The sequence below is a fragment of the Embiotoca jacksoni genome, unplaced genomic scaffold, assembly GCF_022577435.1.
Source record: "Embiotoca jacksoni isolate LCO1_2020_lvr unplaced genomic scaffold, fEmbJac1.0.p SCAF_3, whole genome shotgun sequence".
Classification (NCBI taxonomy): domain Eukaryota; kingdom Metazoa; phylum Chordata; class Actinopteri; family Embiotocidae; genus Embiotoca; species Embiotoca jacksoni.
The window spans coordinates 15,406,081-15,550,259 of NW_027185381.1; the positions used below are offsets into that span (position 1 = coordinate 15,406,081).

The 144,179-nt window shown below is 39.4% G+C and overlaps 1 protein-coding gene and 2 long non-coding RNA genes across 4 annotated transcripts; 1 reads left to right on the forward strand and 2 right to left on the reverse strand.

Moving 5' to 3' along the window:
• Positions 1-1,363: 1,363 nt before the first annotated feature.
• Positions 1,364-6,508, reverse strand: LOC138206438 (uncharacterized). Of its 2 annotated transcripts, XR_011178946.1 has the most exons (3): positions 6,114-6,483; positions 5,947-6,026; positions 1,364-2,196 (listed from the first exon to the last, which is right to left on the reverse strand). It is a non-coding gene; the product is annotated as an uncharacterized lncRNA (long non-coding RNA). The 2 variants fall into 2 exon arrangements; XR_011178945.1 differs by having other exon boundaries at positions 5,947-6,508.
• Positions 6,509-7,775: 1,267 nt separating this feature from the next.
• nr2f2 (nuclear receptor subfamily 2, group F, member 2) lies at positions 7,776-18,180 on the forward strand. Its single transcript, XM_069163151.1, is given in 4 exon segments — positions 7,776-9,259; positions 10,285-10,812; positions 13,051-13,178; positions 13,181-18,180. Coding segments are annotated over 4 exon segments (1,254 nt in total). The 5' UTR covers positions 7,776-8,808; the 3' UTR covers positions 13,328-18,180.
• A 37,498-nt stretch (positions 18,181-55,678) lies between these two features.
• Positions 55,679-109,948, reverse strand: LOC138206731 (uncharacterized). Its single transcript, XR_011178957.1, has 3 exons — positions 109,904-109,948; positions 67,603-67,709; positions 55,679-55,783 (listed from the first exon to the last, which is right to left on the reverse strand). It is a non-coding gene; the product is annotated as an uncharacterized lncRNA (long non-coding RNA).
• Between the last annotated feature and the right edge of the window lie 34,231 nt (positions 109,949-144,179).

Here is a 144,179-nt window from a genome sequence, read left to right on the forward strand (position 1 = left end):
GCAACAAAATATAAGAATTCCAGCCGTTGGGTCGTTATTTATAAATATGTTAATCGATGTACACTTACTGAATTAGTAATCTTCCGTCGCTTAAAAAGAAAAAAGTATAATACTGTCAAAAAGTTTTGTATTCATAATTGATTACATTGCCAGCCATAATAGTTAATTAGCTGACCATAAAGTGGAACATTGGAAATAAATAGTTATGTTATATGATATTATAGAGCACAGTAAGTCGTCACTTTTTCTCATCTTTGGGCTCAATCATTTCCACAAATCCCCACTCGGTGTAGTGTCAGTAGAGCAAGTCTAATATTCTAAATTTTTAAGGAGCATTGACTCGCATGTTCTGAAATAAAAAGCTAAAAGAAGCTTCTGCGTGTCCTCATATGAAGATAAAGTCACCACGATCCTGTAAATAAGTGATTCCTTCTTTGTAATAGCTTTTCCCCTTGAGGCCATCTTCACACCAAGAAATTTTTCTCCTTTTCATATGGGGAGTCATTGCTGTTGTGGAGGTCTTACCAAATCCCATTCAAATTCCATTTAGCTTTTATTCCCTCCATCAGTTCGCAAGGACCATTGATCACATGTGGATTTGTGTGATTGAAAAAGCTCAAATGGCGATATTTGCTGTTATACAACATGTTCTGTTAAAAAATGTTGAATCAGTGGCTGTGGAATTTGAGATGTAGTTAACATTGTCAATATTCATGGTCTGCTGGCTTTGTTCAGAGTTATAAAATCAGGTATGCAGCACTTTTCGCAGAGAAACGCGTTCTTCTGACAAAACATTTAAGCTGGATTGATTTCTCAGCCTGCAGTCTTCAGGCTCTGAACTGGTACACATTATGTTGCTGTGGTTTAGTTTTGAGTGCGACTGTATTACAGACCTGCACTTTGGTCGCATTAGGTTCACAACTGATACATTCTTCCCAGTCCTGAAGCTGAAGGTATAACTCCAGACACACTCCTCAAATAATCCACGTTTCTTTGATTTGTACTTGACCAATAATTTTGAAACATCAATATGATACAGTATTATAGGTGGATGTTTTTCCAAATTTTCTAATTCCCCACATTTACACCACAGAAATATCTTTTAAAATATCAAATGTAGAAGGTCATATCATCTTATTTTTTTCTGAATGGGAAGTTGCCGGGGTTTATAGCACACATGCTTTCGCTAAAACACCAGAGATAACATTGACAGGCAGTTCAGTTGTAATTAAGATATCCCACACAATCACAAATACTGAAATAGAGAATAATTTAAATATAGTATAACCGCATTCTCACTCATTATAGATTTATACAATATGTTAAGTCGGTACTTTATAGAGAAAATGAGTCAAAACACAGATCATACATTACATCTTTATTATTTATAGACGTGGTAAATTGAAATCATACACAGCGCTAATTAACTGTCTACTTCAGTAACAAGTCAAACATTCATACTTAAAATGATCATCTCATAACTTCACATGGACCCCTCAATGTCTATCTTTAATCTTTAAAAACAGCTTCTGTTTTTAGTTTACCAACTCGCGGGTATGATTTGATCTCCTGCTACAAACACAAATAAACACGTGAAAATCAATAGGTGATTCGAGGTTGTTTTAAACGGCGGCAGTTTGTTATAATTGGTAAACCTAAAGGTAGCTGGTTATCACTATGTAACATAAGGCTGCCATCATAACTAATAAATGGTTATAAATAAAGTTTAACAAAATAAATCCATACAATTTAACACGGAGTAGCTCCAGTGGTAAGCTGAAGCTGCAGTAAGCCTCTACTACATCCGTTTGTGTAGTTTTTACATATCCCCCACTGCTACCACATTACACCTTGAGTTACAGTAATTCAATCCACTGTCTGCTGCCTTTGGGGCCACATGTGAGCCATGTCTGGCTCAGGACTGAATGCTGCCACGGTTTTGTCTCTTGTGTCTTCTTCTCGCAAACTTTTTTCACTCGGAGCACATGAAGCGGAAAAAAAAAAAAAAAAAAAAAGAGAGTGTGAAGCGAGTGGACTGCCCACTCTCCCCTTTTAAAAAGAAAAGAGAGGGCTCAAAGAGACGCATATCACAAGTGGCTGGTGTAACTGCAGTGTTGTACTGATGGTCGCTGTGCAGCTCCACTGGGACAGATGGGATTTAAGCTGCTTTGCCGAAGGGCACTTCAGCAGTAGTTTCTGGGGGTGAGAGAGCACTTATCACACAATTCCCCTACCCAGACTTTCCCAGCGAGTCCTCAGAGTTAAACCATTGACCCTGCGGTCATTGCTGCTACAATGCTGGTGCCTGAAGTAATCATCATGTATGCTCCATCAATGCAGTCTTTAGCAGCCAAAACAACACATCATTTACACCACTCATCTTCCTCTCTCCAGTTTTGATCGCTTTAAACCCAACAGCAATGATTCAAACAAAAAGCATTTACAAATACATTAAGAGCATGCTGGCAGTCAGCCTAAAGAGTGATCATTGAGACAAATTGATCCCTATCTGTTTAAATTGGCACTATAATCTGTCATTGGCAAATTGAACACAGTGAGCTATCTGGGATCTATTGCCTTTTTAGATAGCCACCCTTGGGGCACGCAGACGGAGAGAAAGTGATCTACACCGTGGAGTGAACTCTATGAAACGGGCGCAAGTAAAATGTCTGCTTACTCGAACACACTTTCAAAAAAAATAATAAAATAATGCACACTTTTTTCGAACACTATGCTTCTGTACAAGAGTACGTGCGCATACCATCAAATCAATTACACACACACACACACACACACACACACACACACTACATTTACCATAAGGTGGTGTTAATTAAGATAATTGCATGCATTTTTTTTTGTTATGGCATATTATTGAGAGGCCAAAAACACGGAAACATAATTCAAAAGATACACACTTTTTATAATTTAAGTCTGTAAAGTCCATGCTTCAGTGAGCAATTCAACCATCAAAAAAACAAGTCAAATCAAAAGGAGCTACGTAAGAGTAGGTACACATTGTTAGTATGAAACCCATGTGTAAAATCTAAAAAATATTTTCTGCCCACACGGTGATCAAATGGTTTATATTTGTGAAAATGTAAACATTAGAATATGCTTTCTTGATACTATTTTTGCTTGTGCTATATTTTACTCTTATTTCCTCCTGTGATTATCTCACTAAAAGGGACTTCTTAGAACTTGAACTATGTTTTGTCAGCAAATATTCTTTTACCTAAATGAAGCCAAATGTGCAAGCAGACATCTGACTAATTGGTCTACGTTTTTGTTTTGTTTGTGTTTTTTCATCTTTGCATATAATCACAACATCCCAATGAAGCACTGCAATAAAGAGACACAAGATAAAACCTTTACTGGAGCATTAAAGGCTGCTGACTGATATTATGCAATGCAACAGATAAAAATGCCATGACATATGGGGCACAACCACCATCAATCAAGTGATCTTTATCAAGCAGGGGGGGGGGAAAAAAAAAAACAAAAAAAAAAAAACTATTTGTGGGAGTTGAAAGGGTCTCTGAATACTGACAGTGTGCTGAAAATGTTTAATTTTGTACCTGTTGCTTGTTAACAAGAAAAACTATCTCTTCTATTAATTCGGGATGAATTTCTCTATTTTTGATATATTTTGTTTTTATTATTCAAATTGTGTCGCTTGTAAAAAGTAACCGGCGTTCCTCTTCAGTGAGTTTTTTTAAGTGGGACAATTTCGGTTCTGTCCTGATTCCACAGTCATCTAATTCAATCAGACTCTCGAAGTTGATTAGCCTGGTTAACCTTTGCTCCTGCGCGGGTCTGGAAGGGTTAATCAGGCCGGGAACTTGGAGACCTCCAGGTCACTATCCCTCTATCTGCATGAAGGACTCGGTAAAGGCAGAGATAAGATTAAAGTCAACTTTTTTTCTTCTCTTTTTTTTTTTTTTAACTCCGGTTTTGACTTTTAACACAACTGTGAAAGGAATCTTCAGCCGTCAGCAGGACACTCCTTTTTTTTTTTCTTTCTTTCTTTTTTTTCTTTTTTTTTTAGATCGTCTTTGTCAGAGCGTTTTTAACCCACATTTATAGCATTGAAATGTGTAAATCCAGTTCTGTAGTTTGTGTCGATAATCTGTTGACTTCTCGCTGAATAATTACTAATATAAACGCACGTGCCAGTTTAACCTGCAGTGAAAGCTTGTTCTTCGCACGCCCGTAAATCTCCAACTATTATCTATCCCGCTATCGATCAATTTACTGCAATCATCCCAATCAGCACATCTCGACTCCCGTGTTCCAGAGTGTGTGCTTTGTTTTACTAACAATAATAAAGTGATTTAGTCCTTTCTCCCAGCCGGAGCATGGGAAATCGTTAAAGATCCAGCTATTTGTGTGTGATCAGTAAATATTTAGTGCAGGCGACATCCTCTGTCTACTTCTTAATCGATACTGATCCCGTTGGGCAGCGCTATTGTTGTGTGCATGCGGGCTTGCTGAGCGTTGTAGTAGTGCTTTTTTTTTTTTATCCTCCGTTTGAAGGGGAGAAGCAGACACAATCAGCCAGAGGAAACTTTTAAACACGGGGAATAAAAACTGCAACACAAGATTCTTCGAGGTGGGGGGGATGGGGGGTGGGGGAGGGGAGGGGAGTTTGATAGCAAATCAATTGCGATGGAGGGGAAAAAAAAGGTGCGCAAATATTTACCCGGTATACATTTACGCGAGGTTAATTGGCCTATCATCATTTCATATACAGGCCGTCTTACTTTGCATTATGTATAATTGTTTTTTTTTGTTTTTTTTAAAAGGGGTTATTTTGCCATCTGTATCTTTATTCAATATATGCGATATTCTATAATTATTAATAATAATAGAATAATTATATTGATAGTAATGCTAATAATAATAACGATGATGGTAATAATAGCCTAATGATAATATAATAACACGGTCGCTCCTTTTTAGGCTATAGAATGCACAGCCTACTGAATATTTATTTAACAATAAATGTAAATGTTACTTTATCTAAGAAGAGCTCTAGTCGCAACTGATATTGCCTCTTTACTTCCAATCCCCATATAATTTCTAATATGCGGGATCTCGTAATGCTCGCTCGCCTTCACTTAAAGACAGGTGTCTGTTTTGACTTCACCCCCCCCCCCCCCCCCCCCTCCTCTCTCCTCGATAGCCCACACAAAGCAGCGGCGTACAAGCGCGTTTTGGCCACATTACTGTAAGGAGAGGAAAAGACGCACAGGATCTCCGCCTGCTGTAAAGCTCACCTATCATTGCCACCGGCAGTCAAATGATATTCTGCTCGGACGACACGTCAACTTGTATTTCAAATTGCTCGCTCAACAGCCCTTGACGTCAATCAGTTGTTTGTTTTGGCTCTCCCAAAGTTTTTCCATGATCAGATACCAATAAACAACGTGTTTTTGTGTGTTTGATCCCGTCTGTTGGAGAGGAAGCCTTGCCACCTTAAGTCTGAGCACTGTGTCGAGAAAAAAAAAAAAAAAAAAGGAGAAGACTAAATATACTCTGAATAAGAAAGAAGATGCATCCCGCTACGGACGAATCAGCAGCATATGCATTTGGTAGGTTTGTTACCTATAGGAATACAACCTCCTGCCTCACTCTCACTATCAAAATGACTTTATGAATGGTTATTTGCAAGCTCGCTGGGTTTGTTGTGATCATGATATAAATTAACACTTGGATAAGAAGCGAAGATGACTGACAGAGTCGTCCGTGTTCAATGCGCTCTGTAGAAATATCGTCTATGTACGTGACTGATGTCTGCCTGCAGCAGTGCGTGTCTTTTATTTCAACATTTACGCCTGGTCGCTTATTAAGTAATAGCTATATTTAATTTAGAGCACAGGAATAAAGCATTGCCAATTTGCTGATTTATCATAATAAAGAATGCAAAAGGAAGGCTATACTTACCATTTGAAGCAAAACTCGGTCCTCGATAACTCGCTACCTTGCGGAGTATTTTATTTACAGACTTTCCATGTTGACGGGATCTGTAAATAAAACCGACAAAATAGTAATGCAGACAAAATATAATCGGCTAATTTGTTTTAGAATAAACACATAATTGGTGTAAATACCACCACTGGGACCGGCAGAAGTGGCAAAAAAGTAAATCCAACTTTGGCAACTCTCAAAGCTCTGCCATCCAAGTCATGTAAAACAGAATTTAAACAAACAGTCATCAGTTTAAAATGGTGCTCGTTAGTTTGGTCGATGCGAGAGACGAGACTGAAGCAGTTTCCGTGTCGGATGGCTCCTCTAAATTGAATCTTGTTTGAAGCAAAAAGAATTCATACGCTAGGGGGCACCCATATACTGTAATACATCCTGGGACAATGCATGCTGCTGCTGCTGCTGCTTGCTGCTTGCTGCTGCTGCTGCTGCTCTCTGTGGTGCTAACGCACTGACCAGGCTGTAGGTTCATCTTTAGGCTGTGACTCTGAAGTTTTACCTGCTGTTCAAGTTTGATAGCCTGCGGTCGTGGTGGAAGTGGAGCAATCTTTACCGCTGTTTTAAATACAAGGTTAAAATGATGAAGCACCAAGGCTCCAAATCTGAACAACCACGGACCCAATATTATATGCATGGTATATTCACTTTGTTTCTCCTCTTAATAAACTGTAGACATGTATTGTTGGGGCAACAAAATGACAGGTAAAGTAAATCTCATAAGCATCTTTTTGCCTTGCTTATTAAGAAGTGGCTCTACTTTCACCCCAGCTTTAATGTGAAGGGCCTTTGACCACAAGTGACATTGTTAAATGTACTTCTCATTTAAAGTTATAGTCGTTTCATGGTTTGACCGCAAACCAACAAAGCCTCTAGACTTTTGAGAACCAGATTTGGCCCCGTGACCCCGTGGATGGTGGATATTTACAGGCTGCAGCGGCTGCACAGAGGGTTTCAGTAGCACACTACAACATTTTTATGAGATATTGTGGATTTTGATGAATAACATGGTGTGGTTAGATGTACTAATTGGTATATCAACCTTTTATTTTTTGTATTTTTAAATTAATAACTAACATCAAAAAAAGGAGCATTATAGACAGTCATTATTGTCTTGTTCACCTGTGGGGGACCCTTTTTACTGTGTGCTTTACTGTGCATAGACTAATCCGAGTGGACAAATGCTGTTTTATTTCCTATTATCCTAAATAATATTGACACTGTTACTTTAAAGTATCATGCCGTCGCAGTCTTATTTGTCTCCTTTTGTGTTTGCATATGTGTTTTTTTTGTTATTATTATTATTTCAAATGTGTAGAATGTCTTTATATCTTCATACCTAAAGGATCCCGATTGTAATGAACACAGATCATGCACATTTGTGTCTCAGGGACAGAATCTCCTTGGATATTTCAGTTTGTTGTAGGTCTACCGGATATACTGCAGCGCGATACGAGGCAAATACCTTGATTTATTTATTTTTTCCGTACAATTTTTATTTTTTTTTAAAAGCTTTACCGGGCTGCATGCGAATATACCTTATAATCTGGGCGATTTGAGTGACTAGAAATGATTCCTCTTTTCCCCGAAACACGTCTCCTTTTAGGACCAAGCGGCCCTTCTCGACCTCCATGCCGGCTCTGGCAAGGTACCAAGTAGCACAAGTGCCGACTAGCCAATGGGGTTCAGGGGGAGGTCCCTGAGCTCTGACCAGTCAAACACACTCTCCTTCCTTATATGGCAGCTGATCTCCATGGTAACGTGTGCTAAGTTGCAGCAGTCGTGTCAAAGTTCACTATATAGAGAGCTCAGTGAGCTGATCAGAGAGAAAGCATTCTGCCAGCCCGGCTCCTACCAATCGCAAATCACTTCCTAACCTCCGCCTTTTTAACATATTTGATCACTTTGATTCTCTACTCCTTTTTTTTTTTTCCTATTATTTTTTCCAGTGCACGGAGGAGGTTTGTAGGTTGTGATCTTTGTTTTTTTTGTTTTTTTTTTTGTTTTAGTGCTTTCGCTTCTTTTCTCTTTTTTTTTTTTGAGGGAGAGAGGAGGAGAAGAAGAAGAAGAAGGAGAAGAAGAAGAGTTGTCTTCATATTTCCAAGCTCTCAAAAAGCATTTGGCTTCAGCTGGTGCGCGCTTTTTTTTTTTTCCTTGCTGGCGCTTACCTCACAAGGAGAAAAGGAAGAAGACGCGATTTTTTTTTTTCCCTCCCCAGTTGGTGATTTTTCCTCCAAGACTTGTGCTGGAACTTGATAGTAGCTGCTGCGGTGTGTTGCTCTCTCTCCACAATTGTTTCATGCTTGCTGCGGGCACGGTCTCACCAACCTGCTCCATCATCCTCTGAATAGTCCATGCTGCTACCTCGGTCGGTTCTTTTTTTTTTAAATATTTAACCTACCTTTTCCCACCTCCTTCCTCCTTCCTCCCCCACCACCACCACCACCACCGCCGCCACCACCACCACCACCACCACCCCCGGTTGATGGGTGTGCTGGATGGCTGACTGTAAGCGCCCCTGGACTTGGCCTTTAAGCGAAAGGCAGCGACTCAGCTCGCCATCGCATCAGTTTTGAAAAAAAAGAAAAAAAAAGAAAAAAAAAAAACAACGTGCTTTCGCGACGTCTCCAACAGCAATAAGTCGACAGTTTTCGGGAGATTCAGAGTGGATTCAACGTAGGCTAGATTTTTTTTTTTGGAGGGGGGGGAGCATTTTGTGCGTCCACGGCTGTTAATCTCAGTTTGCCGCGTTTCCTTTGAGACATTAATCCACCGCGACACCAAAACGGCAGACAAAAAGTTTCTTTACGTTGACTGATAGATATGGCAATGGTAGTGTGGAGAGGCTCCCAGGACGATGTGGCTGACACCCAAGGCGCCCTTTCCTCGCAAACCCAAGGAGGACTATCTCTTCCCACCCCTCAACCAGGCCAGTTGAATCTGACAGCCTCTCAGGTCGCCCCTCCGACCCCTCAGACTCCGGTCCAAGGACCCCCGAACAACACGCAGTCCACGCCGACGAACCAGACGACGCAGCAGTCGGAGAAGCAGCCGCAGCACATTGAATGTGTGGTCTGTGGGGATAAATCTAGTGGCAAACACTACGGCCAGTTTACTTGCGAGGGGTGCAAAAGCTTCTTCAAACGGAGCGTACGAAGGAACCTCACTTACACATGCCGTGCCAACAGGAATTGTCCAATCGACCAGCACCACCGCAATCAGTGTCAGTACTGCCGCCTCAAAAAATGCCTTAAAGTCGGCATGAGACGGGAAGGTATTGGGACTCTTTGTTTTCTTATCCGTGTGTGTGTTTGTGCATTTTGTATGCTTCCAGACGTGAAAACCATGTAATGTCGCCCCCCCTACCCCTTACCCCTTACCCCCACTCCCCATAGCCTGTTCTCTCCCTCTCCCTCCCTCCCCCCCCCCCCCCCCGACTCTTCCCTCCTAGGTTGTGCGGCTTGGAGCACGCAATGGAGCCGCTGTGCTGTGGTCGAGACGGGGCTCGCCTCCTTCCTCTTTAGCGCAGCATTACAGTCTCCAGCTCCGGCGCATTGTAGCTCCGCATTTTCACAAATAGGATCCGAGCCCCCCTCGGCCGGCCGAGGGCTGTCGAATATATATATATTTAGATAAAGACTATGGGCGTAGAGATGCATCTGTGTTGAAAAGATGATAACAATATTATAGCCTTCTGCGCTATAATGGCGAGTGCCGAATTAAGAGATAGCGGCGTGCTGGGCTACATCCATCCGGCTCGTCATGTCCACTGTGTCTGAAGCTCGGACTGGGCACACAAAAGCTCCGTCTTAAGTCGAGAATTTATTTAAATATTACTCGTAAATAGGCCTGCACGGTAAAACGAGATGAATTGCTAAGTAGGTTAAGGGTTAAACATGCAAGGTCTCCCTTGCCCTCTTTGTGTTCCTTCACAGCCGGCTCATGTTGCTGTTGCTGAATAACATCATTTTTAAAGCTAGACATGTGCAAGGCTTGTGTTAAATGTGTTTCAGTACATGATTTGTCACACTACACTCTCGTTATTATCAAGGCTGCATGTCCTATTAAAAAAAAAACAAGAAAAAAAAAAAACTCGTAGGCGATAATGTGTGTGTTTTGATCCTATACAGTAAACATGCCGAGTTATTTATTGTCTAAAGCTTTAGAGTATATAAAATGTATAATATTCAACAGCTTTTTTTTTTTATTTTATTTTTTTAATTAAATGCTCAAAATGTGACTATATGATCGTTTGTAGAATTCAGGCTTCAATATCTGTAGTTTCTCTTTTTACTGCAGCCGTGCAAAGGGGACGGGTGCCACCCACACAGCCTCACCACGGTCAGTTCGCCTTGACAAATGGAGACCCACTCCACTGCCATTCCTACTTATCCGGATATATCTCTCTTCTGTTGAGAGCGGAGCCCTACCCGACGTCCCGGTATGGCAGTCAGTGCATGCAGCCCAACAACATAATGGGTATCGAGAACATTTGTGAACTAGCAGCCAGGATGCTCTTCAGCGCCGTGGAGTGGGCCAGGAATATTCCCTTCTTTCCAGACCTTCAGATCACCGACCAGGTGGCTCTGCTGAGGTTGACGTGGAGTGAGTTATTTGTGCTCAACGCCGCGCAGTGCTCCATGCCCCTGCATGTGGCTCCTCTCCTGGCGGCGGCTGGCCTTCACGCCTCCCCCATGTCTGCGGACAGAGTGGTGGCCTTTATGGACCACATTAGGATCTTCCAAGAACAAGTGGAAAAGCTCAAAGCTTTGCACGTTGACTCTGCTGAATACAGCTGCTTAAAGGCAATTGTGCTCTTCACCACAGGTAAGACAATAGACTGGCAACTTTAGTGTGTGTGTGTGTGTGTGTGTGTGTGTGTGTGTGTGTGTGTGTGTGTGTGTGTGTGTGTGTGTGTGTGTGTGTGTGTGTGTGTGTGTGTGAATGTCACTAACCTGCACACTGACATCAGCTAAAACAGCGCTGACCTAAATAGATCTGCACTGGCCTGAGGCTGTTTCATACATAGTACTTAAATGTTCACCTATGCTGCCTTCACGGTCAAGGGCTCTCGGTTAGGCCTTGGGCTACTAAATTATAAAAACCACTTGATTAATCAAGGTATTTATTAGACGCGCATAACAGGGATGAAATGCAAATTGTGTCACCAACACGCGAGACGGTTTTTTTTTTTTTTTTTTTTTATTAAATTGACAACAAAACAGAAGAAAAGTGCCGCCTGACTGAAACATTAGGAAATTTAATAAAAAACTAACACCGCCACAATAATTGCCCTAAGCGTCATAAAATCTAGCACACTTTTAGAGAGTCATAGCCTGCAGATGAAATTATGCACTTTAATTTTTTTTTTTATTATTATTTATTTATTTTTTTCCGCCCATTTATCAATGTGTGTATAGCCCCACGTCTTGTTTGTAGGAAATGACAGATATAAATGATGTCAGGCTCCGAGGGGGAGGGGAATAAGAAAAAGAAAGACAAGCCTAATGTCCCATTTGCACACAGTAAAAAGAAGCGCGCAGGTTTCAACGCTCTCTTGTCATTTAGGCGACAGACATGTGCGACAAAACGCGTGTAGCGGCCACGCACGCCCTGTAATTGCAAATATGCCAGTATCTACCAGTATGGTGTGATATTGAGCAGTGACAGGAGGGGCGGCTTTCATTTTTATTTGCAGAAATATTCTGCCCGCCTTGTAGGATCCAAGGCGTTTCTGGACTTGCTCCAGAACTGGGTCATGACCTAAACTTCCCGGCTATTTTGTTACACTAGCAAACACCATTAAAGGGGGAAATTAAAAAAAAAAGAAAAAGAAAAGAAGAAAAGAAGAATACATCTGGAAAAGATTTACAAGGTTTCACCGATGAGAGAATGCACGTCTTTGATATAATACTATACCTGCGAGCCACCAGCCTCTGTACTTCATTTAGCTCTCGCAAGCTTACTATTGTTCTCGTTGCGGCTTTAAACACACACACACACACACATATTTAATTTCATTGAATTTTATCATGAAGCCTATATAGGGGCACGATGGCTCAATTTGTCTCCTCCATACCTGAGCCCCGGAGGCTTGAACACGAGCTGCCCGCTGTAGCTAGAATGACACGCCTTACTTTGGTGGTTTGGTTGTTGTCATGCATAAACTTTACAAACTTAACCAATGCGGCGTACAAGCGGGGTTTTTTTTTGTTGTTGTTGTTGTTTTTTGGGGGGTTTTTTTTGGCACATTATCAGCTGCCGCCCACACGCAGCAGCACAGATAGTGATTATGCGTCTCTGATGGTATAGTATGACGGTAACTCCGTGGGCTATGGGCCCTTTTTTTTTTCCGAGCTAAATCTCTGCTCACTAAAGGTCAGTAGGTCTCCCTGTCTTTCCCTTTCTCCCTCCTCCTCCCCCCCCCCTCCTCCTCCCTTCCTCCCTCTGCCTCTGACTGTGAGAGATATAGGCCCATCTGAAACACTGTCTTTAGCTGTGAATATGCTTCATTATTTAGTTCACTTTTAAGCGTCTTTATCTGAAGAAATAACCGAGTTATGATGATGAGGGTGAAATGGGAAACACAGATTTAAGATAGCGGGGAAGCTGAGGTTCATTCTTAATCTGCTTCTTTTACATGGCAATGTTTAAAAAAAAACAACAACAATCTTTATAATTTATAAAACATAAAAATGTAGTAGTCAAATCAATTTAAGTTACATTCACGGTTTAAAACCATATTTTTGTATATGATTTGTGATTGACTTGTCTCGCACAATGTTATTGTTCCGATTACAACCTCTGATGAAATTAGATCCCCCAAAAAATGACTCCTTATTTATAAAAAACAAACCTCAAGACAAATAAACTCTACTTTAACATTTAGTGATGAGAATAATTTCCCTCAAACGTTACATCTTTAAAAACAATGACAGGCTATGAATTTTCTCTGCAGTACAGCCTCAATCAATGCAGTGGGAAAATGCTCCTAGGGAGAGAAACACTTTAGGTTACAGTTTATTAATGTTTATTTGCTTTCCCCCCCCCCCCCCTCCCTCTCAGATGCTTGTGGCCTCTCAGATGTGGCCCATGTGGAAAGTTTGCAGGAGAAGTCCCAGTGCGCCCTGGAGGAATATGTCCGGAGCCAGTATCCCAACCAGCCCACACGGTTTGGGAAGTTGTTACTCCGCCCTTGCCTTCCCTCCGCACAGTCTCTTCCTCGGTCATAGAACAATTATTTTTCGTCCGATTGGTAGGTAAAACCCCAATTGAAACTCTCATCAGGGATATGTTGCTTTCGGGGAGCAGTTTTAACTGGCCTTACATGTCAATTCAGTAAACCAAGAAGGAGACGAACAAACAAAAGGTGGGGTTGGAGGGGGGGCGGGAGGGGGGGGGGGCTGCGAGACTACAATGATTATAGCTGCTTTTGTGGAAGGAATAAAAAACCAACCGGCTGTTACACGGGGCTGGCTTTCATGAAGAAAGACATTGACGTAAATGACTGTGAATTCCCCCCCTACTCCGAAAAAGAAAAAAAAAAAAATTGAGACATCCACTGAACTTTCAAAATGGCAGATACAAGCTCCCAGTGTTCATGCAGAACAACCTGCTTCGTTCCATTTTTTTTTTAATGAAAGAAGAAAATGAGGAGGAAAAAAAGGATAAGGGATTTTGTTGATCCTTATAAGGAAATTTTAAGTATTAAGTGCATTTAAAAATGACAATTTGGGTAAAAAGAAAAAAAAAATTGGAGAAAGGGAAAATACGAAAGATGAATTTTCTTTTTCTCAAATGACTTGTCCTGTGTCCATGTATAGCTGTGTTTTGTACTTTCTTTGTTCCTCCTTTCTGGTTCCAAACCGGCCTATGTGATTTCTGTAGTACAGGTGGTGTTATTTTCTAAGACAATGATTTATTTTGAAAAAGGTGAAATAATGTAAAATAAAAAAAAATAAAAAAGTTCTAAGAAGAATTAAAACCACAGCAATAGGAGAATAGGCTTATGATCTAGGCTTAATGCTGCAAGCGCACTTATATTCTTAGGATGACCAATACCATCTGGGGAAAAGAGGGAGGTTTTTGGAGTTCATGTTCAACTTTTTGACCCCAGCGGAAACATTTTGCTCTTTATTACTATGAAGTTACAGGATACACTTTTGTTTTCCACTCCTGCTTTAGACTTAAGCTACATAAGCTCTCTTAAAAATTTGAATTAATTAGTTTTGACGCTCGCAGACATGACGGGTTTACATGATTTAAATTATTTGGCAAAAAAATATTCCCCATTTCATCCAGCTCTGAATATTTGGCATCAGTTCCCCAATTGGATACAATTAAAAAGAAAATTCTACAAGCTGCCTGGACCTGCTGTTATATGTGCATTTAAGAGCATTTGCAGTGGCTCAAACTGCACTGAGAGCATAACTGGCTTGTTTGAGAAAAAAAAAAAAAAAAAAAAGTTGGAGAGGTCAAGGGTCATAAAAGTTTGAAGCCTAGCCAGAGTAGTGTTTAATAGCAGTATTATTAAAGCGTCCCTGAAATGTCACCCTTTATTCACTTCAAGCATTAAGTGCCTGACAAGCATGGTGTGATTTTCTTATCAAAACGTTGTTAAAGTAGGCCTATACAACATTTTGGGGGAACTCGGATTAGATTTGAAACTTCAGTCGTGTATTTCACTTGAAAAAACACTGATTAGAGGCAGTATTCTTGTAAATATAGGTCAATTCATTTCAACGAGTTTTTCCTTTATACAAAGTATATGTGATTAAGAAAAATCTGTGGTTGCCATTTTTTTTTTTCTCTCGGTAATACAACGTCTTCAAAATTGAGTGGCAGACTTAGCTAGTAGCACTGAAAGTTATGTTTTTAATGTATATACATATTACTACAAATGTTTTCTTTTTCATGTATATTTAGACTGTGAATGCATGGCCACAGGTCGCTAACCTATTTTACCTTTGATATATAAATGTAAATGTTTTCTCTCTCTCTCTCTCTCTCTCTCTCTTTTTTTTTTTTTTTTTTTTTTTTTTTTTTTTTTGACTGTATAGATATAATCTGTGCATTCAGTACACTAGCCCTTGTATTTAAAGAAACGGAAAAGAAAAAGAAAAGAAACAGCGTTCATTATTAGGCTACAGACTTAAACAGGGTGAGCAGGTTTGGAAAAGGAGCTGATATTTTAACTTTAGTGTTATTGCTCCTTTGGTCTTTGACAGGTGCCGTGGTGCGCGTGTGCACGCGTGTGTGTGCGCGTGTGTGTGTGTGCGTGTGTGAGTGTGTGTGTGTGTGAGTGTGTGTGTGTGTGTGTGTGTGTGTGTGTGTGTATGTATTTGGAAGCTAGCAATTTTGTCCTTGTTTTGAGGCTTTTCTTCAACACACACAAAAAAACACCATGTTGTGGTTGAATTAAAAGGGATCACTGATTGAACACTGATCTTTGGCTGTTCGGAGCCACATATGGACCAGAGAATGATACATGATTGTAATTATGAACAGTTTAAACTGACCCACGTTTTTATATAAATATATAAAAATATATGACTGCAGGGTATTGATAACGTATAGATACTTTTTTTATGATTATTATTATTATTAATTGCAAGTGATATATGTGAGTGTGTGTGAAAGTTTATAGTTGAACACAATTCTTGTTTGTTTGTGTTAGCTTATTGTAAACAAGCATTCTGCTGTAAATTTGTTCTTGGTATTAAATTATAATTTATGAATTTGAACACACCAGCTTTTCATGTTTTTTTTTTTTAAAAAAAACTTCCCAAACGTCCATGTGAACTTGTCTTTGTGCGTGCGTGCGTGCGTGTGGTGTGTGTGGTCGGTTGAAGGTGGGGGGGGGGGGGGAACTGGAGTCAATTTGCTGTAGCAGGATGTTGCCCTTTTGCCCTGTGAAAGTGATTAATGAATTAAAAAAAAAGAATGAATCAATCAGGCCGGCCTGAAAGCCAGCACTTTTTTTTTTTTCATATATTTCCTATTTAAAAAAATGTTAAAAAAAAAAAAAAAAAATACCCTATTTGTAATTTATTCGACTGTTTGGAAAATAATGCTTGAAGGCTGCGGTCTCTTAAAACTTCAGAAATAAAATCCCTCGTAATAAGGCGCAGTGCCTCCACAGATAATAACAGTGGACCCCCACCCCCCCCACCCCCCCACCCACACGGGGACAGAGACCATAGTGCAGGAAATACCCAACTCAGCTTCCCCACTGCTTTATTCGCGGAATAACGTTTCACCTTTGGACGCTCACATCAATATTAATGGGCAGAATTTATATAGTGGCCAATGCATCATAAATAATCGCAGCAAAATAAGATAAGTCCTGTTGAGAAGAAGAAGAAAAAAAATGGTATATTATTTCTCTCTTATGTGCTAATTGCTCTCTATTACTGGTTGTTCTTTGCGGTGTTAAGGTCTACTTTCTATGTCCTGCTGCATCACTGAGCTCCGTCTAAACTACTGACATGGCTAATGCGGGTTTTTTTTTTTTAATTTTGTATTTACATATGTGTGTGAGATCCTAGAAGTTGGTGTGATACCTTTCAGTGGCAGGTATTTTACACACGTGCTGTGGTGATGCTGTAAACCCCCTTTGGTCTATCGGTAATTATTAGTAGTATTGGCTTAGTTGGGAGTTCGGCCTGAAGTAGAATTAGCCTTGTTGTGCAGAGGTTTAATAAGGATCGGTATAAAAGCCAACTTTACCACAGTTTCTGCTGCTGCTTGCTGCTGCTGCTGTTGCTGTGTGTGCGCGTGTGTGTGTGTGTGCGTGTGTGTGCGCGCGTGTGGTTTTGTTGCTGTTGGTAATGATGAAAATGATGATGATGTGATGCTGATGGTCTTTTATCATTCTTCCGGAAAGCGCTATTTATTCATACAGGGGGCGCTTTCCCTGTTTGTCCAACCAAACTGTCCCTGAGGTCCATCTGGGGCCAAACCAAGCCCTTATATTGATCATTAAAGGTGCACACCATCAACAGTTAATTGAACCAAGTAGTCTATTTATTTAAAGTACACCACTACCCTCTTTGAAAAGAAAATAAATAAATAAAAAGGCAGAACAACTGTACTATTACCGTCCTGACATCAGCAGGGGTTGAACCTCTGACGCTGGATTCACCCACAAACCATAAGTAAAATGTTCAGAGTGGGTCTCGCCGGGTCGGATCTCGACGTCGAGCGGGCTGATTTTAGTTGACAGAGCGTGATTTATATGCTGGACTCCATAATTTGTACTTCTGTTCATTTATTAGCATTGTACATAAAAAAAAAAAAAACAACTAACGAGGTGTAACTCGCTGCCACGTCACTTTTATTTACGTCTGACGTGACGTGAGAACTTTTTGACACGCGAGCTGGTCGGCCTGTAACCTAAAGAAAGAAAGAAAGAAAGAAAGGAAAGAAGGAAAGAAAGAAAGAAAGAAAGGGAAGAAAAAAAAGATCCTCCAGGCTGCATGCGGGGATGCTGCGGGGGATGCTGCGGGGCGTGCAGAGTGTGTGCTGCTGGTGGACGCTTGTTGGGGTTTACACCGAAGCTGAGAACTTATTTAGGGCTCACAGGCTATTAGTGGGGCTATTTGTTTAATAAGATAAGGATATGCTTTGCAGTCTCTCGCTCTGCTGTCTCTTTCACACACACACACACACACACACACACACACACACACACACACACACACACACACACACATACGCACATGCACGCCCCGCCACAGTTGAGCGACAAATATGCACATTATTTGCACCTTGGCACTATCGCTATGACAAATTAGCCGGTGCAAATGCCGGTGCAAATGCGCTTTATTGCATATATATATATGTATATGTACATATATATATATATATGTGTGTATGTGTGTGTGTGTGTGTGTATATATAGGTTCAGCCACGGCAGCTCATTTACAATGTATCCTGTCAGTCAAACGCTTAGCAAGGTGGGCCACCTGCTCCAGGTTTTAAATGATTATTATTATTGTTTTTGTTGTCATTATTATTCCAAATAGGCTGCGAAGTCTTGTAAAGCTTGACTTAACCACGATTAGTGTTTTTTTTTTTCCTTTCTTTCATGTTTTAATCTTCTTTAAATAAGACGTAATATTGCTTTTAGTTATTTTCTTATTCATAATTTCTCCACTCTATCTGTTGCCTCTCAAATAAATTGCCTTTCACTTCTACTCTAGTGGCACAAGGCTTCCCTGCTTTCTGCCCATAAATGTAAGAAAATTGTGCCATCTACCCGCTGTCCCTGGAACTGTAGCTTCCCAGGACCTCGGAGACCTCGGTTCACTTTTCACACCAAATGGAAAAAAAAAAAAAAAAAAAAAAGCGACCAGCGCCGCGCATGCCTCCTCGCACGTCCACGACAGCAGCTGCCGAGTGCTATTAGGCTGTAACTTTACAAATAATGTGTGTTTTAAGCACCTGTCATCCACTCTGTATCCCACTGCGTCTGTCTGTGTTGAAGGGAGAAGGTAGCGTTCGGCCGCTGGGCACCTCCGCTCGCAGAGGAGAGTCACACATTCACAACGATCAGAGAAGGGACAGAGCAGGGATTTAAGGACACACACAAAAAAAAAAAAAAACTCGAGAAATCTGTTTGGGAGGTTTGTATCAAGATTAAATAACATCAGGGCGTAACTCTGGAGTTTCTTTTTTTTTTTCCTCCCTTAAATTGTTGCACATCAAATGTGACCCATGTCTATAATTTATAACGCTGTCTACGGAAATCGTATTATGTTGTTGACAACATCAGCGCTTTGATTCCCCAGATAGTTCCACAGTTTAAGCGGGTTTGGATGTTGTAGAAAAATATTATAAATAGCGTATCAACACCCCCACCCCCCACCCCCCACCCCACACCCTTCCCCTCCCCGGTTCATGCGGTGTATGCAGACTACAGCAGACCGTTTACATATTAAAAAAAACTATAGTGATCATGTCTTATACAAAACAACATTATAGTACTGGATTTGTTTCATTTTATGGCGTTTTAATTTGATTTCAGGGAGAAAAGAGAAACTTAGGGAAACTGTACAAATAAAGACACCAACACGACAAAGTTAATTTAAAAAAAAAAAAAAAAAAAAAAGAGGACGAAAACTACTGCCAAACTTTGAAAAAGGGGGTGCAGCGCTTTGAGGCGATTAAAAAGGGAGGTAAAGACAATTACAGCTGACCAAGAGTGTGAATATACCCCATGTTGAATTTCCCCCCGTTTTGGGAAGCCTATTCGAGTTTTCTTTGAGCTCAAGCGCGCGCACAGCGAGCCTATCTCAATGCCAATGGAACAGCCAACACTTCCTGTCATAGTCTGAATATTTGCATGCCAAAAAAAACAAAAAAAAAAAATCTAATTGCAAGCTACGATTTGGCCATCGGGGTAAGCATGACTCGCGCGTATAATCGAACAGTATTTTTATTTATTTATTTTTTTTAGCCGAAAAGAGGACTAAACTTTCACGAAGAAGCAGGCCAGTGATTGGGAATCAAATCACAAGTATGCCCGATACCAGAAAGCGGGGAGACGGGGCACCTTTTCTTAAAGCACACAGTGTGATTTTTTTTGTCTTAATATACACGATCGCACGCAGAGGGGAGGGCCAAGACGAGCGGTGAGCCAGAGGGGATGATTTGAAGAGACCGCAAACACTCTGCAGGATATTAGACAGCTCTCCCCCCCCCCTCCCCTCCTCCTCCTCCTCCCTCAGCCTTCCAAAACCCAAACGCATTACTTCATCAGGACTACTTCATAGGTATTGATCCATATAGGCCTACATCTTGTATTGATTTGTTACTTGGGGTACATAGATACTTTATTAAGATCCCCATTAGGTGCACCGCAGCGGTTGTCAGTCTTCCAGGGGTCGCAGTATTCATGTTAAAGGCTCCGTCACTCTGCAGTAGTTTGGCGCAGGAGCCTCACTCCGCTTTTACGCACAGAGATCACGTGCATATGCTTTTGGAGGCCCCTCGGTGTGTGTGTGTGTGTGTGTGTGTGCGTGCGTGCGTGTGTGCGCGCTACTCCGAATTGGCTGATTGAGTCAACGTAACCGACAATGTTAATTGTGCAAGTTTGTTAACTTAAGTCGTTCTCCCCTTACGTGCACGTACACGCGCACACGTGCCCGTAAAGCAGCTGCTCACGGCGCACGCGTGTCCCAACTCCAGCCGCAGGATGACGGCGATGAGGGTGATGACGCTCGTCCCCCCGTGATGGCCGGTGTGTGTGTGTGTGTGTGTGTGTGTGTGCGGAAGACACTGGACATGAGCTCACGCGCACATGCAATCCCGCATAAAACCGCCCAAATAAGAACTTAAACGTTTCATCAATTCTGCATTAATTAGGCGGTCAGGCCCGCCGCGTCTCGCTCGTGTCATCGTCGCACGCGGCTCTGCCTTATCCGTCCCGCGATGGAGATGGTTTTTTTTTTTCCTGTTTTCCTCCCTGAAAAAAAAAAAAAGAAGCTCTTTCCAGAGAACCGCGCCGTGTCCTCCGTGTGTGGGAGTGCACGCATTTGCCGAAACTTCAAACACGCGCTTGGCAAAGCTCTCTCAAACTGTGAAATTAATTTGGCGTAATTTCTGGTCCGCGCTGGTGGTAGACTGAAGGTGCTTTAACAATACAACTCACACCTTGCGCGTTATCTCTCCCGTCCAGTCTTCATCACCATCCTCGTCATCATTATCACTGTTATTATCATCATCATCATCATCATCTCCACCTCCAACACTGATCTGCTGCCTACACGCTCGCAAATTCCACAGGTGAAAAAAAAAAGGAAGAAAAAAGGAAAGTAAAACGAATTCTAATGTCGTTCCCGAATGTAAATGAACAGACACACCTGATAACTTTCACACCAGAAAAAAAAACAAAACTCTTGTCTGTACCGGTTTCATCAAAAGCAGAGAGTCGCTTTATCTTTTTTTTTTTTTTTTGTCTTCCCATGTCTCTCCCATGTTGTTTGTGCTCCTCGGCGCAGACGTCGTTCATCCGAGTGATTTCTCTGTTGAACTGAGCTCGTTGGGCTCCTCAGAAACTCCCGGTGAACACCACGAGTGTTAACAACACCTTAACCACAAAGGCCGAACATTCCAATCTCTTCCATTGCTTTGCTTTTTTTTTTTTACGCGTTATTTAGCTGCATTTATGTGACCTGTAGGCCTTAAACACCGCTTCAAGGTATTTTCTGTCTTGATCAGGAGTTTGTTTCAAAAAAAAAACAAAATCTATCTAAATATATCCAACCTCGCAGAGCACAGAAAACAAAATTAAACAAAGGAAAATAAATAATAGAGAAAAACCTTTTGCTGATTTTACATTCAACCTCCCCACGCTGATTGTTTCCAGGGATTCTCCGCAGCCTCAGTGATGCTGAGTTTCGTGACTTCTTTTTGATCATTTGGTTTTTTTTATTCCGCCAAAGCTGATGCAGACGCTCTGAGCACAATATTGAAACTATAGATGTTTTTGTTGTTGTTGTTGTTGTTGTTCCCCCCCCCCCTCCCCCTCATATTCAAGTCACCCAAACAATATATTACAAAGACAATAAGTGCGTGAACAACTCTTCTCTTGTCATAAGGTCCGGGCTCTCTCGCTACCAATTCTTGAGCTCCCAGACCTTTTCGTGTCATGAACACCCTGCGCAGATGCGCCTTACAGCCCCCCTGGATCCCCGCTTGATATGATTTTTTTTTTTTTGTCACAGGGATCCACATCTGACATTTTCTGTGACTTGGTGGAATTTTAATTTTTTTTTCTTCTTCCACGGTGTCCATGTGCAGCGGAGGAGCACGTAGCAGCGGGGAATCTGAAATCCAGGATCAACAGCAACAAGATGTATATACATCCTGTAAATGTGCAACTAGAAACCAAACGTGACCCACAAGAGAAATTAATTTGTGTCTCTGATTTCCGAGGAGCCCGTTTTTGTTGTTGTTGTTGTTGTTTTGTTTTTTGTATCTCTCTTAGTGACCCAGCATCGTCCCGGGACATCAGTTTGGGATCCACTGCAGCTTTATGTCCGGCTATGAGCATTTTGTTGAATTAGATTACAGTGAAATGACAGCACTTCTCAAATTGCTGAGGACCCCGCTCCACCCCCCCCCCCCCCACCCACACACACACACACACACACACACCCCCTCCCCCCCCCCCCCCCCCCCCCCCCCCCCTCCTTCAGTGACCCCGCAGGTCCCGGGATCCGCTCCGGGACCCCCTGCACTAATGAACAGCGATAACACATATAACTGGTGGCCGCCAAAAGACAGCAGCATGCAGGCTGTTGTCATAGCTGGCTATGCACACAGAAATCGGTCAACCCTGTGAGAGGACAAATCTTCACGGAGGGTCTCCGCAGATCGAAGGAAAAAAAAAAAAAAAAAAAAAAAAAAGATGTGGAGGAAAATCGGCCAGCAACAGCGAGATGGCGCTATTCTGCACGTTTGACCTCAGCTGCTCCTCCTGGCTCCAACATCTCCTCTGTCTAACCCGGGTGTATTTCCTTTTTTCTGCAAAACATTTTTCGATTAAAATTGAAAAGCAAAAAATAATAGAAACATCACAGGGGCAGTGCGTAGCAGCTGTGAGACAGTTAGGGTTTGGAAGTCCACTCGTTTTTATTTACAATTTTAATAAAATTGTAAAAACACCTCCTTTTTTTTTTTCTTTAAGAAAAGGACGGTCCCTTCTGACATCCATTTAATATTCAATTAAAATCAAGGACACGTTTTATTAGGGGAAATATTCAATAACAAATATGACCACATTAACACCGCAATAAACAGTTCAGATAGTTTGTGTTGTACGATATGCTCAAAACACCTCAAATATCTCGAGGCTCCAGAGCCGTCACTGTCGGGCAATATTTCGATTTTTTTGTTTTTTGTTTTTTGTTTTTTTTTTGTTGTTCTTTCACGAACTTACATTTTATCGGCATCTATTTCGTGATAACACTCTGATCTGTCACATGAAGCTGTGTCTCATGTATCGAACATGTTTTACACCAGATCTGTTTTTTAAGAACTCGGAACACATTTAATGTTCATTGAAAAGATAATTTATCAACAGCACCGACAAGTCTGACCCCTTCCCTCACAATGCTCTCCGGATTTCCCCCTTCTTTAATTTCAGTTTTACATGTGCTCTAACTGTCTCATAACCTCCTTTCATTTTTTTTTTTTTTTTAACTTTTAAACTATCACTTTCATTTCTATATATATATATATATATATATATTTAAAAAAAAAAAATCCTGCTTGTGCTTTCATTTGTGACCCTACTGTGTCTGTTGGAACGGCCTGTAAACGACGGACAGTCTGTTAGAACTAAATGTAAAATATTACGATGGTATTATTAATTCATATTACTGATATTAGTTCCTAGCCTGATATATTAATTCTGTTTTTGAACTACTGAAAATAAAATAATACAGTTCTGATATCTTTCCCGTTTTTAATTCGTTTTTTTGTTTGTTTCAGCTTTTTCTCTTCTTCACCTCTAAGATGCAATGTGATTAACGGAATTCTTGTGTTAAATTATTATTAATGTCACTATTATTATTATTATTTTAGCTGATTTTAAATTTTCCCTACAGCAGAATTTATTGTAAATCAAAGCCTCAAAATCCTGAAGTGGCTCATTAACCGCAGGGAAATTAGAAATGTGAACATGTGACGTGAAAGATACTGAAACGAATCTCCCCTGAAGGCTCAATATACTGAGACAGATTTAATAATAATGAACAATATTAGTTCTAATTGCCATAGCTGATGTATATACACTTACCACTGTAATGTATTTTAAGGTGGTTCCTATTCTACAACTACTTTCAACACGAGATTAAATGAACAAAAATCACGTGATACACTTCGTAGTTTCCCTGAACAAGTTCGCTGTTTCCGAATGCAGGTTCTGCACAGAAGGTATGAAGGACTTAAATGGAGCCATTTCACGATGCTCACATGTTGTGGACTCAGTGATCAAGCGCCTTGAAGGCTTGGCCAGCGAGTCCTCTGAACTTTACAACTATATGTAAACACGCTATAATCGTCTTTACTTTTTATTGGAATGAAAATTCAATCTCTTCTTAGATTAGGCAGCCGAGGTTGTTTTTTTTTTGTTTATTTTTTTTCTTCCTCTCTTTCTCTCTCTCTTCTTCTTCTTCTTCTTCTTCTTCCTCTTCTTTTTTTTCCCCCCCGTTCCTTGTCATTGGTGGGGCTGGACTTTGGTGGACAATAATGCGGCAATTGTTGATGCTTTGTGACCCATAAAATTTGAGGGTGGCTATTCTGGCTTTGGTATGTAATTATGCAAAACACTTTGCATAAAGACTTGCCATCCGATCTAATGATAGAGCCTGCAGTCTCATTTCCAGAGAGGGAGGCACCAGCAAACCCTGCACTCCGAGTGACGCTGGAAAAACTGCCATAATAAACCCAAGACAAGTGCACATAAGAGCACATGCTATTGTTCAGGTAATTTTGTTGTGGTGTGGATATTTATCATCTGACAAAATGGGAGAGTGTATTTAAATTTAACTGCTACTTACAGTATGTATTTTTTTTCTTCCACACCCTCTGTTTTAAAGCATGTTATCATATAATGTCATATATTTAGATTTTGTTCCCTTTGGACTCCCCTGTTGTGTTTTTTCTTTTTTTTTTTTGTAGAATTGTATGATTTTTAAGTGTCAAATCTTTTTGATTTGATCTGTAAATTAACTTAAAATTATGAAATAGAAGAAAAAGAGAAGCGAACACAATGAGAAAGTCAAACCATTTTATTATCTGCACCGAGGAGCAGATTAGCCAGAGGACACAGTTCACGTTGATTGTGTTATTTAGGAAACATCTTTCGTAGATCACTCTGGGTTTCTTGACTCCATGGATCTGGGGGAGGAAAAAAAAAAAATACAAACCGTGTTTCTATGGCAATATTTACTCTTTCATTGTAGTAAGAAATACAGTTTAAAGGATTTTTGTGCAAGAAATATATATATAAAAAAAACAAACATAAATTGCTGTAACATATATTCTTTTTCTTTTTTTTGTCAGATTGTCTAGGATGTTTATTAAAAGACTGCAGACTGCATGCCTTTGAGGTGTGCACTATATGGGATGTTCTGTGTGTATGCACATAATAAACACTTGTGCTGCCTGACAGAGGTGTGAATCTGAGAGCTTTTCTACCAAATGAAGTGCCAGCAGAGAGAGAAATAAAGAGATCTGCAGCTGTCAGGGGTCAGTCAGGCAGAGATTGCTTCTAGAGATCTTTTGAAAAAAATCACACGTTTGAAGGCTTAGTGCTTTGCTGTCTTCGCATTTCAAGTTCAGATCAGTGGAATCAGAAAAAAAAAGAAGAAAAAAAAAAGGGGAGAAACATGGGTTGGATAATTCTGATGTTGGGATGGACACGGGACGAGTGCTTTTTTTTTTTTTTTTTTTTGGAAGGAAAGGAGACAAGTCTTTATACCTGATCCTTCAGAGGGAGGAGGAGAACCCAAGTTTTTTGTTTTTGTTCTAACATTAAAACATGTATCACACAGTTAAAGTGACAGCGTCTCTAATGTCTGCACGTGTAAAGGACATTTTAATGCACAAAACCTGCTCTACACTCGCCTCTAATTTGCTGTGCGTGTCGATTAAGAAGGAGTGACAGAAAACAACTCTGAACTCTGAAGTGTTTCATGACTCTCTCATGGATTCAGTTTGTTGCTGTTAGAGAACCTTTATAGTTAAAACGTGAAGCCCTCTTTTCAACACGGAACACTCGTGAATAATTCTGGCACTGTTTAGGCACCACAAACCAAAACTGTTTTGCATTTCATTATTTATTATCTTCAGGATTTAACTCATCGTGTTTACTGTTACCTCGCTGTTGCCTTTGAGCAACTTTTGATCCTTTCCTGACGCCTGCAGCCGAGCAGCGTCTCTCGGCGCAGCTTTAAGTTGGTGTCTTGTGGTGATCACTTGCTAATTTTGGCTGTTGATTGAATGATCACACGTTATATATATTTTTTCTACAAGATTTCAGATGACTCCGTAAACAACTGAGGCTACACGAGCCCGTGCAGAACACAATTTGACGGGATGAAGTTGAGGAAAGAAGGTGAGTAAGTCGTCAAGAAGTATTTCACCAGCATTTGTTGGTTTGTGGTGTCTGAAGGTAAACAAATGTCTAGTTATGTGCACAAATTTGAACTGTGGAGCCCCTAAACGTTTTTTTTTTGTATCCACGAGGACTGAACTGATTAAAGTTTGGGAGTAAAATTAAATTAAACTAAACAATATGTCAAAAGGATATTGATTTATACTTTTAACCTACTTATAATGTGTGTCTTTATATACTGCACACACTTTTCTGTCTCTCTCGCTCTCACACACACACACACACACACACACACACACACACACACACACACACACACACACACACACAAAACATGTGCGATAGAGCAGAGTCTGCTGCGAAGCAAAGACCCAGTAGGCAGTTGTAGTCAATTTTGCCAAAGTGTTGAGTCAAGCTATTTCAGCCAATCAGTGCTTCAGGAGTAAAACCAACAGTTGTTCCTTAACTTTTGGTCAGAGCTGGTGAGAAACAGACATCGCTGTTAAATGAAGCAGAAGTTTTTTTTTCTTTTTTTCATACAAACTCTGTCATATACAGCAAAGAAAAGACGACACTTTGTTTTACAAACTTTTGTTCTTGGGATAAACTTTGGAAAATCCTGAGCTGGTATTTTCCTACTTTACTACTCTACTTATTCTACTTTTTATTTTTTTAAATTTATTTATTCATTTTCTTTACTATTTCTTCCTCTATGTAACATGGAATTAATGGTCTACTTATCAACAGCTTCAATAAACTGACAAGAAATCTAACAACTTTTCCTTCAAACACTCAACAATCCCACCGTAGCAGAGATTTACCACTTTGATTCTCATATTTTGTGACAGTGCTCCCTAAGTAACACCTATTTGACAGCAAAGTTTTTAGTGTATTTTGACACTTTTAAAGCATTATTTTTTTTTTTGAAATGGCAGAAAAAAAGTAATTCTGTTTAGAGATGAAATAAGAGAGAAGTGAACCAAAGGGAACCAGATCTAGTAAAAGGGAGAAGGAACAAAGTTCAAATAAGCACATTATGACTTATTATTTGATTAATAATCTTCTTGACTTTGAGTAATTTCAAAAGTGATCTTGAAAAAGCTTTTACCTTGAAATCCTCATGTTTTCAATCACAAGTCAGTTCTTGAGAAGCATGTCTGTCTTAACATGAACCCTAACTCCTGACTGTGTTTTGTAACCGATTCTTTTTTCATACGCCCTGTGATTTCTTTTAGCATGCTTCTTGCGAGTAAGGCAAAATATGCAAATCCCATCAGATTTATAACACTCGGCGCCTTTCAGCTGTTCGTGTGCTTCTGCTGTGGTGTATTATTATTTTCAAGGGTTCTCAGCGGGACATAAAAGGATCATAAGTTATTCTTCCACCTGACAAAAATGTTTCTTTCCCCCACTGTTTCAAAGATGGACCCAAGTAAAAGTGATAATGACGTGATTTATTATCATCTGAATGGCTGACGGAGAGTTGATTGCTTTCGACGGCGCTTCATGCAATGCTGCATATGGAACAAAATATAAATTGACGGGGAATGCTTCCGATGGAGTTAAAACTTCTTTCATGTGACAGCATTGTGTGCTCATTAAATCATCCGCAAAACAGGTGATACAAACATTTTCATTCAAACGACCACAAAGGGAAACCGGTGGACTTCATTCATCTCAAACTGGAGATGAGAGCTGAATCTTGTGTGAGAGAAAAGCCCGTCAGTGAACTCTAAAGTTTCTGTTTTTGCCTTGAATAGCAATCCTTAAGTTGTTTTTTTTAAGAACTCCCTAAAACTTTTGTCCTTCTAATTAACCACTTTTGTGGATGTTTTACAGCTTAATGAACCAGTCTCTTATATAATTTGGTATTTATGTGGCTTTTTTTTTAAGTTTCTTTTTGAACAATTTGAGTGTAGTCATGTTTTCTTTTCCCTTTTCTTAAAAAGCTGTCGTTGGGATCCAGTGGTTTCAGCAGACAGCCCTCTGATTGGCCTGGTGTTAAAGAGCTCTGATCTGGGCCATGACAGCTCAGTCCAATCAGCCTGTTCAACATGCTGGTTTGACTGTCACTTTCAATTTTCACATGACCCCGTGGTCCTAGAATGGGGGATAAGTGGCAGAAAGTAGGACTGAAAGCTCATATTATTGCTCCGACAGCTTCACTCATCTGAAAGTAATGCAAAATGCAGTTCATATTTATTGTCTGACCTTCTGCTCAAACAGGGAATCTACTGTATCTACATGTTTAGCTTGCAGAGACAAAGGCCCAAAAATTCCTGCTGCATAATTTTGTCAAAATGCAGATTACTTCCCGACTAATTATTTTTGCAGATGTAACTGAAAGAACAAGAGAGCGCTCCTTTAGCGTTTGCAACAAAGAGTTTCATGAAAGCAAAACAACATTTAGAGCATTTTTAGGCAACAAAACATGTTTTCACTTCATGGATCAGGAGCAGCTACATATGCAATGTATGTTTCTTTTTTTTCTCTTTTTCACATAACATTATGGAAACAAAACAATGTAAAAAAAAACACTGATGCTTCACTTGCACAGCTGATAATATTTTCAATATCCTTTCTGAAATGTTTTATCTGAGCTGTATTTATGCTCACGTAGGTCATAAAAGAAGAGCGCTATCAGTGGTGGATGTGGTCATTATCAGACATGGTGCTAGACAGGAGGGAGGGGTTCATTGTTCGCTGTGCTGCCTGCCCAATGACTGAATAAGGTGTGTTCATTGTTCATTCTCTCCACAGAGCCATAGCCAGAGGCTCCAGTTTTTCACCAGTGTTGTTACCGTGTTTAACCGCCTCGCAGCAAAATAATCTGGTGACCATAAAATACGGCCATTTGTTTAAGGGAACTAAGTGAGATCACCTCCCACCATGAAAACACTCACAATATTTTGTCATTTACCAAAAGGCTGTAGATGAATGATGGTGTTCGGTTTAAAAATGTGTCCCCTAATTAAATTGAGGGCTCAACACGTAGTCAATATCCCCCCCCCCCAAAAAAAAAAAAAACATGAAAGGAGGACATCGGTTACACGATGCTTTCTCTTTTCTTTTGCGTGCGGCGTCGTCTCCTATCGGCCACTCGTTGGTGTCGCCATGTATTTTGTCATAACTCCAGCAGTAAACATGAAGAGTTGGGTGTGGAGCAGTAAAGGTTGTTGTCTTTCCTGTATAATCCTCACTTCTTGTCCCCTGCCTGCCCTCCTAATCCCTTGGCATGTGTTGGTGACATCACATGGCTACTGGCTCCAAATTCCCCCTGCAACTGTCATTAACTCTGTGAACAAATGAATAATGACTGGGAGACTCGCTGGCTCCCACCACTGACCTTGGGTATTATTAGAGTGACCTCTCTTTGGCTTGACCAAAAAAACCTTTTTGATATCATTGCTGGAAGTACACTAGGAATGATGGCCAGTCTGCTGGGGGAGAAGGGGGGTGGGGGCGGCAGGGGTGGTGGTGTGTGTGTGTGTGTGTGTGTGTGTGTGTGGGGGGGGGGGGGGGGTGCAGTCAGCATCCACCAGAGTCGTGTAAACCTACACTATCCTCCCACTGCTGTTTCATGAATACTTAATTAGAGAACACAGCCCTGAAATACCCGACTTGCAAGTTGCCTGACCCCCTTCTTCACCAACAATGTACAATATTTTGGGTTTAGCTGGCTGACATGGTCAGATGACATGTTTCACTGTAAAGGAGGGTCTGCTGGGAATCTGGTGGCAGTTAGCTGTGTGATATCATCTGTGCAGACAGAGGAGAGGCAGTCAGGTGTAGCTGTGGGAGGAGGCATCTCCATATGTCAGAGAGCTGCTTCACATAAGAACGCCCTGCAAATCACCTGCTGATAGTGATCACAACCTGCAGAGAGATGAGGCGGATTCATCGTGAGCGGCGGTGGTGGAAAGTAACCGGGTACATTTACTCGGTTACTTTCCCGATAGTGCTTCCGTATGCTTGCTTATATAAAGCTAAAGCAGTGTGCTCGGTGCAATTTTAAGTACACTCGTACTTCGCCACAATTCAGAGGAAAATATTTTACTTTTACTGTTAATCTGAGAATTGAAGGCGTGGGTTATTTCACAAGTTAGGATTTTACGCACAAAACATATAAACTTGAAGTTATGAAATACATTTAAAAGATTAAAATTCTTATTTTCACACTTTAGCCAACAAAAGCATAATGCTAGTTAGAAATTAGTGTATCGATAATATTAATAATACAGTAATATAATATAGCGTAATGAAACATTTGCAGGGGCTTTTTTCTTTTTATGCTTTGTTAACACACACATGCACAGCAGTAGGTTTTTTGGTTTTTGGTTTTTTTTAGCAGCGTTGGTGCTTTTACTTAAGTAAAGACTAATTTGGCATCGAGATATTTAGTAAACACTTGGAAAAAAACAAGTCTCAAGTTGAATATCTAATTATAAATAAATGTGTTTTAAGGCAGAATGCCAGAACATCTGATAAAAAAAAAAAATGTACAGTATGTTTTAACCGTCTTCTAATCCAGGTCTGAGATTAGCGAATGAGTGAAATTATCCGATTGTTAATCTCTCGTCAGTGATGGAGAGTCCATCCCTGTATGGACACCGACAAATACGTGTAGAAGCTGCTGCTATTTAGGGCAGAACGAATAAATACCTGAGATATGAAAGGTAGACGTAGAGACTGGCTGATGTAATCAGTGCAGCCACATGGAGGGCTCTCCATCATTGCAATCTGAAGATTGCAATAAAAAAGTTCCCAGGATTGCACTGAGCAACCCAATCTAAACCAATAGACAATCACAGCCTCTGATCTCAGTCCAAATTGAGACATATCCCAGCTGAATGTCCCAGAAATTAGACCTACTTGGTGTGTTGATGATCCTGAGATGGACGGATAGAGCAGGTGCCTTCCCTCTGTCATCCTCACACACACACACACACACACACACACACACACACACACACACACATCTATATGCATCAGTCGACATGGTTTACAAAGAGTTTGATATTTACAGCAGTTTATGTTGCTATAATTTTACACAGCATTGCGTGAGCCGGTGGGGGGGGGGGGGGGGGGGGGGGCGGGGGGGGGGGGTCGAATTGAGTCGCAATTAAAGGGTGACAATTAGTCGTCTGGTTATGTTGAAGTCACTAAAGCCTGCGACACAACTGCACGACCTCTGGCAGCGGGAAAAAAAAAAACACTACAGAGGGAAATGAAGAGGAGGGAGAGATTCTTCCTCGTTCACTGGGGATGCTGATGTTGTCGGACACCGAGCGGCAAAGAGTGTTTAATACACAGGCGGTGTAAAAAAAAAAAAAGCTGCCTGTCCCGTGTGTTACGCGACCGACAGTCGATATAGTTTCAGAAAAATCGACCAATTTAGAAAACGTTTAAAGGACATTCCGTCGATTTCTCGTTTCAATAAAAAATAATGTTAATAATTCAAATGTTCAAAATCAATGGAAGCTATGAGGACACGAATACTTTTAGACAAAGCAGCATTTTTTTCATTCTTCATTTAACTTTCAGTAGGTACTTTGTTGTTAATTTAATTTCGGTGTAGAGATGTGATGAACTTGCGCCCGTGGCCACCACGACACTTTATCCAGGTGGATCATCAGCTCCATGTCGTGATCAACCAGGCTATATATATACACGTTATATTATGTATGTTTTTTTTATTTTTTATTTTTTAGTTATCTATCTATTTTTTCTAAAGTCATTTAGAAGTTTTAATCCAACATATTTTAAATGCAAAAAAAAAAAAAAATCCTTTACAGAACTTTTTTATTTGACTATAATAATAATAATAATAATAATAATAATAATAATAATAATAATAATAATAATAACACTGTGCTGGGTTTTCAGTATTGCAGGGACATGAGCCAGTTAAACAGTGCACGTGGAGCTTGTCTGGGTGCAGCAGCGGTGAGATCTGAAATAGTTCCAGCGCACAGACACATTTCCTGAGGCGGACTTGCTCAGAGCCAGACTCTGCCTGGAAATGAGTCGTGAAACGCGGCGCTCTTGGAAACAGAAAACAGCAGGTTTAATGTCCGCCCAGCACCTGTCATGACTTGGATGTTGTTGACGAGCAGGAGGTGGATGAAGAAGAGGAAGACCTGCGCAACGAGAAAAAAAAGAAAGAAAGAAAGAAAGAAAGAAAGAAAGGACGAGGAGGATGTGAAAGAGTGGGCGATAAATAAATGTCTATAAATCTGACCTTTCTCACAACGTTTAAATGTGCTGGGCAAAGACCACATGTGACCAAGGTGGCCAAGATGATAGAAATCATCATCAGAGCAGTAATTACAGTATGGTTTATGGCTGGCTGCCTTTGCCAAAAAAAAAAAAAAAAAAAACAGTAATTGGAGCACATCTCTTTTTTTTAACCAGAGAAAGCGTTCAGCTCGGAGGATGGAGGCAGTTGTGAAAGCAATGATGGATACTATTGTCCAAAATTTGACCCTCTATTAACATCTCTTGGCAGCATCTGGATCCTGTCACCGTGGAAGAGGACAAAAGTCATTTTCTCAACATACCAAATCCCCTCTTTTTAAATGCCTCCCCTACCAATAAAAGGGTGGAGGCCAGGCCAGACGCCCGCTCTCTTCCTTTATCGCTCTCCACGCTACCACCTCTCCATCCTCCCCTTTGTTTTGCAGGTGTCTCCAATTACCTGCTAATTTGCCTCTAATCTTGGCACAATTCTTAATAAACATGTTTATCCCCCGTAAAACCAAAGTCGCTGAGAATCGGAGTGAATACGCAGCAGTGACATTCTCCTCCGCTGTGTCATTAAACAATGTGTCGATTTATTAATTTCGGTGTAAAAGTATTGCAGCCCAAGAGGGAAGTGAAGAGTGTCGGTGTTAGTGATAGATGCGGGTGGTCGGGTGGCATTTCATTATGAATTTTCTTGGTGAAAGATGAGTGCCAAGGAGCAGTCAATTCAACACAGACACCAAGAGAGAAAGAGTGTTGCTAAGAGACAGGGATGCTGCACAACTTCCATCAGGAGCTTGACTCTGACCTTATGCAAATTGGCTTCTGCCAAATCTTTTGTGTGAAAGCAACTGCAGAGTCACTAATACCTGGTCTAAAAGTGCTTTCATATCCAGATTCCTCTCAGAATGCACTTTGGAAAGTGTAACAGTGCAGCGCATCCAGACCCCCTGACACACTTGTTGGGGTTTTAACAGGGTCTAAATGAAGTGCATAAATGAAGGCTGAGGTTTCCTACAAACCTTTAATTGAATTTGTCTGCCTACTATCAAAGTGGGTTATTTTTTTTTCCCTTCCTGGAAACAAAGCTCTGAGAAGTGAGAGCTGACACGTTTTCCAAAACTGTCCACTGTATGCAATTTCACCTGCGGCATATTACACTTAATTTGTTTAGAGAAAATGCCGCATCCTAAATTTTATTCAGATGATCTGTCATTTACGTGTACGTTAAAATTCTACCCGATGAAGCAGGAGGATGACATTTTGCAGGTGGTGTCCTGCAGCGACGTGATTAGCAACATGGATTATTCACATGTGACACATCAACACCGAGCATTTCTCCTGACCTGTGTGTCATTTAACATGAGAGTGATAATGATGGACAGGGGGGTGGGGGGATGGATTGGGGAGGTTGGTGGTGGTGGTGGTGGTGGTGGTGGTGGTGGGTTAGATGGCTGTAGAGGGCAGAGAGGTTGCGACCTGCGAAAAGGTCTGTATCAGGTTGGAGCAGGTTATCTGAAGTGGACACTGATAATGGCCTTTTAGACATGCCAGGTTTGATCTTTTACCATCGAGGAGGGAGAGATAATCAATAGTCTGAGTAGCCCAGTGATATGAGGTTACCGTATGAGCAACTAGTAAGCAGACAAACAACAACATCCGCCCGTCTCTTAATTGGTCGGACATTTGACGGGGGGGGGGGGGGGGGGGGGGGGGTCAACATGTGAGGGGAAAACAAATATCTGCTCATCAATAGGAAAATGTTTTGAGGATCACGTTGTGGAGCATTAAAAATCAAATCAATCGGATATTGATTGTACATTATTTTATTGGTTCTTTGTACAAGAAAAAAAAAAAAAAAAAAACTACATTGGAAATTCAGAAATTATGATCACAGTCAGCCCTTCGCAGATTAACTTGTGCAGGCAATAAACACAACGAGGCACCGGTATAAAATAGCCATTTTAATCAAAGCGAATTGAAATATAGATCGCTTCTTCTCCCAGGGTATTTGACATTATGCAGAGAAAGAGAGAGCCGGAGGAGAAAAGAGAGGAAACACAGGGAGAGAGAGAGAGCAATACACTACCGTGTTCAAAGCCAACCTTGTCAATAGTACTCACAGTGGGCTAGGGGAGTGTAATAGCACTTCCCTGATTCTACATTGATATCATATAATCCAGTGTGCCCTGTTTCAGTATCATATTTATCTAACCTGCTGGGGGACAGGGTAAGGGCGACAGTGTCCCTGCTGCTAGGAGCAGACACATTACACACTGCCTCGTGTATTCTTATTGATTACTCCCACCTCACAGCCCAGGGACCATAATTTAACTCAGCAGGCACTACAGTTAATACTGGAATTCAAACATTCCATCTACACTTCAAGAGACAAAAACAATTGACACTTTAAAAATGTGCAGGGCCTCTCTAAATGGGATCTGAAGGGAATGGATCTCCATTTTCTGGTCTGTGCTTTTTTTTTTTTTTTTTCCCCTTCCTCCTCTCTTCAGTCTCCTGCCTGTGCAGCCAGCGTTTTGTTTCTGAGGACTGTGGATAAGCAGCTTTAAAAGAACTACAATGTGTCGAGGAATCCGTTAATCAAGACGGACGTGAAAAGATTTTTACGTTCCGTTTTCTTTTAACTTCTCAAATATGGCGGTGTAATAAAAGTCAGACAACATTTGATGATGAGATAAAAAAAAAAAAAAATTCAACTTCCCAACTTGGAACTTATTTCATACCTGAATTTCTACTGCAAATTTGTAACACCAACAAAGAAGATGAGAGAGGGGCAACAAAAAAGGGCAGACTGACTGGAGCCGTTCAGGCGTGTGGTGCCTTGCTCAAGAGCACAAAGGTACCAGTAGTGGCAGGAAACTAAGTTGTATTGTTCTTCTGACCGTTTAAGATTGTAAGCAAAGTAATAACCGGGGTTCTGTGAGATTATACAAAGTGAGAAATTGAGTAAAAGCAATTTTTTTGGAGCGCAAATGACCAAACATTACCTCAACCCTCTCAAAAACTCCTGCAAAATCCTCTCTGTGAACTGTTGATGTTTTTCTGAGACATCATCGTGCTGTCGGGGGCACTTAAGATGAACTCATTATTCCAACTTCAACAACCCTGGTTAACTGTCTGACTGCGATGACCGGGTTGGTTAAAGTGGCATCCATGACATTCATGAAGCTGTGTTAAGAGAGTGAACAGCAGGGAACATTTAAACAAGACATGAAGCTGGTCAGAGGAATTTAAGCAAGCGGGGAGAGACATGCACTAACTTAATATTAGGATATTTTAATTTACATTTTTTTTCCCCCACAATAATCACGTTTTAAAGTTAAGTCAAACTAGTTTCTTTTGAGGTTTCAAATTGTATTTTCAAATATATTTTCTAAATTACAAGAGATCCGATATTATTTAGCCTTTATTTAGACAGAAGACCTGTTAACGATAACATCTTTGAGAATTTGTTTCATTTTTGCCTTCATTGAAACCGACTAACGTAAAACAACAAAGACAACAAAACAACTGGGCTGAATGATTGGTAATCATGCAATTGAGGTAATCCCCTCACCTATTATTTAATGAATGAATGAATCTACAGATGTAAAATAGGGTTCAAAATGTTCCAACTGAGGTCTCGTGTTGATTCAGAAAGTGATCAAACTAAAATTTTTAGAAATGGATGAATCCACCATCGACTCTGTCGTACTTTTTTTAAAGCTAAAATGAGCATCAGTGGGGATTAATATGCATTAATTAAATTGACTCTATTTCTTTTAATGAGAGGGAAAGGATTTGATGTTAATGCTGTTGATCTCATGGAGGCTTCAATCCACCTAATTAACCAGTATTTCTGCAACACACTAAAATAATCAATAAAATAAGATATTTAATCACTGCGATGGATACTGATAATTGAAACGCATCACATGCTAACTCACCTTAGAAAGGACAGAAATAAGCTTTTCAGTTTGGAAACACGTTTCTCTTTATTTTTTTTTTTTTATTTTTTTTGGAAGAATAATTAAAATGGCTGTTTTATCTCAGCTTTTAGTCCAAAGTGTGGCAGCACTCGCTGTTGCGTCAGTGTGTTGTGCGGAGATAGAGCGTCTGCGGAGGGCCAGGGAGCAGACTCCAGAGATCCATCCATCTCAATCTGAGGCTACAGCTGACACCTTACAAAGAGGTACAATTAATAAGGGCATTATCCAGCAGTAGGCAACAATAGAGTCCTAACGCAGAGACACCAACCTCAGGAGGCCCGCAGAGGAGAGAAAGGGAGCGTGTGTGTTTATGGGTGGGGGGAAGGGCAAGCCAAAGTGCTCCAAAATGGGATGCATTACAACCAACGTCTTCAGAACATAAATTACAATCTATTATAACTGAGCCTTATGATAGATGGTGCAGGCTACTATGCATGCTAAATGGGTCACATTAGTTTCATACCTCTGCATCGAAGATCTTATGATTGCAAAGTCCATTTTTAATCAAATTTTCTTTCTTTTTTTTTATCGCATAAAGATGCCAAATGTAAGATTTGTAGAGGTTATTTAAAAAAAAAAAAAAAAAAAAAAAAAGTTGTTGTTGCTGTTTGCTTGATGAGTTCAGTTTATAGAAACATCATGAGAAGGAAATGAGAGATATCCAATGCAGCATTACTGTTAAAGGATCTCTCATGAAAGTGTCCAGTTAGTGCAGGTTGAGTGCAGCTCTGTGGTTCACAGGGGAGAGGGCGGGGACACTCCTGCACTGACATTTACAGCAATCCAGGAGTTGTTTGTGGTCACTGGACTGGAGACAAACGCTGAACCCAAGGGTCGGAGGTCGGGGCTAAATTTCATCCACAGTGGAGGTCCCTCTGTTGGAAAAGACAAACAGAGAAAGCAGCTGAGGTGTGGAGGGTTCCTGCTGTCGGGGAAATCAATCAATCGCCGTGTATAAACACAACCCAGACCAAAGGAATACAGAGCTGAATAAATGTTGGTACAAAATTGTAAAAAAGAACAAATAACACATGCAGATCAATACAAAATGAACTGACGAGGGAAACAATGGACTGGGAACACGTTCTTAAATAATGAACTCTAATTTACTTTTAAGTCTGTTCCAGTTTTTAAAAGGAGTCAAGAGTCCCCCCACCCCTCAGTGATGGTTTTATATTTTCCAGCTCATTCCATGGGGAAAGGATGAGCTTGGTTATGGATTAATGCTGTGATCAATAACAAGATAGGAGTCCGGCTCTCAAAGCTCAAGAAAATTAATTCGAAATGCAGTCAAACTCTTATCGACCTGCAGCCAGGGGTTGCTTTCATTGCAGGTGTAGTTGATAATCCACCAATATTGTGATGAGCAGCTAATCTCTCATTTTAAATATGACCTCCACTTCACATAATAAAAATGAAGACTGGCCATCCAGTTGTTGTCTATAGCTTAAGGTGTCCTTGTGGTTTTTCTTTTGTCAGCGGTGAGATTTCTATGATCTATGCCTGCACTTTGAGTTCATCGTCACTTCAGGGTTTGACTAAATTAAACAACTTTAATATCCTGATGAGTGGTTCCATTGAAACTATAACGTAAAGTCTGTATGATGGCGTTTAGTTTGGAAAACATATTTCAACACGTGCTTGTTCTGTTTTATACACAAAGGGATCGTTCAGCCAAAACTTTAAAATTGTAGTCTGGAACGCATCTAGAAACTGTTACGCAAAAGAAGAAGTGATGCAGTTAACTTTCACACGCTTGGTTTTTGCAAAAAAGCAACAAACAAATGAAAGTTTTGCTCCATTTGAAATCATTCCCATTAAGATTCCATCTTTTAAAGTCAAATAAGGAACAGTGAAATAAACTTTCATTAAATGCAATGTGGACAGGTTTACATTCTCTAAAAAAAAAAATTATATCAATTTCCTCGAGTGGCAAAATCTGCAAATCGAAAAGAAAAGAAATTAAACGCCGCCAATTCTCCAGGTCCAAAGTTCTTTCAATCTTTCACGATTATTAAAAACAGCTGATTCCGCTCATGAAAATGCAAGCTCTTTGAAATTGGTATTATTTATTTTGTACTACAGACATCTATGGATCAATCCCTCCATGACACCAGGCAGCGCTTGTGATGTGTCTTGGTCACCCCAAGCCAACATGATGCACAAACCTTAATCACTGAAGAGCCCGAGTAAAAAGTGGTGTTATGCAAGTTTCAAATCAGACGCAAAACAAAGCAGGTTAATTGATGATCAACACAGTCTGACTTTAATGAGGCCACACAGCCCACGGCCAGGCCCAGTTCAGGATATACGCGACTTTCTCCCGACAGCTCCGGTTTCTTTGATCTTGTTTGCTTTTTCCACTTCTGGGACAGTCATTGTTGGTTTTAATTACTTCATCACGAAATGGCACAGATGAAAGATAGGTGTCTGTAATTAATACAATTTCCATAAATTTGAATCACTAACCAGTCTCATTAGCTACTGCCTTTTGTCTTGACTGAAGTTCTCATATCATCTTTTTCCAACTCTAACTCTACAGAATAATATTACTTGGGGCAGGGAATCACTTGATATGCACCATATTTTCTGATAATCAAATTCACTGTAGGTAATTAAATGCAGCACATACTGTAGGCATACTCCAGTGATTGAGGTCAAACTGAAGGAAATGGCAATTGTTGCATTAAACCAACGTAACACTCAAAAGTATTTTCAATTAGCCGTTTCAGAGGAGCAGTGCAGCGGCAGGCATGTCGATTTTATTCAAGCTCAAAAACATAATCAAATTGTTCAGGAACACATCTTTGATCATGTGTAATCAGGATCAGGGCTGTGTGCTGCGTCTCTGGGCCACAAACTAAATGAGTTGCAATGCTGCTGGCACTTACTGCTTTGGATGGTAGTCAGCTTGGCAGTAACAGAGCTGCAGTGGATTCACATGACAAAAAAAGGACAGTTACTCAGAGGGGCATTTTGAAGGGAAAACACCTGTTGTTTTGATGCCTTCAAATATGTTTGCATTGGAAAGCATGGACTCTTACTTCAGATCAGATATATGCTTTCAATGTGATCTGACTTATTTTCTTAACATCAAGGCAAATAAGAGAGTTTTTGAAAAATTAATAATTGAAAAGTTTCCAGCAACATTTTGAAGGTAAAATTGTGAATACGCACCTATTTTCCTTTAGCTCACATCGTTAAAACAAGACTTTTTATTCAGTCATCCAGTTTATATTAATAATTCATTGCATTGCACCATAAATGTACCACTACTTTAAATATAAGAAAGACATCCTTCCATCAATGTACTTTTTTTTTTTCTGTTTACCTACAGAGTAAAAAATGAAGCTATTCTCAATTATAGCAGACCAGGTCAGACACAGGGAAGCAAGTCTTTGTTGCTTTGTAACAGTGCTCTATAATCTTGTGGAGAACAGCCTATCATTACCAGGCAGTGTGGTAATAGACTGACATGGATGCTATGGGGAGCAATTGATTCCACACATCAATCAGTAGGGAAACTCGCCTTAACGATCGCAGAGAAGTGGGCTTGTTTGTCCTCAACATCACGATAAATGCTAACATGGAAGCAGCGCACGATACCTGCAGCTGACTGAAGAGGTAGTTACTCATCATAAGAAATTCATTAGTCCACTCCTACTTTGCCCGGGTCTTCCTTCTGATATTTTCAAACATGCTTTAATACCTTGCAAATGTGTACGGACGCTCTCCAGCTCAGATGAAATGCTAAAATGAGGCTGCCTCTCCACAAAGGGCTGAGCTCAGTTTACAATTCAGACCATTAAGCTTGCAAATCAACAATATTATTTAAACACTGAATTTAGCAATCCTTGTTCATAGACAATGTCTGAAGTGTTTTATTAGTAGAAAAACTAAAGAGATTGTATTTCCTAAAATATTTTTTTGATACTGAATTTTTAATATGAACTTTTGAAATGTTCAATAATCCACAGTTTCCTTTGTGAATCCTCTGAGGATTTTCTTTTTTTTTCTGCCACCAAACAGCAGCGTTGCTTTTTAGCATAAAAATGTTTCTGCTACGTCTTTATCCGTGGACATCTGTGCCGGTTGGTATAAAAGATGCAGCTGGATGCAGAGAACATACTATCTTCCACTCTAAAAGGGAAGGGTCCCACCTGATTAAGAAGGGCAGGGGAAAGACTTTGGCGGGCCACTGGGAGAGGTCAAGGATAGACCAGCCAGCTTCACTCCCCCACCACATCATTTTTGTATGACAGCACCACCCTAAGGTTGAAGTTCACTGAGACTTTTCATGAACAGAGCGCTTAACGTCAAACACAAGATTAAAGCGGGGGTGTCGCATCTTGGCAGGACCAAATGAAAATATCAACTGCTAAGCCCCCCTCTGAAAAGCCAAGGGACAGGTATCTAATATTAGAGAGTAAGCCTAGTTAGCAAAGGCGGCCTGCTGCTTTCCACGTTCTCAGTGCTGGTCAAAAGGCCAGGCTGGCTTTGGAATTGCTTTATTGGTGAAATATATTACAGTAGAGGCCTGCAGAACTGCCTTATTAAGGAGGCAGAGAAGAGACGCCCTCAGTGACATATAGCAGGAACTGAGGACATTTCCATATTACTGAATAAAATACAATCTTCGATTCTATTTGATTTGCCGTGCAACGAAAGTCGAGCCAAGAACATTTTTTTTTTTTACAACGATTTACTCTGTAGTTCATAATTTGGAAATAATACCAGGAAGATTATTTCATTATAACAAAAGCAGTTTGAAACATCAAAATAAAAGTCTAAAATGAAATACTGGATGAAAATGAAATAAGCACACTGTGTAATTTAAATTTTTTGAAGTAATGAAACTGCAGCGAAAGTAAAAAAAAAATACAATGAGCAAGAACTCGTATAATAATCCTATATTTAGGATCTGAGCACATTTTTAAAGAGAAGCCATTTTGTTGTGCACAAATGACTTGTTTTCTTCACTCAGAGTGTAGCAACAGAAGCTGGTGCTTCAGCTCTTGAAGTGGCTTGGAAGCATAAAAGAGGCTTATCTGCCCCTCTCATTTCTTCAGCCACATAATCAGATGACCTGAGGACAGCTAAAGAGAAACAAAGCCAGTCATCCATCTATCCATCTATCCATCTATCTATCTATCTATCTATCTATCTATCTATCTATCTATCTATCTATCTATCTATCTATCTATCTATCTATCTATCTATCTATCTATCTACCTACCTAACTATCCATCCATCCATCCATCCATCCATCCATCCATCCATCCATCCATCCATCCGTCCATCCGTCCATCCGTCCATTCATCTTTTCTTTATACTTTGTTCATTCGATTGATTTGTGAGACTGGATAAATTCAAAATGTCAAAAAGTTTCTATTTTTGAAAATTTTATTTCAAAGAGACAAATTGTCGTAAAGAAATCAAACTGGAAGTAACAAAATTCCCTTTTCACAATTAAAATAATGAGAAGGCAGAGTTCATGACCTGAGTTCACCCATCGTGGGGTGAGGACATAAATATATACACAGGAGCCGGACCACTTTGTAATCGTATCAGTGTAATAGCAGCAATAAAACGGATTCAAATGTATGAAATCTTTACTTTTACACTGTAACTCTACATACTTCTTGCCAGAAAAGTCAATTTTTTATACTTAATTTAAACTTCTATAAAGACAAACATATTGTAAACAATTAAAATTAGGCAAATAGATAGCTGGATAAAAAAAAAAGAATACAATTATTTTGAAAAGAAATTTAGATAAATATCCAAAAGTCCCAACACACTATTCCTTCTTTTTGAGTTTGACATTGTAGGTAAATAAATGGCTTAAATATATTTTTCTCCATATGATCCTCGCCAATGCCTATTTTTTTCTGTAACATAGCACTATTAATAATCAGAAACTCCAGTAAGACATGAAGCTGATCTCGAAGGCTTTTCTATAATCCCTCCCCTGGAAGTGGTCTTTACTGGAAGGCTAGTTTGTGATGGGCTCACCCAGTAGCACAATGTTGCATTGGGATACAGCATTCAGCTTAAGCCAACTTATCAACTACATTCAAAGCACATCCATTGAGCTATGTGGGGAGACTTTTTGCCGATCTATTAAAAATACTCTTATCTGTATTTAGCATATGCTGTGTATGTCAGTGCTGGCAGCTTTAGACGGATTTACACTCAAAACACCTCAAGGTATTCTTGAGCTGAAACTACTGATAACATTCTGAAACTTCTGCAGACAAGCAGGTTTTACAAATAGATAAATTCATTCAACACACTGTTATATCACATATTTACTTATTGTTATTTCTTGGTGCACAGTGACTGTTTTTAAATAACATTTTGCCTCTTTTTTTCATCCGTTTTTTTTTTTTTTCTTTTAGAAATTATTTTGCTTCCCATCTGCATATAAATAAAAGCTGATTTAAATATTTAGTTATTGCTTGATGGCACAGAATAAAAAAATCGCACTGAAAGATTGCCCCTCATTTCACATACATAAATTATTATCTTACAAAGTTTACACATCAAGGAACATACTTTTTGTAAGCTTATTTTTTGATTGTTAAAGAGTAAAAATTAGAATTTATTATATATTTTTTAAATTCAATTTTTCTTTATACATTTTTTTTTTTTTTTTGTAAAGCTAGACAAGCAAAGAAAAAACAAAAAAAAAAACCTCTTGTATACAAAACAAACAGTCAAACAAGACAGCCGGTATAAAAGATTTGTTGTTGCTAGTTAACAAGAACTTTTGGAATCCAGCAGCAAATAATGTGGAAATAATCCACGCATGAGGCTTTCAGTTCGTTTCAGTGGGAAGTCCTTCAGAGAAACGCTGGGGCTGCAGAAAGCCTCACAGTCTCTCTTTCTTTCACTTTTCTTCCTCTGTAGCAGACAAGCCTTATTTGTACTGTGTGGTAATTACTATTAGATGGAGGTACTCTCATATTTGCTTTAACTAAAATGTAATTAATGCAAAATTTGGTAAAATCTAAAAAAAAAATAAAAATACACATTGATTTTTGGGTCTTTCTTGTGTTGTAAGAAGGAAAAGAACATTTAATTTTCTATTTCATAATATAAACAGATAGGAGGGGGATTTATTTAATCAACATTTGCACCACTTAACTTAATCTAATGCTGTTTTTCGCAAATTTTAGTTGCTCTGAAATATGTTTAAAATATTGATAATTTTTTTCAATTGCAAGTAAACCTTTATTTAACTCTGCTCTCTGGGCTGTAGAGGTTTGGCCTTTGAAGCGATTGAGAAAGAGCACCGTTATTCATGCTGCATTCAGTGCTGAGAACTGAGACTCCAAAAACAGCAGTATCCTCTCATACCTGTTGAGAACACTTTCATCCTTAATGGGCTCATTAGCCACATTGTTAATTGAGTGCTATTCAGGCCAACATCAAAGCTCATAATAATTGTTTACTTACTTACTTACTTCACCAAAATAGACCATAATGCTGATCTCTTAGAGGGTACATATATATATATGTATATACATATATGCATATATGTATATATATATATATTGAAAAAGGAAAAAACTTTTCTGAATAAACTACAAACCAAAAAAACATCATTAAAAGTCTCCCTTTACACTTCACAGTGTTGTGCTCTATGTGGATACTTTAAAAGCTGAACTGCTGGAGTTTGACTGGATGAAAAACTTGTTTCACACATAAATAAGTAAATAAAAAAAAAAATCACTGATTTTTTTATTTTAAAGATGTAATTTTCTTATGTTTTCAAAAGCTTTGATTTAAGTTTTATGTTATAAAAGCCAGAATGGGTAATGGTTAGAATAATAGCCTAATAAAAAGAAGAAGAAATAAATGTTTATTGTAATAATGTTATAATAACAATAATAATAATAATAATAATAATAATAATAATAATAATAATGTATATTCAAAAACATATATTTAATTTTTTGAGTTATTGTCCTGTAAGTTTTCTCCTCCCACAGGCCGCTGCCATATTAGTAGATAATGGGATCCGAAAATGGAAGCTAACTCATTGGAATTAAATTTATCAGCATGTGCTCAGAGGTAATAAGCTGTCAGTTATAAAATGAAGATTTGTATTTAGATATATGATAGGAAGAGAAATGAATAGGCAAAATAAATGAAGCTGCTTTACAACTAAATTACTTATTTGGAGCCAACAGACCACGAAGAGAATCATGATGATGACAATGATTATTGCAGATAATATTTTCCCCATGGAGGTGAAGATAGCAAATATGAAATAATTACGTAATGCAGATCCACAAAGAGTTAACAGGAGGGAATGTTTGCAGAAATGTTTCGATAGAAGGGACCAAACCTTGAGGCATTATCAAACATTATAATGTAGTAAATCTAATTAGTACTAAGGGGGGGGGGGGGATCTTGCTGCTCCAAACCAGACTTTATAAACTGCTGACTGACACACAAAGCCTTCATATTTACATACAGAAATATTACAAGCCACAAACATCACTAATTTTAAACATCCTGACAAACACGTCCACCTAGTGCTAATTACATACATTTGTATTTGTGGACATTTGTTTGCAATCATCTGTCGGAATTGCTTCCATTTTAAATACAGTTACAGCTCAGTGGGGAAGCTGAATATCCATTTCAAACCAAAAATTCCCTCATAGCAGGTTTTCTATTTTTAAAAGGCTCAGCTGATGAAAGCTGGTCTAAGTTACACCTAGGCTTGGGGCTAAGGCAGCTGCATTTCAATTGATTAGGTACCCATGCGTGATGAAAGTTTTTCTAAATGACACCCTAGTCAAAACATTTCAAAGAAAACAATCCCTGCTGTATGCCAGGATACTGCAAATATGCCAGAAACCACAAGAGAGAATTAGATGAGAGGAAAGTGAACACAACTGGGTAAAAACACAATCAAATTCAAACAAATTCAATTTAACAATATATGACAGTAACTGTCTTATTATTTCTTAATTTCTTCTGGTTCCTTGTAACTAATTTGTAGTTTGTGTAAGATGTAATTTTGTTATTTTAAGTGACTTTGATGGCTGTGAATTGTTTTTATTTACCTGTTTTGTCTACTAATTAAACTATTTTCTGCAGGAACAAACAATTTTGGAGCATTGGATGTGATATTTATGGGTGTGATGTCCACGACTTTAAAATTTCTCCATAAAAAGAAATGTACTTAAAGCCATAGAATTTAAAATGTTCCCTTTTTTTTTTACAACAGCAAAACCTTTTTGTGTGTAGCAACGGAGCACAATTGATATTATCTGAAAGCTGCTGTAGGTTTTAATATATATCACTTATTGAGAGAGAAAGATATGATAGATATATTCTTTCATCCGAGCAGCTTGGTGTAAACAAGCAAAGAAAAGTGTATTAAAAATGCTGTGTCTATAGGACTCATGTCGGACGTCTGTCAAATCATTAAAAAGGAGAAGCACTGTTATCAGATGCTTGGGATCAGCAATAGTGGTGGCACATCACTGAGATGAGGTATGTCTTCCATGGGGGCAACTTGAGGGCCTTTTGTGAATTTATAGAGTGCGATAAAATCAGCTTCATATTTCTCTGCGAAATCGGCTGATGAAAGAAGCCGGAGAGAGAATTACATGGCAAGAGTTTTGTCACCAGACCCATGGGCTTTATAGGCTGGGAATTGAAAAGGTAATGAGAAAAGCCATGCTGCAGGTTGGCTGTGTTTAATAAGTCATCATGCCTCCATCTTTTGTTAGTCGCACGGACCCCACCAAGATTGTGTTTTCACCATACTTAATACTGTGCAGCTTGCAGGCATTTCAATGGATATAATATATCCAGCACAGTGGAGCAGGCTAGCAGCTTATAGCACAGACACTATTACACAGTCGTGTGATAACAGTGAACAAAGAACAAAGTCTAAAAAATGAGACTGTTCTCCAGTTGCCTCTCTTCTTGAAGAATATGTGATTGCAATTAAGATAGATGGCTTTACCAAAAAAAAAAGAAAAAAAAAGAAGAAGCCAATTCTAGGATGGGGTAATTATGTGCAGAACTTACAAGTATTATTCTCTCTTCCTGCACATTGCACACTACAAGTTTCTGTCTGTGCATGTGTGCAAACACAGAATTCAGGCAGCAGTTGACAGCAAGATAAAGAGTGACGTAAACGCTGCAGTCCTCAGGATAGTGAGGATGATACTTGGCAGATGTATTTTTCTCCTTTTTAAAATGTGTTCATCTTATAACTCATCAAACAAATTCCCCCCCATCCCAGTGATCTCTTTATTCTTTGTGCAGATTTTCTGTCTCTCAGTAAACTCGGCAAAAAAAAAAGAAAAGAAAAGCAGCCTGAAGGAAAATGAATTTAAATGTGAGCTGATGATGAATGGTTGAACTGATTTTCTGGCAAGAATTAAGGCTTTGTAACGACACTTGACACACATTAGATGAAAGGAAGAGGAAAACTAAAAAAAAAGAAAAAATGAAAAGGACTACTTTTTACAGTTTGTGTAATTACTGTGTGACACATATAATGGGCCATATTTTCCATTTTGACAGCACACTCCAGAGCCATCTTTTGTCTTTATGTCATTGCCTCTGGGTATGCATGGGAACAACACTATTACTACACTCATACCTGGCCAGACTGTTTGTTGTACAGTTGTACGCTTCCATCTACTTACACGAGCAGACCTCTTTTAAAAGACAGGCTTGTCACATACTCTGATCAACGAGAGTCAGTCAGTGGGATTTCTGAAGCGTGTGGAGTTTTTAACATGGAAATTGGCTTTGAACCCCATCTGCACAGGTCGGCACATCTTTGGGCAGAGCTCTGCTACTGCTGACAGGGAAAATGAACCATCAATTCCTTATAATGTGGCCTGATTATTATCCTACTTACCCCCCACAAATTTAAACTTAGTGAATTTCTGCACCCTATGAAATCTGTTAACTCAGAGGCAGGCGAGGCCTAACATCAATTTTTTTTCTCCCAAAAATCAGCCACATTGAGGCACCATCAACACTGCAATTTCAAAGTAAAATAAACCTATCGAGAAGCCACTTTGAGAGCAGCACATTGTGGTTTTACCAACACACTTCAGAATATAACACAATGTCTTATATGTGAAAAACCATCATATCCATCTGACAATAATGCTCTAAATCTGAGATCAAATCTCGAAGAGAATGAACGTGACCAATCACAAGTTCAAAACAATGAGGACTTTGACTATAATGTGGCTTTAAGGTTCACTTTCTATGACAATATCTCACTTTTAGGCTCAACATTAAATTCTGGCACCATGAAATGATTAAAAAAATATCCTACCTGTGTAGAAATGTTGATTTCAGACCCCAAAATCAAAACAGTAACGCAAATCATAAAAACAAAAATAAAGATTTATATATTAGGCTCTGAACAAGTGAAATGAGACTCTGACTGTGACACATGATACAAACCAGAGCAAAGTTTGAATGAAGTGTGTTCAGCAACTTTGGGAAGGGATCTGTCAACGTCCAATCTGAGATGTCTTTATTTGACACGATTGGTTTTGTTAGGCTTCTTGGGCCGGTCCAGCCCGCTGGTGTCCCTTTCACCCCTAAAAGCAGCTGGGCCCTGACCTCTGCAGCACTGGCCCTCAAAGCCAAGCTCTTTTCAGCTCAGGCACACAGGGAACCTCCCTGTTCCCTCCCACCGGCAACATCCCATTCAGCTGCAGAGATAACTTTATTCATCTTGTGCATCATTGTATCCAGTTGAATGCAGAAACTATGCAGACACTCGAGTGAATTGAACTAGCGTGCTTGCATGTGTTAAAGACAGGAAAGAAGGGGAGGTGTTATATCTTAATTTCTTCATTTTGACAGAAAATCCATGGCTGGCTTCACTTTGAAAAAACACCTTCAGCCCTTTCATTTTAGTGGGGGGGCTTGGAGTTTACCTGAAGTATCAAATTTGAGTAAGATGGTTTCATGATTATATGTTCAGACTTAAAATATGCGATCATGCCAAACAAATTGAATATATTTTGACAATTATACCGATGTCTGCAGATGATTTCTCTGTCGCTGGTGCTAATTTACATGAAAGTGCCAAACAGCTATTTTTTTTTTCCTCCCTTTTTTTTTTTTTTTTAATTTGGTAAACTCTGCTGATTTAGCGACGGGCAGCTGGCAGGGACAGTTGAGCTTATGTTCACCTGCCTAACACCAAAACAGCACTAGGACCACCCTGCTCTTCTCTCATCATTCATATTCAAGCCAGGGCCTCTTGACAAGTCTGCTGATCTCACTCAATGTTTTGTGATTTGGACAATACGTTTTCACTGTGTGGGCAAAAATGCTGAGGCCATCACACTTCTTGAGGCCAGTCTTGTGAGACTCAACTGAGGCAGAAGCTCTCAATTCTTCCTCCTCTGTGAGAGTTATGCTTGTCAGTGGATCTGCATTATCGCTGGCAAGTCTTAAACTGCGGTCAGACAGAGCATGCAGGATCCTGTGTTTCAACACTAATATGGCCAAAACATAATTCTATATAAAGCTCGTACTCAAGTGTTTTGAGTCGTGTGATGGACATAAAAGTTTTTGTCACACAACCCACACTTTCATTTATGCATTATGTTGCACTCCTCAGGTTTTAGCTTTCTCATTTTAAGGCTGTTTTTATGTTGTTATATAATAATAAAGAGACAGCTAAAAGGTGGGCAAATAGAAAGTTTCTCGTTAAATTTACCAGCTAATGTTCCTAAAGTTGAGTTTTCAATCAAATGTTGCACAGTGTGTTTAGTAATGCTGGAAATTTGCAATGAAAGATTGGATTGCATTTATAGAAATGCTGACTTATTGGGAAGTGGAAATCAATTGGATGCCTATATGGACATTAGACCCAACATTGACTTTAGACCTATGATAGGAGAAATAGTCCTTTAACTATTTAATGAAAAATATGATTTTAAGTAAATAAACAAATACCAAAAGTTTGCAGTGCAACTTATATAAATAATTAAACTTCTGCCCCAAACTTTAACTTATCCTCTCCACTTTTAAACATTTGAAGTGCAATGATGTTAAAAAATTGGATTCTTCATAAACAGTGTGAATATTTGCAATGTAGCCAGTGGTAAAAATCCTTCTGGGGATTTCAATATCTAAAAGAGAGAGGTTTATACATTAGCGCTGTAGTTGCAAAACACTGTTGATATTCAAATGATTATTGTGCAAAATCTGGGATAAGCTTCTGTGTGAGAGCTCTTCTAAGTGCCTACAACTATTGCTAATTCCCCTCACCATTGTGGGCCGAACAAAGGCCTTAATCCCATTTCACTTTTGCAGAAGGCTGGGGCTATTTTCCCTCTCATAAACCAACAACACTCCCCCAAGCCAGAGCTGAGAGGTTCTGAGAAAGGGGCCAGTGTGTGTATACTTCAAGGCTTTTTTTGTCCAACTTGGCTAGTGCTCTGCATAAACTTTTAAGTGGTCCCAGTAGGCCTCAAACACCTTTTGGCAGAAAAAATAAGCTACCACAAACTGTAAAAAGGAAACCAAACACTCTCTTAACCTGGACAATACAAAGGAAAATATATGAAGTCTTTTATAACTCAGATTGGGTCTGGGCTGCAAAGAGTTAACACGTTCTTTTTTTTTTCATGCACTAGTAAAGGAACTTTCATTCTTCTGAAAGCAGCTCTCTTTCTCTGCATTGTAAATCCTTTAATACATTATTTATAACATGGTGGTCCACTATCAAAGCAAGTGGAGTAGGACAGGACTCAGTTCTTGTACTTTGTAGTATAGCTTGAGCTTGCAGTGGAAAATAAAACCACTTCTCTGACTGTGACATAATATTTTCTCTTTGTTATTCAGTCTACTTCAATTCCACCTTTCAAATTTATGGTTTTATTAAAAGGAGTAACAGCTCCGGGGATTTTGTCTCTCCAATTATAATTTTTGCAGTCCTTACAGCAAATGGGAATATTGTCTATTGAAATAGAATAACTTTGGATTTTTGAAGTCATAAACCTGAGATGTGTCATTTAATTTTATGCCACATCTAACGATTATTTCATCTCTGATTATCATTGAATTTCTCTTTGAAATACAGAAATATTAAACATTACATATATAAAGATAGCCTTTCGCAGCTGTATATTTTTCCTTTATCTAATTTTGTAAAAAAAAACAACAATAGGAGCACAGTAGTGCAGTAGGAGTTCCTGCGGGATTGGCAAAGCTCCCTGGAACAGACAGCAATGCCACCAGCCCAGTTGTTTAGTAAGTAAGTGATGGCTTTATTCAGCTGCTGTGTCATGCAGTGCATGTGAACCAGCATGCAGACCAGCATGTGGCCTGTGTTGGCTCATGTTAGGTGTGTAGTTAGAGGGTTTACTTACACTTAAAAAGGAGGGGCGCAGCAAATACAAATCAGCCAGGAATTTCCTTCGACAGCCACACAAACCGTTCTCCTGTAATCTTAATCAATTAGACACCCATGAAGCGCAAACAAATCACAAACCTGTCAGTGTACACAATACAGTGTAAAGAATCTGCAAATTACATGCAGTGTAGACAAGCTGCACCCCTTCCAACAAAGCCGCTGGGTTGAGTTCTCTAAAAAGGCTCACACCACCCAGATCATATTTGTGCCATTGACTTACAGTATAATAAAGAGGATCTCCCTGCTAAGATGCCCACTGGAGTCCAGAACTGTTAGCTTAATATCCACTGGGATCCACTGAGGTGAGTGTAGCCTTTCACATACAATACTCAGTCCTGGAAAGTGATACGTCTTTGCTTGATGTTAATGGTTTATAACATCCCAAGATAGAACAATTTATCTCTTGAAAACCTGGCCTAATGATATTTCCCTTGCTCAAGTTGACGGAGAGAAAATCCATGGTTAAAGTATTATTGAATTTTCACATGTGGATACGGGGAGTCGTGTATCAAATTTTACCAACTCTTATCTGCACAGAAGACCACCTGAGGGTCTTTTTAGAGGGTGAGGGTGGGGGGTTGGGGTTGAAGTAAACCTCTTTTATTGTTTAAAACAAACAGAAAAAACATGTTAACTCAGTTGTGTTTAACTAAAATGGAAAAATGACTGTCAGTTGATTATTATTTCTTTAACGACTTATTTACTTCATTTATTGATATTGTGCCTTAGTTGGATTAACTAATCATCAGTTAAGAATGATAGAAAATGGATAATATCATTATTATTATTGCAGTTTTATTTTCTTAATTTATAAGCAACAGTTGTTTAACTATATTTTGTTTGCAAAGCGCTGCTCAAAACATCCAATCGGTAAACTGTGAGTATTAAAAAAGGAGGAGAAAGATGAAAACAGTCTCACATCAAAATGTGTTAATAGCTGTCGGTCCCATAGACAGTATATAAAAGTGGACGTAACGTATGTGTCTGAAAAATAAGGCCAATGCAGAAATGCCTTAAACTGCAATACCACCGAGGGCCACTCAGGGTTGGCTCCAAAAACGCTCTGCCTCCCATTCAGTGGTGTCATTCGCTAAAGTCACTTCTTCTTATTAGTTTCATGGCGATCCAACTGAAAATAAACCCATAATAATACCATCAAATAAATATTAGGTCACAATAAGTCTTTCTGTTTGATTAAAAGACCTGTGGTGCAGTCAATTTTCCACTATAGGTGGGCGGGGCATAGTGTCCTCGGGGAACAGCAGTTAAAAAACTAGTGGTCAATATCAAGGTTGGTTGCCCCTTGGTTGGTCTGCTTCGCAAAGGGTGTCAGTTTCACAAAACCAGCTCACAATTTGTTGATGCCAATGTTTTTCTTGGCCTATTTCTTTTTTTTTGGTTTGCGTCCACGTTACATTAAGTTGAAGAAAATATTATGGTTCGGGTTACTCATGACACTGTTGTATTTTGGTTAGATTCAGGCACCAAAACTACTTGGCTAGGATTAAGAGAGCATCACAGTGTGTGCTAAAATAAATTTGTTACTTATGTTAAGTAGCATCAGTAGCTGAAAATGATTACTGACTATATTAGACCATTATTATTTACAGTGAAAACGACACAACTTGCGCGTTAGATACTCCGTTGGAGATATTATTTTGTGGGTTTTTGAGAATTAGAAAAAAATAATTTTAACCTTAATCTCCTTTTAATAACCTAACTTAAACCATCTACTTTACCAAATGAGCACCGGCTTTCGAAAACATAAAGCAAGTAGCCTCCATTGCCTAAACCTAACCAAACCTTAACCATACTGTACTTGTCATGAGCAGATGTTGTACAAATAATCAAGTGAGAAATGTTGGCAGTAAATGCTCAAAAATGTTGTCACTGAGCGTAATCTGGGTTTCTGAGAAATCATCCAATATCAGCGGCCTGTCTGGTGAGTGGGTTGTGTAAAAATGATCTTTGCAACCAACATGTTGTGAGTTTCCCCACAGAAAATGTCCTGGCAGTAAAATCTGGCAGTGGAATCGTTTGCACGGTGTCTTGATTCAGTTTACTTACTGTATATCCATTCAGCTGAATTTGTTGCAAAATCAAACCTAACTGTAAAAACCCATTTATCTGGCTTCGAATCTAGTCATCACAGAACCAGAGAAACTGGGTTAAAAATCATATTGGACTTCTGCTGGTGGTTTATGTTCAACTTTGCATTTGACCACTTCTGATCCTCTTCTGGGATTATAGCGTATCATCAAGGAATTTTTTGGGGGTATCAAAGTGCAAGGCACCTGTCCTAAAAGTTTGAAATTAAAAAATATAATCTTTAATGTTGGTTTCTTACAGAAGCTTCATTTTATTTATTCTTTATCACAGCTTTTCAGAAAGCTGTATTAAGATGTATTAATTAACTAGTAATAACAGTTTTGAAAGCCAAAAGATAATTAAGTATTTTCCTATGACTTTTCCGTACCTAATAATACTTCAAAACAATGTTTATGTGTAGCACTGCTGTTTGCTCAGAACTTGTCTTGAATCTGTAGTCATTATACTACGCTGACACAACATTAATCACTTTGAGCACTTGGAAACACTTGTTTCTCTTCTGGCTTGTGCGTGTGGACAAAAGATAGTCACTCATTATAATAAGACAAACACAATTTCATATGGGAAGCAGTAAAAAAAAAATGCTATGCAATGCACTCCGCTGTTTAATGTCGTATAACACCAGAATTACTGATGCTCATTTAACAAAGTAATGTAATCTGAGTCTAATCTGAGTCTAATCACATACCACTTGCAGAGATTTAGAAAGACACAGAAACTTCTGCAACAGTTGTGTGAAAAGACAATAAGTCTTTAAACTGAGTTTAAACAACAGCCTGAAAATGATGTTCTTCTTTAGCAAAGAAATCATGTGGAAATATGTTTATTGGGGAAAAAAGGTGACAGGAGAAGTCCTATCCTTCCCTCTATGGTTCTTATCACCGCTAACCTTACTGTTGTCCTGCAGGGTTGACATGTTCCTCCCTTAATAGATATTGGCTGCATCCGCCCTAATACATTTTCGTTTTAAAAAAGTTGAACTGTTTCTATGTTCTCACCTAGCATCCACACTTATCCTGAAACATAGAAAAGGCTGCGGACTTTGTTGTAGTTTGAAAACTCCAAGATTGCATTTTATTCTGGACATATGGAAACAGAAGCCTTTGAAAACGTTGATTTAGACAGTGGAAAACATCCGTGTGGACAGGGTATAAGAATTAGTGGGTTAGGCCCCAGAGTCATCTGCCAACGAGGACTTTCACCAAGAGGTGAAAACACATGAGGTTACTTCCCTTATATCTCACCACCAGAGTAAATTCTCAATGTGATGGATTCAAAGAACTGTACTTCAGCCAGTGTATTCAGACCAGGAAATACATCCAGAGATGTAATGAGAGGGAGAGACTGAGAGCAGCAGCGGACTCTAATGTTACCGCTAATACTTATCAGCTGATAGCAAGGCACTGACCACCCTCCACAGAGCTACAGGAAATTGGTGGTGCAGCCGCGGTCAGTGCTCTGCAATGCCAACCAAGGCCAACCAATATGAGGATGATGCCATTAATGGGGCATTCTGGAGCCGATACTACCGGAGCCGCAGTTTCTTCTCGTGTCAAACTGATCACACTCCCAGACATTGTAAATTTCTCAACAAACTTAAGTCCAAGGTCGTGAAATGTAGAACAACAACGAAGCAAAACACTGTAAACAGAACTGTGTGTGTGAGGACAGCAACCTCTGCCTTACTGGAGCTACTCTCCAGAGATTGTGAAGGTGCTCACACTTCTCTCTGTGAGTTAAACTATAGTGCCCTTATTATTCGTAATGTAGAGACATGTAACTGAGTTTAACCATGTGGCCCAGCTATGCGTGTTTTTGGAAAATAGCGAAGCTCTGTGGCGCAGACAAATAAGCTCAATCAGGCTTTGGACACACAGCCAATACTTGTTACTCGGATCTAATCATTGTTGATTCTGTTTTCGTCATGGGATTTGTTGACGATTAAAAAAATACAGAAAATCATCAAAGTTATTGTTTAAGGTCAGAAATGATTTTTGTTGAGTTCAATGAGATTTGATTCATGATTTTTCTAATTAACGGGTAACTTAATACCAGGCTGAAGAACGCTTTCACTGCTTTCTCTGGCAGAAAGTTTAGAATCTGTTGCATTTCTAACTACATCTACCAGTGATATCAGACACACCGTGCAGTGTATTGTATCAATACAGCATGGTGAGAGGTCAATAAAAATATGATTTTACGCTGGTGCTAATTTGCTTTTTAACATTAAACAAGACTAAACTGATAAGTAAAAAATGACGTAATGATGGTACTATATGAAAAGTCAATTGCTCACCAAAGGGATTTCAATTCATCCTGAGGGGGATATAAAAATATCTACCAAATTTTACAGCAATCCATCTGACATTTGTCGAAGTTGTGGACCGACCAACCCACCGACAGACTCGTCGACCGTCGTCGCTAGAGCCATAAAAATTTGCTGTTTGTGTTCACACAGACACATCTGAGCTGTTTGCTGTTTTTGGGCTCATTTCTGTTCCTTCTATTTTCAGAAGAATATTAGGGGCAACTGGACAAATAAAAGTTTGATAATCCAATCTCTGTAATATTTGGTGTATTTCAAGAGTCACCTGCAGTCTAATAAGCCTTTTTGACATGGCAGCAAGTCAGATGCATGTCCTTCTACAAACCAATCAGGGAAAGATAAGGGGGTTTTCACCAAGGTTAAATATTTGAGTTACATTGTACACGTTTGATCCGCTTAATTTTGGTTTCACATTGAAATTTTGTGAGCACAATATAAAACTTAGCATGTCATACCTGTCCTGTTGTCGTTACCTATGTGGGCTCCATCTCCCGTTCCCTGATTGGTTTGTAGAAGGACATGCATCTGACGTCAGCTGTTGTCAAGTCCAGCAGAAGTCTTTTCCACTTCAATAGAAAAAAAAGAATGTACAGATTAATTACATTGCCACTATGTTATTATTATGGCATAACTACCGGCATTCATTTTTCCGACAGTAAATAAGTTTCTACATTTTCATGCATTTTTTTTCTAGTTTTCTTTCGATTTTTTTCTTTGGCCCAAATTACAATTAAATACTTTTATCTTCTCTTCTTCTATTGTTTAATGGGTGGCGATGGGCCGCCTCAACTTCCTGTGATTGTTCAGAAAGTCTGAATCCTCCAAACACCATTTTCACACTGTGAACAAAGCAAACGATGGTTCAGTTTGATTCTGGCCGAGACCATCTCTTTTGGTCAGACCTAATCAATCAGACCATGGTCCGAGGCACCTTTCACAAAACCAACCAAACTGAAAAGTTCAAAGGTCCAGACTAAACAAGGTAGGCATTCTTAAAAGAAAAAGCAGCCAGAGACACTTAAGATCACAGTAACTTGCATTACACAAACAAAAGAGCGATAAAACTACAACTTTCAGTGTAGCTGTTGCCACCGGGATAGGGTTTTAATCTAACATCAAAAACCCTTACGAAATTAACAGACAAGACACCAACAGTCAGTGTCTGTTTTTCCTATCTGCAGAGAACTGTGCTCGTTGTACTTTTGTTTTGACTTCAGAAATGTTTTTGTAGCTTCATTTATCAGCTCTTAACCATATACACTTTTACATTTTTTTTTTATTGCAAATATTTTTGTTACGCATGTTCCAGTATACAACAGTAACCTTGCCAAATATGATACAGCACAACCACCTGGGCTACAAAGAGATTTACTTTTTTAAATGAACAGATTTTTGAAAGAGACAGGGCATTACTAACTCGAACAAGGTTAAACTCATTCTCCCGAGGTCCACATATTATTTATGTAATCAGAAATAATTCTACACATGTAAAATATGTACAGACATTGGCTGTCATGTGCCGTAACAATCTCTGAGAAATATTACAGAATAAAACATGGAGTTTCTTTGGCAGGAATACTAATCCTACATTAAATTGCATTATGTTTTGTTTAGGGATTAGGGCAGACGCTAAACAAATTAATAAAATAAAATAATCTTTGCGTTTATTAATACTGTATAAAAATGCATGTTTCAGAAATTGTACAATACAAAAGAACCACTTAGCCCCAGCAGCTTATTGGTTTTATTATGGTCTTAACTAGTGTGATAAGTTGCAACATCCAGGTGATCATTAAATCAAATCTCTTATCAGGTGTTCACTTGTGGAGGAATTAAGCGGTACTTTGGTAAAGAACATTTTCACCTCAGAGTTTAATTAATATTAAAGAAGTGGCAAAACAATAGCCCCACTGCATTTGAAATCTTAACCCCAGGTGCCCTCATTTGGAGTGCCTAGCATATCTCCTTGCTGCACCAGTCTAATCTATGGCATGTCAGCGTGACCAGGTGAAAAGTGGCGTTAATTCTATATTGGAGCTGGGCATGTGTTGAGAGCAGCAGAGACAGGTAGAGCATGCCATGGGAGTCAGTGTGTGACCTGACAGGGATTGGCAGGCAGGGTGTTAATTGGATAGGTGCACCAGCCCATTTGTGTTGGCCATCCCGTCGCAGAAGACATTGTACCTAGTTCTTGACTCCCAAGACAAGCTGCTGTTCTCTTCTTAGACATGCTCTGAATATAACCGACGAAATTATTTGTTTCTCAACTACCACGTGACTTTCCCTAGACACAAAGACAGGGGGATGGGGAAGACAATGCATCACAAGGTAGAGCCTCTCTGGGCTTAAATGGAGGTTATTTGGACGGGTAAGAAATCTGAGTATGTGTGTGTTGCGTGTTTGTGCAATTAACTCCGCACTGAATCAACAAGAAAACCAACACTATTTAGGAAGTGAGTCGGAGCAGCTACACACAAGTTTGTTGAGTAGTTAGAATATAAAGACGTTTGAGAAGTGCTAATTTGTCATTAGTTGTTTAATAAATGTAATTGTGCTGTCAGTAATTAGAACATATTGGATCTGAAGTTAATCAGCTATAATGGGAAGATACATTATCGCAAGCATGATTCACTTAAGTACTAGACAAAAGATTGGCTTCTTTGAAACTATGAATGGCAAGTTGTTTGTTGTACAAAATCTGAAATTAAAATGGAAAATCGAATTTTTGATTTGCATTTGTGGGGCTTTTTAAGTCAATTTTACACTGTAATTAACATGTTAATCATCTTTTGTTAATGCTGTGAAGTTGTATTTTTCTGAATATCTGAGGGGCAATCAGAAAGTCCAGAGACTGCGCAAATGCTGCGGCACGCCATGACACGTACGGAGCAGAGTGAAGCAACAACCTTTTTAAGTAAGTATTCCAAGTTACTTTGCTTGATCAACATCGGCACCTTAATTGCACAGGTTTTTGAGAGCGCTGGTACAGGCAACGTGTGGCATTCACTTTTCAGAGGGGCAGAAAGCTACTGTCCAAGACTGAAGAAGGCGGACCAACCAGGGGAGTTTTCTTTGCTATTCGCGAGCTTGGTCTCCGTGAATTGGCCCCCCCAGGATCAGACTCTCAACATCGAGGTCTACTGTGATGTTCTGATAGCACTTTGGTTTTCCAGCATGCAATGTGCGAGCTCACAGCTCGTTTAAAACGAATGAGTGTCTTGCTCATGTCTCATTTGATGAGTGGTCTTGGCTACATTTCAGGTGCGTAGAGAATCCGAAAATGCACATGTACCAGAGGTCACAAAAACGCGTGTAACTGAGGTACTGATTTTGTAACTTGGAATACTTAACCATGAAGACAACTTGTTAAGTCGTCTGGGGCCATTTTCTGGAAAACCTTTTTTGAAGCCTTTATTTTCCTGTTTTAACAGAGAAAACTAATAAAACTATGAAAACATTTTTGCTCCTCAATTTCGTTTTGCACACTGATGAACAAGCATGGTTTCAATCAAAACACGTCCGAGTTATCTCTGTCAATAGTCATGGATTGTATTTGTTGACCATGATAAATATTGAAAGATTCCTAAATTTCTAAAGAGAAAATGAGTTGAAATAACAAAAATATTTTTTGGTTTAACTGAATTTAAGAGGTTAAATTGAATAGTTTTGCTGGCTAGCCTTTCTTCTTATTTGTATACTGTACTTATCCACATGGCCCTCAAAAGAGTACAGCAATTTCAGAAACGTTGTTATGAACTGATATGTAGATCATGAAAGAGTCATTCTGAGAGACTTTCAATGTCCTCAAGGATGAAGAAAACATATACGTCAAGCATTGTTCTCTGATTCTACTGGACAGTTTTAATAATTTTGGGATGATCTCAGTGGATGTCATGTTCAACAGGGACATTAGACATACAAAAATTCCTCTGTCCCAGTTATCCACTCTCCAGTCTGACTGGGATGTTTTCGGCGCTGTGATATGTTATGTTCTCAGGTGGCAGTCAAATATGAAGAATAATGACTAAAAAAATATTTTAGTTATGAGTTGTACAGCACTAGATAGTTAAGTAGTATGATTTAGAAATTCATGAAGTAGATAGATGCAAATGATAGCTCACATTTGAAACTGTTATGCTGCTACAACATGAAACATTGGCAAATCATGTTTTTATTTTCAGAAACTGTCATAATGTGTAAATGCACAATTTCACATTGCCATGTAATATGATGTCTGCTTTTATTTGAATATGAATGCTTCTGATACAGCAAAGGGTATACACAACCTTCAATTTAACCTTAGCCATTGTGTTCGATGCAGACTAGCCTCTCTATTGTTAAAAGATGCTGCATCTTATTTTTTAATAAGCAAAAGGATTAAATTAAACCCCATGCAATCCAAATGAAACAGGGATTTTTGGATGCATTCATACAAAATGTGTCTGGAAAAGATAATTCCACTTAATGGAAGCATTTAAAGAAGTTGGCTGATGCCTCTGCTGCAACTTGGATTATAACACATTTTTTTTCTTTCTGCTGCAATAAATTATTTTTAAAAAAAGGGGAAAAACAGAACATTAACATAAATGTTTAATATAATTTCTGTATCAATAATTTAATAATTTTGACACAGTATATAGTAATATTTATGACATTCTGAGATAATGACAATAAAGATTATTGTGTGTTATTATTCATTCTTCTTCTTCTGCTTATATTATAATGTAATTATCATTAGTTGTAATAGTATTAGTACATTCTTTGTCATTTATACATCTCTTTACTTACCGTATTTAGCACTTTTCCCTGCCATTTCCTGTCACTATATAGATTTCCCTCACTCTGAGTTAGGGGCTGGTGTGAGCTGTCAGATTTGTGGGTGATATCTCAATTAAGCAAAAAAGGAAAATCTATTGTTTATGGGGGTGTGTTGGGGGTATTTCCAAGCTGCAGGCTTTCAAATGGGAACAAGAATGTGTTCGGTCAGCTTGAACAGCGAAAGGAGGATTTTGGGGAGGACTCCTCCTTTGTGACACATGCAGCATAGACATAATGAATTATATTATAATTACAAAGCACAGTCTGTAGAAGTGGACAATATAGATATTTGGCCAGGGGGTGGAGTGTGCTGCTCCATAGAGACTGAGCCACTCCAGACTGCATTTCTATTCAGATCACTTTAACTTAGACAAATCTCAATATCAATGAATGGGGCTTTGTTCGGGAAATAAAAACATTTGAACAAGGACGCCTCATCCTCTCATACGCTGGGGGAAAATAAGCAGTTTTAAACACCTCTGAAAAAGACATTGAACTTGCAAGGTTTTACATTTTTGACTTTGCTAAAAAAACAAAACAAAACACTATGTATTTATTTATAAATAATACAAAAAAACAATATTCACTCAAAAAATAAATGTAGACAGAACTACATTTTTCCTGAGAACACTGGTCTGTCTGTTGGAGTGTGCTACGTGTGATGGTGGAGGTACTGTATATTGTGAAGAGACTGGGCAAAGCAGAGCGAGCGGAGAAGCAGAGGGGAGGGAAGCTGGCAGTGACTGAGAAGATGAGGATTTGACGGCAAGGTGACAAAGAGTTCAAACAAAATGAGGCTTGTAGATTAGCAGCACTCCCCTCTGTGACAGGTGTCATCTCTTGGGGCAGTCTGTCACTCTGCCTGCTGCCACTCTTTATATAATATGAGGAGCGAGAGGAGGAGAGGCAGTAGCACTTGCACCTCACAAGGCATGGCCTCGCCTTCTCTACCTGCCAGTAACCGAGATTAAAGCCTAAGCGGCAGAAGGAGAGTGTAATGAACTAAAGTTAAGCAAATGTTTATTTACCTCACTACTGATTTTGCTTTAATTATTTCATCAAGAAACCTGTAATTCTCTAGAAACTTCTCAGTCAAAGTCTAATGTAAAAATCATTTAATCGGAGACATTATCTTATGATAGAGAAACATTAATGTTCATAATTACTCTCGGACAACGCTGTTGGAGAGTATGCTTTTCAGACAATTTATTGTGCTTTAGCTCTTTAAACTGTGTCATATTAACCAATCTCATCTTCCATTTCTGCATGTATATTGTAATGCGGCAAATCAGCAAATAGGAATGTTTTGTGGTAATATTAGATTTTTATAAAATTTTTGCATGTGTGAAAAATGCCTTTGTGTTTCAGGTATATAATTATTCAATTACGTGAAAGAAAAGAGCTATTCCCATCCCGTTTTTATCCATAAATACTTTCTCTATGAAATTTACACAATATCTACAATATCATGATATATATCAACACTCGGAATACATTTACTGAGACTGTCAAGACTTTATCTTTATTGCGCTTTCCCAAATTCTCTCTCTCTATAATATATGATGTACAGCACACATATAGAGAGACAGAGACAGAGGCAGAGAGGTTAAGGGCCGTTCTTAGTAGTAAATATTTACTACCACCCAGAACAGGCAACACAGGGAGAGAGAGCAAAAACAGAGCGCGAGAGAGAGAGAGACTATTGTTGTTTTGTAAAGAGTCAGTTGAGTTTCGCCCAAACCCTTAACAAGTCTGTGATACAGGAAGGTATTAACTAAAGCTCAGAGAGAGCCAGCTCCCGTCATCCTGGTGACATGCAGACTGAGACCCGCTGCTCTCTGCCCAGGACTCCAGCCATCTGCTCCACAGATTGCGCTGAAACACACACACAGCAAGTGCTGCTGCCTCCCCTCTGGGTGAGAGAGTCACCAGAGGGTCAGCTACTTCTCCAGGACTTTCTCCCTTGTATGTTTTGACTGCTCTTACTTGCATATGTTGATTGTGGTCGCCAAGCAACTCCACTGATAAAATGATATCCTGCACAGATTGACAAACTGAGAATCTACAGTAAGTCTGACAAGCAGAGAGAGATGCTACACAAAAAGAAGGAATGACAAAAAAAAGCCAGAGATATATTCTGATGTTTGTTTTTGACAGATGATGGATGCCCCCTATTGACTTTGTCAGGAAAGATAGAAACAGGGGTAGAGAGAGTAAAACCAGGGAGCAGCAGCGACTGCAAAATGTGAAGAGAAATAACCCGAGTGCCAGCGTTCTCGTAGAAGCAAAAGGGTCCCTAAGATTATATGGACAAAAGAAAGACTCATACGGCCAATATACATTAAGGTTTTTGAAATATTCATTGCATAGGTTGGAAGGGATAGAAGGTTATGTGAGTATTTGGCGCCCTCCCAAATGGAAAATTCTCTCTGAATAACAATCAGGTGGTACAGAGTCAGACGTATAATGAAAACGAAGATGAGTGGTTGCTGGTTATAGCGACACAGGGCAAATTTCTACAGCCTTGTAGAAAATCAATTATACATTTCTAAGACCAATAATTTGAAGTTATAAGACACAAAATAAAGCATTAAAAATTGTTAAACTCATATCCTCAAATGTAGTTTTTTGATTTTCTTTTTTTTTTTTTAATGTTCAGCTTAAATGAATTTCCTGATAAAACGATTTCACACACTTGCAGCATGACGGCATCTGTGCCCCGTGCATTGAAAAACAAGTCATATGCCTCTCAGTGGCTCTCTGGTCTGTGAACCAGTGTCCGTTGGGGAAATCGACCACCCTGGGCACAGTTGTGCTGGAGTGAGTAATGAGGCAGGCTTTCCATGATGGCTGATAGAGGCTCCCATTAACAGCCATGCTTCAGGGTATTCTCTGTCTCTCTGTTGTGGAATGGAAATGAGATCTGATAGAACCATGTATAATTTGTTGTCACATCAAAGTGACACTTATTAGCTTTATTTCCTTATCATTGTTACATCTACAGTACCTCTGGGTAAATATTTCAGAGGAGCAGACTGCTGCCAGCCTGCTTTTGTTATGTGCCTCTAAGTATAGCAGTAGTCAGTGTAACTTTCATTGAGTTCTGCAGTTCTTTAACAGCTGGTTGGAGAAATGTGGGTCTTCTATTGACGTGCTTTTAAATTGGATACAATGAACAATGTACTTTACACCACAAATAGATTTTTCTGAAAGCTTATATCCAAAGCTGCTGTTGGTTCTGTAGGAGTAGTTTGGGCATTTTCTTTCTTCTCAGAGAGCAAACATTCCTGTCATTTTCCTTTTTCCTGTGTGTGTGTGTGTGTCATTTATTTTTATCACCAAGGTTGATAATCTCATTAGTAACGTCATCCTACTGTATGTAAAAGTTATTGTTGCTACACCCGGTTTTTATATATTTTATTCATAAGTTCTCTCTCTCTCTCTCTCTCTCTCTCTCTCTCTCTCTCTCTCTCTCTCTCTCTCTCACACACACACACACACACACACACACACACACACACACACACACACACACACACACACACACACACACACACACGCGCTTTTCCATTAATCTCAAAGCTATCCTGAAGTGGATTATTTTGAATTTATCCAACATCCCTCTTCATATCTTTGTGACTTTGAATTGGGCTATGGCTGGATAGACCACTATCAGAGCAGAATTATTTCCCCAAGTCCGACAGAGAACTGAGCACTGAAGGGCTATATTTTACCATTGCATCTATAGATGTGCAGCATTATAACTCATGAGTGGCACCTCATTTCACACAGCCTAATGGCTTGACACAGAGAGCACACTGGGGAGCCAGGCAGGGGAGCTTCCCCTCATTTTTTTGGTTTAAGTTTTATGAGATACAAGGATTAGGGTTGATTGAAAGTCAGAGTGAGCTGTTGCAGTACTATGAGGTTTTACTTAAAATTTTCCTCATTGATGACTTAATTTTATTAATGATACAAAGGCAGTCTATGTCATATCCCTCTGATTTATGTTTTTATGAATTCTGGAGGCTCAATTTGCTGTGCCAAATACAAACCTGACCAGTCAAAGATAAGTTCAGATGTGAGGCTCTTTACTTCAGCCCCCTAAAAAAAAAAAATCACCCCAGACTGCTGCAGCTCTGTGATATTTAACTGATTTAGATAGAGAAAAGCAGACACTGAGGCACAGTCTACTCTTTAGTGAACTTATCTTATCCGCCTGGATGTGACAGACAGTGTAGCCCTCCAGCTTAGTTGTCATACACCAGCGACCAGTCAGAGCTCGTCAGGTTGCATGATTGTATAATTGTGTTGTGACACCTTGAACCCGCCGGTGGTATATAACCATGTTAATTTTCTGATAGCACACCGTGGGCCGTTAGAATCAGAGTTATGATGGGTGTAATTTGTGCCTCCAACGGCAGACTGAAAGGAGCAGGTCATCAGCAGGATAAATACAAATTAAAATGGATGCAGGTCTCATTTCTGCTTGACCAGTTTGTGTTGGGAGGCTGCAGAGAGCTAGGAATGATGCACTTGCCATTTGTGCCATTTGGTCTTCCATTTCAATTCAGGGCCTGAAGGCAAAAACTCCAAATAAAATGTACCTGCCCAAAGATGTGCCGCAATATCACAGGGCTGATAATAAAACTCAGAGGACTGGAAATACGGCGGCTTTTACAGTTCACAAACTTGAGTTTTGCCTCTGTGTGTCACATATAAAGTTTTTTTAATCTCTAACTTCATATAAAGGCTGAACCTAAAAATAAATCATATAAACAGGGAAAAGAGAAAATAAAATTATGGAAACCTACGGTAGATTTTTGATATTTTTAAATTAAAAAAAAAATATATATATAAAAATAAAAAGCTAGCATTTCAATTGCCAACCTCATTTTTATTTCAGTGGTAGATGTTTGTTGCTGCTTTTGAGTGCATGCTGTGTGTGTACATGTGTGTGTGTGTGTGTGTGTGTGTGTGGTATGTCCAGGAAAGGCAAAGAGGCATCTCCCTGAACTCCTGTCACAGCTTCTCTGACTGGGAGTTCAAGAGCTCTTCATTACAGCGTCTGCGCATCTGAGGGAAAGAGAAACAATGCTTAGAGCCCACTGCACATAACCTTTCCATTCAATCACCAGTTCAAACTGTCTCCCACTACTGCGAATCACTCCGTTTCTAGATAGTCAAGTGCACCGCTGAGTCAAAAAGCCTCCTATCAAAAATGGATACAAATATTTTTCACTGTATTGACCAACAGGCAGCAACCTGCATCACAATTCCCGAAATAAAGCTGACACTGTTATATGATCACAAGGCGATGTAGGAACAGATTGAAAACGGTAATCACAGCGGTTTACTCTGCACCTATGCATTACACATAACTGTCTGTGAAATATGTATATTTATGAAAATGAGTGGTAAAACTAGCCTGACAGTACAATACCGACGTCAAACAAAGGCTCGCCTCGAATGTTTTATACAAATCCACTGATATAATAATTATACTATCCCCAGTCTTTAGTGGAGGTTGATTGTTCTTGCTGTGAGCTAACACACTTAATTGTAGTATGCAAATGAGAGCAATTACAAAGCTTTTAGGTGAAGAGATGACAGCTGAGGTTGGTTTTATTGGGGGCCTCACCCAAACAGTTGTCATGGAAACCACATAGACTAACGCAACTGTCAAACGGATATAATCTCATGATATGTCCAGAAATTGCTTCCTCTCCACTCTGTGTTCATGAACCGATCCATATGAAAGAGAGACTCTTTGATTACCGAACAAATTGTCAATTTGTGTTGTTGCAAAAGGAAAAGAGAACTCATTTGAGAAAAAGAAACGTTGGAATGGATTCAATTTACAAAACCAACGCTTCATAAAAATGTTAAATATGCTCACACACACAGTTGGAAATGCTTTAAGTTTTTTGTAGTGTCAGTAATTAGCCACATGTATCAAAAAAATAATTTCTGACAATTATTTTTTTATAGTAGTCACTCATCACACATATCTGTTCGTACTGTGGCTCGAACAAACAGGCCTTCATTTAACATGTGTTCTGTGCAATAGTCTATATTATATTAATTTGTGACAGTTTTATCTACTGTAGATCAAATAGACTTATACACAGTCTACATTTAAAACTGAACTGGCTTTATTTAGGTGAGTGCTTATCATCAGTGGAGCTGCTCAGAGTCACCTTTTCATGCAGCTGATCACATGACAGTCCTAATAATGGTGTTGATGATTGTCATTGTCTACAAACTAACACAGGTCACTGCCTTTCCAATTAAAATCGCTGTTGTCGTTTCTCACAATACATCATTTTGTTAAAAAAAATATACGTATTTTGCTGTTTGATTTTGCAAAATTTTGAAATTATAGACTTTTAAAGAGGAATTTTATACATTAACTGTTCTATCTCTGTTTATCCCAAATGGCACAAACACTGCCACCATTATGCAAAGTAAAAAAGTTGTGGTCAAAATGTTGTAAAATTTTCTGTGGCAAACTATATTACAATTACTCCTGTGGAGATTGTCATGAATTAAATATGAGTTGTTGTGTCTGAGAATGAGTTGTTATGGAGGTAAATGACAAGAGGCAGCCAGTAATTGAGGTGGTGGCAACATGGGCCTACTGAACTAATCCTTGACTCAGTCATGTGACCGGCTGCTCACCAATAGCACGACATCTTTCCACCACAAAGCCAAGGCAGCTGGGAAAATTGATTTCTCATCTGAGCTGTATTTGATAGCTTTAGAAATCAAAAATTGAAATTAACTAACCTACGCCCCACAATTACAAAAGAGCAAATTAAACTGTGCAACAGCGGCTCCCACGAGCGCTGGAAGCCTGTGAAGGAAACAAATTCAAAGATGCAAGCTCTTCTCGGCCCTTGACTTTGTCTTATGCCTTCTGCCCAGCACAGTATTAAAAACAACAAACAAAATGTGTTTTCGTTCTGTTTCAGTCGTGTAATCTAGTGAAGAACTGCAGTTTTGAAAATGTAATTTTCAACTCATTTTACAGAAAATTTGCTGGATTTAAATAAAAACAATTCCTATTTTATTCAAATAAAAGATTTTGTGATGTAGTCTGATTTGAGCATTTTTTCCTGAGAAAATCGTATTTTCTGCAAAAATAATTATCCCCTAATATAATTTTTTTCTATGCAAAATATTGAATCAAGAGCACCTTAAAGTGAACTATCAAAACAGTAAATGTTTTAAGTGTAATAACTGCACTTTATATGTTCAGTAGAGCTTTCCCCAAATGTACAGTTTGAGTCTTGGCAAGTTACAAACTAATTTGGAATTAAATATAAACTCTCCCTGTTTGCCGAGCTATAATGACTTACTAATTTACTGTTTATTTTTAGAACAATGTAAACAGCTTTTTAACAAGCGTTTAGGAGTAAAATTGCTTCACGAGAGTGAGTGAAAGTGGACAAGTCGTGAAGTGAGACGAAGTAGCTGTTTGCGTTGACAAGCGACATGCCGAAACAGATGTTCCTGCAGGTGGACGTGAAGATCAATAGGCGGTGGAGAGCAGCTAGATAGTTACCTGAGCTGCTGGAACTTGTAGCAGATGTTAAACAGACTGATGCCCTGGAAGGCTGATCAATGGACAGCAGGCAGATGGAGGAGAACATGGAGGAGTGCTGGGAGGCGCTGTTAGCAGAGAGAAACATAAAATAATGGGAGTCACATTTGATATGCAGATGGGCGCCTGTCCACAACATTAACCCATCAACACAGAAATAATAAGCTTCAACTTTAGAAGAAACTTCAACTTCATCCAAAACTCTGCTCCCTCCATCAACGTCTGTGTCATACTAATTACTGGTGAATTTCCCTCTTCAGAGTCTGGATCCTGTTCAGGTGATTATTTGTCCCATATCATAATTCTAACCAGGTAGGTTAGGGCAGCGTGATGACCGAAATCTGGTGTGGGAAATGAGATTCAGCAGTTTTTCTGGGCTAAAAACTTGCCTAATTAGAAGTGGTAAGAGGTAGTGTCAGGCTGTGATCTAGCAGACTATCACCTTTACCTCCCATTAATGAATTAAATACACACTGAAAACCCAAGAGTATCTCTACTGGATATAACAAGTGTGATGTCAATCTTATTTTCTTATTTTTTTCCTATTTGCGAGTTAGAGTGGAAAATATTTTTCAGGCATTTTACAAATACTGTAAACAAGAAAACTAATTCAAAATCTTAATTTGACAGCTTGAGCATATCACATGAATTGCATTTAGTTTACGACACAATGTTTTTCAAGCTATAGGTTTACGGTTAGTAACAAGTGCAGCGCCTTTTCCAGATCGTTCCTCAAACGCTGCACACCTGCATGAGCACACACAGACCCACAGAAACACATGCTTACTGTACACACATAGCAGCTTTCTCTCTCTCTCTCTCTCTCTCTCTCTCTCTCTCTCACACACACACACACACACACAAGCACGGATCTTCTGACATCCAGCGTCCCAGTGGCCTTGCTGTCCGAGAAGCAACTTGAACTGGGCGATAACCTGATAGACTTTATCTTGTCTTTCCTGGGTCTCACTGAAGCCTGAAGAAGACACTTCAACTGCACAGCATCCCCCCAGAGTCCTAACCTTCCCCTCATCTCTCCTCGCCGGCATCGGTGCCTGAGAGCTGTCAGCGGCCTGTTGCTTATTGATGTTTCTGCATGTTTTATGTCTTCCTGAGATATGACGGCCCTGACACAGTGCTGATTTCAATCAGCTTGCCACATACCGCAGAGAGTGACAGCCGGGGAAAGTAAGAAGGACAAAAAAAAAAAAAAAAAAAGAAAAGAATTGGTGGGGATGTCATTGGCTCAGATCAGCTCCGGCCTTGTCTCTAACTGAGGATTCTCCTCCCTTCTAATGAAAATGTTTCATTCACATCTCGCATCTCATGCCTCCCTTGCTGATGAATTCAACAGAAGAAAAAAGAGAAACGAATAGTGAGGGAAAGAAATTCAGCTTTTGTCAGGTTGGGGAGGCAAGAAGAGAGGATGACCCCTGAGCCAAAGGTTTTGACACTGCATCAATCCCTTTAGGGGTGAGGCCTGCTGGACTAGCTCTGGCTGAAGATTACTTCAGCACATCTGAGGGATGGCTGCTCTATCTATTTCACACATTCTATGCAGACGAGAGCCTTGTATGCTTTGGATCCTGAGCTGCCCAGTAAATTAGGTCTGAGATCATTCCATGGAATGAGGGGAGCGATCCAAGGCAATTCAACTCCAAACCATTGACAGAGAGCTTACCGAATCCCCGGAAAAAAAAGAGACACACATCTACTCCCTCTTTCTCTTTATGATACCAAATAGAATGTACCGTGGGTAATCCCAATAAGGCTCTTTACTTGCAAATTCAAGTATATGCACACATGTACCGATAAGACTCTCCCACACAGCTTTCTCACATACATGGTATTGAAAAGCATGTCACTTGTATTCAGCTCTGCAGTGCTTTTGTCCCAAAGCGAAGTAATATCTTTGACTTGTTAGGTGGTGCGATGCTAAAATATGACGGATCGTAAATTCTCATGAGGGGAAAATACTTTGTGGCCTGAGTAGCTCAAAACCTCTGGGTTGTACAGATTGTACTATTTTATATTTCAATGTTACCCAGAAAAAGATAATAAATCATATTATAGATTTTCTCTTGATTGCTAAATTATCATCGTGTTTAATATTGATGCTTCAATGTGTTTTCTTGCCTTGTTTTCTACAGTGTTATCGCTGACTATAATTTAATCTAAATTAGACTTTAAAGTAGAAAAAGAAAATCTCCAAGATCTCATAGTCTTTTCAAACTTGTGTTTGTCTGAATCTGATAAAGCGCAATTTATTCACTTCTGTGTTCATAGCTCTAGTCTGGGTACTTTACTTTGAGTGCGGCGTAATATTTCACATTCAGTTTTTTATACAACACAATTACCGCAGCCATAATGAGATTCAAAGGAAAGACTAAATTAGCTGTCATTAAATTATTTCAATTTCCTTACTCTAATAGAAGATTGTGACAGGTGTCATAGTTGCCGTTATGTTTGGCATCGCAACATGTTATAATGGATAATTGAACCATCAAAAAACATCAAGCCAAGGCAATAACTGGCTTGAGACTGGCACACGGAACATGCAGAAAATCGAATTTAACCCCATGTTGACTAAGACACTCCCTTGCTCTGTCGATCAAGCATGTCTCTCCTTGACAGCTCTGTTCGCATGTTGTTAAATAATCTAAAGGGAAAAAAGAAACATGAAAGAAAAAGCAGTCTCAGAGGAGCTGTCACAGAGAAAGGAAAATGCCATGGGGGGTGAGGAATGCCTTCAGTCGCGCAGCTTTTCACATTTTAATTTCAGTCTGCGGGACTGACTCATGGTAGCGCCTGAGTGAGTGGGTCCTGGGAGTCAGGGCTCACGCTGACCCCTGAGCATAGACTAGCCCAGAGAGATGTCAGCTGAGAGCTCCTGAGGATCACCAGGCTGCCAAGCGCTTTGAAAGCTGCTGCCAATTCAGCCTAAGTTTCAGCTGAATGGTCGCTACAGAGAAGGGGAGCGACAGCAATAAAAACAGGTTGCAAAAGGAAGAGAATTTGCTTTCAAAATGTATTTGGCCTTTGACCTTGCATCCAACCCTGTGGCCTGTGTCTTTGAAGCCGAGCATATTTTCTGAGAGACACTGAAAGAGGGGAGGGTTTTAGGGGTGGACTTGGAGCCTGTCAGTATAAATATATTAATAATCTGACAGCTTCATCTGCTTTTGAGGGCTAGACTTGACAGCTTCACAATGGCCTGCGCTGTAGTCCTTCTCGTACATGTCTAGCTTTCCTGTCTGAACAACACAGAGAGTTTATTAAGACATCACACTCCTGTGAAGTATTGATTTTACACCAGTCTCTGTCACTTACTGTATTAGCCCAAGCAGGAGCTCCAAAATAAACTCTGACAGCTGCATGTAACCTGCTGAATATGTTTGAGAGAACTGCTCAGTTCAGGTAAATTTGCTTTTTATTTTGTTGTACATCTTTAATCTAATATCGCCTGGCCAAGCTGCGTGATCAAACATAAATACACAACAGAAAAAAATGCTTTGATTTTTTTTTTTCTTTTTCTTTTTTCTAAAGTGGATTAAATTTTTTTGACAGTGACAAATAAAGGAGAAATACATTAGAGAAAAAAAAATTGTTGCAATTAAGTTTCTGCATCTCAGGAAAAGGAGCGAATGCTATCTTGAACAAAGGAGGGGGATGTGCATCTGCCTGTGGAAATGTGCCCCGCCTCTCAGACGGTGGGTCTGTCCGTGGAGAGACAGAGGGAGAGAGGGGTCAGAGGGAGCACAGGTAATTGAGGTGTCCCCTCCCCTCCCCTTTTTCCAGGGTTTCTCACCCCATCCTTTCACCCCCCACCCTATCCACACAGCGGGCACAATTACGCTCCCCATCACCCCACCAGCTGGCCCCCGTGATCCCACACTTCTTACTAAACGCGACTCCATCGGCCTTTTCCCTCTTAACCTCTCAGCACCCGCTCCAGGGGAATGGTAAAGCTGCACACAAAACTGGGAGAAAAAAAAAACTACACTACTTTTAACACTTTTCAAAAAAAAATAAACATAAAATAAAAATGGAGAAGTTGAGTTAAATGCAGGTTGTGCATTGAGAATTAAACTGGGTTTATGGCAAGTGTACTGAGGCTGACATCTCCGTGTATGACTCCATAGTCTGCCAGTCTGAAATATAATGTAACTGCACGACCGGCTATTGAATGGGAGGCTGTGAATCAGTAAGATATTATTGGGTAACAAGACACTGCCAGTGTTGTGATAATTAATTTTGCACTTTAAATTAGAAAAAAACCTGACACATTTAGATAGATTTGAATAAAATGTATCGATTGTACTTTCAATAAGAAATAGACTGCCCAACATCTACTATGCTAACAATTTAAATCAAACTGTAAATAGCTATCAACATGTACGTTAATTGAGTGGCTTGAAATAGATTTCAACACCCGAGTGTCAGTCTGATCATATTTCCTGAACACGCTCCGAGTGTCTCCTGATAGACAGTGTTTTCACTCCATCCCTTCACATTAATGAGTGGGAAGGCTCTCCTGTGCGTTATTACCTGAAATAATACCATATGGTAAAATGTAAACAACATCTGCATATTCATGTCATAACTTCATCTGTTTAATTAGTTCCAGCAAAGCAGTTTACCCTCTGAGGCCCTCCCTGTCAGAGCTGTGACGGTGGAGCCGTGCCCCGCTGTCGGTCCTGACAGTCCTCCATTGTTCAGTTGACGCTCCTGCCCTGTCTGTTTAATGCCAGGTGCATCTTTACAGGCCACAGATCAGGTGAAGTGAGTTAGGGAGCTCCTTTCACTCCGATGCCAGAATTGACATATCCCTCTTTAGCAAGGAGAACTACCAATTATTTGAGGATATTCTTCTACCTGTAAACACAGTTTGGTTAAAAGCCAAACTTTCACCTAAAGACACCATCTCTGACATGCAGCGCCCACTGTATGCACACAGCTGTCAAATTCGTGCAAGGAAAGTGCATCTGTTTTCTCTGTAAGCTGCCACATTGTCAGACAGAATTTGACACATACAATAGCATGCATAAAATAATACCAGATATTGCTTATTTATTTTCCAATTTACACCCTAGCAAAGATGAGACCTATAGACAATTGCCATGCAAAATAATACATGCAGACATATGCCTCATGAATAGGTGGTCTTTGATATGTAACACCACTTCACAGTGCATGTTTCATTTGGCAATCACTATTTTTGTATAGTATGAAAACAATCCCAGTGCCAGCAAAATCACAATATTTCTCTTTCTCTCTCTCTCTCTCTCTCTCTCTCTCTCTCTCTCTCTCTCTCTCTCTTTCTCTTTTTTTTTGGACACTTTCAATGAAATGTCCCACAAACAAAGAAATAATAAAGAAACATAGAGCAATGTGGTATGAAAAGCTTGAGTGGGTATTCTCTAATTAAATTCTCCTTCATCAGGCGCTCGTTTGTGCACAAGCATTAATACTTTTGACCCCATGAAGCCCGAACACTAACATGCCTGAGGAAGGAAAAAGAGGAGGGAAATGAAAGAGAAAAACATGAGGGAATATCTTATTAGGGAAGTCAGGCATGTTTTGGCCCTCGTTTCTTGATGGCTGCTCTTGGTGTCGCGACCTACTGGCGTCTAGCTAATACGACAGTGTACGCCATGCCATTGTTCTCAATCAATAACTAATTATCAAAGTACTGGCTCCGACTCGTATTGTCCTCTTTGCTTGGAGCCCCTTGTTGTGCACTGAAAGACAGAAAGGGGAAGAAAGGGGAAAGGAGGGTGGCTTTTGGCTGCACAGTGATGCTGCCGCCACAACATCCTCGCAAGCCTTTCAAGATGCACTGTGCCGTCAGTTTGAATTACCGTTCCCTACTAATTGATATGAATTAGAACAGAAGAATTATTGTTGCTGCTGAATGTCATAACAATATCCTCAAAGTAATCATGAGAGACAAAAAGAGAACAGCACAAAACACACAAGCAGACCGAATAAGAAAAGACAAATTAAGCCGACTCCTGCTAGGGACTTTGCAAACGAGGCTTTAGACAATGGGGAAAGAAAATTAGACTGCTACCAATCTGTATGTTTCATTATTTCAATCTTGTTTGCAAGTATGAACCACAATTTTAACTCAACAGAATGGATTTCTTTTCCAGAAAGACAGCATGAAGTTGTGCTTTATTTGTGAGCCATATCTTAACCATCAACAGGTTCAAACGCAGCACTCTAATCACTGATACAATGTTCTTTTATCACCTTGTCATTGTTAGTTGGTTTTTACAAATGAGCTGACAGAAATAGAGGAACCCAGTAATTCATAGTTGGCAACACAGGGTGGATTGTGTGGTGGTGCCTGCCTGTCTCTGTGCTCCCTAATAGAGTGGCAAGTCCTGTCATCCCACGTGGCAGCACAGTTCACTTCTCCGCAGTCCTGTTGATGCGACTGGCACCAGGACTGGGGGCCGAAGCCCCCGGGAACCCAAGGGGTGGCTAGTGCCCCAGTGGCAGGCAGGGGTCAGCCTAGTAAAAGTGCTGCCCTCAGGACAGTGAGTGTAATCCCACAGCAAGAGCATGGCAGCTGGAGCAGCCCATCCGTTCAGCCTGTGAAATGATATCACTTGCACTGGATCTGATGTCTGACCTCATTACCAGAGTTTAATTGTGTTGCTAACAGAGTTTCAGTTCTTCTTTTCTCTGGCCTCTTTTTGTTTTGGACAGCTCCCCTAAAGAATTTCCATGTTGCCTGCAAAACTAAATTAATTTTTTAACACATGGCCAATAAAACAAATAATAATGACTTTGTCTGAAATATGAATTTTACATAAATGTTTTACATCAAAAATTGTAATCACCCATATTTTAAGTTACATTTTTATTATTAATTTGGCAGTGCTCATCAGAGATGAAATGGAAAAGTTCAAAATTATAATGCACATATAAGATAATGTTACTTCCTGCTTCCCATTGACAATTTGTTACACAACTACAATTTTAACTTCAAAACTAAAGTCATTTAAACATGCACTTTTTTTTACATGACAGGTGATTATTGATGGGGTAATAATTTCAGAGGAGAGTATTAAAGCAGCACTTCATTAGCACCTTTTAAATATACCTGGTCCTTATCACATTGTGTGTATTGCAGATGAGTGTGAAAAACCTTCACTACATATGCAAATGACAATGGTGTTGTTCACACTTTTAATTAGGAAATTATTTTTTCAGTCATTACACAACTATATATATAATGATTTAAAAAGTGATAATTTTACCTTTAGGTTCTTATTTTGAGGTTGTCACTCATCAGATTTCTGTAAAGCTACATGTTCTGGACAACAGGGGACATGGCATTATATCTCAGGGGAAATATTTATTTTCTATTTGTGCAGCCTGTTTTGATGCATGAATCCAGCAAAGCCACCCCCGCCCCAACTTGTTATGAGCTGTGCAACCTGAGAGCCAGCCATAACCTGCCCTCCACCATGAAGGAAATAACTCTCTTTCATGCCATGATACCACATGAAATATGAATAATGAAAACAGACAGAGTTGTGGTGTAAATAGGAAGCATGACTGGGGCTTAGAGCAGCAGATAGCGGCTCTGTTGCCTCACTATCACCAGCATTCTCCCTCCCACACAGCTCAAGAGGTAGTGTCATATTAGTTTCTTACTCAGTGTCCAGGCTACAGCCTCACATAACCCGTACACCGTTAGGAAGCTACCACTGGGTCGTGGGGAATGGGCCACCACTGTTAATGGGGTTGCTCTTTGAAAACATCACAACACAAGTAAACAGGGCTCTCCATTGTGCATTAAGTGCAGTGAAAGTTTGAGTAAAAGTATCATGGTGGGTAAAGGTTACGGGCAGCAGCTATGTTTGTGCAAACAGCAGTCTGTGCACAGGTGCACTGAAAAGATGCCGCGCTGTATTGAAAATGCCTCATTACTACCCTTCCCATTTTCTTAGGCTCATATAGTGTAGCTATGTGCCCTTGAAAACAGACCCCAATTAAATCTTTGCATTGTGCATGTGGATAGATTTTCCAATATTCTCATCATGAAAGAGCAATTATAATTCCATGATTCATATGCACACTCCATTTGAAGCAGCTAGCCTCGCCCATTGTCAGTTGTCAGAGAAGAGGATAAACCATGAAAAGGCCTAATCCTGCCATGGGCAGCAGGCTTTAATGAGCAGCCTGTCTCAGGCAGAGCCATGTGATACCGTGGCTGGGGCCAGACCAGTGCAACGTGGAGGTCAGCTCCTAATGGAGGGCTCCGTGGCTTCCCCTCTGGAGAAGGGTGGAGCCCACTTACGTTGACCTGTTAAGTCAAGTTGCTCTCCCCTGACCCCCCAAAAGATGCCTGGATGTGGGAGATTGTCAGGAAAGCTACAGCACAAACAGCCATGCTGCCTGCAGGCAATGAGGATCGCTAGAAATGAAAGGAGGAAAAAGAAAATGCCAGCTCAGAACAAGAGACTGGGGCCTGTGAAAGATGTAAATTCAAAGCAAAAGCAGCAGAACTTTAACCTATGGGCTATTATGCGGCAAGTGAAATAGAGCTGCCGCTTGGAATTAAGGGACAATAGCGAGTTCAGGCCAGGGGCATTTAACCAATGGACATCTAGTGTATCAGATCCCAATCTTAATGACATCAGTGACCGAAGCTTTGCAGAAACTCTGATCTCTGGTGGCATAAAGAAAGGGTCACAGCCAGAGGGGATTAGTGAAATATATGGAAAAACTGAAAAAAAGAAAAATATGAAAAAAGAAAGGATAATGAAAAGAGGTTATGAGAAACCAGGGGGATATTATTGCTGGACTTTACCGAGATGCAGAGGGGAGGGGGGTGGGCGGGTGGGGGGGGGGAGCTGTGCAAATAGTAATGGGATTGCAAAGTCAATAATACGTGCAATCTTCACAGACAGAAAGCTATAATCAACAAGAATCCATATTGAGGGTGAATGCCAGAGTTTTTCAAAATGTCAGTGGAGTGTGTTTGCAGAAGGGCAGGAATGACAGATGAAGAGCAGGGAGGTGAGTGGCAGGGACATGAGGACAGGCAGACTCTGTGCTGATGAGGTCCTGGACACAGAGACCAGGCAAAGTGCACCACACGGGCCAGGAGAGCACTCTGCCTCAGCCTGCTCCCTACAGAAAAGCCAAGAGGAGTCAGCAGTGCTACTGCTATCTAATGGGAACCGTCCACTTAAAATTCACAGGTTAACAAGACAGTAGGCAGCCTGGATTGCAAAATGGTAGCAAGAGTGATTTGTGACGACACTTTAAATTGACAATTTTAGCGATGATAAAATTACTCTGTCATTCTTAGTATAGTCCTATAAAATACAATGCTTTGTAATACCAGGCAAAACACAGCAACTGAAAACGGGGTGATTGGAGAGGAAGTGCAGTTTTTGTGAATATAAGCACTTAAAGTTGAGTCATTTTAGAGATATAGATATTTTCCATTTTCAACTCCGACAAAAATGCAGTGGAAAAGAGGGGCCATTTTTTCTTTTCGATTTCTGTCTCGTAAATCCTTTTCAAACGCAATTCCCATTCTTCTTTTGAGGTCTTTTAAGTCATTATAAATGTTTTCTCTCTCGCTCTCTTTCTGCCTCTGTCTGTCTCTCTCCCTCTCCCTAGCTTTAGTCTTCTTGAATAAAATAAGTGCAGATTTGCTGGAAATCAGTGGCTTTTGTGTGTGGCTGCAGGAGCATGGTGAAATGTTTGGACACTAATACCCATTCATTTCGGTAGCGCCATAAATAAAAGCTGCCAGCTATGCGGCTGCCGTGAAGTGGTATTCTTTGGTGCCCAGCGGGATGTCCTGTTCACATTAGCGCAGCAGGGAAAACTGGCCGGAACAGCCAGACAACTAAATCAAGACATTGTCAACTTCTGACAAAATTGCTATGGGGGGGGAGAACCGGTTTTAAGAGGGGTTGTGCATGTCTGGTTGTATGCATGTTGCAGTGTGTGTGTGTGTGTGTGTGTGTGTGTGTGTGTGTGTGTGTGTGTGTGTGTGTGTGTGTGTGTAGGACACAGACAGGGAGCGCAGAAGAATGAGAAAACAGGAGAGACATGGGGGAGATATCTTTTCAAAATGTATTATATTCAGAAAAATTATTCCTAACTGAGTAACACCATAGGGATAACATGAATGAGGATGTGTTGCTAGAATAGAGACAACAGGGCTTAGCTCAAGAAATAAAACCTAAACCTTCACAAACACTCATCTCCTCTTATATTTATTTTTTCCCCAATCCATGTCTAAATGCTTGTGAGGATACATTTTCCAACATGGTTGAATGTTGTGCAAGCTCTCAAGAAAAAAAAAAAAAAAACAGACCAGCAATATGTTTTGAGTTTGTCATTATTGAGCTTAAACCCAAGCGCAGGATATTGACCTGTTTATGGGTGACAGGGTGCTGGCCTGCAGTCATTTTGAGTCTCCTAATTAACAACTAAACATAAGTCTCCTGTCGGTACATATAAACTTTACTAATCCCCCTCAACAAAAAAGAAAAAAATGTCAGAGGGCCCGGTTGGGACAAACAGCCCACATGTGGCAGAATGTCATAAAGCATACTCCTTTAAGCACAGTCGCAGCCCTGGGCTAGATTTGCAGGTGGTCGATTGCCTGGTCTTCACAGAGGTTAACTCTTAGGGAGTGCTAAAAGCTGCAGGTTTGAAACGGAGTCCTATCATCAGTGTAGGCCTTAGTGCCAACAAGACCCAGATAATGACAACTCTGACCTCAGTTAAGTACATAGCACAGCAAGAGCTCTTGGATGTGCTGCCCAGAACAATGTACAGGGAGAAGAGAAACGCCGCGCCAGGGCCACAGCTGGGACATGCCATGCCCGTGGGCCTGCCATTTTGATTAGGGGTAAGTGAGCCTTTTAACGTAGTTAGATTGAAAAGAAAAAAAGACAGGGTGGAGTTTCTATTCATATCTTTTTGCCTTATAAAGCCTACTTGAAAACACAGTGGTTCAACACTTCCTCACAATGGGGAAATGAACCATTACAGTGCATGTCAGAGGCCTAATGTGTACTCCACATTACACGAGGAGGACTCAAATGAAATGAGGTTTGGCAGTGCCACCGTGAGGTTGTGGCTGGATTTCGTGTTTCTCGAGGCGTCCTGGAGCCCGTTCAGACTGCCCCTCTTTTGGAGTTCTGTGAACTGGAGATGAGAGGAGTGCTCCCTCTTTCTGCAAGCTCTAAGTTAGAGTCTTTGCTATAGGGTTCAGTGGACCTTGAGAAAACACCAGTGAATCCGTCACCATCATCTCTCCTGGGACAAAGCTGGCTGGCCACTTCTGAAGCTCCAGTGACCCAAGGCTTGAACCCTGCTGCTCTCCATTCCCTGCCCTACGCAGCCACTGGGAATCTATGACCTCAAGTTCATCGGGAATCACACACTTGCATGGCAGTTTCAAAAGCAATGTCTGGCTCTGTCATGTTTCTAAACTGTGTTGTGCCCTCCACTGGCTCTGTGCAAATTAACAAAACAAAACATTGATAAGCATACTTTCTCTGTTTTACAGTGATTTATTTTCAGGGCAACAAAGACAAATTGTGGAAACAAAGCTCTTTTTTAAAAATTTTAACATTTGTCTCCTTTTTAAACATTGTGGAGTCCCCACATTAAAAACATATCATGAAACATGAAAACAGTTATGATATTGTAACAGCTTTCCTACTGCATCTGAGCCCAGATGGCTCTTAATTGGTTGGCAAAGGGAGCAAGAGGTCCTTTTTTTTTAGGCATGAGTGTGTGATTGTTGCTGCTGAATTGCTGCTGTGAAAGGCTGGCTGCGTGATGTGGAGATGGAACAGTGTGAGCACAGGTCACACAAAAGAGCCACCAGTCTTGCACGCGGGGGGATGTTGGGGGTGTGTAGTGTGTGTCTGTTAGGGGGTTGCAAACGAAAGCTCAAGACAGAAAACTCAAGACATGTAATGCAGGTGAGATATACAGAAAATCTACTAAGAGGAAGAAAGTCATTAATACTTTGTTAATTTTTAAAAAAAATTTTTTAAAATCAAATAACAATTCTTTTGAACTACACTGCTTCTTGGGCTTTATATATTCAGTTCTTCACTTCATCTAGGAGAAAGTGTCTGAACCAAACACAACATTTCTGATTGCAATTCACTGACTGACATCCTGTCCTGGAAAACACCAATATACTAATAATATACCAATATATATATGTAGAACAAAAATCCTGTGATATTTTTCTGCTACCTAAAAATAAATGTTTAATTACTATTTATAGACATCATAACATTGTCCTCCAGATACCAATAATACCACTAGCTGACATTTATTAATATCATTCCCTACAACACTATAATCTGCACTATACACTACATGTTTGAAACAAATGGTTGCTAGTATATTACAGATTTGTACTGATACGCATATTCAATACTCCATGTACCAAATAATTACCGTGCATTACTGTAAAACAGTTAATAGTGAACAATGCAAAACCTCAGGATAAAAAAAGTTCCACCCAAAAAAATTGGAAGAGTTGTTGATAGTAACCACCAATACTAGTCAGGTTAGCTTACAGTGTATACTAGCAAGTATTCAGAGCAAGTCAGAACTAGGTTTCCCATACTATTAAAACCCCTATTTTAATCCCTTTATATAAGAGCATTTTGAGAACCCAATAAACTCTAATAATATTAAACAAGGAATGGAGCATTAGAGAAAAAACTACATTGGAAAAAACGTATCTTTGGTCGTATCCACAACATGCACCAAAACTCTTCAGGGTGCTCAAAGAGCTTCACCTTATCTCACCACACATTCGTTGTTGCTAAAATAAATGTAACTGAGCTGTCTTTGCTTCATAAAACACTGCTGGGTCTTGTGGCTCTGAGAGGGGAGATGTAACCAGGAAAGATGAAGACCTAACACTTGTGCAATGCCGTCTAACAGGATGTCTTTATGAGCAAGGGGCAAAATTAAGCTGTGTCAAAATGGCAGGCCAGGGGAAAGGTTGCCATAGACATCAAATCAACAGGAGTTCAATACAGGATCCCATTATCAATGACACTATATGGGTGCCCCCAGCCAAAAGTCCCCTGCTCTGGAGAAGTTAAGGTGTTGCTTGATTCATTAGTGCCTGTGTCTGAGTCGAGGTGATGGCTCCCTCGTTGTCCTGAGAGGGGTGAAAACTGGAATGTCTTTTCTTTCTGTCAACACTGTGTCATTTTAATTTCTTTTTCTGACGCCCAGTCTTGACACCTGGAAAGGTTTGACCGAGCATGGTAGCAAGGGATCATAGGAGACTCCTATTTAAAGGGAGTGGTTGACACTGTTGACATTTCCTTCTTGTTCTTCCCTGCAGCCTCACCTTTCCTTATAGGAATAGAAAAATGCATTGCATTAGAGGATGATAAGTTGTTCATTGTTTGAAAGACCAGATAATAATCAGTCATAACTCAGATGTTCTTTAAACATTTGGCCAGACACTGACACTATCATCTGCATGGTTGAAAATGATCACAGATGGCCAGGGGAGGGATTCTAGATATTAAAATATCTTGCAGTAATTTAAATTAAAGATGCAATCTTAGCCACATTATTATTAAAACAACTCAGAAGGAGACCTATTCAGGTAATTTAATTGATTCAAATATATTGAAGTCCCAACTAAACAAAATTATGAAAGCAATTATTGCAATACACATCATTGTCTAGTATTTGTGTTGAAGTATTTACAGTATGAAGTCACCCATAATACACTGTTAGAATATAATAGCTGTCGATGGATGCACAGTGCTAATAATGTAATGTGCCCCTCCCTAAGGGAGCTGATCTCCTCATCTGGGTCATGGTGAGTATTAAAAGGGTTAAGGGTGCACAGTAAATTTATTGTGGGTCTTCCAGCACCAATGGGCCAGAGCACTAATGGATGACCTTGGGGTTTGGCTGCTCCAGACTTGAGGAGATCATGTCTCACCACCTCCCTACCACCAGGATGACCCTGGTCCTCTCTGCCCCTGGCCTCAACCTTTAACTCGCTGATCTTTGACCAAATTATTAAGCAGACACCTGCTTTCCAGTGTATGGTCAGGGTGGGGGGAGAACTCATTCTGGGTACTCTAATTTGATGTAGATGTGTGTTGCGACAGAATAACTCTTACTGAAGATAAACCCATCTGTTAGACTTCCCTGCAGTATGACTGTGTCACTGATGCCTGAACACAGCGTAATGATTTTACTCTTTACACAGGGTTATGAAACTTTAACAATTCATTAGCCTTGATAGTCCATTTTTAAATCTAACATTATTGTTTGAATTCACCAAAATACCGTAGATTTATGGCCACATTACCACCACACAATGCTGCATATAATTTATAAAGACAGGTTCCTGCATGAGGGGACAAGTATTTGGAGGAGATAAACTTGGGCCCTACGGCAGTTGACTCCAGTAAAATTACTCCCTGTTCATGTGATATATGTAACAGTTCTCCAGAAAGTGTCAGAGCATACAATCGATTTTTTGATAACAAATAAACAGCTGAATCCAACAATTTTTTTTGTTTCTCACCCTTTGTCAGGGTAATAGAATAATTATCATTTGAACATAATAAAAGGGATTAACACGTAAAAAACACTTGTTTCTTTTGAATTTAAAGTATTTTCACAATTTTTTTGCAGCCAGCAAATTCAGACAGTCACATATCCATGCTACACATATATTAACCCTGAAAGCAAAGGAGGGACAGAACATTTTGCGACTATATCAACTATAAAATATAGTTCTCAGTCAAGGGCACCGAGGTACAGGGACCAGCCCCAAAGACTGCTATGGACCTCGGGGACTAGTATGTGTCAAATTTGAGGAGGAAAAAGAGAGGGAGAGAAAAAAAAAATGCTGCCATTAAGGTATAGCGTGGAAATGACTCTGACCTAGGTCTGCCATCTTGCATTGTCCCACCATCTGCACAAATGTGAACTTTGCCTTTAAATCCTGGCTTCTCAATTAACATGTCCAGCTGGGTGGAGAATTCCGTCAGCTCCCTAATATCATTACTGCCACACCAGACTGTGATATAAATATTAAAAAAGTGCCCAGAGCTCTTTGCTTGCTATGTGAGAGCTTCTGCTTCTTGGATAATAATGAAATGCACCCACATAGCAGGGAAACTGCAGAACACGTGGTCTTATTAGGGTTCCTGTAGACCACAAGACAGAAAGGATAACGTCTTGAGCTATCTTTCTTTGTTCTTACTCTACTTTTACTCATGGGGTATCTTAGACACAAGGCGACACCTACATGGCAAAACAACACATCCAGCAAGGCTCTACAACGGTAGAGGCTCAAGCCTCTTTGAGATATTTAGTGGTCACAGACAAAGAGTGTTTAGAAAGCATCAAGTCTTATTCCAAAATGCAAGCTGTGTGGTCTTTGTGATAGCCCCATTACAGCATGAAGGACTCTTACTTTAGGCTGTATGTCTGTGTGTCTCTGCCTGTGTTTGCTTGTATGGATAACTGTACTTTCCAGGAAAAGAGATCTTAAGAGGAAGTCTTTGAATGTAGGACATTGGCGCTGTAGCGGTTAATCTTCCCCCACGGCTTTACAGACGGCTGTGGATTTAGGAGTTGGCATCATAACTGACCAGTGCTGTTTGATTAGATAACAGGGGATCTACTGCAGGCATCAATGGTCCACCGTGCTGAAATGAAACAGTGTGCACTCCGCTCGCTCTGCTTAGAACACGATGGGGGTAATTCGTCAACGGTCTGATGCCACAAGCTGCCAAGCAGCGTCCACCACAGCAAAAACCATGATCGTGGTGATACTGCGGATAGCACCAGCTTGTACCAGATGTTGGGAATTGGCTGTCACTTTGGCTGTCATGGGTCATGCCCTGCAGCTCTCCTTGAGACACACTGTGCAGGATTGCAGGTGCTGATGAGTTGCCAAAAGAGCCATGAAAAGATAGTTGGGTGTAAAAGAAATGATAACTAAACTAAAACAACTAATACTGCATTATGCATCCACAATGTTAATGGCTTTTAAGATAGACACATATGCTCAGTGAAGAGGTTAGCTAAATGAATGCCCTTTTGTTCATATTTGACACTAAAAGAAGTCCAGCTCCTCATGGTTGAAGACTCGAAGGTGATGGACTGAGGACCAGGAGGCTGCAAACCTATTCTTGCTTATAAACTCTACATTGAATGGGATTTATTACTCCCCACTTCTATTTCTATCTCACAGCAATGTTACAGATAAACCCCCAAGACACAACATTTTTGGTGTAAACTGTTTGTTCTTCGGTCGACTGATTGCTATTGGGGAAAAATCTGATTTAAAAAATAAATAAATCTGTAAGTGTTTACTTTATATTTAAAGTTGCTGAGCAAAACTACATCCTGTTAGAGACAAGACCTCAAATTATACAAATGACATTTAATATGCAAGATTTTGCAGCTCACATAGTGCAAAGGAATCATATAAAATTCATTATATTAGCCAATGTTTATTACAAGTTCTCTGAAGGCTTGTAGGGCCAGCAGCAGCACTGACTGGTTAAGCTCAGCCCTTGCTGTACGGCCTTTGTCCCCTAAAACGAAATATGCTCTGAGTGCATGTGGGTGGATGTCACTTCAGATACAGATGCATTTGGGGTCTGCATGGGGGGAAATAATGTGCAACAATGATATCTTTGATCATTGCTAGAACTCCCCAACACAGGAACTGTGTCGAGTGTGGTTATCATCAACCCATTTCTATTCCCCCAGCACAAATCATTTCATGGCTCCTTCATCCCATGTGCCAGAACTGGGTTTCAAAAGCAATTTCAGCTGAAAAATAAGGTGCTTTTCTTCAATTTTCGAGCCATTTGTATCAGGGTTAGTGTTGTTTACCTAGCTAGTACACTGGTATTTACATACCTCTTTAAAGAAAAAAAAAATGGCCTGGTATGATTTATGGACTGCAGCAAGAGCGCAATTTTCTATGTCGTACACCTAATCTGAGAGGGTATGGAGAAAGGTCACATTGGCCATACAAATACCATGGTCCTTCCACAGAGAGTGGGTGGATATTCATTCTCTTTAAAAAAATGTCAGTTAGGTCTGATTTATGATATGCAGAGCACACCGGGCTCGACAACACCTTTGGTTTCAGCCTCATGTCTGGGCCGGTGTAATAGAGAGAATAAGAAAATGGAATAACTTCTCCAAAACTACTGTCTTTGATAACACCATGGCTATACAATATATCTCGGTAACAATAACATTTCTTCTGTTTGGTTTCTTTGTGTTTTTTTTCTTTTTTCTTTGTATCACAATGAAAAGAACAGTGGTGAAAGCAGCAGATGACGTGTTATAATTACAAAGAACGAAATGAAACAAGAAGCAGAGAGAGATGCTGTCAGGTGTTAGGATCAATGCCATGTTTCAGAGTTGTAACCTTTAGCCTCCCCCCTGACTCCTGTGTGATATGATACCATGGGACTGATCGAGGTGGAAAATACATTTTCACGTACTTAGTGAACACGACACCACCATGAGGGCTTCTTTCTTCCCCTTAATTTCCAAAACACATCTTTCCTTTATGGTGTCTGGCATGAATTTGATCTGCGCAACAGGAAAGAATGAACCATTTTCAATCCCTCTTATGATCTATTGAAAAATAATTCCTTGTAAGGATGAAACCCTGCCCAGGGGGATGTTTACTGCCCATAGTCAACAATCAGTGAGAACCCTTAAAGTAATATCCATTAATACCTGACACTTCCAGGTGTACCTTCATTAATATTAATATGAGCTCCATAGTCCATGGTATAGCCATGTGGAGAGAATAAAGGGAAGATTCCCAAAAAGGTCAGTCGATTCACAGGACTGTGAAACACTAGCAAAATAATAAAGGGCATCACAATCCAGATATCATTCTGGGACAAATCAATGAGTTCAAATTCGTTAGATTTCAGGCTGCTGAAATTGTTTAAAAAATACACAACGAAAATAACGGTGTATCTTTTTTTTTGTCAGATTTGACGATTCATATCATAAAATGTTAGGTGAGATCAGTGGTTCCACTATGAAAACACTGTATTAGAAGCTACATTTTTGCAGTACATGCGGTTGTGGGTTTGTAGATTCACTCTGCTACAGTGGCACATTTCACTGAGAGCAAATGGATCTATATAATACAAAGAGGATAAGTATTGAGTGTCAGTTTTGAGGTTCCGTTTCATGTTCAGCGTTACACGCTCATTATTTACAGTGTGCTCACTCCTTGCATGGATGGACCAATTTATGGGGAAGCAGAGGATCAAGTTCAGTCCTAATGACAACCCTTCACTGACCTCTCCAGAGAAAACAAATGGAGCCCCAAGGTGATGTTTCAATATCACTAACTACTTGGGTGTCCCAGGGAAGGGAACAGATGTAGCCCTGAGGATGAGGAAGGGGTGAGGTGCAGGTCAAGGTCACCATACGCCAAGGTTAGGGTCAGATAAGCACGGCTGGTTCGGGGTCTTCACATGCCCACAGGCCATAAAAAGGAGGCGTGGACAGAGACTCAAGAGCTATGGATCAAGTGTTATTCCACTGAGGACCAGAGGGGCGTGTGAGGATGGGGGCACTGTCATATGCCTGGGTTATGCAGTTCCTCTAAGTCTCATCGCCTGCTTTGGGTGGTTGTTAGGACACCACTTGCTAAAACTACAAATGTGTTTATCAGCGAGTAAAGTGACAGGTCCTCTCTGAGTAATGTGTGATATGAAGCTCAGTGATAACTATTTCAGCTTTTCATTAAATTAGCTGCCACTTCTGCCTGATATTTTGATGCAATTGCCAGCAAAACAATTTTATATGTAAGGTAAGACTTAGCACATAATTAGGACAGTACTAGTAGTACTTCAAAAGAAAACGCAGCAAGACTCTGTCTGCAATTCTGTGCAACTTACAATGCAAATTCATATGTATATATACGCTGTTACAACCATAACGAAATGATCTCTAATTGGAAAAATCTAAATGAATTACTTTAGGTTATTTGTTAAGACTATGAAATGTCAGACTATGCCATTAGTTGCAGTGGGGGATCCCATGGTATTTGGAGAGAATAAATTAGCTCTAGCACATTTATTTTGACTTAATTAATAAGATAACCTCAGTGATTTATTTGATTCCCCAGACTGTATGGCACAATAATAACCTACAGTACGAGGTAAATTTGCTAAATGTGTTCAACTGGAGAAGGACAACAGGAACAGAGTGAGACTTCAATTACTGTCATAGTCATGGGGAGGAGGATGCTAATAGGGAGATTTTCTGCTCCAGATCAGATCAAATGAAACTGTATCCTGATGGGTTGTGCTTTCTTTAATTAGAAGGTGCAAGTAGTTTGATAAACTCTTAAAGATTGTGGTTCCTCTGGTTGTCAGCTAATTACATGGCTGCTCATTCTGCTGCTGCACTACGCAGCTAGTAATGCTTTTCTATACATTATCCTACACTGCATTAACAATACTGTGCAGAGGGTAGTTATGATATGAATGTAGACATTTGATTTCCCTATTCATCAATAATAACTCAAAAAATAATTTATAAGTAATGATGGGTGTTGATCTGCTATAAATATATTATTTATTTTCAGGTGAAAAACAAGGACTGACCTTTCATATAATGAGGAGATTAAACGGGTTTCTAAACAGGAGGAAACTAAAAAAAAAAAAAAAAAAAAAAAAAAAAAAAAATCAATAATATTCTTCAAAGGTTTCTAGGGAAATAGAAGACATTTCAGATGAAACTGGACTTTTTTTTTATTTTTCATTATTATATATATTATTATTCATTATCTATGCAAAGAAAACATCTTTCAAACTGATGACAAATTTTATTATTCACTAATATAACTCCTCTTTTTCATTGAAGCCATCTCAGCATAGAAAAATACACCCATTCCACTAAACTGCACACTGCATTACATACCTGATTATAGAGCCAATTTACACAGTTTCCCCAAGAAAAAAAACTTTTACACACACACACACACAATGTTCTCATTGTGAGAAAAAAAAAGTTATTTTATTATAACTAGAAAGTTTAAAGTATGTCATTTAAAAAAAGAAGTGTGGCCAGCTTTAACTAGTACGTTTTCTCAGTATGCATAAGACACATTTAGTGTAAGGCTGTATTCACAGGTAAAAGAACAGGATTTCAGAAATTACAGTGATGGCTGAAGGTTAGGCAGATGATAGAACATGCTGTACAATGAGTTATAATGCAACATCCTTAATATCACAACGCTAACATCTCTAACAGAGAAGAGATTCTCTGTTGAAGAGCTGCAGAGGTACATAATGTGCATTACAGGAACCTTATTTCATTGACTTTCTCTTTTACTCATCTTTTTCATCAGTTTGTGGAGTTGTGTGCTGTGAGGTAGGAATGTAATTTTTTTTCTTTTTTATGTATTACAATAAAACTCAGTAAAATGAGAATTTTTTTTTTAAATATAAAAATATATTATTTTATTTATCAAAAGATATTTGAGATGGTTGGTAGTGATACTAGAATTTTATTTTTTCCCACTATTATATGTTGATTATGTTTTCGAAACAAAATGGTTGGTCTAAGCTACAGGATCACAAAATAATCTGATATTGTAAAGTAAAATGGAGAAAATCCACCTACATTTAACTGATGGCAAATACAATGCCAATATATCAAGGACAATGCAACATGTTTCAAATGTTCCAAGCAAACATAGATTAATAGTTTTCCAAATTAGACTGGTTAATCCATTGCTTTAACTGATGTATTAATGACTCTGACGGCTATGCCAGGGTGCATAGATCCATTATATTACTAATGCATCACCGTATAACTAAAGCTGCTGGTACTGAGTTCATTATTTATCACTGATGATGTGTTATGTCATTGTTGTGGATACCTTCTTTATTATAGCTGTTGTTTTAATGAGATCTTAAGAAAAGCTGTTGACAGTGAGTATATTTACATTATTAACATCATGCATGTCAACTGACTGTTGTCATAAAATGTGATACGCCAACTAAGTTAGTCAACATATAGCTAGCATAACAGTGATAGGACCTAAATAAGACATAAGGAATAGATAAGGCTGTGGACGGAGAGAGAGCGAGAGAGAGAGAGCGAGAGAGAGAGAGAGAGAGAGAGAGAGAGAGAGAGAGAGAGAGAGAGAGAGATGACTTCACAAAGGTCACTCCTTTTTTGTAGTCAATAATTGACATTTAAACACACGTTTCAAACGTCACTGATAAAATTACGTGAGATAATGGAGAGCGAGCTGCCTACACTGGCATGCAATTATAACCATAATGAGATGCAAAAATGCTAATGTCTTTGTGCATGCTCCAGCCTCCTTTTGTGGGATGCCGCGGCGTCTGCGGTGGATGATAGATGCCACGCTGGTGGTGGTAGACAGAATGGTGACATGTGGGAGTGGGAGCAAGTAGAGAACAGAACTGGGGCAAATATGCCACACACCCTCACAAGAGTAAATCCCATAACTACCCAAGTTAATGCTTCCCTGAATGTCCTCCAAATCTATACAGTTAATTAATTGTTACAGATAGTTTTTCAATTAATGGGTAAAAACATGTGGATGCATTGAAAAAGAAGAATATTGACGAGATATTGACATTGTATTGGATGTAGAGGGAAAAATAGCCTAATGCTGTATACATTTTCTGAAGATTCATTTTTGTCCAGATGCAATTAACAAAATGAGAGTTTAAACTTTATAGGCTCAGAAGAAATCACATACTCTTGTCAAAATATCTAGTTTTATACACATATGAACTTATAACCATCCACAGAGGCTTTTTCAATTTTAAGTGCACGATATGGACAGTTAAAAATGCTCTCAATTTACCAGCATGTATTCCTTAAAGTCTCTATTGTCTACTTTTTTTGTCTCCCTAATCCAAAATTAAGCGCCCCTTTTTAATGCTTTCTACATAAAACATACTAAGGCCTAAACTCTTTGCTAATGGATAGCCTTAAATAACATTTTTAAGCAGTAAGTAAGTAGTAAGTGCATATTCCTGTAGGCTACCAACCTTTTTTGCAGGTTCACCCTTGCCAGACCTGTCGCCCACCCCTCTACCTCTGGAGGCTGATAAGAATGGGACACAAAACATGCTAGCAGTCATGCTGTTTGTTAGAAGCAATTAATTTCTCCAAGGCCTTCATTCCATTCAGGGTAAGCTTTTGTGCTCTAAATCCCACTATTCTGAGCTTCTCTTGTGCCACCTAGGAGGGTATGAGAGAGTGGAGGATCGGAAAAGAGAGGGAGAGCCCCAGACAGAAGCTTTGGATGACAGATTATCTTGGGCCAGTTAAGCATGTAATTGCTCAAATGAGTTAAAATCCCTTCAAATATCTGTCTCTGCACCTCATCACACCACTTCATACACTCAAATATTTGACAATTCACAAAGATAAACCTAAAAGGGGTTTTCAATAGTCAGCTGCCAAGACATTTTTTGCAGCTAAAGGAATATTATTCAGTAGATTTCTATACGTGTTGTTAGCAGAAAAAAAGACTCCCACGCAGGCCTTCAAATCTGAACTGATGTCCCTAAAACTTTACCACTCTGGGCTGTTAACCAGTGCAAAAAAAGTGAAAGACCTTCTTTCACCGTATGCGGCGATGTCAAGATCAGCATGGAGCCCTTACCATCAATGGCGCTACAACATATCTGAACAATTATGCTACAGATCAAGTAGCAAAGTGGATATGTCTCACATGAAAAGACAGAGGGATTGTTATACAGAGTAACACCCGTTCAGATCTGGAGAATGCGGGCCTTCCTCTTGCCAAGCCTTTTTCACATGGCCACTGTTGCGCCACACTAAGGTTGATGGATCCATGCCTTAGAGGGAGAAGCTCCAGCATGCCAGACTTCTGAGGGTCACTGAATGGACTGTTCCCTTGTGTTTTCATTTTTTTAAATTTAATCATTAGTCTAATTGCGGCTTTACAGAGATTTTCCCCACATCAAAGACTTGAAATAAATTGTATTGTTATGGCTTTGAAATGCAATTTGACAGTATTAAAATGCAATTGTTTCTTTCTATAGAATTAAATAAATAAACGTGTAGTCTCTATATTAAGAAATCAGCCTCTTCATAATATGTTTTGGATAAAACAAAGAAAGCTTTTGTGTGCATGATGGAAAAATGGAACGTGATAAACACGATGGGCTGAGGAAAGATAGAGAGACTTTTTGCCAGGTGTATTTGGCCCTTGCCAAATGCCACCCTCAGAGCAGAGAGGGTGTCCTGCATTGCTTCCCTGAATGAATGCTAATGAGGGCGTGTGTGTATGTCTGAATGTTATTCACACCACATCAAACTGGGCCGGCAAAGAGGTGCAAAACTGGGGCTGGCAGCCTCCCAAACCAAAACAACCTGGAAGAATGTCAGACATTACATGTACCGAGGACATAGTACATGCATGGATTATTGTAGAGAAATAAATGATAAAGCCTATATTAACAGTGGCTCAGCTGTCATAAAAAGGTGAAGCTGTCTCCAGGAAAACTGTTAATGTTTACATTCATAGAAAATGCTGGGCTCCTATATATCATATATATATATATCATTAATGTAAATAAGCAAGAATGCGTTCTAATATTCAACTATCTTCTAGATTCCTGTCAATAGGGCTTGCATTTTTTTATTGGAAGTTATTTTTTATTTTTATTTTTTTTACATAATTTGACATGGGTTCAGAGAAATTACGCTATAACAGGACACCCTGCTGAGATGGGTTTTTAGGATTCAAAGCACATCTTTGAATCAGTTCAATTTAATGGCGCAGTTGTGGGTAACATTTCCACAAACACATGAAAAAACTCGTCAAGTGTGGCAGGAATTAAAAGACAGAGGTATAAATTGCTTTTGATATACATTCAACATAAAGAGTTTAAACACAACTTAAACTAGCTTTTACCATGCACAACGCAGTGCAACACAAGATAGATTGAGAAACCAATTACGATCATTTAGGATGGTCTAGTTTGCTAAGGTGAGACATTCTCTGGATTGGCTTCACATTTGCTGAGAGCTGATGGGCAGACAAGGTCACTGGATGTACAAGCTCTCATTTAAAACATAGACATGAGAGCAGAACTGGGGTTAGTTGGGTCCATCAGAGCTGTCAATCAATTAATGACAATTATTGAGCAAGGACGCCCGTGGGAGGTGAGAGAGGGAATGAGAATGACCATGGGGAAACAACATGGGGAATGGGACGAATTATGGAGATTGGAAAATAATGACCAAAGCTGAATGATATTACCAGCCCACACATGCAGATCGCTTACTTCCCAACATGTGGAAAGTGTGTCAATTGAGCACCATGACAGGGATTTGGATTTTGTTTTACTTATCAAAGAAGTTATTCAATAACAATAAAACAATTAAAAAAAAAAACTCCAAGGAAATGTATGCACATCTTAACTAAATTATGTGAGGTGTCAAATGAGCCATGAATTATTTCATTAAAAAAAAAAAAAAAATGTGGCAGGCTGTTTTCACCACACATATAGAAAGTTAGCAAAACACTGCACATTATTAATGAAAAGCTCAGAGGTGACACCAAACACTGTCCCACACTAGGAAGGTGCTGGTGCCACTGCTGTGCTCATACAAATGAGTACAGGACAGAGTCATGCTCAGTTTAAACAGGGAAAGAGAGAGGAGGGAGGGAAAAGTGTTTTGAAATTCTCCAGCTGGCAGGCTTTAATTTTCCACCATTCTAATTAAAATGCAAATTAAATTTATAATTAGCAACCACAGTATCCGAGAAACCACCTTGTGTGCAGCCCAAACATATGGGGCAACCAGCGGTGGGCAGTACTGTCTCTAGGAGACAACGGAGGTGGGTGGCGGGACTGGGGAGTGTTTGTCGAGGACGGAGCCACCGGTCACGGGCTGGGCTGATGACATGGGAGCAGCGATGTGCTTTAACCTGCTCCTCTCAGCTGGGAGCCCTCTAAGCTCTCCAAGCGCAGTGAGGCAGGGGAGCACGGCCCAGTTTACTCTGTTGTCACTGGCCATGTCACAGGTCATTGCATGTGTCACCACAGCCAGGCACAAGTGCGACGACCAGCACTGCCGGGGTCAGCTCCTCCAGATCGAAAGGTTTTTGACCAAAATTAACCTTTGCTGACTCTCAGATAATTAATTTTTCATTGATGGCAATTCTTTGTAAACACAACACCCCAACATTTCTTTACCCAGTACCGCTCAGCCACTGTAACCTGACAGTGCAGCATTTGTTGCAGCATTACAAGTACTAACGTTATGAGTATTACCATTTATTTATTTAGTTTATATAGTTTTTAAAACAATAAAAATAATACATAATTGTAAAGAGAAAACTGGATGTGGAAATGTAAAACTGCCTCATTTTTTTCACACTTTTCTTGATGTTGCTGAACTAAATACTTTCTGGACTATTATGAGGAGCAGGAATTATGATGGAGGCAAACTGAAGTTTGCTACCTTTTGTTGTCCGATACAAGTTAGAGCTGGGTCACAGTGGGTCAGAGAAACGCTTTCTCAGAGGGGCCTGACTTTTCCACTGACACTGCTGAAACAGCACCATCAATCATCCATCAGTTGTCATAGCCTGAAGCTTAGGTCATAACAAATCCGTGTCAAAAGAAAAGGCCATATCTTACCATGCGCTTTCGTTCAGCTGGACAGTCTGCTGGTGACACTGTGTCAAGAGACTGCTATCCCACTCTATAGTCCTTCTGTGTGACTGACTTAGTCAATGAGAAGGTCTCATATGACCTCTTCAACAACCCCATCCCCTTGACACCTGAGTTGGACCACCAACTTCCATTACGCAGTTAAGTGTCTCGACTACAAGACAGACTTATCTAAGAAGCTGTCAGGTGAGTTAACTCGCAAAGCTTTGGGTAGACAATTGGATGTGGCCCAGTGTCACGAATGACACTGTTCCCCCTTACATGCTGCTCTGTAAATGACACTCTTTGCTGTGCAGAGTCAAGCATTAACACACTGTCATCAGTAATCTGCTGCTGTAAAAGCCATTAACTGATGCAATACAGATATCCTTCTATTTCTTTGATTTCCTTGTATTAAAGATGGCAAAACAACTGACTGCATGTTCTTGTGATGGATTTTTCAGTCCTTTACATTTTAGCCTGTCCTAGACCAAGACACAACTTGGTCCAAACATGTGGTGAGTTGATCGTCATGGCTTTGGATAAGCTTTTTACTTCAACACATTGTGGGGATGTGACATCTCCCTTTGCGTCTGACTGGGGTGACAAGTTAGACACAAAAGAAACCTTTCTGTGAAAATATACGAACTGCAATGGTAGACAAAAAAGTCAAAATGATATATGGCTTCACCAAATTGACAGTCACTGTTGGACAAAACGTGGTTTCTAAATATAATCCTCCATTGTTTTCCATTCTCTAAGAAATGTTCTTGCTAGCTGTTTGGTTGTGCCACCTGTTGCCTTGTTAATCATGCTGAGAAGATACTCATAAATCATAACATTCTTCAATTAATCAAGCTGTCAGCTTCTAGGTGAGGGGTCACGCATGGAAGAGACAGAGGTCATCGGTGTGGTGTGAAAGGGTCATGGTTGTGTGGCATCTCTTATTCTTGGGAAGTGTCAGTAGAGGAGCCAGCGGAACAAAGGAGAAATCAAAGTCCAAGGGACACGAGAAAGGGGGTGGGGGAGTCGGCAGGGGAAGCCACACCACAGCCAGAGAAAAGAACCAGGGTGCAAAGCATAAAGCCAGTCAAATTGACCTGTCATTACATCAAGAGAGCCGTGCCAAGGCGCTACATTATCACACTCGCCATACCCTTTTAGATGACAGAGTTCCCGCAACTTACCAGGTTCCTGCAGCACTCCATTTGCATAATTAACAAGTCATTCATGTGTCATTCATGTGACTTCTATTCATTTGTAGGAGACTTTAGATTAAATAGCATGCAATGCATCTGGTAATTTCAACTGAGTGTCACATGATTATTACTCTAAAAACACAAATTAGTCTGTATTAGTTAGACAAGTCTCACACCATTTGAAGATAAAAGATTAAGAAACGTGCTATAATTTGCACATCATATTGTACCGTTTGCTCATTCATATTTATGTGTGTGGGTTGTGCATCATATTTGTACGGGCATGAGAATGCAGGTTCAACAACTGTGGTAGTGTAGGACAAAATAGACTTGTAAAGTGGCTACTGGCAGAGGGGCTGGCTTTGTACAGTTCGTTCTAGAAAGAGAGGTAACTATTTCGCAGCAATGCCACACTGATGCTATGTTTCAACTAAAGGCGATGCACTCAATTGGGTACTTGGAAAATAACTATACCTATATTATTAAGTGTCACAACATTGCCGTTTCATGTATCTGAAATGTAGACTTTTCATGAGTTCATAAACAGGTCTGTTTAAAATTTTATAACAATGCATTTTTCAGATAATTAAAAATGTATTTTATTTTGGTTAGAACTGTCAGAATTTTCTAAACCTAATGTTAAAACCTAAAATATGGATATACATGGTTTGAACATTGAACAACGATGAAAAGTGAAGTATATGTCTAACTTTTTTTTGTTTCATATATTATCATATTGGCCTAATATCCCTGATACATTCATGTATAAGGAATGCCTTAATATTTATTTGGCAGTTAATGGTTGAGGGGGATTTATTTGTTTCTAATTTGTACTGTAAAGTCTTTGTTGTTTAATGTAAAACAAAGCATCATGTTAATGGGGTTTATCTGATATTTTACATAAACAACAGATAGGGGAAGTAAGCAATAGCTACTACTGTACGATAAATGTAATGGGAGTAAAATATTTCCCGATGGCATGCAATGTAGCAGAAATATGCAGAGGCATAAAATGGAAAAACTCAAACAAATTATAACAACCTCAAATTTGTAATAAAGTATACTGGAGTAAATATTTGGTTCCTTTCCATCACTGTGGTTAGTCCTGGACTAATTATATTGGATTTTTTTGGAGACAGCAACAGGATAGTAAGAGTCAATGACAAGTGTCAGATTGTTTACTGGTTAACCCATGAAACTGGTGCATGATTTCCATGAGTTATTTAGTTTATCCTGACAGTTGAGTCTTGTCATCGATTTCTATAGTCAACTATGCTATTTTACCTCTTTGACAATCATAGAGAAAAAGCTCAAACACAAGCCTTGAAGAAGAAGCATATTATGTGCAGGTCTGAGCTCTATAAATGAGCTAAATGTCTTACAGCAGTTCCCTTTATTTGTGTCATCGCATTTTTCAAGTGTAATGTTACCTTTGGTCAGCAAAAGTGGATTTATTTCTATTGTAAATGTGAATAATTCTTTCCAAGCATGTATGTAATTAACAGAATAAACACACCCTCTTTCCATCTCTGCAGCTCATAAGGGTGAATGATCAATTTAAATTTATTCTGTCTAGTAAATTATTCTTAACATTACTTTCCCACAATTTTTCCCATTTCATTTTAATAAAAGCATGCCTTTTGCAGATACATGCCAATCTTTTCTTGTTCTACACATCTTAAAAGCAAAGTACAAGTACTTTAACCCAACACCATTTAGCACATGAGGTCACTCATTGCTGATAATTACAACATCTGTAATTTCCTTTCTTGATGTGCTATACATCAAGCCTGAACTTTACAGAGCTCGACATGTCAATCTGCTCTATGTATTTCCCTTTGCATTAGCAAATTTCAATGACATTTAAGTCTCACAAATGTTGTTACCAGCCTGTCACTGCCCACTCATCCACCACCTTAGAATTTGCAAGTGATTTTAGTCATTGATTACTAAGTGGGAGCCTAATGCAAGTGCATCCAGGCATATTTAAAACATCTTTAATGAGTTCATGTTACCACTTAAGTCAATCACTGCTCTTTTGTTTGAATGGGGAAAAAATTGTGCCAAAATGTAAGAGAGCCACACTGTCTACAAATCAGGGCACACTTATGATTAATTGTGTAAAAAAAATGTGAATTACTGCCTTTTTACTTAAAAATGACACATTTTAAATGTTTCAGACAATAGTTTAGTCTTTTCTTACATTTAAACCATGCGGGGCATGTATGCGTCTTTGCCAATAGTACTTCTTTTTTTTTTTTTTAACAGTTTGATTAAATGCTTTAATCAATCACAATACCAGCCTGTGTATTAATCACTTCATCAAGCAGTTGATGCATTAGGTTCTTAATGGACTCCATTTATTTTGATTTCTCCTCTCTTCATCTTATCGAAAGGCTCTCCCAATCTGGACAGATAAAAAGGGGGAAGCGAGAATGGCTGCCTGCAGTGGCGAGAGCTCAGATGAGCCAGTCCTTTAACTTCATTACAATCACTCTGTTCAGACTTAACCAATTTATTAGTGGCAATATGTGCCCTGAGCAATGGCTAGGTAAACCACATAGTTTAGCTCAGATAAACAGGGACCCATTCATTTGTCTTCTCACCTGACACCATGGTGATGTATGATCCTAATAAGATTAATATCCCCTGGATTTATTCCCTCTTAGTGCCTGCAGGCATCTTTTAATGTTACTCCTCAATGATCTAAGATGGTTTCTCGACTTCTGTGTTGGCAGAACTGAGACTAGAAATATAGCAGTTTGGATAAATAATTCAATTTAGTCTGATTATAACACTTCAGATGTAAATGTTGGCACTAACAGCCATTTATTGTGCAGAAACAAGGCAGCCTGTTCTTACACTTGAACTATGAATGAACATTCTTCCCTCCTGTGGAGGGAACAAAAAAACAAATTTCTAAAACAGAAGCTTCTCTCACAATTACATTTCAAGTTTCTGCTGTATTCAATAACGCATTAAAGTAGTCATTGAACCATCATGTTCTGGTCAGAAATGACCACAATTAGCAAACAATCCATCTCCTTTTAAGCCCCCTCCCAGCCAACCCCACCATCACCCAACCACTGCAGCCTCTAGTTTGGATTCACGCACAGACTTTCTGTCTCATCCATATTTCCCCCTGTCTGCCCTTCAGCTTCTCCTCTTCTCTCCATTGTGCGCTAAAAAGCTATTGTCTGCATCATCTGAAACTCTGCTCGCTGTTACGAGGCAGCGGTGAAAAACATGAGAGTGCACAGGTTTGGAACGCTGAATAGAAAATTGTACTTAAGTGGTCTTCTCTTGCCCATCACCTCTAGCCTCTACCCTCCTCCACATGAGAAGGGCTGCTGGGGTGGGCTGGAAGGGGAAGCCAGCAGGGCAATAGCAAACTTGAAAGCAGCCAACATTTGCAGCACTCTTGAAAAACAAGCATTTCACACCTGAAGCCTTTCATGCAGGGCCTCGAGGCATCCCCTTCAAGGCATTTAATTGGCTATTGCTTCAGAGCTCGTTCAGTGTGCCCATTATGGTGAGGCGACAAGCAGCCAAGTATGTCGAATGAAAAGGGTCCTTCTCCCAGATGGGCCTAGTGGTATTAAAAACTGCCCGATCACTTCTTGCTGACTGGCAGAGGTAATTCAGACGTATGCACATCTACAAATACAATGAAAAGAGTGAACTGGATAAGCTAGAGAAAAAAGACTGGTCTTCGTGATTTCTTTCAAACACAGCACTCTGTAGACTATAAGATGTAGAGATCATGTTGTGATACCGATGTACGTACGATATAAAGCACAACACATACAACAGATTGCTGTTGTAATAAATGACACTCAACTTCCGCACCACCGTTTATCAATGATGACATTTGAACAAGCTGTGAAACATTTCCTTGGTTACTGTCAACTGGTGAAAACATAAAAATACCCTGCAGCATGCCTCCACACATCAGACACTTTGATCATTTACAGTTCCAGTTGAAATGAAGACATTCGTGGCTCTTCCAAACATATATTTCATGCTTTAATCTCAGCCCTAGGACACAGGGCTCCAGGATATGATGTTCCACTTTTGTTTGGCAGTTCTACCTTAAAGATATAGTGTTCTTCCCTCCCTGTGCCATCTGCCATCTGAAGTTTCACCCATATCAGCCCGAGGCATTGGAGCCCTAACTGGAAATGTTTTTGAGGGCACCCTGACTCCCCATGGATGGACAGCCTTGGGGGAACCAGATAAAGTAGGTGTTTAGTCTCTGGGCTGCTGATGAGGAAGGGATTGGCTTTGAGCTGGGTTGGGACTCATGGGAAATCTGGCGTGCAAACTAATTACGCTGTGCTGCCAAACTGCCTGTGATTACAAAATGGAGAGGCGGTGAAGGTGGAGCTTAGACTTTATCAATTGCCCTACTATTTCTTTTTAAAAGAAAACAGCTAAAGCTAATGACATTATTCAATGAGATGTTCTTTTTGTCAAATGACTTGTTGTCTGATTTTATGCATAGCAATTGCAACAGACAATTAGATAGATGTGCAATAAATAAATAAATCTATAAAGGAAAATAAAACAGAGCAACATCAAAATTCTCCGATTTTAAAGTTGTATCATCTGAAAAATCTGAATCCTCAGGATGGTTCAGTAACAGCAAATATCTAATTACTTCTTCCATGTTTCCCCACCTGCCTGTCACACTTTTGGAGAAAGCCACTTAAAAACAGGTTAGTTGACAAATTATCTGCTATATTTGTATTAACGCCTCAGCTGGTGGCACAGACAGCCCCTGAAGATACGCACCAGACAAATCATTAAAGGTACAATGGGCTCCTAGTTCACCTCCCTCATCATGGACCATACCAAATTTCAGGCTCTATATCTGAACATTTGTTTACTAAACCACTTGATTCATGTTTTTTTTTTAATGCATTTTAATTGATTGACGTTTTATTGAAGTTACTGAATTATTTGTTTACTCCCTGCAGCATAAATTATCGTATTCTAATTTGCCCAGTTACAGAGTTAAACCTAAATTTAAAACTAGAAAATGAAACTTTATCAGTGCTAATGGAAATAATTTAACATTGGTATGTAATCTTGAAGAGTCTCTCTCTTTATATATATATATATATATATATATATATATATATATATATATATATATATATATATGTGGACTGGAAAACACTGGCCATCAATACCATGTCAGGAAATACAAATGTTTTTTAAGAGTAAGTATGTGCAGAACTTTAACACTATGGATAAGAATAATGAAAAAACAACAAAATTATCCATGTTGTCGGGATGTCGCTGGACAGTTGCAATAAAGCAGAGCAAGAATGCTTAGAATGGGATATAAATCTTCCATGTTGCCTCCATTATTTTTATTACGTTATGTTTCATTACATGTGAATGTGTTAAGGAGACGTCTCAAAGAAATTGTGACTTGCATAACTTATGTTCAAGCTCGTAACCCGTTTATGCAGTGGGGCATGTCACCAACTCAGAGGAACATCATTTATCAAGAGCGAAATGACAGCACACAATGAAGCAATAACATCCTTTAAAATAACTTCACTTTTTGTTTCTCCCTCGCTCATTCACTCACTTGCTCTTTTCTCTCTGATAGAGGACTTGGCGTGTTGTGGGTTAAAAGAAAGGAACTGATTTCATAAGGGAACAGTAGGCGCAGTCATGGATCTAATCATCACGGGGGGATGCAGGTAACATCAGTCAGTGACATGGAGCAACATGATATCAGACACAGAATAGATCACTGTCTGTGTGGTATACATAGCGCCACTCTTCCTGAGACCTCATCCTTCAAAGGGGCAAACTGGTTGTGGTTAGGGAACTGAACTTGGGACAAGAGGGCTGCAGGTTCAATATCTCCAGTCAGACACTGAGCAAGATACTTAACCTGAGCTGCCTCAATGAACATCCCAACTAATAAATAGATGGCATATAAAATGTCAGCAACGCGCCGGCAGATAGTAGCACTGCAATAATAATACACAGCTTAGATCACAATATACGCATCTAGATTTATATACAGCACGACATACTCGATGTGCATTAAATATAATATGGTTCAGGAGGTACTGAAAGATGAATAAGTACTTCAAAATTATTTATTTTCTTTGGTAATTTATCTTTATCTTGTGTTGTATTCTATTTTGTGTAATTTCTTTAATGTGTCACTATTCATCTTAATTAGGTTTTTTTTCTTCCTTTATGACTGAGACTGAGTTAATGTTGTTTTTTTGGTCATTATTTTGTCATATTTTAGGATGTCTGTCTAATCTTATTCTGTGAAGCACTTTGAGTTGCATTTAAAAAGCGCTCTATAAATAAACGGTATTATCTGGTGTTGTTATTACCATGCAAACTACCTGCCTGATGGTTAAACCCTTAAGTAAGGTATAGTCTCTTTTTTACCTTGGCTCTCAAGTTTCTGTCCAATGTTCACAGAGCATGGGAGAAAAATCAATAAACCAACAGGACAGCGAGTCTCAGAGGATTTCACTTTGGATTAAGAATAGAGAGGAAAAAAGAAAAGAATGCAATACTGAAATTGCATTATGACATTATCAAAATCCTCATTGATTACTGATGTGTAAAAATAAAAGGTAATCCTACAAGTAGTAATTGAAACGAAATCCAGCAGCTCACTGTTCGACTGGGAATGATAGCCAATGACATGACATTAAGCAACGTGAGACAAGGGGCAGTGGTTTAAGTGATCTGGCAGGCGGTACGATGCCCTCCTGTCAGGATCGATCAGTCCTGCTGAAATTTAGAGCAACACTCTAAATTGGTCTTAATGGTGTGTTTCATCCTCCAGTCTCCTCCACACATTGACTGGGAGCCAGTGTCCTTCATCACGCCAGGTTCCTGCCCTCCCTTTCAATCTGGGCATACCACTGATCTCTGCTCTCTGAGGAGAGGGAGCAAATCAGGCCCAGAGAGCACCCACAGCATCGCGTGGCTTACATCCCACCTCCAATAGTCGGGGAGTTTCCCCTTTCAAGGCACTAAAATAGGCTGCAAAACAAAACCCTGTGTTCCTGCTGTGTGCCAAGCCATTTTTTGATCTGATCAAAATCCACTTCTTGAGTATGTGAATTATCAAATGGCAAAGAAGAGCATACATAGAGTGACCAATATAAACTAACTGTGTGGTATAGTGGTGGTTTCTGTCTCGGTCTTTAATTGGGCAGACCCATTAAGGGGCACAAGAAAAAAAAAAGAAAAAACAGAAAAAAAGAAAACTCTATACCCCTTTTTCTACTCTCTTGGACAGTAATCTGCTTACATCATTAGGCTAAGCTTGCTGAAACAAATTACCAGATGTTGTGTTCCTTTTTCTCTCGTCTTTTTGTCAGCATTTTAAAATTCTCTCCTCCGTTTTTCCTCACTAGCGCCCCCTCCTCTCCAACACCTCTACACAATAAGGCCATTTGCAAATAACAACAATTGGAAAAAAGAAAAGTCCCTCCCGCTATTCACAACTCCTATCTGGTTCTGTTCACGTCCTTCCATTTTCGGGCGATCCAGTCATGTAGCGGCTAATAACCTGAGAGCAGAGAAGAAGAAGAATGAACCGAAGCAACTGAGGTCCCCCACCCGCAGTTGCACTTCGTAGGGATTTTTAAGGGTCTAGTTTAGCTTATCACATTAAAACCCATTTAGAGATAAAGACATGTCCCAGTTCTTATAATAACTCTCTAGCATGCTGAGCGTGCAAACACATATTTCAATCTGCCTCCCTTTTAGATATTTCTAAGAGCAGATGTAACATTAACTCCAAAGTCAATAGGGAAGAATTAAGCTTTGTGTGTAATGTCCTTGAAACACTTTTAAATTAAAATTTTGATGTATGATGTTGATGTGTACAAACTTCTGTATTATTTCTCAAAATGGTAAATACAATACAATTTATAAAATTTATAAGATAAATAAAATTTGGTTTTGCACATTCAAAATATTTAAAAACTCTAATAGCACTACATTCTTAATAACAAATGAAAGATCAAAGTGGCCATAATTAAGGATGAGGATATGACTTGTTTTAATTCTGTCCATAAAAAATAATTATATAGTAACATCTTACATTTTTTTAATAATTATTTAATCAATATTGTAATTATGGTTTTTATTTATATTATTAATATTACCATTTTTATCATTATATGGATAGCATATTAGGATATTCTGTGCAGAGTATTTTTTTTTTTATTGCTTCAAATCTTCCTTGTGGTTGTGCAAGAATTATATCGCAACATACAGCAGACATTTACAATTCTTAAATCAAATGCAAGCTTGTCATTTAGTCTAAACATCTTCCTTTTCAGTGCAGTGGCACTGGCGGTAAACTGTAGAATTCAGCCTGGACAATACAACCTTGCCTCAGATTATATGGGACTTTTAAAGAAAACAGTGTGCAACAAAGGCAAAATACTGTCCATCTGGCCCTGACATTATTTTCTTGGCACATAAAAGAATACATAAACAGATATATACTCTAAAATCAAATTGCTTGTGTATTTACCTCTTATCAACAGCCTGGCAGCAATTGTGATTCATAGCAGTCATTTAAGTGATAATGCACTCATTCACGACACTAACAAACACATACCTCCTGGTTATCAGTGTGTCAGCGTCGTTGTAATGCTAGTCGCCAAACAGGAGGCAGAAAACTCAAGATGGTGTTGATTGATAAATTGACAGGTTAATTTTCGGAGGGATAATGAGACTAAGACCCTGAAAGGTGGTTGAGAGAAGTCTCCGGCCCTTTGCTCTACCTTGGATGCAGTGCCATCTATCTATTACTGGTAGAACCGCAACTAAGAGCAGGTACACTCAGGCCCTGTCAAATGTTTGTAACTTCGAGGTTAAATGACATCTCAAGCTTTTTTTTTTTTCTTGTTCTATTACCTCAGCAAACATTATCCATAGTTTCAAAGGGAATTAGACCAAATTCAACTGCACTACTTTCCGCACATCTTATCATTAAAAAACGAATAAAATATATGATACTTTAGGAAATGTATTTAACATATGATTCTGCATAAGAATATCATGTAAAACAAATTCTTACTTTACCTACAACAGATTTTGTTACTAATCCTAATTTTAGAGACAAAATCCTTAGTGAGTTTTAAATGTTTCAAACCTTTAGAGAGCATTCACAAAATGCACATTTTTCACATATTCATAGTTGATCATTTCTAAGACTTCTTTGTGACATATGTAAGACAATATCATGCATTATGATTTCGGAGAATACTGTCATCTCCAACAGTTGCAATTAGCAAAATTGCATGTGAATGGTTTTAAAGGAACAAGTCGACAATCCAACTTTGGAGCTTAATTAGAGGGGCTGTTAGAACAGAAGAGAAGGTTTAACTAGAGGTTAAGAAAGGTCTTTATATCTTACACACATTTCTACCGCTTGTCACTGCAACGTCCAAGTCTGCAAGCACTCTAATTAAGTCTCCACCAAAGTTACACAGTGGCTACTCCACATGAGTCAGCATACAATGTAATGCTAATCAAATGCCACTATTTTACTTTCAGGCCTAATGCTCATTATTTCCATCTTGTGTATTGTACCTGTTCGTGAATTTGTGCATCTTTATTTAATAGGACAGAGAAGTGTGGACGTGATTTGACATCATCCGTTCAGGAAAATAATTCACCAGCATGTCAGGATGACAGTGAGAAGACAAGCAGAAATACTTAACATCACCATGTCTCAATAATTTAAAAGTAAAACCGTATGAAAACTACAAATCCTCAATAAAATTACAAAACCAGTTTAGCTCACTTAAAAAAAAAAAAAATTCTGTGGTGGCTGAATGCAATTATTTTTTCTATATTGTCGTGTAACAGGACAGAAAGATGGCCCAATTTATTATTTTTTTCATTGGTTTTCTTCTGTGCTGAGGCTTCAAGAGACCCCGGTCTTTTTTAGATATGCTTCAACTGGATTTTGTGGCAACTCATTCTCTTTGCTAACAGTGAGGCAGTTAGACGGGAAAACATTTAAAAATGTATCATCTATCTGACAATTAATCTGAAAACATAACTCTTTTAACTCGCAAATGAGAGTTTTCATGAATTTATTATCTGGTTTCAGGGGATGTTATGTTACACTCAAAATTAAAAAAACAAAATTCAGTCAAAATGTGATGTTTTCCCTTTTATTTTACCTAAATAAGTTTAATATTGTGTCCTTGAAATGAACACGTGAGCAGGAACAATTTACATAGCAAAATAACAAAGTCTCGCTCTCTGCGTAAGGGTCTCAGTGAAGCAGGAGCAGCTCTGTTTAGTACAGTGTTTGATGATATGACCGCGGCCATGAAAGAGGACATGTGTTGCCATGGATGCAAAAGCTGAAAAAAATACAACTTTGTTTCCTCTACGCTATAACCATAACAATACATGTCCCTCAATAATAATAATAATAATAATAATAATAATAATAATAATAATAGTAATAATATTAATAAAAAATATTGGTCAAAAAACTCAATTACTTTTCCCATGTATTCAAACATAAAAATCATTGTATAAACTCGGCTATAAACTCTTCATAACACCTCACACTCTCAATTAAATTTATAATGCAAGGGTTCAATGCAAATCAAACCAAAACTAATTGAACACCAACAAAAGTATGAAAAGACCCACACAAACTGCAGAACTACTTGAAAATCTGCTATACACATCTACAATACCGTTCCATGACCATTTTCTTAAAGTACGTTTTGTCTCGTATTATTGAAATCGAGAGTGATTGTGACGGGAAGAATTATGGCTTAGGGAGTCATTGAATTGCTGTAAATGCTGTTGATTACCAATAACCACACGGTCACAACTAGGGGTGCCGCACTCCGCCCATTCATTTGAACAGTGTTGTGAGCTCTGACAGACAACCGCAAGAACGAAAGGAAGGGTGCAGAGGACACATCTTGGGGGATTCACCCCATCTGAGGCTCCAAAGCACCCAACAGCTTGATCCTGTGTCACTCTGAGGGCACGGCTTGGCTCTCCCTTGATTTGCTTTTGAAATCTAAACGTTTAATTGTGGTCAATGAAAAGGGTTCAAGCAAATGAATGGTTGAAGAATATGAGTGGAGGGAGGGGCTATTTCAGAGTGTCAGGCTGTAAAATGAGTATACATAAAAAAGCAGGAGGGGAAGAAAAAAAAAATCAAGAGGGAATAATGAAATTAGGGATGGGGCGAGAGAGAAAGAGAAAGCAAGGGCTGGAGAACTTGAAGCACTGACCCCTATCGTCCACGGTGAAAAGCAAGAGATTAGAAAGTGTTTCATGCTAATTTCCATGGAGATTTCTGTAATTTCTCAAAAATTACTTCTTCCCGCTTTGATTCGTCCGTACTGCCTGGCCCCCTGCTAGTGTTGTCGGGGTGGTCTACTCTATCATGCCTCTGCTCTCGTGGGCCCCTCGATGGCCCCTCGCTGCGGCCAGCCGTCGTGAGATTACTGAAGCAGCGCTGACATCTCTATCAGCTCGCGCCACTGTCATGCCCTCTCCCAACCCCCCACCATCACTCGATCCCTTTCCCTCAGTCTAGATTCCCTTCTGCCCACCCACCACCAACCCGCCCTTAGTGCAAACTCTCACAGATCTGTCAGATGATGGCTTCATTGGTTTGGACGGCTCCCTTGCAAACTCATACTGGTCTTTTTTGCACTCCCTCTTTCCCCGTCCTCTCATCCCTCCTAGAAACCTGCACCTCAAGAAAAATCTCCAGCCTCCTTCCCATTGTAGACAGTTTCACCTATTGCTATCCCTCAGCCTTCTCTCTCTCTGCCTCATCCTGGTTTGTGCTTCTGCCTGCCACATCAAAGGAGAACCAGGGGTCACGGAGCCACAGGCATAGAATATAAATGCAACCAACTGCGTGGCAGTATGGGAAATCAATCCTCTAAAGATAGCTCCATACACTTCATGAACCCATCATCAGTCTCTGATACATATAGTAACATATAGGAATTTTTGTGGCCTTTTGTGCATTGTACACTGCATGGTATGTCTGTCTCAAAACAACTCCTGCTTGCTGTTATGTACAATTTCAACTTCCATTTCCTTCACAACTTTTATTTTCTTTAGCTTGACAGAATTTAAAATACGAGGTGCACATGATATTATCTACATTATGTAAATGAATGAATAACAATTAAAAATATATTCTCGACACAGTGTGCCGATTCTGTTTGTTGCTCGCACAAGTTTGAATCGTCCTTTGTGAGAGTCTTTCTGTGTGTGTGAGGGGGGTGGTGAAGAGAAGCTGCAAGGGAAAAATGTCTGAGAATAACACTGCAGCAGAAATATGTAAACAACTTTTGTCGGGAAACCCTGATCTGGAGATTCACGCCAGGATTCACAGGTGATGCTTCCTGCAATATGTCAGAAATTTGCTCAACGTTGTCTTAAGCACCTGTGGTGCAGTCTGGCTGTCTGGTGGATGATGGTGAGATATATGGCTGAATGATAAAAAAAAAAAAAACATGACACAGAGGAGCAGCAACGTCATTGTTATGAATTCAAAGAGTCTTAAGGGATGAATGGGAAAACTAGTGCGTTTGCCAGACACAGAGGACTGCGGCAGGGTTGGATGGCTCTGTGTGGGGGCGACTGGCTCTGGTTGCTTAGCATTAGTATTAGATAAACACTCTGTCGGAAGATGTCAACGTCTCCATTAATGCCAGAGCTGCCACACAGGCTGTGCTTGAGTGACACAGTGTTTTGTGGAGTGTGACAGGGGTTGTAAATGCTAACTCTCTCTGGCTACATCTCTGAGCCTGGTGGAGCCAAACCCCAGCGACACCTGGGAGCGCAGAGGCACTACACTTTTGACTCTCTGAGGAGATGATAATATTGTCCTCTCATCCTCATCTAGGCAACAGCACTAAACACATTTCATTAAATCTCATTAGAATTAACTGTCAATAAAACAATTCTGTATTTAAATGCAACCAGTATCTACAGCTTGGTTGTTTATTTGTTTTCCCATACTAATTTTTAAATTTAATAAACATTGAGGCTTATTCGAAGATATAAGTAGGAGAGAAAAAGGCTTAAAAAAAAAATCTTTGCTCACTTATCACTCTGTACCAACCACAAGCAGATTAGCCTCATCTGGAAGTGTGGCTACCCCAAAAGGCTTTTCCATTGTCTTTACAAACCACAATATGGAAGCTGTGTGTTCAGCACGAGTCTGATGCACTTAAATCCTGCCACAAGTACACATATTCAGCCACACATTGAGCAGGATATGGGATTTTCCATGCTTTCACAAAGTGGGCCAAGGCGCTTTCCAGTCAGTAATCATACAGACAACACTATTCCAGTCAAATATATGACATGATTTTTGTTTAAAAAGACAGGAAATTCAAGCAGAGCAAAATTATTTTCACAAACAAAAACCTACCCAATTAGGAGAGCCAAAATGCTGAACTACAGATAAGACAGTAACATAACATTAACAACAGCAATGCATATAAATGAGACTCGAATAATCTTACAAGTATGACCACGCTAGAGATATAAAGCAAAAATGTTCAACAAGGGACCATTTTAAAATATATTTACTCTCCAAACCTGTAAAGATTTTTCTAAAGATCATGACCAGAACAAGATGCAGTAAAGAAAAAAAAAGAGGTAGCAAAATAATATGAACCAAATGCCAGATGTACTGTATGTTTAAGTTCACAGTATATTTCACCCTTTTCTCCAATACATTTTTACAAGCGGTTGAAATTTTCCAGTCTCAGAAAATAGCATGGAGAATTAAACTGCCTTGAGCTCAATAATTCTGGCCATCTAGGAGCTGCTGAGTTGTTCTGCAGGCTGGAGGGCTGGACAGTGTAGTGTACTCTTCCCCCTAATGCCCTGTCCATTGATCTTTCCCGTAACTACAGCTCCCCACAGAAACCCACACAATCTGTGCAGAGGAGTGCTCCCAGGCACCCCCCACTTCAAAAGGTGCATATTTACTCTTAGAAATTTAGAGAAAGTGCAGCTGTGGATGCATCCTCCAACCTCAATCAATGATAGGGCTGGTCCTCCTGACCCCCCCCTGCTGGCTAATAAAGTGCTTCTTAGGCTTCGTGGTTTCCCTGGAAGCCTTATGGGGTTGGTTCAAACTAGCACTTAGGTTTGTTTCCATCGTCTCTTCTCGAAAATTGATTTTTCGAGAAATACTTATCTTGTTGCTCAACAAAGTTCCAGACTGAATTACTGTAGACAGTTTTATTTTGTCCTTGAATTTCTTTTCAGTTTGTGGCACTTAATAACAAAGTAAATCACAGACTCCTGCTGGGCCACATTGTAGAATGAGGATCAACTGCATGATGCTCCAGACACAAATATTCTACCTTTTCTTAATAAACAACATTTTTGTATTAGTAGAAATCTTGAAAAGAAAATACCTGACTGTGTATTTTAATTTAAAAAAACACATCAAAGTCTTTTTTTTTTTTTAAATCCCATGTATATCTTGCCACGCTACTCTCGAACAAATCGGCAGTGCCCCGAAAATAATTTCAAAATTCAATTGCTTAATTTCCAAATTACCAAAAAATACCAGATAGATTGTTACAATGTCTTTAATTAGCATTTTTCACAGAATGTGTATTATGTCTACTTAACATATCCTGTTTTTCTCCCTTTGACAAAAATATTTCATGCTGAGATGCGCATTATCATAATTGTCATTCCCAATCTTCAAAAACAAATGTGTATTAAGACAGTAGCTAAAATAGGCCTTCTTCTGAAAATCAGACAATCAAAATCTTTTGTAATTAGCACAGGGATATTCTAATTACCAATGATTCAAGCTACTCCATGCTGCTTCCTGTCCCCCCCTCTACAACAATTAGAAAAATATATGTCAGCTGTGATTTTTCCTTTATTTTGCTTAAATGTGAGTCTCCAAAGTGGCGCAGTGGGAGATTTATTCAAAAACAATGACATTTACAACTGTTCCTCGGAAGAGCTGCATTTATTCTCTACTCAGCAGGAAAGCCAAAGTTTTAAGTGACTGGACAAAAGGTCTAAAATGATTTGCATATCTGCACAACACCATAGAAACTCTTGACAATGTAGTATTCATTGTGCGTAAATTTAGAAAAAAAAAGTTCTGCTCAAGAAATTATTTCTCCAACGTTTGCATTCATGACTGCATTATGTGTGATGAGCTACAGTAGACTGAAAACTAGTGACCTTGTGAATACATTGTCTGACATTTGTCACCTGATCATCCCTCTGTAGGTGAGTGCTTACCTAACCAGGATTTTCCTTAGTGTTGATTGCATTCTTCAAGTCTGCCTCAATAGTGTTAGCTCTGAAAACGGGGAAAAAAAACTTGTTTCAATGTCATTAATCCTAACTTGTTTGGACTCCTCACGTTGACTCTCCCACACATCTCCTTTTCTCCCTTTTTTCTCTCAGCACATATTATTGTGCTCACTCTCTGCCTCGCTAACATGTTGACAGCAGTTTGTTAGTAGGTATCAGTTTTCAGTCAGCAGGCTGAGAGGGAGAGAGGGATGTGGTAATCATCTCTATCTCCGGCTGCTTGGCAGCGTTCCCCTCGGCATGCTGGCAGACACTTGCCATTGAGCGGCTGTCAGGCAGAAAGGGTGTGGGATGTGGGCTCAAGCTACACAGGTCACGGTCGTTTCTTTCCAAAAGCCACTGAAGCTAAAACCTTAAGTGGCATTTGAGCTACCTGCACTGTCAGTTCTGACACTCGCAACACTAACAAGGAGACCACCGGTAGAGAGTCAAACTCGATTATGCCTCCCTGGTGGATTTCCTTAATATAGCTTAGCTACTGCCAGACTTGTTTTCCTAACAGAAAGCACATGCTTTCAACATTATGAGAGTTGTTCCACAGATGTGCGAGGCAAAATGTTGTGCTTCATCGAAAGAGCGTAAAATAAGTATTTTTGCACCTTGAATATAAGATACCAAAAAATATATAAAATCTATGTATAAATATACAATGAAAAAAAAAAAAGGTCTTTTAATTATTTTAATATTTTTCATAAATTGTTAAGTAGTGAATACACAATTATAAAACCTCTCATTTCTAACTAATTAGTAATTTTGGTTAATTTGGTATTTACTGTGAGACATGTCTGTAAGTCCTGTGGAACTTAATGTATTTGTAATTATTGAGTGTTATGAATTAAACTACATGTAGTGTATTTTTGTTAAAAAGTGGAGTGCCGTTTCACGGCCAGAGAAAAATACAAACGATTTTTAATTAGACTTCAAAAATCCATGTTGCTCCTCAAAGATGCACTTTGTACACCACTGTTTTTCATACACGGCAGAACAGCCCTCATTTTCTTCATCATAAAAGTTATTCTGTATTAATTCAAGGCTGCCTGTAGGTCACAAACCAGAACCCCTTATTTTATGCCGAATTATTTGGAAACATAACAAATCAGCAAAAAAAACACATCAAGTTCCACAGAAAGGTTAAAACTTTAAACAAAACTGCATGGAAAAGTAGTCTGACTTCCACTGCTGCAAAATGAATTGCGCTTGACAAGTTGCAGTCTCTCAGAACCTGGACCTGTGATCTTTAGAGTGATACCCTCAAGTTCATAGCAACAAATACCCTCAATCACTCAGGGAGATCCTAAATCTCTCTGTTGGCCAATTACTGCTTTTCAAAAGCCTGGGGGCACCCAGGAAACTTTGACTCCTGGAAATAAAGACCAATCTGGGAGAGAAACATTGCAGCTATTAAAATCTTTATAATTCTTTAAATCACAAGTGATTTGTTTTGCCCCATGGCTTGTTCTGATACATCCTTGCTGCTATTGCAGAGGGCATGAGGTGACTGCAATTGAGGAGAGCAAGCTTATTTTTACAACTAAGCTTAGAAAAAAGGGATGCCTTTTTTCTTCTTCTTTTGGAGTGCACAAGGCAAAGATCTCCTCTGTGTCATAATTGCCTGAAGTTAGAGAGTAAAAGGCTCTGGACTCCCGATGTTAGTGTGGGCCTTTCATCAGGGGGGTTGGAGTCAGAGGTGCTTTAAAAGATCAGGCACTCAGGAGGATCAGACTCTGTTTTTATTTATGTAATAAAGGCATTTTAAAGAGGGAAAGAGAAAAATTATCATCACTTGTTTGTTGTTGCCTCATCCCGCACTGGTGCTGTCATTGTTGGGATAGCCTACTATTTTTGTTGATGATTGAGGCTCCCATTATTCAAAGCAGATTTACATTTTCTCAATTATTTCATTTTTGAACTTCAATATTAAGTATGCTATACTGATTAATTTTGAGGATGGATTCTGAAATTAGCCTGCTTATTCAAACAAAGTGGAAGCCAAAAGTGGTAGAGAGGATCATGCAATTATGAGTAAAATCACTCCAATTAAACAGTGCCATGTTAACTTTTAGAGAGCGCACACTCGACATAATATAATTACAAATTGGGATGAAAAATGGAAAAAGAAAACACCAACATTATGGAATGAAGCATTTACAGTTGATGGATTCTCAAAAAGCTCTTCTATCCTCTGGTGCTCAGGGTTAAGAATGGCACTCTTCTGCTGCTGCAACGCTCTCCCTCCCTACCGCCACACTCCCCATTCAGCAGCGCAAGGCCCTCTGGTACGAGACAAGGGCCCTGACTGAGGACGCTTTGATACTTCAGCCTTTAATCACCAGAGTATCCTTATAGCGCCAAGCTGATGGACGAATGGGTCATAGGAAGGATGTCCCAACCATAAATCAGACTACAGGGGTGACAGCGCACAAAATAGGTGAATTGTCCTTGGGTTCGCGATGCTGGCGGCATCCCTTGTGTCCCCGAGTCACACCACCCTTTTTTTTATTATTTGGGAGCGAGTCAAACGGATGCCCTACCAGCCATTCTGCCCTCCCCCTTGTGTTATTCCCCTAGTCTTCGAGCCTGGACTCAGCTATGAACTGTTTCCAGAGTCAGTTACTGGTGTAATTGAAAGTGCTTTGTCATCGCTTTGAGCCAAACACTGATGGATGTGAAGTTGAATGAGGTTTGGGTTTTAGTTATACGAGTGAGCCTGGGTAAGATTTATCACCAGAGGCTTAAGAGGCTACAAGGGACCATTAAAGCACCACCGCCATCTACATCACAGTGAACTGTTCATTATTATTCATTAAAACAGAATGCCTTTAATATGTCTAGTTTCCCATGTGAAAAAAAATGTACGTATTTTTGATGACTGATTGAGAACAAAACACGGTGTAGTTGCCCAGTTTTTACAGTAAACTAGGTCTGGTGCCTTTAAATAGGGGTTTTACGAAGTGCAGGTAAAATATAAAAAAGAAAACTGGCTTAGGAATTAATAAGCATTGATATCAAATAGTTTTCCTCTCATTTTAAGTTCCAGCAAAATCAGAAACTCCAGTAAGCCTCTTTTTTATGTCTCTCTATGTATTTTATTAATCTTTGTCCTTTACAACTTTGCACTTTCAAAACTCACTACAATAAACTGAATAATGCATATTCTTTTAAATTATGATGTTAAATATATACCCTTCATGTACATCTCCTCTAAAGCCACTAGTAGTTTTTACATCTTTTCGTAATTAGGGTGGTCTATGGAAAACCTTTGAAACCATTTAATTTTCAATTCTGAGTCGACATCCACATGCAAAGCGTGGGAGGTGTGCTAGTTCTCATTGTCTCCCACTTATTATAGGCTGCCCCCAGCTGCCTGGGCTGTGAGGGCCTGGATCCTGGCTCGTATCCAGCTCGGCTCTGATCTGGGCCTCTTTGTGATTTGAGGAGTATAGAGCTTTGCTGGGCTGCTGTCCTAGAGCCATGTTGGAATGCAAGAGCAGTGGTGGAGGTGCAGAGGGAAGTGACCTCACTGTGTGATGCGAGCAAGAGTACGGGGCAAGAGTTACACATTGAGGTTGGTTGGATTATAAATAAAGTAGCATGTGGTTTCTGTGCTGCAGCCGGGGAACAGGAAAGGTGAATACCAGTGCTCACAGCGCAGTTGTAAATGGTGCCCTATACGAACATTGGCTCAAGGCTGCCAAGATAGCACGGCCAAATGAAGTAGATTTAATAAAGAAATGTCGTCAATTTTCTGCACTTTATCAAAAGATTTTGCTTTTCAATAGTTTATTTAAAAATCTTCTAAATGTTCTATTGTCTGATTGATGATTTCTATTATTATTTTCTGCTGTTTCAAGAAATGATTTTCCTTATTTCATGGGTTGCAGGCCTACCCTTTGTTGCACGCAGAGGGAGTGGGATGCCTGTTTTTTTTCTCTTGCATTCATGTTCTTGTGCTCATGCTTGGGGTATGCTTGTGTGTTCATGCTTACAGTGTTTACGTCGTCTCTTTTGTGGTTTGATTTTAAGAAATATTAACTAAATATTGTTTACATTATTTTCCTCAACGTAAAAAAAACCTGCTTTTACGACACACACAAATTGAACTGAAATTTTTCCACCATTTTTTATGTTCAAATCTGTGAATGTGCTGACATTGTACAAGAGCCAATAATGTGAATTGCTCACCAATACTTACTGATACTCATGACTGACCTTTTCAGAGGCCTGTGCTCATATGGGTCGTCTTTTGGAGCTGAAGAGGAGCACAGGCGGAACAAAAGACCAAGACCCTGCCAAAGGCACAAATACCTGGGAGGAGAGACAAAAGCAACTTCACTTGCAGGAAGTGCAGTGTCTGGGATAAACAGTGCTTACCTATAGTGAGTGAAACTTAATATGACTTCGAGGACATCCTATTGAAAGAATAAAACATGAATGAATTTTTTATTTTTATTTTTTTTACTGCTGTTGTAGTTTTTGTGTATGTTTTTGTTTGTATAAGTTTATCAGCACCAGCTGAATTAATCTTTTAAATTTGATTTCAGTTACGCCAAACATTTTAATTTTCATATACAAAATTGAACAGTCGCACATTTTCAATGGACCTACCAAAAAGTGTAATTTGGTATGTTAAGTATTTCGTAATGCTAAGTGTGGACACATCTCTAAAGAAGTAATCAATAGATATGCTGTTGCTTGTGGGAAAATTAGCATGGTAAATGAACATTAACTCGCAGATGGTTGGGTATGGGGCATCGTTGTGGCTCCTAACAAACAATTGATTAACTTGTAAAATCCCATTGCCCAGCTGTTATTCAGGCTGTTTACCATAAATAAAAGAGGGGGAGTAGGAAAGGATCCAGATGCTTTGAGTGCAGCAGAAAGGCAATCTGTCATTGTTCTCAACTAACACTGATGGATGCTGCTTTGAATGGGGATTGGTTTTAGTTAAACATGACAGAGTGAGGGATGACACGCCATTGGTCACAAAGGTCTGGAGGTCCAGCAACGCCTCAGCAGTTGCTTTTTTCAGCCAAGACAACCTCTTGTTTATGTATCCGCTGCCAATAAAGGGAAGATGTTGTTGGGACAGGCTTTCAGGTTTGACTGTTTTGCTGTGTGTTCATGCTGAAGTTGAGAAATGGGAAAAATAACAAAACTTCCACAAAGGCTATACCAAGATGGCAGCCAGCTTGATCAGTGCACAGCCTTCTGTTTTTTGCTCCCCACCTATAGTTGGACACTTAATTATATTGGGAAAAGAGCTGTGACTCTATTAAGAGTCATTATGAATCACATTTGACATGAGAAATCCTAATGACTTGATGCTTTAGTCAAAGTGGTTGAGTGTAATGAAAATACAGCTCATTAAAAAGTTATGGATGATCTCCATATCACCTCATTGTTGTAAATATAGTAATCCAACACACCCTAACCTGTGGATGTCAAAACAAAGTTTGTACATAAACTAGGAAAACCAGACAGAAAGCTGCAGAATCACTTAGGTACTGTGATCATTGTGTTCATGTAATGAACCATATACGTTGGCAGAAAACCAAACCATAAGCCTGGAGTTCAGGTAAAACCATTACATGCAGACATAAGTCTCGTCATTTAGCATGATGTAAAATGTGAAAAACGTGGTGTGTTTTGAAGATATTGCTGTCATTGGACAGAAGTCCTGAAAGAAAAATCCAGTCTCAACCAGACTTCAGTGTGCTGTCAGACAGTGAATGGTCCAGTAAACCCTGCATTTCACTGGCGTGTAAAATGCATATGGGCTGCTGTTCCAGCTGCAGAAGATCACATACAGGTTCTAAGTACAGGGTGACATCAGAGATTTGGAGGGAACAAGACAAGCCTTTCTTTGGACGTCAGGCCTCAGAAGTCATCTCGTTTCCCAGATGCAAGGAGGTGAGGGGGGATCTACAAAGCACCCCTGAGGGACACTTTAAGTGAAGACTTCTGCACATCTCATCATTCACTGTCAAATATGGTTGAGATATAAAACACCTTGAAGCATGCAGTACGTCCCTCATGTTCTATCACTGACAGTCTCCAACTCCAGCTTTAAGAGTTCAGTGCTCTCATTTTCAATCCAATCAGTAGGCAAAGACAAAGGCACTCCTAAAGCATTGTCACAAATTGTCAAGTAAAGGATCCTTAAGTAGAATACTGTTAGTATGCATATACAGTACAAATACTACAAGTGTATATAGGGTTATACAGATTGAGATATATTCAAATGCATAATTAAAGAGTTTGATTTAATGGAGGAAAATTGTCATGTGGCAATCAAATATAGGCCCGTTTCACGACAAAACATTTTACTTTATACCCAGAGCAAAGCAGGGCAAAGTACAATGGAAGTGTCTTTGCTAGTGTCAGACTGACACAGTTGTCATTTCCCCATCCAGCACTAACGTTGTTTCAATAGCAAATGTTCTTACACTCATCGGTGTTGATCTTAAAATACGGTGCTGCCAAATGCATTGCTGTCTTGAAGCAGTGGAAAGCGATTGCGCATTTGACCAACCAAAATCTGCTAAATCCGCAAAATCCTGTATTTATATTCTATAGTATATTTAATTTTAGAGCGCATTATTAAGATAGTCATATGTGCCTTTATAGGCAGGTGCATAGTGCATGTACACTATGCTTGTTACACACAGGGCCATGCAGCAGCTCACAAACATGCAAAAGATTAAAAATAAAAAGATTACAATGCGAAAGATTATTATTGTGTACCCCTAACCCTTTTCTCTGCAGAGAAACGTTATTTCTTAGTACTTGGCAAATCTGACGTTATAATAGCAATTCACAAAGGGGCAAGTGCACCTTATGGCTTTTCGTCCTTATATGTCTAACTAATCCCGAATTACTCTAAACACACCCAACTGTGTTTACTGGAAATTAGACCAGAGGCACTGCTACTGTACTACTGTATTCTTTGACAGGACATCAGCCTTGTATATGAAGACAACTGGCTAGCTAGTGTTAGCCAAATGCAATATTGACAGATCAAAGGACAATCTGCTCACTTTTCAGCACAGTCACTCCAATGGCTTCAACTCCCATGACCAGAGCCACTATCTTGTCAACAAACAGAGATTATATTAGAGACTAGATTTGAAACCGGAGCCATGGGTCTCAACAGCAGCCTTCTGTTGGTCAAAAGAAGCAACTGGTCAAGATGCAACAACCTCCAAATATTAAACAAGAAAATGCAATGAAACACTACTTTTCAGCATGGACTTAAGTCAGTACTAACATTATTGATTCAGCAGTCCTTAATTTGGTAATCTGATGGGTTTAAGTCCAACTAGCACTGAATACAATTTGTTTTTAGCTTGCTAGATGCTTGACTTCACCAGCCACTTGATTCCTTCTGTTCTACGGAGCAAACAAACTATGAACAAAGAACAACTAATAATGCAGAGAGCTGCAAAGTTAGGTAATGATTCTCAGCAGGTTCAGCAGCACGAGTAGCATGTAATCATTTGATTTGATGTCAAAAATAATGTATTTTGTTTGGAAAACATCTGAAACAACTAGGCAATCTATAATGTGGAACATATGACTTGTTCTGACTTGAAAGCTCACTAAGTGTCCAAAAAAGAAAATGCTCCTCTGGGGGATATGAAAATCGATGAACTGTCGTGGATTTAAATGATCTATGAATATCCATTTCATGGCAACCCAGCCAGCAGTTGTTGAGATATCTGCTCTGAAGCGCAGCACTAAGCAGAATTTGAAACTTTTGAATAGTTGGAATTTCTTTTCACGAGTATTTTACTATGATGTTATCCACTGGGGTTCACGTTATGACTATTATATTTAAAATGCTTAGTGATATATTATGGAAGAAAAAGAATTCAATGATCTAAAGAGGGAAAAGGAATGTCATTACAAGTACCCTTATGTATCTTGTGTTCATCTTAACATTTCAAATGTCACATTTCATACAAAATGTGTAAAATAAAGCAGTGTTTTATTGTGAGACCATTTCCTGTCAGACAGGTTTTAACTGTGGAGAAACAATATAATTCCAGTCAGAGAGACAGTGTGTCAGATCAGCATGTTTTTTACTTCTCTAATGTAAATCCATACAGCCAGACTGCTCACAGACTTGGCCACTGGCTGAAGCCAATTGTCTGAGTTAGGCAGCAGAACACAAGACTCCCTACTTGGAAAAAGGCGGAAAAAAAAAAAACATAGAGGAGTTTTAGCAGTCAGCCCTCAGACAGGAAGGCTCTAGAGGGAACACCAGAAAGCCATTAACTAACCACAGAATTATGGTGATCTACTTGCTGGAATGGGCTACAGACAGCTAATGAACAAGCCTTAACCCCCCCCCCACACTCCAGCCACCTACTCTGCCCATCACACATGCATGCATGCGCACACACACACACACACACACACACACACACACACACACACACACACACACACACACACACACACACACACACACACACACAGAGAAGCTATGCTGAATAGAGCTCTTGCTTGTACAAAACAGCATGACAGATCAATGCCTGATTCCTAAATCAAGGGAAAAGGTTATTTTCTGTCTCACTGGGATTCCACTTGCTATCCCCCTATATCTAAGACACTCCCATACCCATTTAAACCAAACAAGTCCACCCCCCCCAAACAACACACACACACACACACACACACACACACACACACACACACACATCTCCTAATTAAGAGTGAGGCGGTGGGGCTTTTTTGTGTCTGTGGTTATGCTTGCAATGTTAGTGTCTGGAGTGTGAAAACAGATCTGATGGACTGGTGCCCTCAGCTCTCCCTGATCAGGCTCCAGCAGGTATCCCCCATGATTGACAGCTCACAGGTCAGCCGCCCATCTCTCAGTCTGTTAGAGGGTGGGCGGTAAAGAGATTTGGAATGCCTGGGACCCTGATTGCTTTATTGCTCGCCTGTCAGAACCATTGTACAGCTCTGTATTATTAGGGCTCGCCATCTCTCACCGTCTGGAAGGTGTCGCGTCTCAGCTCTGCATAAAGAATCACCATTCCATTCAAAATCCTCTTTCTTTTTGGCTGAAAGGAAGAAAGCACAGATTTTTCCACAAAATCTCCTGTACTGGTTTGTCAGATAATGCAACACAAGTGTCTCCAGGGAATAGCTTGGATGGCGCTGCTTTACACTCAAATGAGGAAGATTTGAGATCCCATTTGGCAATAATTTATCACAGTGATACCAACAATAGTCTATAACACTATGGAGGAATTGCTCTGATGTGGCTGATTATGTATGTAATCACGTTGAATTTTTTACTTCTGCGGTGTGGACATCCCTGAAACGGAAGAAGACAGCAAGCTTATTTATTTTGTATTCAGCTTTTCTGCTGTTTGGTTAAATTTATGAGGCCAAAAATTATATATTTTTCTTGAAAATCTTACTCTGGTGTCGCCAAGACCTAAATAAAGCTCCAAAAGTAAAAAAAAAAAAAAAAGAGGCATACAATGTGCAACGATGCACATTTTAAAGATTCATCTATAATGTAGGCTTGCTTTGTGAGATGATACGACAAGACAATAAGTTAATCGACAGAAAATCAACCAGAAACTATCCTGATAATCGATTAACCATTTTAGAGATTTCTCAAGAAACAATTCCCAACATTACAAAATTCCAGCTTTCTAATTTTGGATGTTGAGATGTGCTTTTAGTCTCTATTTTGGATGATTTTAGTTTGAATGTTATGGGTTTTTTTTAGTTATTGACTGGACAAAACAAATAATCAATAATTGTAAGCAAAATTTATCAAATTTATAAACTTTATCAATGGTGACTAGCATTTTTCACAATGTTTTCACATTTTGTTGAGTTTTAATCAACCAAGTAGATAATCTGTAGATGAATTAATAATGGAAATAATCGCTAGCTGCAGCCCTAGTGTCCATCGGGAAACATCTGTTTATTTGGCACATTTGTTCATGCCCCGTTATTTTTTTAGCATTTCATGATAGGGACGAGTTTTTAATGTAACACATTTTTTGTACAATAAAAATGTTGCACACCAAAGTGTTGAGCCATGGGCATGTCCAAACAGAGATGTCATTGTATTGTCAGAAGCAGAATCATTATTGGTATTGTAATATTCCAATCTAAATATGTTAATTTTACTCTTATCCTTGACCCTTTTCAGCCTGATTTTTCAATTTGATTAACCAATCAGAAAAGTAACAAAATACAACCATCGAGTCTAAAATCCCAATTCTTGCCTTGACATGAAAAGGTAACGCAAGCAATGGAAATTTTAGAACATCAAGTGAGGTAATGTGAAAAGTAGGTCCTTCACTGTAGTTCATTCCTACTGGAACAAAGAGCCTCCTCCAAAGATACAATGGCCCACTGAACAATGTCTCTTCACAAATCCCTTGCTGATTTTTTTCACGTTATTCCCCCGGCCGTGCCGACAGACTGGCAGGTTGTTGAAGGTCATCAGAGCTGTGCCTCCTAGTCCCCTGAAGCCCAGGTGATGGCCAGGCCACATCCCCAAGTGATCTTGCTGCTCCAGGCCACAGCAGAGACAAGCCCACTGGGGTGCCACGTCGCTGTCTCCATGGAGATGAGGTGACAGGCTAGCCATGGCTCAGACTCGCACCTTTATGGTCAGCGACTCGCCGTCTCTGAGGAGACTTTCCTGCCCAACAGCAGTTGCACACACAAGTTGTGATTGCCCCCACTCCCACCCCAAAAACATTCATTCTCTCTTTTTGTTGTCTTCGTTAAACCCAGTGCGAACACAACGCGGGACAATCCCCCCCCCCCCCCAACAATAACAGTCCAACCCTTCTTGCCCTGGCAGTGCTACCCTTGTGAGGCCTGCTGGGATCAGTGGTGAGATGTTAGATTAGACCTGCAAGTCTGGGCAGGGCCTGAGAGGGGATGCAACGCGAAGGGACTGCCCACTCTGTCTATGGCTCATGCTCCATTATGGTTTTATCTAGGGGTGTGAAAATATCATTACCAAATGCTGTCTCCTTTAAGATCCTCTCTCAATTGGCTGCTGACGAAAACTGGCTTGACTAGCTCGGTTCAGCATCCCGGTTGATCTATGTTATCACATCCCATTACACCGATCATGTTTGACAGACAGTTGAATATCAGATGCATACTTTTCAAATATATACAAGCAGCTTTCATGCTCGTGATAATATTGATTTTTAAAGCGAGACTCTTCTTCATTGTGTATGTGCGTCCTAATCTAAGAAATGAATGATAACCTCTTCATCACTCTACCCCCTGAGTGTTCTTACTGGAAGCCATATTGATTTTGTTAGTCTGAGAGTCCTTGCATTGCATGGCCTTTACCTCAGGGACAAATCTAATTGTTTATCTCTGGACAGACTTCTGCCTTTACTCCCTTCTGTCTCATTATGTGCCAAGATTTGTCAAGTCAAGTCTCTCCACACTCTCAAATCACGCTTTACAACATGTCGTTCGGCAGAACACTACAGATGGCTTACTTATCAACAGACCCTCCCACATGGAATGCTACAAACATGACAGCACAACACACTTGCAAAAATATACACAAACTGACATACAATGTAATCACACTCTGGAGACGCGACTGCACATACTGACACACAAAACATGAGTCAAATGTTTTTTAAGAAACACTGATTTCTTTAGATCATTGTTGAAGATTTCTTGAGAAAAATTCTAAACAACTATTTATTCTTTGAGTACAACAATACACTGCACTAGAATTGTATTAGTAGTTAAATTTCTTCAATTGTTCAATGAAGACAAAAACTGTAATTTCTCCTCCTTCCTAGTGTCTCATAGCACAGATGGTTTACAGCAGAATCAAACACAGACTAAACTGAAAAGCCTCACTAATTCAAATGCAATGGGTATTTTTAACCATTCAGGTCAATTCAAAGGACAAATTTGACTTAGAATAACATTGCACTAGTTTAATATTGTAAACCCTGTACTTTACAAATTAAGTTGTTCTTCAGTGACAGAGTGTAACTAAGCAGATGCAGTGTATTATGTCAGACTACTTCAGCTGCACTCACAAATGAATGAGTGACCAAGTCTACTTTTTACATCACTGCAGTCGCAATTCTACTTAAATGTATTCACAGTAAAAGCCCTGACTATGATGCGGGCGAGTGATTGGAAGACTGAAAAGCCTTGTGCAGCTGTATCAAAAACACTGTAAGAGTCTAACTCAGTCACAACAGTATAGTAGAAGGATTTCAACACTTAACCGGACATGTACATACTAGACGTGTTCTTAAAAATCAAATCATATATCAGGGCAATCATGTATAAAATATAAATAGAAAGTTAGTGAAATTACCTAAGTATATTTAAACAACAAAGAGCACACTTAGTGTATGTGTGGTTTCTTTAACTTTCAACTTAAAATGTGGCTTTTAAAAAAAACAATTTAGAAAAAAAATACATTTAGGTCAAATTCCCACAATGGTTCAATATTTTCAAGGTTCTAACTAGTCCAGTTGGTTTTTACAACATTCTCCAAATCAACAGGTTATTATTAGCTGCTAAAGTGTTAAAGTTAACACTGTTGGTTAATCAAATCAGATAAGGCTATACATTAAGCTGAGTAACTATCTTGTCTCATTTTAACTCTGTTAAATAGCCCAAAAATAAATAAAACTCATGACACGGGAAGACAATAAATTCATTAAAAACAACTTGAGTCTGCACATTTCATAAACTAACTCGTGAATTATATGACAAAAGATTTTTTTGTAAATATAGTGGGTTTTTTTTTTTTTTTCTTCTGATCATCTTTCTCACCAGCTCTCCAAACTCTTTCAGGCCATTGGAAGCCCTTGGTTAGGTTATATCAGTGAGTTAACTCCAACGAAGTAGGCCAGATCAATAAGCACACTCTCAGAAAGGAGCCAGAGCAGAGAGTTAGAGGCGCGGGGGAGAGAGGCGCAAGAGGCAGGGAGCAATCAGAGAGCTATGGATGTGTGCCTTCAGGAGTGGATCGATGCGCTGACAGGAGCCCTGCTTTGTTCTCGCACAGTGCTCAGATGTTAGGCGTGCTTAACATGATTGCTTAAAGGTTTTTGTTTGCCTACTTGTGTTTTTGTTTGTCATTTTGCTCCACTTATAGTATATCCTGCTGTCCCTTTTGTTAGTTAGAAAGGTAGTCAGGTTTGCTTTCTTAAGTCTCATTGTTTTCTTACAAAGTGATTTTTTTTTTTTTCTTCAGCAGAAGTTTAAGTTTGCATTATACTCATTCAATTTCTACAAATTTCTGGACCTCAGTAATGTCCGAGTCCATAAGTAAGGGCAAGAAAAGTTAAAACGTTTTTTTTTTCCCGAAATAAAATGATTTTGAAAAAATTACAATGAACAATAACCTACAAGCAGCAGCATGTTTCTGAGCCTACAAAAGAAATCAAGCGTGGAATAAAAGTAAGAAGACAAACTTTCCTGCCCTCCATTCTTGAAATGTGAAGACTGTTTCCTTTTGACATATTAGTCTTTGACATCCTTTGTCATTCCCCCGGATTGAAGGAATTTTGCATCATTACAAAACTGCATTCTTTATCCTCACGCCACATGGTCACCCAAACCGAGTTAAGCATTTTGCCTTACTAAATGTTCTGCCAAGAATTACTTCTAACGAGAACTTGGGTGTGCCACCCTCCTCATAGAAAGGTGTTGACCGCAAAGGACAAGTAGGTGTCAATGGATCTGCTCTCAGTGCCTATGGGCCGTTGAAACACATGATCTCTTTTCCAAGGCTTATAATAAGATAGCACAGATGCGCCCTTGTCTCAGCACAGCCCTGTGTCTCATTGTACTTTGCCCTCCCAACCCTACCATTGCAAGTCCTCTATTGCATTGGCTGCATGAGAGGGTCTCATTAGGACAGACAAACGAAAACCGAGGTCAAGGTATATAAAGGTACCCACAGCTAAGGAGCCTGCCTCTAAGATTAGATGGACGCTTCACCACGTCCTAGGGCCACCCTGCAGACCTCTGGCCCTCCCCATCATGACCTCCAATATCCACCATTATTTGAAGAAGCAGAGCTTGATAATTATTTTGCGTGGATGAAGAAGGGGGCATAGTGTGAAAGGAGTGTCTCATTCTAAGGGGAAGGATAGTAGGGGATGACAGAAAAAAAAAAAAAAACGAACAAAAAAAAGATCAAAAGCAGGCCTTTCGCTTTTCATGCCTCAGAGGCTCCAAAGAGGATAAAGAACAATTGGGCCCTGGGTATCCTGTCCTCTCTGGCAATTAGACTCAGCTGATGAAGTGAAAGGGATGAATGGCAGGGTTCAAGGCCTTCTCTAGGATTCACACAACAGGATGTGTTTTTACCTTCTTCTCCTTTATCTTCATGTCCCTTTAGAGAGGCAGAAATGCAGCTGAAATATTTCCAGATGAAGACAATGTAATTCAAGGTGCCAAATCTTAATCATTGGGGCTGACGACACCACAGAGGTGTGATTGGAACAAAAGGGCACAAACAGACTTGCATGCAATCATGTGCATACACACATTTGCAAGAAAGTGCACAAAGAGATCATCCTGTGTGTCCACAATCATTTTTTTTTAATTGAATGCTGTATGCACAGTTTGAATTATGTATTCATCAGTATTGTCTATTAAACACTTAAATGTAGCTTTACAGGTACTGTGTTGTGTTCAATGGGATGAGGCAAATGCACCTGACATATGGATAATTATTCATCCAGTTATTGTTTAAGCATACCTCATTGACCAGGGTTTTTGTTTAACCAACTAAACAAACATTCTCACTGCCATTTACAAAGATTTAGTTTAGACAAAGATCATCAATGAAACATTTAAACAATTCAGATTGCTCTTACAAATCACTTAAAATGTTACTATATAAAAGTATATATGCTATGAGTTGTTACAAAAAATATACAATGACTAGTGCTGAGACAAAAGCAGCACTGTATCCACAGACAAACAGTAAAGTACACATGTTCAAATAAATTATTTGCAATTCTGCAAAAATGAAAAAAAAAAAAAAAACACCCAGCTTGACTTATCAACATTCAAAACTTTAGTTATGTAAGACCATCACATTAGTTCTATAGAAATCTGATCCTTTCATATCTTTACTTGTAGTATAATCTTTGCGTATCGTGAATGTGCAACATTAGCCTTTCAAAAGGTATGTGGGGTCCATCTCAATTTCTTCACAGTGTTACGTGTTAAATTGGAGCGTTAAGAGTTGACATTAAACTCCAAGCCAAGTCCTCTGATGTGTAGGAGGAAGTTTTAACCTGATACCTTAAGTAAGCTAAACGTCAGATTCTGTGTTAATCTTAGCATGTATCAGTGACTCTGGTTTCAGTGCGTTGAAAATTTCCAGTTTGATAATATGCAAGAAAACACTATAAGTGATTTGGCAAAGCGCTGTTGGATCCCCTTCAGAGCTAAATAAGTGAAATTAGGTAAGGAAATACAGGGGACCTTGTATTATGATGCTACATGGAGGATCCATTTGCAAATGCAGTCATGCTCCACTGTATGAGTGAGTTTGAGTACATATTTTGCAAAAAATGTGCACCCACTCTGGTATAACTCCAAAACTAGGCAGTAAATTTAAACAATCTGATACAATATTTCACTTTAACAGTGAATTACTGCAACGATGCGTTTTAAAGATACTTTAATCTGAAAAGCATAAACTCAAGTACCACTTGCTGCTATTAAGTCATCGTATATTTCATAGAAAATTCTTTACAGTGCCTATGCCAGTAAATGGGCCCTGAGGCTTTAACTATACTGCCACACTGCACTAAAACCTTAAGGTGATTAGTGATATTCTTAAAACCTAGCCCACTGATAATGTGTTTAAAGAAGCGATACGGCTTTTCCAAGCTTTGAGTTCAAAGTCTGAGAAGCATGGGGTCAGAATGCCAATGGGCTAAACAAAGAGTAGCCAAAATGGGCTTTGGGGGATTTGAAACTTAGGCTCCTGAACCCCTTTGATCAAAACAGAGCTACAGCCAGATACTAAGTATCAAGTGCCTGGGACTGTGCGGCTGCCAAAGAATCGTGGGTTTAGCATGTTGAATAAAACAGTATACGTTTGATAACAGAAAAAGATAAGATTATATTATAGCAGCAATCTAAGAATCTATGAAAACACAATTTTACTATGATGGTATTCCAACCAAAGATCCACATCCAGGGCAATTTAAGGTAGTTTTTCAAAAGTGGTTCTCTTGATGAAGGCAGATGCCCCCTAGCACTGACACTAACCCCAATCCACCAAAAAGAGAACTAAGAATATGTGTAGACATTTCTGTATCAAGTTGTAAAGCTACTTTATTTTAAAACAGGAAAGACAAAAAGGATGTTGAAAGTAAACTATTGTTTTTTAGATGTTTTCATTTTCAATAAACATTTGTTAAAGGTTTGGGTAGTTCCTTTTTAGATTGTATTTTAAACTAATTACATATTAAGAGTGAATCAGGTGGTAAATGCAGTTTCCTTCACCATCTGCTTTAAGGATGTTATGGGCTAACTCGGGAAATATTCAACTGGCTAATTAGTTCTACTTTGCCTCTCGGTGAATGTCAGCGTGCTTGATGAAACAAACAAGAACACAAATGATTCAAACTCAAAAACTTGAACAGATTTTCTCATCTTGAGCAGCCTTCAGCAATTAAGTAGACATGTTTTCATCTCACTCTAATAAGAAATCAATTACGTCCAAGAGAATCCGACTGTGTTCACTTATTACCAAACTGACAATAAGGCTAGCAAAATAACCTTAAACAATGTACAGTGCAAATGATAGATCTATTTCCTTTATGAAAGATACATTAGGAAAAAGATCCAGACTGTAAGATATCTGAAGTTGTTAAATGAAAAAGAGTAAATAATCATAAATCGCAAAAATCAAAAGACCCAATCTTGCATGTTTGTTGTCGTCTTGTGCTACCTCCAGGCATCTACATTAGCAACTGATTAGTGCGCCTATATAATGACAAACAGAACATATGATGAAGATGATAAAATTGTGAGAATGCAAATTTGCCTATGTGAAGTCTATGAGTATTTCCTCATGGCACTGATGGTTCGCTCACATTTAAACAGTTATCACTGTGTTTCTAATCCACTTTTAAAGTATTCAAAAGGTGCACAGTGAGTCGTGCAGGTTACCAAAACACTGTAGTTCAGATAGACCTAGTGCAACTACAACTGAAGCACATAAAATTGTAGTATGCTGCACAGCATGTACTGTATGTTTGAACATGCAGAGTAACAAGCATGATGTACCAGCCAAAGTAATTATTTGGTTACAAAGATTAAAATCCAAGTCTGGATAAGAATTCCTCTCTGCTTTCCTCTATTTCTATTGAGCTTAGAGTGGTATCAGACAAAGTACCAGTGCACTGTTTGGTATGTTACTGCATGCAGCACCACTATTCTAGCAATCCCATCAACGGGGGTTTTCATGTATTTCAACAATTACCTTTAATGCCATCTGTAGCTATCATCATGTTTACTAAGATCACCTCCTTGACTGTGTAGCCACCAAGTGTCTTCAGCCTATAAAACATTTTTTTTAAAGTGTAAATTATCTATCATAAATTCCTAGAGCCTGAGATGATGCTGTCACGTCTTTTTTTTCCCCCCAGCAGTCCAAAAACTCAAAGAGCTTCAATTTAGTATAATATCAGACAAAGAAAGCAACAAATTATCACATTTGAGAAGCTAAACCCATCAGATGTTAAGCATTTGTACTTGAAAATACACTTAAATTATTAATCTTTTGTCAAAAAAGTTGACGATTAATATTCTGTTGAATGATTAATCACCCAGTCGCGGCCACTCTAGAGCCAAAATCCACATTCATTCACTATTAATATGCATGAAACTGACATATTACATGAGAAAGTTTATCCAAAATATCATGTCTCAAAAGGGAAATATAGTTTGAAAATGATGATAAACATGATATAACTCTGATATATCCTGGGTTCAAGGCAGTCATGGACATTACAGGCTTAAATCTTTATTTTATCACTCTCTTCACTGACCTATATAACACAGCCAAATCAGAATAACATAATCACAGTAAAACTAACGTATTAACAGTGATTTATTATATATTATAATAGTATTTTTCTCTCCTGACAACACCAGGCCTCCTACTCCTGTGTGTATTTAAACTGATCATTTTCAGCATGGAGGATATCTTCCTTAGTATACATAATTAATAAAATCTCATTCCATTATTTAGTTTATTACTGGCAGATGCCTCCTGATGACACAGAGAGATGGAATGCACGAAATATAACAGGCATCTTGTTTTAATTGTTAAAATGTTCTCTTCTCTTTTTTAAGGTGACAGGGCCATTACTCCAAAGTCACCACTTATCAGCAGTATCTCAGAGGATTAATGGTTTCACTTCTGCTAGTAAGAAATGTTTAAGTTGTCCTGATTATCAGTGCAAGAAAAAGAATAATGGTTATTTGTCATTGTGTTAAGCAGTGGGAGAGACTAATCTAACAAAACACTCAGTTAAGAACACTATTAACCCTTTGTGGCGAGACTGAGTGGGACGTGTGTTGGACTGAGCGCAGCAGTGAAGCCTGTCTGAAATGAATGCTTTCCTTCACGAGAGCTGTGTCAATCTGATTCATAGCTGCATCATTTATAAGCAGCTATATTGGTATTGGTGTGTAGAAGACAAAACTACTTTCAAATAGTATATAGGCTAAAACAACAATGTATGCAGTCATAAAAAGGCAGACAGTTTCTATGGTTTCCTTATTGAGTGTGATATTCTCCATAATATTCCCTTTACTTTGGTGCAGACTTTGAATGGGTAAGATGACAACGACCTACAGGTCAAGAGTGGATAAAGGTAATAAAGGTATCTAGAGCTTGAAAAACTAGGAGGGAAGAATCCAGTGTCTTAAAGTTATCAATGACAGGGATACAATGAAAGAAGAACCAATAACATAGAAAAAAGAAGTCCAAAATGCTACGGTAAACATTACACGACAGTAACATGGACTTCATTCAATAAACTCATGGCTAAATGTTAACTAAATCTTACAGTAAGTAAAAGGAAACATGATGATTGCAAATTGCAAATTTAGAATTTAAATTCAGATCGGAACTTAAAGTTTGTTTTCAAAAAGACCAATTACCGCCACCAATAGCTGACACACTACCAATTTAACACATTTGTCTTGTGAAGGATTTTTTCTTTCCAGTGGTACGGTCCCTGAAGCTTTTGTACCGGTGGTGCAGGCTTGTTCCTGCTCCAGTAATCGCCTACATTATTTTCCTTGTCTGTCACCTTTATAGTATCTATTAGCCACTCTCTACTATCTGTTTGTGGGGCATTTTCCCTTCCTTTTTCCCATGAATGTTTTATATATTGGAGGGAGAATGATTGTTCTTTGCAATGAGGCCAGCGAGTGGCCTCAGTAAGACAAATTGCTCCAGAACGTCTAAATGGCAGTCAATGATAACTCATTGTAAGGAGAGTAAGTGACTTCCAATGGAGTGGATAGGGGACAGAGAATAATGGCAGAGCACAGGTGAAAAATAGATGTTTGGCTCAGTGTAATTACTCCATTAGGGGGCTCTCTGTTAATCTACCAAGCCACAGCAAGTGTTTTTACAGCGATGAGGAGGTGACGGGCGAAAATGACTGCAAACTGGACAGAGAGGAGCTCCGCTACCTCCCCAGTCACAACACACACTATGAAGTGTTTACTAATGGACAAATCTCATCCCACATGAGCTACTCCAGTTACAAGTAAGTGTGGTGATAGATGTATTGACGAAGTTCATCATCAAGCTGACATATTAATTACCTGCAGTATGGTTCCGCGCATTCAGAGTGCTTTAACCTTCTGTGTCTCCATTTTATGCTGGAGGATGGATCAGCTGTGAGCCTGTTAAATATGAAAATCTGGGTTAGAACAAAAATAGGGACAAAGGAAAAACCCACCCGCTGGAAACCAACACCCCCGTTCTGCTGATTTCCAGACAAACATAATGATAACAATTTTTTGACCATTTGGTGTCTGCTGCTTCCGCCTGTGGCAATCTAGACAAAAGAAGCCTGGAAAAAAAAATGCTCCAATATGGTCTTAAGAGTTTATTCTGACCATACAATCTGTTTTCTTAAGTCAACTTTTAAAAGACTGCTATGAGCAGTGCCCACAGCATTATCAGTGAAGCTCAGACTGACCTTGTATTCACCTTTATACTATTTCCCATCTGTTTAGGTTCCACCCTAGAATTCATCCCAGTTGGCTGTAGGCCCACTTTGCATTGGGCTTTCTCAGCGGAACCCTGAACAAAACCCTGTAGGAGCAATTTAGCCTATTTCAGAGAAATCTCAGCTTGTATCTCAGCAATTCTTTCAACACCTGACAAGCCTACCTGGACTTTTTCAGGCTGTTTCCAGTATGCAACATGAGCGGTTTGCCCTTCCTTTTACTGCAGCGTTACACTTGACTTAAAAACCAGTTCAGTCCTGAAGCATATCAACAAAAGAGCCACAAGGATTTGGTCACTTCTGCAATTGAGTTTTGAAACCAAGATTACCATAAAGTAACAAATACACCCACCGACAAACAAAAAACAGTGACAACATTTGCAGAAATTGTGTCTATTGTAGTTTCCCTTAGCTGTATCTACACATTTAATCAGCTTAAATTACATTTATAAGCAAATTGAGGCAGTAGGGTTACACTTTTCAACCTTGGTTATAGCCTCACCAATACAAATCCTCACTGCAGCTCATTAGAGGGGTAAACTGACCTTCAACAAGATACAAACGATTAAAGCTATCAGCAGGCAGGAATGGCTCGAAACACTCACAAAGGCACCAATACAAGGCGTCCAGCTGGACTACTTTCTCTGCCCCAGAAGCTACAGGTTGCGGTAAGGGGACTTCAAATGGTAAGGACAGTGAGAGGTGCCATTATCACTCTGTGATGAAAACGAGCACGGTGACCCGATTAAAGCGAGAATTTCTGGGTCACGGTCTTGTTTTTCAATGCTTAATTTGTCTATCGATAGCGACACGGTCCGTGGCTTGGACCTACCTGTAATATTATCTTTCTAAAAGTCGTGGTTCAGACAGTGGCCCTTGTCACTGAAACCCAACACGGAGTGAGTGAGCGGATTAGCCTACAGCATGTGGCAGGGAGGAAACGCCGGGCAGCCGCTGCCGTGCAAGTTGCGGGCTGCGGCGCCACTCAGTGGACGCTCCGGATTCAGGAGCTCCTGCTTCACATAGTGGCTCCCAGTCATTGCAGCCTTCCGGGCAAAACAAGCCATTCAAACTATTTTACAAGTTTTCAAACCCCCCAAAAAACACAGTATGCAGTACGCTGTGGAGTTAGGTAAGTATATATTTTTTTTATAGCTCGATAGATGGATAGATCTATTTGGTCTTTAAAATGTCCGGAAATGGTGAAAAAAGGTTTCCTAAAACCAAAGATGCAACTTTAAAAAAAAAAAAAAAAAAAAAAGTCATTCAAAAAAATGAATCAAAATCATTGGTGATTTTCAAAATTGTTGCTGAATAATTTTCTGTTGATCAACTAATCGATTAATAAACGAATTGTTGCAGCTCTAGTTGTAGCAGATAATAGCAGTCTGTCACACCTCACATACACATAGATGCCTTTTCCAGACTTTTGGTGTGCTCTTTATTTTTAATGATTATTGTGTGATTACAAGTGATAACAATTGGACCGACATGCATGCACCATTTCGAACAAAATCTATATCTGACTCTTGTCTGGAAGATGGGAATCTTGTCTACTCCAAATTCAAGCAAGGGCTTTGTCTTAAGTTGTACAAGAGTGTCAGGAATACTGTGGACTTACACGTTATCCTTCACCTGAGCCAAAACTGGAAGGCTTGTTTAGGTGGCCTTTGGTATACAGCAACAAACAAGTTCATAGTGTCTGTGGTCCAGCCTTCTCGGGGCTTCCTTTGCATCAGACGCACTCCCCTTCATCTCATGCTAATGTAGTACAAAAAAGATATCTAGCTTTAAAGACATGGCAGTCAGTTAAAAAAAAAAAAAAAAAAAAAAAAAAAAGGCTGTGCTTAGTGTTTGAAGTCATAAATGTGACAGAAGACTTCAAGAGAAAAGACCCAAGACTGGCAGTCTAAAGATGAGTGAGAGGCAGACAGGGAACATGTTTTTTTTCCCATCCAGAGGGATATTCTGTGGCCAAGCTTGATTATTAGAGATGAAGGACAGGCTGAGAGGGTATGGGATTGTTAAATTCTTGAATCCTTTCACCAAATAACTATAACATTCTTCTGCACTCTATTTCTGTGCATTTATGGTGCACCCTTGATTCTTCCCTCTTTTCTTTTTGAGGCCGAATGAAATTCAGATTCCTTGATGATATGCAAAAAGCAGGAGAGAAATATGGAAATATAATTTGAGGCTCTCCTGTATCCAAACTTGGGGTATTTATAAATAATATTGTGAAATAATTTGTAGCTAATGTTGACATTCCAAAACCCAATTGACCCTATACAATATGACTGAATTTCAAGTGCTGGCAAGAATTCACAGGCTCATCCCCTCAATAACTAATCACTACACTGTATATGTAGACAGCACTTCAACTGTCTATGGTGTTATGTGAAACCCTGACTGTGGATTCAAAACCTCTGTTCCCCTTTCTATGAGAGGCTGTGCTTCATTTGATGCCCTGTCCATTATTGCCAGCATATTTGAAAAGTGCTAAGCCTTGAAACGAGTCCCATATTATTTCAGGCCGGACTGAATATTTCACGGCAGGAGGCAGAAAATGAGACCTTCCCTCAAGAGACTGCCTGCAGTGCATTCTACTTGGTGCAGCAATCGGAGGGTCTCATACTGTGCAAAACACACTTGAACAAACAATTATATATTTATCCACCACACTTGTGAGATTTTTCTTTATTTTTTTTTTCATGTGTGTGGCTGCACAGAAAAAAATGGGGGGAAAAAAAAATGTAAAATTGAGGGAAATTGTAAATATGGAGGGTAACTCTACTTTTGTGCTCGCAACGATTGGTATCAGCACACACATCAGGGACAGTGAGTATTCAGCGACCCATAACACAAGGTGTTTTATCACCACCTCAGGAGCAGAAACACATTCCAGGGAAAAGTGGAGCTCCCTTTGAGTTACACCCAGAGTATAACAGCGGCAGGCTAAAAACAGGAAGCTAACCAGACTGATTCTTGAATCACCTGTGTCTCCTTGAAATCAGATCCCGGTCCTGTAAGACTGGCCTGTGTGTTCCGGTGCATGATTTTAAATAAATGTGTAACAGAGTACACTGTGGACAGTTGTCTGGTAACAATGCTGTCTTTTTAGTGATTCAGGAGAGTTGCTACAGTAGCAGCATCCCTTTCTGAAATGCTTGAGGGCAGAATATTCATGGGTCAAGAGTGGCAGGACAAGGAAAGTTCCTGAGAAAGCTATCACTCTTACGAGAAAAAATAAATAAACTTAAGAAAGATATGTAGGTGTGTTATATAGTCACCCACTCGAACTGCCCTCTGCCCATTTATACATTATCACTGTTTGAGTCATTGTTGCAGTATTATTTTATTTGGCAAGCAACAATAACATCATATATTCAGACATGCATTCTGGTTTCTGAGCAGATGATGATGGCTTCTTCTATCTGGCAAAATATATATTTTCCCTATTGACATTTGATATAAAATTGTTATCAACCACAAATGACTGTCTTTTAGAATATAAAGTTGACATATAAAATATGATTCAATTTTATTTCACAATATTGGACAAACTACTCAATTTGCACCTAAAAGTAGATTTGCAACAGGAAAAAAGTCAAACAACAAAGCTTTGCTTAATCATTGAAACTTCAGCTGGCAGTGACCTTTGGGAAGGATCCATATCTCGGTTCCTGGAAGAAATGATGTGGATGGCAAGCAGTTGTGTCCTTTGTGTTTTGTGAAGATATTGAGTGTTTGAAGTGTTAACCCTGACACTACGCCTTTGGGGCGAGCAGGCGAAGGAAACATGTCACACAATAGGATGGGACTTGGATCTTTGCCTCCCCTTTTCTGACCTCTGACCATTATTGGTTTTAAGGGTTGCTGCAACCACGGCTCCTTAGGGGGAGTGTCTGCCTTGATCATATCATCCAAATGTGTAGAAATAGGAGTATTACTTAGCTAATGACCGGGCCATTGAATAAAACATTTTGTGCTCTCTTTTATTCATTTGTCTGAAAGATTCACAGGTTTATTAAATCCTATGCTGTTACAATGTCATGATTTGTGAAGTTGAAAATGTTATTTCATAATTTGATGGACTCAAATCTTTTTTTAAATGAGACACTGTCAACAAAATGTACTAATTCTGTATAATTTATTGCACAACCCTATGAAATTGCTGCCTCTATTCTCATTACAAGGCTTCTTCATTCAGCCTGCTTTTTTCACCTCATGGTGACTTCAAAAGTCTTGGCCCTCTATTAGGTATTTGCTGTCATGGAAATGACCTTTGTTAATGAATCTTTGAATTTTGGTTGACAATGTTTTTGTGTGATCTCTCCATGTTATATGCCTCCAGTAGCTTCACTGACATAATCCACTGAGGCCACACATAAAACAGTGTGCCATCTGCACCTGGAGCATGGCTATCAGCTCTGTTTTCCCCCCTCACACTGCCTTTGCTTGAGCTTTCTCCTGCCTGTGTGTAGCCTGACCCCGCTCTTCCCGTTCCAGGCTACAGAAGCCAAACCAAAGGCAGCTTTCAAGGGGGACTGTCTGCTCAAATCAAGTCAGAGGCCTTTTTAGAATCGGTTCAGAGATCATAGCAAGTAGAAGTCAGGGAAGAGGATGACCCTCTCCTCCAGGCTTGATCGGATCTTGGCCCAGTCAAACCCAGCAGGGCTCAGTCTCTGGACAGCTTCGTCTCTGCAGGCTTTGACTCTGTGATAGTGCGAATGAAAGAGGGCACCAAGAGAGCAGCAGTTCTGATGTGTCAGGCTCAATGTCCTGGCAGTCTCGCAGAGCAAAGTGGGCAAAGCAAAGGACACAGCCAGCAGGCACGGGGCCAGAGTAAGACCCCTATATTGTATGACATGTCATCTAATGGCTGTCCTTTTGTTTTAGATCTTTGCATCTGAGATAAGTTGGGGCCAGTGACAAAGGTCACAACATATGAGGCAAATAAGCAAATGTAAGCAGGCTCTATAATGGCACAAATGAACACAATGTTTAACATTTAATAGTCTAACATTTAAGTTAATTACTACATTGTTACCAGATAGAAAAATAAGCACTTTCCCTGATTAGTAACTATTAGCATCTGTTGATTTATCATAAATCACTCTTTTCTCCATCAGCAATTAGAATTAGGTTTTATTTGCTCATCCTCTACATAAAACCTGGTATTCACAACACCTTCATAGAATAAAAACTAAATTCTCACATTTTATTCTGGTGTCTTGTTTCATGGAAGAACAACAATGTCAGAAAACTTTTGAATTCTGCTCACTGTAAACACACTGTAGCTACATATTGGGATGGAGAGAGCTGGTTGTGTCTTGTTGACACACAGGATTATTCACCCTGTGTTTCTGACCCGTCTCTACTTGACTGGGGCTCCCCTCACTCCCACCTCCACAGATCTCAGTATTCATTAAGATTACATATTTACTTTAAGCCTGCCGCCTCTTTGCATAATGGCAAGCAGGTTCCCTGGCTAGCACAGTGTGTTTCAAGTGCTCGGTGAGGATACGACTGAATTTTAAACACGATGTGTCTTGCTTCGTAGTTGACCTTGCACAAAAAGCCCAATGATCTCATTCTTCGCTTCAGTTGAAAGCTGCTGATTCTCTCTGTTACAGTGTTGCTCCTGTAAGAAATGAGCCCTGTATGGCCTGCATATCACTGCAGGCTACTTCTACAGACTCCCTCCAGTTTCTCTTTTCACCAGAATAGGTGGGCAGGGAAAATGGCTCAATTCATAATGCTTTGATATGGAAATCTAGGTTAATTTCTCTCTCCAAAGGGAGTAATTTACCAACAGAGAATATAATCCAGCTAAATGCAGGAAGGGCGTTCAGCCATCCTAAACGTCAGCATGGTAAAACTTATCTAAAGTTATTATTTTACAAAGATAGCTCACTTGATAAAACTATCTTTTACATCTGGAGCTTGAGGATCGTGTATCTTTGTTGATACTGTATAGTGTTAGAAGTCACAGTTCCTTGTCAACCACAGTCATTTCCCACAAGGCGATGGCAGTAAGTGGATATCACCCAGCTCACTACATGTAACTTTATCTCAGACTTACTTAAGGCCAGTGAACTTTCAGGTCAGTAGAGGTCACAGAGGGACCCTCTATACATTGAGGCCACATGCTTCCGTCCACTCAAATGGATTGTAACGATTACATTGAATAGCCCTGAGCTTTGGAACGGCCCTCAGCAGCTTTACTTGGCACAACTATCTGTAAGAGCACAAAGGACATGCAGCGGAGACAAAAGTTAGTAACTGTTTTAAAACATCCTCACAAAAAAATGTACTTACATTTTATGTTTGCGTAGTCCAGACACAGCTGCCATAGCCTCAGTATAAAACGGTTAGGATAAGACTTTTATGAAGAGCTCTTCAAGTGCCCATCATCATGCTGGTACCATTTCATCCATGGCTTTATGTGACTGAAAGCATTTATTATACTGACACCCAACAGTTACTTTGATACTGTGCCTGTCAGTCTCAGGCATTGCCAAGCTGTCTTATGCGACTCAGGGTTATGAAGGTTAATATTGGCTAGTGCTAAAAATTCAAATGATGACAGGATGGGTTCATTGATGAATGACTGATAGTTGACCCCATATTTCACTTGTCATTGTGTCCACTAAAGCTTTCTCGGACAAGGTTTGTCAGAAGAGGTTTGCAGCTTAACCCTCAGTAGTCTTTGTATTTCCTCACTGTCTCCACAGCTGATGACTCAGTTCCTTATCGTGACTCATCGTCAAATCTGATTAATACTGGATTTGTTCTACAGCGCTAGAAAACTCAGGGTCTTAATGTAGGACATAAGCAAGTCTATGTCTGTGCGCTTATACTTCTATTTATGTGTCTGTTTATACAAATACAAAAGTTTATGCTTGGTAAATCAGTAATGAGGAAAATACTGAACAGTAAGACCAACATTGGAAGCTACTAAAAGGATCATTGTCAATGAATTCTAATGCTTTTCCATTTTTGTAAACACTGACAATAAAAAAAAAAAACTTAGAAGCATTAAAGTGAATCAAACCAATCATCCGTATGTCATTCCAAGATCAAATCTGAGGACACATTTTACATACTACCATGGAGTTATTTAGGTAAAAGTGGACCTAGTCTTTATTTGGCCACATCAAATTTATATACTATCTAAATTCAAAATTATTTAACTGTTTACAACAGTCACACATACAAATATGTTTAAGCCACAAATAAACAATAATCCCTTTTTTCAGGTATAAATGGAATGTTTTATTGGTTCTTTAAAGCAGCTGGAATCACTATTTTTATATCAACAATGGAGGGCCATTGCACAGTATGTTGGGACATACAGAGCAATGAACCAAGAATAAATCCAGCTCTTCTTTTTCCCTTCGCTTAATAGTATCTTTCAGGTAATTTTTGGGGTTTAACGATTCCCATCTTTACTGCTTTGATTCACTCTCATGGCATCAATTTTTGCTGCAGCACACAGCTGTTTGCTGCAAATAAGCTCTGAAAAACCCAGCCTTCACTGCCCAGTATCAAACAGCAGACACACAAAGTTAGCTTAGTACCCAGCTGTTGAACATACTCAAGTCCTTAGCAGTTGCAGTTGCTAAATGCATATTTCCCTCTGAATAGTAGAGACCAAGCACAAAGCTAAAAGGAGAGTGGATATTAGACTTGGATTCACCAGGTGGCCAGAAAAACAACCTGGAAAATGTTGTCTCCTATTCGGTGGATGCATAAATAGCAGCTGTTAACAAGTAAATTCACAATATCACTGGAAAATGTGATAAATCAGAGCACATTTCAATGCTGAAAGATTTCAACATATTAAGTCAAGTTATCAAAAGTGTCAAAAGAAGGTGTTGTATTGATGAATTAAGTTAGGAAGTCCATTTTGTTTTTTGTTTTTCCGCAAATCTAAATCTGGTATTTGCTTGGAAAATAATAAAGTGACCTATTAATACAAACCTGAAAAAATATCCCTCTATCAAAGGCAAGTCTACTTGCAAGGTCTGGTCCAGTGATGTCTTGTGTCTTGTAATGACCTATAGAGAGAGACACTTTTAGGCTATAATACTTCCATTACCTCTGCACTGTCACATGCTGTATTGCCTGATGGCTTTAAAATAGGAACCTCATCTGGCCATGGTTTGGCCCATGATATGCCATTGTTTTGCTGTCTTAAGACACACATCGCCCGTGGGTTTTGCTCTTTCAGGTATTCAGCTGGAGGACACATTGGTGAAACCTTGTGTTGATGAGGGCAATGATATCAGTCAGAAGCACTTCAAGTCATAGCATAGCTGGACACAAGTAATGACTTCCATCGTCAACTGTAGTTCAGCAGTCATGGAGTCAAAGGACAAAGGGTAAAATACATGCTCTAATCTGGAAAGGTCAATTCAATCAACCTTACTCTGGTATCAGTGTACAGTATATGTAGAACCTTTGTTTCCTCATGACGTCCATTATGATAGTGATGCTCAGTGGTATTATTTACTCGTCTAAATATAGAAAACCATGAATTGGACCTATGCTTCAGAGGCGAAAGAATAGGTTGTATGTCACTACATAATTACTCAAGATTTTTTTTTTTTGTATAATGTCCATCTTGGTAGTACTATCGCCTCACTGCAAGAGGGGTCTGGGTTCAAACCTGCTGTATGTTCTCCCTGTGCTTGTGCCAGGTTTCTCCGGATGCTCCGGCTTCCAGTCCAAAGAGGCGCATGTTAGGTTGATTGGTGATTCTATGTTGGCCGTAGGTGTGAATGTGTGTATGAATGGTTGTCTGTCTTTCTGTGTTGGCCCTGCGATGGACTGGTTGTCCAGGGTGTATCCTGCCATCGCCCAAAGTCAGCTCGGACAGGCTCCAACAGCCCTGTGACCCTGTACAGGATAAAGCGGGTATGGATATTGAATGGATGGATGGTCCAGCTTGGTGGGAAATCTTTTTTTTTTTTAGACTATATGATATTTATCTAGCAGTTATTGATGATCTAAATTTCCAGTCGCACATCCTGAATACAGCACATTGTCATTTATAATTTCAAGTAAAACATTACTCTTACCTCAACCTCCCCTTTTCCTTCACCAGGTCCTAGTGGAGCAGGCAGGATGCCCCTGTTAGGACTCCCTCCTGCCTTGGCTCAGCTCCTCTGCACCGCACAGCCATTAACCACCATTACCGAGCAGGGCCATTTCATGGTCAGAGAGCATTTTAGTGTTAGCCCTCCCTGGGGCAACAAAATCAGCCAAGTGAGTTTCAATCCTGCTCAACTATATATGCTGTGTTTTACATCCTCCCATTTTCAGACACCCCTCCACCCACCACACCCTCCAACATCTCCTTGTTATGCACTTTGACTCAGCAAGTGTAGCTCAGTGTAACTCAACTATGCATGATAGATGACATGTATGTCTGTAGTGAACTCTGAACTCTACAGACAATAACAAAAAATGTGTGACACATAATGCATATTGCAGTAATGACTGCGATCATGACATAATGCCGAAAACATGAAGAGAATTATATGAAAACCCCACTGCCAAATCAAGGATGGAAGACCGTACACTATTTCAACATGGTGTCAAGGTGACTGACAGTCATTATGTGGTGGCCAAATGTATGCGAATGAATTGAAATAACATCAACTGTAACTATCAACCAACATGTGATGTAACTAGATTTATGATCATTGGCTCAGACCACTGGCTCCATAGACTTACTCTTCTTTGCGAGTATTAAAATTTCCATACTCTGGCTATCAGGATGAACCTTTTCAACCTTGTTTAACCTATCCACCAAATACCCAACATCATTCATCATCATTGTCACAACAATTTCTGATGTATAAACACGTTATTTATCTTCTTTTTTTATAAAGATAAAAAAAAAAAAAAATGTAAATCAAACCGACAACTTTTTAATTTTAGATTTAAAAAAAAAAACCAACCATAAAGTCAACTCAGGTGACCTTATTTGGCCAATAGGTGCAGAGCATTCCCAGTGAGCAAAGTTTGGTAACTTTAGCATTGGAGAAGTGAATGTATCATGATGGATCGTTTTTCTCCATGAACGTCTGCATGTGGAGAAAGAGGACCTGCCCGTGATTTCTTCTGAGTATACTAACATTGATGATATTAAAAAAACTTCTTGAGGAGCAGTGGAGACTCAAGAACCAGTGACCTGCACTGTTGGCTATGAACACAGAAAACGTGGGGCTTTGGACTGTGATAAAATCAACGATGCCTTCACACTCGATCTCAGCGACAGACGCATTGCTTTGCTAAGAAGACGCCAAATGGTAAGTACATGTTTTTTCCCCTCTGTTAGCTGTTACAAAGTTAATGCATTTGGTGATTGAGACACTAATATTGACACCTCATCCTTTCTTTATGTAATGCTCATTCATTTACCTTTAGTTCTGTGGAACAGAGTGTTGGTAACTGGCAGCATGAGTTTGTGATCTCTGAATCTGAGGCTGAAATGTAGGGCCTACACACACCATGTTTATTGCTTGCTGCTTGTGTGCAGATCTTTTCTGTAGAGTAACTTTGTGAAATTTTATATCCACAGCTGTGTTTATATTGCCAGTTTAGTGACGATTACATTTAAATCTTTTGAGTTGAATATCTCTCCTTGTGCAAACTCAGATTGACATATGTTACTGAGCAGGTACTACAGGTGTGGAGTGTGGCAGTAGAAATTAAACTGTGGCAGGCGGCACAATAATAGGAACTTCTAAACTTTAAAGCATCCTCACCGGAAAATCAAGCAACCCCATAGCACCAGCAAGAGAAACTCAATAGTGGTGCCACCGGCTGCCAGTTAAAGCCATATTTAGATATGCATGAATAATCTAATTGAAATAATAATATTTGTATTTTATTTTCCAAATGCCAATGTAATATGAATACAAGATGCAATTTTCCATAAAGGGATGCACACAACATTCTATGATGTAAATATTATAATCAGTTATTACAAGCGAACCTATTTTGTAAATAATGTTATGGGATGCTGCAAGGCATATTTCATTTTTTTTGGACAAATTTACAAGTGATTATTATGAAGTGGCAATGAATTGATTCAAAACACATCTACAAATATTTTTTTAATGTCACCTCCAGTGTACATTTACTCTCTCTTGTGACAGCACATAGCTGCAAATGTTGTTAGTTCAGGTACTGGCAATCTCTTTGAGTGAGGATTCAAACATCTGTAATTCGTCAGAAATTAAGTAATCCAAGTTGACATCAAACTGGTCCACAAAGTTTGTTCTCAAATGCCAACAATCTGGCTCAATATTGGCATGGAGTGTAAAGAATTTTTTTTATTAACAAATTATGATATGTAGTCATGTAGAGCAGTGGAACATAGTATGCAGCTGTTGCTAACATACCCCACTCAAAAGTGTTGTGCACGGACTGTCACTGCCATCTGGCTCTTTCAAGTGAATATGAGGTGATCTAAAATGTAAACATTATCGCTCAACCTCACCTCAACTACCTGCAAAACTATAGCTGACACTGAAAGGTATATTCCCTTTTTGGAGGACACAGACACCTTGAGAAGGGTCACTCTACAGCCCTGTTTCCGACTGATGTTCTCCAGATAATCCCCGACACAAAATGTATGTGTAGGAAAGGAGATACAGCTTGAGTGTGTGCTTCAAAAGCAACCTGGTGATTGACGTTGGCAAAAGATGGCAACAGCACCGGGTGATTCTTGGGATGAAAGCGAGAGACACCACCCACTGTCATGTTGTACACCAGCTCAATAGTCCACCGAGCACTGACAGTCGCCACAGCTGTACATTTTACGCTACCTGAAGCCCAATAATTAGCATTCCTTTTTCAGAAATGGAAAAAAAAAAAAAACAGAACATGCTACTGAAAACTTGTATAGGCAACTGCACGCACACATAAACATTCATACACAGACAATTTGTGCGCACACAGATTACTGCACTCAGCACATTCATAGAATTTGCCTTTTAATTGATTTTATTTATTTTTCTGTACGCCGGAGCTCAGGATGGAATTAATTGAGCAATTTTTGTATTAATTTGCGTCAATGTTACACTTGTCAGCTTGAAGTTGACAAGAGGAGCCATATTCTTGTTGTACAGTAGGAATCCAAACATGCTGGTTCTGCCTCATGCTGCTGGCGGATGACACTCAGGGAGAGATCATTCTTGCTCAGTAGGCAGTTTCCTCTCAGTTGAACTAGCCAGCTGTTTGTTTTTCAAAACTTGACTGTTTGACATATGTTGTATCCATGTTGTAGAAAATCACTCCAAAAGCAAATTAGTTTTTCCCCAAACTGTATCTGCCCTTGGAATATACAGTGTTTGTGTAGATTCATGAATATTTTAAATGGGGTTATTTTTATAACTTGGAATTCAATTTTTATTCTCAGTTAGAATTACTGTAGAAAACTATATTTAATGTACATTTTCTGCATTTAAGTAAAATAATATATGGTAGAGTGGTATTGCTGTAGGAAAAGGCTGCCTGGGTTGTGTATTTTGTCCTCGAGGCAGGACAAATCAGCAGGCCTCAGGACAAACCTCCTTGTCACCAGAGATGGAGAGCCTGGCCAACTGTGTTGACTGATTGTTAGCATTAGTGGCTGTGAGTGTGATTAATATGCCTTCCCCTCACATAGCACTGTGGAAAAAGAGAGGTGCAGCTTAAAACTGAAAAGGGGTGGCCACATTGCACGTTTTTTAAAGAAGATAATGCATAACCTGAGTGCGGCCGGCTGTACGTGGCAGGATGGATGGCTTTCAGAGACCAGGTGCTGTTGCATTAATTCCTCTATAGCCTAAATCAGAGGGAGGATGTGCTGGCCTAATGAGCTTGTTGTGTGGGATGCTGTGAGTGCTGCTGAGATGCTGTTAGAACACACTGTGCTGCAGCCTAGTGGATTTGAGACTGCCATAATTGCTGTATTGTGATGGTGATTTTCTTCTTCCGCATCTGAAGCAGCCCCTTAGCATCTGCTTGTTTGCCTAGGCCTCCTGTCTGCGGCGGTCATAGCACTCCCTCTGCTTCCACACGCTGGGACTGTAGCACTCACCAGTCATTTGGACTCTAATTTGAGAAGATTAGGTCCCCATGCTGATAAGTCAAACATTACATCACAGCCTTTCTGCTGTGATATGAAAGGGTGTCACTACACTCTGGCACTGCTGACAAAAGCATGTGCACATTTGCGGCATGAGCGCCAGCATGCAATACATATTTTAAGAGTTGTTGCCTCAGCAGAAAGGTTTATGCAGTTGTGAGTAAAAGTTTGGGTTTCCCTGTGCTAGTTACATATTTTGGTCATTTTTAATGTGAAAAGAAATAGATACAAGGCCTGCCCCATTATATATAACAATAACTGTGACATATGTAAAAGTTTGGAAAGTTCATTAATTATTTGACTCTTAAGGCCGGTCAAGACTTGTCATCGTAGGACTTTATCAGCTGATGGCAAATCCAGGATTTTTTGAAACCCCGCAGTAATACTCAACAACCATGAGCTCCTCATAGTTGCTGACTGACGATATGAAAATGAAGCTATCTGATGTCCGACAAAGAATGGTATGGCTTAAAAAGATGTCAAAGTGCTTCTAGCTTGCAATTTGTACTGTTCATAATGCCATTAAGAAGTAGACGTAAAGGGGATATGTGAAAGTAAAGACACGATATGGAGAAAAGGAACACTTTCCGATAGATCTGTACATCTATCTGCTGGACAGAAAAACAGAGCAAAACCCACCATGTGTCTGAAAAGGAGCTGCAGGAAGGTTTAGCTGACACAGGAGTGGTAGGCGCCTTTGCACTGTGCTGCACTGATGCACAAACAGGGTCTACATGAAAGCGTCTACTGTGACCTCCTCACAAAAGTCAGCATC